At 41.5% G+C, this 144,179-nt stretch overlaps 1 protein-coding gene, 1 long non-coding RNA gene, 14 other non-coding genes and 1 pseudogene across 23 annotated transcripts; all 17 read right to left on the reverse strand.

The window, feature by feature from the left end:
• Positions 1 to 3,093: 3,093 nt before the first annotated feature.
• Positions 3,094 to 91,772, reverse strand: LOC121489987. Of its 8 annotated transcripts, none has more exons than XM_041753491.1 (16): positions 91,361 to 91,772; positions 88,233 to 88,373; positions 85,112 to 85,252; positions 81,984 to 82,124; positions 78,863 to 79,003; positions 75,735 to 75,875; positions 72,598 to 72,738; positions 70,024 to 70,159; positions 67,027 to 67,160; positions 64,845 to 64,979; positions 61,789 to 61,926; positions 58,770 to 58,906; positions 58,193 to 58,407; positions 41,275 to 41,386; positions 8,149 to 8,281; positions 3,094 to 6,405 (listed from the first exon to the last, which is right to left on the reverse strand). In XM_041753491.1, the coding sequence occupies exons 1-9, from the start codon at positions 91,594 to 91,596 to the stop codon at positions 67,131 to 67,133; spliced, it is 1,248 nt and encodes a 415-aa protein (XP_041609425.1). In that variant the 5' UTR covers positions 91,597 to 91,772; the 3' UTR covers positions 3,094 to 6,405; positions 8,149 to 8,281; positions 41,275 to 41,386; positions 58,193 to 58,407; positions 58,770 to 58,906; positions 61,789 to 61,926; positions 64,845 to 64,979; positions 67,027 to 67,130. The 8 variants fall into 8 exon arrangements, with proteins under 8 accessions (XP_041609425.1, XP_041609432.1, XP_041609431.1 ...); XM_041753498.1 differs by lacking the exon at positions 58,193 to 58,407 and adding an exon at positions 86,251 to 86,396; XM_041753497.1 differs by lacking the exon at positions 58,193 to 58,407 and adding an exon at positions 89,378 to 89,523.
• On the reverse strand, positions 55,457 to 55,550 carry LOC121490272. Its single transcript, XR_005987592.1, has one exon. It is a non-coding gene; the product is annotated as a small nucleolar RNA SNORD116 (small nucleolar RNA).
• On the reverse strand, positions 58,427 to 58,521 carry LOC121490269. Its single transcript, XR_005987590.1, has one exon. It is a non-coding gene; the product is annotated as a small nucleolar RNA SNORD116 (small nucleolar RNA).
• On the reverse strand, positions 61,445 to 61,539 carry LOC121490270. The gene has a single exon (XR_005987591.1). It is a non-coding gene; the product is annotated as a small nucleolar RNA SNORD116 (small nucleolar RNA).
• On the reverse strand, positions 64,503 to 64,592 carry LOC121490271 (annotated as a pseudogene).
• On the reverse strand, positions 66,684 to 66,778 carry LOC121490267. Its single transcript, XR_005987588.1, has one exon. It is a non-coding gene; the product is annotated as a small nucleolar RNA SNORD116 (small nucleolar RNA).
• LOC121490266 lies at positions 69,694 to 69,788 on the reverse strand. Its single transcript, XR_005987587.1, has one exon. It is a non-coding gene; the product is annotated as a small nucleolar RNA SNORD116 (small nucleolar RNA).
• LOC121490268 lies at positions 72,256 to 72,350 on the reverse strand. The gene has a single exon (XR_005987589.1). It is a non-coding gene; the product is annotated as a small nucleolar RNA SNORD116 (small nucleolar RNA).
• Positions 75,393 to 75,487, reverse strand: LOC121490261. Its single transcript, XR_005987582.1, has one exon. It is a non-coding gene; the product is annotated as a small nucleolar RNA SNORD116 (small nucleolar RNA).
• LOC121490259 lies at positions 78,521 to 78,615 on the reverse strand. The gene has a single exon (XR_005987580.1). It is a non-coding gene; the product is annotated as a small nucleolar RNA SNORD116 (small nucleolar RNA).
• LOC121490262 lies at positions 81,643 to 81,737 on the reverse strand. Its single transcript, XR_005987583.1, has one exon. It is a non-coding gene; the product is annotated as a small nucleolar RNA SNORD116 (small nucleolar RNA).
• LOC121490260 lies at positions 84,769 to 84,863 on the reverse strand. Its single transcript, XR_005987581.1, has one exon. It is a non-coding gene; the product is annotated as a small nucleolar RNA SNORD116 (small nucleolar RNA).
• LOC121490263 lies at positions 87,891 to 87,985 on the reverse strand. The gene has a single exon (XR_005987584.1). It is a non-coding gene; the product is annotated as a small nucleolar RNA SNORD116 (small nucleolar RNA).
• LOC121490264 lies at positions 91,019 to 91,113 on the reverse strand. Its single transcript, XR_005987585.1, has one exon. It is a non-coding gene; the product is annotated as a small nucleolar RNA SNORD116 (small nucleolar RNA).
• A 2,248-nt stretch (positions 91,773 to 94,020) lies between the features above and the next one.
• LOC121490258 lies at positions 94,021 to 94,115 on the reverse strand. The gene has a single exon (XR_005987579.1). It is a non-coding gene; the product is annotated as a small nucleolar RNA SNORD116 (small nucleolar RNA).
• A 251-nt stretch (positions 94,116 to 94,366) lies between these two features.
• LOC121489714 lies at positions 94,367 to 107,167 on the reverse strand. The gene is made up of 4 exons (XR_005987397.1): positions 106,278 to 107,167; positions 102,419 to 102,557; positions 101,298 to 101,335; positions 94,367 to 94,505 (listed from the first exon to the last, which is right to left on the reverse strand). It is a non-coding gene; the product is annotated as an uncharacterized LOC121489714 (long non-coding RNA).
• On the reverse strand, positions 101,799 to 101,865 carry LOC121490302. Its single transcript, XR_005987619.1, has one exon. It is a non-coding gene; the product is annotated as a small nucleolar RNA SNORD109A (small nucleolar RNA).
• Positions 107,168 to 144,179: the final 37,012 nt, after the last annotated feature.

Raw genomic sequence — 144,179 nt, forward strand, 5'->3', positions numbered from 1 at the left:
ACATCAGCAAAAATAAAACACAATGACATCATGTACTTCTGATATGAAAACACACACCCTGATATTGACACTGTTATTTTTACCAGAAGTGCATAACCACAATCTAATCATGAGAAAATATGAAAAAATCCAAATTGAAGACTATCATACAAGATTACAATCTAGTCTTCCTCAAATGTGTCAAGATTATAAAATGCAAAGGAAGACTGAGGAACTCTCTCAGATTGGGGCAGTGGGTAGGTACTAAGAAAAGGAAATGCAATGAATAAATGTATGTGGGATCTTGGATTCTGGACTAGAAAAAGTTGATAGTAGTAGGAAACTAGTAAAATTAAAATATGGTGTTCAGACTATTTAATAATATTATGTAAATTTTAATTTCCAGATTTCAATAATTGTTATATGTACTAATGTTACAATAATGGTTACATAAGATGTTAACATTAGGAAAGCTGGATAAATAATATATACACTATTCTATTCCTGCAAATTTAAGCCTAAAATTATTTCAAAATAATAAATTACATATCTAGTAGTGCAATTGCCAATCACAGGGTAGTTCTATCTTAACTTTTAAAAAATTATTTATGTATTTACTTATTTAAGAGAGAAGCAGACTCCCTGCTGAGCAGGGAGCAGGACGTGGGGCTCAATTCCAGCAACTTGAGATCATGACCTGAGCCAAAGGCTGATGCTTAACTGATTGAACCACCCAGGTGTCCCTATTTTTAACTTTTTGAGGAACTTGCATACTGTTTTTCAGAGTGGTTCTACCAGCTTGCATTCCCACCAACAGTGCAAGAGAGTCTCCCTTTCTCCACATCCTTGACAATACTTGTTTCCTGTTTGTCAATTTTAGCTATTCTAACTGGTGTGAGGTAATAGTTCATTGTAGTTTTGATTTGTATTGCCCTGATGATGAGTGATGTTGAGTATCGTTTCATGTGTCTGTTGGCCATCTGTATGTCTTCTCTGGAAAAATGTCTATTTATATTTTCTGCTCATTTTGTAACTGGATTATTTGTTTTTAGGTTTTGAGTTTTATAAGCTCGTTACATATTTTCTATACTAACTCATTATCACATATGTCATTTGCAAAGTACCCAAAGGATACAAAAATACTAATTTAAGGGGATACATATACCCCAATGTTTATAGCAGGATTACCAATAATAGCCAAGTAATGGAAAGAGCCTAAATGTCCATTGACTGATATATGGGTAAAGGAGATGTACACACACACACACACACACACACACACACACACGAATATTACTCAGCCATCAAAAAGAAGGAAATCTTGCCATTTCCAACCCCATGAATAGACCTAGAGGGTATTATACTAAGCAAAATAAGTCAAGTCAGTCAGAGAAAGACAAATACCATATGACTTCACTCATATGTGGAATTTAAGAACCAAAACAAACAAATAGAGGGAGGGGAAAAAAGAGGAAAATCAAGAAACTCAACTATACTCTCAATTATAGAGTAGAACTCTCTCAACTATAGAGTAAAAACTGAAGGTTAACAGAGGGGGGTGAGTGGGGGAATAGGCTAAACATATGATGGGGAATTAAGAAATGCACTTGCTGTGATAAACATTGGGTATTGAATGTAAGTGTTGAATCTCTAAATTCTAACCTGAATCTAATATTTCATTGTATATTGCTAACTGTAATTTAAATTAAAACTTTTTTTTTTTGGAAAAAAGAAACAGAAATTTTACCACATAAGATTTATAACTGGCAGCTAATCTCATAAAAATTTTTTTATCTAAGTAACCATATTGAAAATTGAAGTCACAATAAGATACCACTTTATGACCACTGAAATAGATAAAATTTAAAAGAATGACAATGTCCAGTGTTAGTGATGATGGATAGTAACTGAAAATATCTTACAGCACAGGCTGAGAGTGTAATAATTTCTAATATTTAGAGTATATTTTGGCAGTTTCTTATAAAGTTAAGCAAAATCTATCTTATGATCAAGCATATTCCATTTTTTGGGTAATTACATAAGACATCTGCTAACATCTTCAAAACAGCTAAAAATCGGGAAGAACCCAAATGTCCATCAATAGGAGAATGGGCAAATAAATTATAATATGCCCAGTCAGTGGACTGTTACTCTGCAATTAAAAGGAAAAGGTTTGAAAAAAATTTAAAAAGGTTTAACAATCTACCAACATACAGAATAATATGAGTGAATTCCAATATCATTATGATGAGTGGAAGGAAATAGGTATATTGCTGTGTAATTCCATTTACAATAATCTCAAAAAACAGACAAAACTCATCTATTATGATAGACATCAGAACATTGTTTCCTATGAGAATTAGGTGTGGCTGGAATGAGGCAGTAGGGGAGGTTCTCCAGTAATAAAAACATTGTATTTCCTGAATAAGGTAGTAGTTAACATGAGTATACACTTAAGAAAACTCATTGAATTATACAGTTTAGATCTATGCATTTAAGTATGGAAATGTTAGCTGTGTAGGTATATATTTTAAAAAAGCTTCTCGATACTGATATGAATTGATCTGTTAGAAATAGTAAAATATTAATACATTACACAAATATAGAAAATAAAGTCACAGAATATTAGAAAAGTGCGTGTGTGTGTGTGTGTGTGTGTGTGTGTGTGTGTGTAGAAACAAAAATCTGTAACACTAGTTTTCTCCAGAAAGGGGAAATTAGGTAGTTTAAAGGAGAGAATTGAGGTGAATAACCTTTCACTGAATATCCCCTTGTAAATTTTGAGTTTTGTAACATATTATGATTTTTAAAAATGATTCTAGGGAAAAATAAGTTTTGTAATTCCTTTAAGGTGTTTGAAAATATCTTATAATTAACATTAAGTAAATCTTGCAACTGTGGATAATGGTGGAACCTGGTCTCCTGGTGTCTGTGTTTACCGTTCTTTACTTTTTATAGTCTGTATGTTTACACTGTGTTCATAATAAGAAGTTTTATAAAATTTACAACAAAATGAATCTTTCATTACCAAAAACAAATGAAAATAAGTGAATTATACATGTTTAATAATTTATTTTAAAAAACACAAGGACTACAGAAAAATATATAAATAAATTAGAATATTAAAAATAAAAAACATTATTAAGTTACAACAAAAAGCAAATTGAGGGAGAGGAAAAAGAGGAGATAATGCTGTTAAATATCCATGAATCAGACTTACTTCATTAAAAAAAAAGCAGAGCAGAAATAACCAAAGCCAGAATGAAAATGAATATCAACTGAAATAAGAAAACAATAGAACTGTAAAACTTCATGATACTGTGTTGAAAAATCTGCCTGGATTGTGATTTTCTAGAAGAAAAGTTAAATTTAAGATGCAAAACAAAAAGCAAGGAATCACCATAGAAAATAGTGAGAACATTTTCTAGGTAGCCTCAGTTCTACTCCAAACAACCAAAAACAAAGGAGAGTTCAGGTGATTTAATTGATGTGTTCACTTAACCATTCATAATAATACTAAAGTTTTTCAACCCATTCTATAGCATAGAGTAAAAGGAAAATCCTCCAAATTAATTTAACACAACCAGAGCACCTGAGATCAAAATATGACAAAGAACAGAAAACTACAGATCAACTTCACTTAATAGTATACTTGCCAAAAATCCAAATCAAGATACTCATAATTTAGTAGTAAATTCATAGCGATTTTTTTTAACAAATAGGGTTTGTTCACTCAAAGAATAAATAGAATTTCAGTAATATAATTATTTCACAATAATAAAATTTAATTGGAAGAATACTACAACTGGTTATGCAAAAGGATTTATTATATCTACCACCTGAATTTGATTAAAATTTCTTAGAAATATATATAAAGTGGGAGACTTACCTAACATGACACACAAAAATATCTCAAATTTAAAATTCACGTATTGCATTGATGATTGACACGACCTAAATCAAAATAACTTACCTATTGGTTCTAGGACCTGATACCACCCCTAGTAGAGTTCTAAACACAAGATAGAACTGCAAACAAATAAATACATTCAGTTTTCTCATCTAAGCTAAAACCTCTTCTATCATTGAAAACATCTTACTCATATAGGCAAATAACTCATTTATCAGACAAAAATTTGATATTCTAGACTCATATCAAGGACTTCATGTTAGTCTTTTGCCAACCTTAAACTACTGCATGACAAATTTTTCCATTCTTAATCAATTCTATGTTTTTTTGAAAATCCCACCTTAAATCACATCAGCCCAGACCCCAGGCTACTTTTGGAACACACTAAACATTGTCAAAGTGGTGTTTTCCCTTGCTGCGGTAAGTTTAACACACTTAGCTTTCTTGATTATAGTTTTTTTCTTGGAGTCTTTGGGAATAGGTCAGCAACAATGTACTGGTCAAACCCAAGAAACATTCCATCAAAAACTGATTAAATTAAGGATGGTTAATAGTTCCATGTTTAAGTGCTCTAAAAGTACCAGTTAGTGAACTTTATCAACCTAATTAAATCCAGATCATTTGGAAGAAGAGAATCAAAATCATCAGTATTTGCAAATGTTTTGGTATGTACTTTGACAATATCTGAAAAGTCATGAGAAAGAGTAAGGTGAGCACATATCTCCTAAAACAAAACTCAGATATAGAAAAAATTATCGAGTAAGAAAATAAACTGAAATAAAATTCCCCATCACAGTGAAAATATTAACAGTAACTAAAATTGTTCAATAAAAAGAAAGACATACCTTGTTCTTGAATAGGAAGACTTACATTATTAAAAATAAATTCTCCCCTAAATTAATTTATTAAAGTTGGTGAAATTGCAGTCTAAACTGTAATTTCTTCCAACGAGAACACACATGAGACAGGAGGCAGAAGAGACACACAGATCCACAGAACAAAAATGGTGCCAGTCACAGATGAGAATACAGCACATGTGCAAGATGGTATTACAGATAAATGGGCAATTATTGGCAAATAATCGCAAGTAATGGCAAATAACTTGGCAACTTTAAGATTTCAAATCAAAAAAATTTCTCATGATTTAAGAATTTGAATAAAATAAAGACAAAAGAATAAGAAGTTAACATAGGTGAACGGTTTTATGAAATCAGTATAAATATTTTTTCCAAAATGACATGAAACTCAGAAGCCAGAAAAGCAAACATGGTTATACTTGGACAAGTAACAATCATACACATTCTTATAACAAAAATGAAGTTTTAAAAGTGCATAAAAATATCTGTAAAGCTTGACAATCCAAAGCTTATTTCCCCAATAATAAATGGGCTTTTCAAAATCAGAAGACTACACCCCCACGCTCAAAATTGGACATAAAGAGGAAATTAAAGAATACAGATGGCTAATAAACATATGAAAAAATGATCAAACTCAAAAACAAAAAAAATACAATTTAAGACAATAGTTTGGGCTATCACATTTGCAAAAAATTTAAATATTTATAAAATCCATTATCAGTGAAGTCGTGGGAAATCTGGCAATCTTATTCATTGCCATTTGAGGATAAAGTTATTACCACATTTTAAGGAAATCTTGTAATAATTTGAAATGTGCATATCCTTAATCCCAGTATTTCAATTGTTAAGTAATTTATTATGATATAATAGACAAATGCAAAATTATTGATAGGGAGATTCATTGCACAGATTTTGTGCTAACAAATATCTATGGATGAGAAATACTTATAACATTTAACTATATTTCATCTACAAAACAGTCATGCAGTCATTCAACAAATGACACAGATGTGTATTACTTGAAATAGAAAAGGGTATCAAAAACTGTTATATAAAAGGCAATTTGAAGAATGTGTACAATATGGCCCCATTTCCAGAACACTCCAAAATAGTTTTTGTGTATATGTGTCTGTGTGTGCATCTATCCATTTAAAGAATGCACACAACTCTCTTAAGAGAAGAAAACTCGGGGATAGATTGGGAGAGAGGAGGGCATTTAATTTATATATTAGATATTTAAATATGCTTTGAATTTTTGAAAAAAAATGTTCAGTTTCTTTTTAAAATATCCTATTTAAAATTTTTACCATATGGCAAATAGAAAGTATAAATGTGTATTTATAGGAGCACTGAGTAATTCCACCATATTGAGCAATAATATTTTCTTGTGCAATAATATTTCCTCTACTGAGGCTCCTGGGATTGAGTCAAGTGGCAGCAAGGGAAACAGTCACCATGCCCAAATTAAAGTCTCATCGATGATATCCCAACATGAGCATTTCTCAGTTAAGCATTTCTTATCTGCAGGAGGTATCCACTGCAACACAGGAAAGAGAGGAGTCACCAAGCATAAAGGAGACTGTATCACTGTTTTGGTGAAGCTGGTGGTAGAAGTAAGCACCCTCAGAAACAAATCCACCTCACATTCGTGGTCATCACCTGTAATTATACAAAGAGTAAAATTGGCAAAGATGAGTGACACATTTTCTAAGGAGTCCACTGGAGGCTATGAGATTCTTATTTACTCTATTTCTACATGTGCTGTGTACGAATCTACCCAGAGAACATAAAGAAAGCCACGTTTTCAGCTGCTGCATTAACACTGTAGCCAGAAAAATGACCTTAAATCTTCCTAAATCAAACATAAATGCTACTTTCTCTTCTTTGCTAGGCCAAAAAAGTAAAAGACACCTCCAGCTATTTCAGATTATTATCTCTTTCCCCTCTGTATTGGCTCTGTAAGTTCTAAATCACTCATTCATTTGATCAATTATTTCAGACAAAACTAGTTTTCTTCCCTCCAGTCTAGTTATTGAGAAGCACTGAATCTCATGCATACAACATTAACACAATCAATCCAGCAAAGTAGGAGCCTAGTTTATTAGATAAGAAAAGTTAAGGAACTCTTTCATATTCACCATAAATACACTGAAATATAGAAAATCTATGAAAGTATAGAAGAAAAGCTCTATTTCCTTTTTGAAAAATTATTTATTTATTTGAGAGAGAAAGAGAGAGAATGGGTGGAGGGGCAGAGAAAGAGGAATAGAGTTTTAAGCAAACTCTGTACTGAGTGCAGAGCCTGATGCAGGGCTTAGTCTCAGAACCCTGAGATTACAACCTGAGCGAAAAACCAAGAGTTGACTGCACCACCCAGGTGCCCTGAGAGGCTGTATCTCTTATCTCACGATGCATTCTGGCCCTTGAAGTCAATTGGAATGTAGCCAAAAGTCACCAATCTTTAGAAAACTAACATCTGATTTTCTACCCAGATATGGTTGCTCCTAGAAAGCAAGGACTATTCTGACAAAACCTTACTGTCAGAGCATGGCTCTTGGACCACAGTCTCCTTGTCTGAAGAGTCTTATTTCATATATTTTCTGGTATCATTTACTCCCAGGAGTTCCCAAGAAGTAATCTTCTGATGGGGAAAAATGATAAATGCCACTTCGAGTGAAAAAGGTCAATTGACTGGAGGCTAGGATGTTATTCTTTGGTACTCTTTCACACTGATTTCATTTGGATGCTGCTTCTTACTCTCACACGGCTCTGAAACTACAGCTAGCTATACCTTAGCTCTATACATTTCAACATTAGCACATTGTATCAGAGCCTTCCTTTCCTGTGCATTTCCAAAACTGACTGGATTTCCTGAATCCCACTGAAAATTATGTCTCTTTCCCCATCATTTGTCATTTTTTACCTGGCCAGGTTATTTACAAAATCACTTAAATATCTATATACTTATAGATATCTACATATATATCTATTCTCAATGAAAGTTAATTATTGAGAACCTATTCTATTCCTGGCAATCCATAGGTACTTGTACAACAAGAGTAAACTAAAAATGTCAGGCCATAAGAAACTAGAAGCCCATTTGATTAATCAAACAGAGAAATAAAGGCCTGAGAAGCAACTTAGTAAGTGGTCTTATAGAAGTTGATAGAGTTTTAGGAGTGGTTGTTGAGAAAGTCCCCCATTTAGGAAGACCTGTTATGACCCACATATATAACTCCCAATTACTGTGCCCACTATTATCTGGATCTTGGATGAGTTTTTAGTGATATTTAGCTACAATCAAATGTCACCAAACTTAAGAAGAGCAAAATCTGTCAACTCCTATCTATCTTGGGCTTTTTCCCCAGTAAATATGCAGTTCCCCTGAAAATATAGTCATACCTGTAAGGATGTCCAAAAGACTACAGGTAGAAATGGAGAACCATTGATTCAAAATTAAGTGGTCATCTCACTTTCTGGAGATGGCATTCAAGAAAGGCAAAGACATAGACAGTTTTTCTTCCTTTCTCGAAGGCTGGAAGGGGGAAAAAAAGAGGAAAAATAACATTTTGAGAAAAAATATGCAGATATAAATATAAATGTACCTATTACATGTGCATGTAATTGAATTTAACAATAAAACATTCACAAATTGTCGGTATCATGCAATACAGATTAGAAAGGGTACATATTGTTAAGTCCTGGTTATGTCACATGAACAACTTTCAGATGTGCACTGCTCTCCCTTCTCCTGAGACCCAACAGACTCAAAAAGTGGCTGGCTAGTAATTATTTTAGAAAGGTAAAATATTGGGATCCCTGGGTGGCGCAGCGGTTTGGTGCCTGCCTTTGGCCCAGGGCGCGATCCTGGGGACCCGGGATCGAATCCCATGTCAGGCTCCCAGTACATGGAGCCTACTTCTCCCTCTGCCTGTGTCTCTGCCTCTCTCTCTCTCTGTGTGTGACTATCATAAATAAAAATAAAAATTAAAAAAAAGAAAGGTAAAATATTCTTATTCTATTAAGAATAAATGTTATAAAACATTTTTTTGCTATTATATGTGACCAATAAAAACATGGTTTCTATGAGTGAAAATATCAGTGAGGGTGACAAAACATGAGAGACACCTAACTCTGGGAAATGAACAAGGGGTAGTAGAAAGGGATGTGGGCAAAGGTTTGGGGTGACTGGGTGATGGGCACTGAGCGGGGCACTTGATGGGATGAGCACTGGGTGTTATGCTATATGTTGGCAAATTGAACTCCAATAAATTTTTTTTAAAGAGAAAAAAAAAACATGGTTTCTCTATTACTATCTGCTGAAGTTCAAGTGAAGCTCCCAACAATTCCACTTGCAAAATAAAATTGTTTCTAGCTTATATTTATCAATTTTCATAAGATTATCTTCATTTATAATATCTAAATATTTGGAAATATTGGACTAAACTAAATTATTCTTTTATAACAACAGTATAATATTTATCCCAAAGAAATAATATAGTGAAAGGGTACATTCCTGTATAATAATCATGAGTCCTAACCATTCTTCATTTAAAAGAATTCATAAATACAATATTTTTATCTATGATTTTGAAGAAAGCATATACTGTAAATCATCAGTTTTATAGAACTTCAGTATAGCAACAAAGTGTAGAACTGATAAAATGAAAAATACATTTGATTACTCTATTGAGAGTATCCTCAAAACTGTACAGAACAATGGCTTACATATTATTCACTGATCTCAAATGAGCTGATTACTCAGTGAAAAATAAAGAACTGTATATTAAAACAATGTCCTAACAATGTCTTTCTGAAGTCATCTGCAGAACATCATATAAATAAATCAAATATGTTTAGGTTTTCTTTTTTTATCATGTCAACCTTTAAAATATCTTTAATAATACTGGATTTATGCAAAGGCATAAAATGTTAACCTTTACATTAAAGAAAAACCGAGCAAAACCCATAATTGTTAAAACATGAAATTGTCCTCTGAATATAAACATATTGATACAATACCATTGTCTTTTTTTAAATTTCATTTCCTGTTTGCTGACAAATTTAGAAATATTTATTAGCTTATAATTCTATTTTCAAACATATTTCTCCCCAAATAATCTTACCTAAGATTTCAACAATAGATATTTTAAAGACATTATTTTTATAAGATCTATATATTTCATAACACATTGGCAGTATATGCTAGTAGCTCTAGATAATTTTTTCTAGTAGAACTTTGGCTCCTTCTGAACAAAAGTTTATAAATCTCAGGGCCAGGATAATGGTATATCATTGTGCATACATAACTCTTTGGTCTTAAGAGTAAATTTGGTTCTGAAAATTGCTGTTGGCAAATAGACAAATGTGGACCTCATTGTTTTCTGAAAGTCCCAATGAAAGACAAGCAGGCTTTCCCTTCAAAGGAACAACACTGACATAGTTTTTCAGAAAATATTTAAGATCTAGATTAGGATAATGTATCCTGGAAGAGAAAGATATTAAATGAGTCTAAATGGGAAAAGAAACACAATCTTCTAAAATAACTGTCTCTGCAAGACCTGCTACTACTGAGGAAATCCTGACAAACTGTAGCAAATATTTTGGCTTCCATCACATCTGATTTTTACACAGCTAAATAGCAGAACTAGATTGATTTCTTTAGACTTGAATTATAGTGTTTCTCAACCTTTTATTATTATTATCACCTGCATGGATATCCTTTTTTAGACATTTCCCCCTACTTTTCACAACCCCAATTTTTAATACCACAGATATTCTCTATATGTGCTTATGTATAGTGGGCCATGAACCACTGTAATATTTAAGATTTCTTTTGCTCCCAAGAACTAAGTTTTACCTCAGAAGTATGATATCGACTATGTTGAGAATCATGGTGTACCATAACCCAGAAAAATAACTAAATAGTTAGGGAAGACATAGAGTCTTCCAGCTTGTCCTGAAATGTGTTTCCCATTCTCTTCTAATACTCATATTCAACAGGACAGACCATTGAAAGCTCAGATGTATTCTCTCAATCACATATATTACTTTGGTCCAATATCATCTTCATGTCTGAAGATGGAAAACATGGGAGGACTCACCATAATATTAACATATATGTCTGATGTTGAGATTACAAAAGTTCCCCTAAAATAGATAAAATTATTGACTAGTTAAAAGAAACATTGTCTAGAAACATAGATAAGTTTGAATGGGTGATATTGTAATGTCAAGGGACCTCCTGGAAGCTTCATGGAGATAAGCACTGATGCCAGTGGAAATCTAAATATCAGTGACGTGTTGCTGACTTTTAAGTGCAATTACAACCTTGGATTCCTCCATATCCATTTCCTCTCAAGAAAGCACGAGACAGATATTTCTGATAGAATCTACAGAATTAGTAGTGCTGCCCCTCTTTCATTCCTAGCTTTAGTGATTTATGTCTTCTTTGTTTCTTGTTCAGTCTAACTAAAGGCTTGTCAGTTTCATTAATCTTTGTAGACATCTAACTTTTGGTCTCATGGGTTTTCTTCATAGTTATCTTAGGTTTTAAAATTTTTTTTTTAAATTTTTATTTATTTATGATAGTCACAGAGAGAGAGAGAGAGAGGCAGAGACATAGGCAGAGGGAGAAGCAGGCTCCATGCACCGGGAGCCCGACGTGGGACTCGATCCCGGGTCTCCAGGATCGCGCCCTGGGCCAAAGGCAAGCGCCAAACCACTGCGCCACCCAGGGATCCCGTTATCTGAGGTTTTATTTTTATTTCATTGATTTTTGTGTAAATCTTTATTATTTACTCCCTTACATTTGATTTTATAGTTGAGAGTTGAGTCTTTTTCTTGTCTCTTTGGTAGAAGTTTAGGCTATCTATCTGATATATTTACTCTTTTCTCATAGTCATTTAAAACTATAAATCTTGGTGTAGCAGAGTGATTCAAACAGTTAAGTGTTGGGCACTTCATTCTGGTTCAGGTTATGATCTTAGGGTCATGAGAAGAAGCCCTGTGTTGGGCTCTGCACTCAATGCAAACTCTGCTTGCAATTCTCTGTCTCCCTCTCTCAAAGAAATAAATAAAAATCTTTTTAAAGAAACTATAAATATCCCTCTAAGCATATCTTTATAAATATCCCATTCAGCTCTAAATGAATTTCTGTTGTGATTTTTCTTTGACCCACAAGTTCTTCTAAGTATGTTAATTTCCAAATTACTTGATCTCCCAGATTTCTTTGTTTTGATCTCTATTATAATTCCCCTACTCTCATAGACCAAACTATATGATTTTAATCTTTTTAAGTTCATTGGGAACAGTTTTATGACTTAGCACATGATCTACATTGGAGAATTCTCCAGATGTGAAATGTCTACTTATCCTTTTAACCATGCATGTTTTTGCTTTACATTATTTGAGGCACAATATAATACACATGTTATAGTGTGCATATATATGTGTACATATACATACACATATGTATATCATATAAATAACAGATTAAGCTATTATTATATAATATCCTTTTTCATTTCTAATAATATTTTACCTTATAGTTTACTTTCTCTATCAGAATAGTCAGTCCAGTTCTCTTCTGGGTATTCTAAGCATCATATAGCTTTACCCACCATTTTACTTTCAAAATATTTGTATATTCTGCTCTAAATTGTCTCTTTCAAACTATTTGTATCTTTTGCTCTAAATCGTCTCTTTCATAAATAATCTATAGATGTTTAATATTTAATGGAATCTCCCAATATCTGTCTTTTAAAATTAATATAATGGTCATATGGTTGGATTTATGTCTGTTTTTCTGTTTTCTAGATGTCTTACCCCTAGATCTTGGCCCCTCTATTCATTCTTAGCTGTTTTCTTTTGTATTAAATGCGTATTTTGCTACTATATATATTATTTAAGTTCTCTAGTGATTATTTTAAGATATAGATATAGATATATACTTAAATAGACTCCATGCCCAGCATCAAGCCCAATGTGTGGCTTGAACTTACGACCCTGAGCTGAAATCAAGAGTCCAATGACTAACTGACTGAGCCACTTACGTGCCCTTTTTTGATAATTTTGTGTTATTACTTATTACTTATCCTATGGTTTACAAAATAGAACTTAAATGATCATAATTTATTTCAGGTTAACATTAACTCAGGTTAACACTAACAGCCTTTATATCTTCAACTCAGTTTTAAAGAAGTGCTTCTGACAGTTATATTTCCCATATTCTCAAACAGATGAGTTATTGATGTCATCATCGACCCAGGCATGCTTATAAGTGACTGACAGCCTGAGATAGGTGATAGATACTAAACACTAAGGTTGCCACCCTTGGACACTATGATCATATTTTGAAATCAGAGAAACCAGCAAACACAGTCAATGGCTGGTTAGCATAGGCAGACTCTCACTGTCACTTGGAGCATTATAATTCCCTAAAACATCAACATTCTTCAGATAAAATGTTTACCTACTGTTTAATTTTCATATATTTGTTTTCACTTACTAGAGAAAAGAAAAGTAAAAATCCATAATCTGTTTGGATTTTGACCATCTTATAGCCCTCAAGAGACCAATCATCACTGAAAAGATTCCAATAGCTCAGACAAACATATAAATGGCTCATGTGTAGGCACAACCTTTTCTCAAATTTTCAGTACTCATGTGCTAATTCCCCAGGTCGCTTTCCTACAAGTGCATATAGTTAAGCACTCAAATAGATACAGTTTCACCCCCAAATTAGATATGTATAGACCATAGTACAATTTAATTCCTCTAATGCACGCAGTGACCTATTCTTCCTTTTTTTTCATTTACAAATATTTAAATTTTAGTTAGTTAACATATAGTTTATTACTATTTTCAGGAACACAACAAATGCCCTCCTTAATACTAATTAACCATTTAGCCCACTCCATCAACCCTCAGCTTGTTCTGTAAAAATAAAGAGTCTCTTAAGGTAGAGGGAATATGGCAGAGGAGTAGAGGACACTTGTTTCATTTGGTCTCTTGAATTCAGATAGATATCTGTCAGATCATTCTGAATACCTGTGAATTCAACCTGAGATCTAAGAAGTAAATTACTGCAAGTCTACAAATAGAAAAGTGACCACATTTTGCAAGGTAGGAAGTGTGCAGAAGTGAATCTGAGGGGAAATATCAGAAGATAAACTGCACGGCGGGGGGGGGGGAACCTATGCAAGCCAGACACTGGAAAGTAATATATCAGCAGAGTGTAAAATCAGAACTTTTAGAAGTCTGCTCTGGTAAGGGTGCCCTGCTGATAGGTGCACAGGTGGTGAAGTAGAGCAGAATCCTAGCTGGGGTAGTGTGTTCTTAGGATTCCTGGAGTCAAAGAAAGAATGGTAGTACCTGAATGCAAAAGAGTTCTCAGGCATTGGAGCAAAAAAGCCAGCTATGATCAGCGAGCCTAGGAGTGAGCTCTCAGGTCAGTGTTGCCACAGACTGTGAACCACAGCATGATTGGGTGGCTGCTCTGTAAGCAGAGGCCCAACAAGCAGCAGGACACTGGTAAGACCCTCCTCATTACTCCAGAAGGAGCCACACAGGTGCACACATGATCTGGTGATGGCTCCAAGATCCCAGAACAGGTACCCAGCAAGCAAGAGAACTAGGGTGAGACCCCCACTCCTTCCCATGGGAGGATCATTGTGGTTGTGAACTGCAGGAGTCTGCAGAGTTTGGTGCACAGAAAAGTGATTGATTGTTTTGCCTGAGGGTGCACTGAAGAGTGGGGCTAGAGATCAGGGCACCGCCATTTTTAGAGATATCTTTCTTCATCCTCTAAAGTGGCCCAGGAAACCTTCAGGGGACAAAAGCCCCATAGAGTAACATGAAGCAGCTTACACTGAGCCCAGCCCACTGGCAAGAGGCAGTGTGACCCCACCCAGGCAAAGACACCTGAGAATCAGTGCAACAGGCCCTTCCCCTAGAAGACCAGTAGAAACATCAGGCTAATACCAAGTTTACAGATCATATGTAACAAAAACTCCAGCACTAGGGGAAAATAGTATAAAGAATTCAAGTGTTTTTTCTCATGATACTTTAGTCTTTTAATTTTTTTCCTTTTCAACTAGTTTCTTATTTTATCAACACTTTTTAAAGTCTTTTTAAAATTTTCATTTTTACATTTACATTTTATAGATATATACTTCAGTTTTGGTTTCCTTTCAGTGTATTTAATTTTATTTTAGTATATATATTTTTTCTTTCTTTACAATATTTTAATTTAGTGTCTTCTAACACAGAAACCAAAATACACCTAGGACCAAGAGGATCACTCTGTTTTGTCCACCTAGGAGATTATATTCTCTTTATCCCTTTTTTTTTCTTTTTTGTGGGGGGGTTTCTGATCTCTACAGATTTGTCTAGTGTGTATTTTGCTGGGGTCATGGTTGATCTTTTTTATTTTGTTCTCTTGTTCATCTATTCTTCTCTGCACAAAATGACTAGAAGGAGAAATTCACAACAACAAAAAGAGCCAGAGGTAATACTCTCTGCCACAGATTTAATCTATATGAATGTAGGTAAGATGGTAGACCTATAATTCAGAATACTGATAAAGATAATAGCTGTGCTTGAAAAAAAGCATAGAAGATATTAGAGAATCCTTAAGTGCAGAAATAAAAAAACTAAAATCTAATCAGGCCAAAATTAAAATGCTATTACTGAGATGCAGTCTAAAATGGACACTCAAATAGTCAGGGAAATGAGGCAGAAAAGAGTCAGTGACTTGGAAGACAAGATGATGGAAAGTAAGGAAGTAGAGGAAAAGAGAGAAAAGCAACTACTGACCATGAGGGGAGCCTTTAGGAATTCAGCAACACCATAAAGTGAAACAATATTAGAATAATCGGGGTCCTGGAGGAAGAGGAAAGAGAGGGAAAGAAGGTGTATTTGAACAAATCATAGAAGAGGACTTCCCTAATCTGGGGAAGGAAATAGGCATTCAAGTCTAGGAGGCATAGAGAAGCCCCTAAAAATTAATACAAATAAATTAATACCCAGACATATAATAGTGAAGTCTGCAATTTACAGATACAAAGAGAAAATCCTGAAAGTAGCTCAAGACAAGAGATACATAACCTACAAGGGTCGAAACATTACACTGTCAGTAGACCTGTCCACAGGGACCTGACAGGCTAGAAAGTACTGGCATGATACATTCAGGGTGCTAAGTGAGAAAAACATGTAGAAAGGCTGTCATTCAAAATGGAAGGAGAAATAAAGAGCTTCCAGAACTGACAGAAACTAAAAGAATTTGTGATTAGTAAACCAGCCCTACAAGAAATATTAAAGGAGATCCTATAAGTGAAAAGAAAACAAAAGTAACATAGATCAGAAAGGAACAGAGACAATTTACAGAAACAATGATGGTACAGATAATACAGTGGCACTAAATTCATATATTTCAATAATTACTCTGAATGTAAATGGACTAAATGCTCCAATCAAAAGACATAGGGTATCAGATTGGGTAAAAAAAATCAAGACCCCCACCCATATGCTATCTATAAGAGATTCATATTAGACCCAAAGACACCTCCAGAATGAAAATGAGGAAGTAGAGAATCACTTATCATGCTAATAGACTCCAAAAGAAAGATGTCATAGCAATACTTGTATCAGACAAATTTGATTTTAAACTAAATCCTGCAGTAAGGGATGAAGAGGGACACTATATCATACTAAAAGGGTCTCTCCAACAAGAAGATCTAACAATTGTGAATATTTATGCTCCTAAAATGGGAGCAGATAATTATATGAACTGATTAATAACAAAATTAAAGAAACACATCAAAAATAATACAATAACAGTAGGGGACTTTACAAACACACCCACAGCAATGGACAGATCATCCAAGCAGAAGATCAATGAGGAAAAAACGGACCCAAGGACCAGATGGATTTCACAGTTATATACAGAGAATTCCATCCGAAAGCAACAGAATACACATTCTTCTCAAGTGCATATGGAACATGCCCCAAACATACTGAGCCACAAATCAGGTCTCAACCAGTACCAAAAGATTGTGATAATAACCTGCATATTTTCAAACCACAATGTATATAAAATCAATGTGCAGAATTCAGTTGCATTTCTATACGAGAGTGAAGAAATAGAAATTAATAAATTAAACCCATTTAAAATAGAACAAAAAACCATGAGATACCTAGGAATCTATCTAACCAAAGAGGTAAAGGAAATGTACTCTAAAAACTACAGAACACTTATGAAAGAAATTGAGGAAGATAAAGAGATGGAAAGACATTTTATGCTCATGAATTGAAAGAACAAATACTGTGAAATGTCTATGATACCCAGAGCAATCTATGCGTTCAGTGCAATCCCCATCAACATTTTACACTGAGCTGAAACAAAAAAAAATCCTAAAATTTATATGGAACTACAGAAAGACTGAATAGAAAAGCAATCTTGAAAAAGAAAATCAAAGCTGGAGGCATCACAATTCCAGACTTAAGCTATATTACAAAGCTGTAGTCACCAGATATATGGTACAGGAGAGAGAAGATGGCAGAGGAGTAGGGGTCCTCAACTCACCTGGCCCCACCAACTTACCTAGATTACTTTCAAACCATCCTGAAAACCTACAAATTCCACCTGAGATTTAAAGAGAGAAGGGCTTTTCTTCTAACAAGGTAAGAAGGTGGAAAAGAATTTTTAAAAATCAAGTGAGGGAGGAGCCCTGCAAGGAGCTGGGCTCAAGCCTTGAGGTGAAAGCCTCCAGGACAGGAAAGCCCAAATCCAGAGAAGCAGAATTTTAAAAAATCTGACCCAGATTCTTCCCGGACAGAAAGGCACTTAACAGGTAAATCAAGCAGAATCCCAGGAGGGGCAGTGGAGCCTCCAGTCTCCCAGAGTCACTAATAGAGGAAGTGTGCCCCGAGGTAAAGCACACCATGGACTGTGGGCTGATCTCAGTAAAGAGATGGAGCGGGCATCCAGTGGACATCCGGAGAAGCCCGTCAGTCAGGTGAGGGCTTCAGGCAGAGGGAGCTGTGCCTTGCTGCCTTCGGGAGCCACATGCCCCAGGAGTGCAATTCCAGCAGCACAGGCCCCAGATCCCAGGGGAGTGAGTGGACACAGCCGGCATCCTACAGTCCTCCTGGGATAGGCAGAGGAGGGGAGGGCACAGGACAGTGAGGAATCTCCTGGCGCCACGTGCCCTCAAGCTGTGCAGGTCAGCACCCCCCTCCACGGGAGCATCTAGGCAGTGCTACTGGGAGACTATGGTAGTTACTGCTGGGAGCTGACTCCAGGGCTGGAGAACCAGCCACCGCCAGTACTATTCTTCCTCCTCCTGTCACTCTGTGCCTGGGAGGGGCAGGGCCACCAGGGAACAGAGGCCTCACTGGGTGAACAGTTCCCACTGAGCCCGGCATGCGGCAGGGGATGGGGCATCTCCCCCAGGTACACACACCTAAGAATCAGCATAGCAGGCCCCTCCCCCAGAAGACCAGCTGGAAGGACAGGGGAAAAGTAAGTTCTTGAAAAGCAGCACTGGAAAGCAACAGGGGAATTTGAGGGATTTACAGTAAATAGAACCAGAGGGTACCCCTCCTATTTTTTTCTTCCTTTTTCCAATACAACTCGTTTTTATATCAGACTACAAATATCCATTTTTTTTCTCTTTTCCCACCTTAACTACAATATTTTACCACCTTTTTATTTTTAAGATTCTTCTTATTGGCTTTCATTATTTCTACAATTAGAGGTCCTAGATATATTTTCCAATTCTAGATTCCCTTCAACATATTCAACTTAATTTTGGGAGATATACAAGATACGGGTTTTGTTGTTTTGTGTTTTTTGTTTTGTCTGCCTCATTTTGGTCTATTACGGAAGAAGTTAATACCTTCTATTTTTTTTAAATTAATTTTTATTGGTGTTCAATTTAACAAAATACAGAAAAACACCCAGTGCTCATGCCGTCAAGTGTCCACCTCAGTGCCCGTCACCCATTCCCCTCCAACACCCGCCCTCCTCCCCTTCCGCCACCACTAGTTCGTTTCCCAGACTTAGGAGTCTTTATGTTCTGTCTCCCTTCCTGATATTTCCAAACATTTCTTTTCCCTTCCTTTATATTCCCTTTCACTATTATTTATATTCCCCAAATGAATGAGAACATACACTGTTTGTCCTTCTCCGATTGACTTACTTCACTCAGCATAATACCCTCCAGTTCCATCCATGTTGAAGCAAATGGTGGGTATTTGTCATTTCTAATTGCTGAGTAATATTTCATTGTATACATAAACCACATCTGCTTTATCCATTCATCTTTCGATGGACACCGAGGCTCCTTCCACAGTTTGGCTATTGTGGCCATTGCTGCTAGAAACATCGGGGTGCAGGTGTCCCGACGTTTCATTGCATCTGAATCTTTGGGGTAAATCCCCAACAGTGCAATTGCTGGGTGGTAGGGCAGGTCTATTTTTAACTCTCTGAGGAACCTCAACACAGTTTTCCAGAGTGGCTGCACCAGTTCACATTCCCACCAACAGTGTAAGAGGGTTCCCTTTTCTCTGCATCCTCTCCAACATTTGTTGTTTCCTGCCTTGTTAATTTTCCCCATTCTCACTGGTGTGAGGTGGTATCTCATTGTGGTTTTGATTTGTATTTCCTTGATGGCAAGTGATGCAGAGCATTTTCTCATGTGCATGTTGGCCATGTCCATGTCTTCCTCTGTGAGATTTCTCTTCATGTCTTTTGCCCATTTCATGATTGGATTGTTTGTTTCTTTGGTGTTGAGTTTAATAAGTTCTTTATAGATTTTGGAAACTAGCCCTTTATCTGATATGTCATTTGCAAATATCTTCTCCCATTCTGTAGGTTGTCTTTTGGTTTTGTTGACTGTATCCTTTGCTGTGCAAAAGCTTCTTATCTTGATGAAGTCCCAATAGTTCATTTTTGCCTTTGTTTCTTTAGCCTTTGTGGATGTATCTTGCAAGAAGTTACTGTGGCCAAGTTCAAAAAGGGTGTTGCCTGTCTTCTCTTCTATGATTTTGATGGACTTTTGTCTCACATTTAGATCTCTCATCCATTTTGAGTTTATCTTTGTGTATGGTGAAAGAGAGTGGTCCAGTTTCATTCTTCTGCATGTGGATGTCCAATTTTCCCAAAACCATTTATTGAAGAGACTGTCTTTCTTCCAAAGGATAGTCTTTCCTCCTTTATGGAATATTAGATGACCATACATTTCAGGGTCCACTTCTGGGTTCTCTATTCTGTTCCATTGATCTATGTGTCTGTTTTTGTGCCAGTACCACACTGTCTTGATGACCACAGCTTTGTAGTACAACCTGAAATCTGGCATTGTGATGCCCCCAGCTATGGTTTTCTTTTTTAAATTTCCCTGGCTATTCGGGGTCTTTTCTGATTCCACACAAATCTTAAAATAATTTGTTCTAACTCTCTGAAGAAAGTCCATGGTATTTTGATAGGGATTGCATTAAACATGTAAATTGCCCTGGGTAACATTGACATTTTAACAATATTAATTCTGCCAATCCATGAGCATGGAATATTTTTCCATCTCTTTGTGTCTTCCTCAATTTCTTTCAGAAGTGTTCTATAGTTCTTAGGGTATAGATCTTTTACCTCTTTGGTTAGGTTTATTCCTAGGTACTTATGCTTTTGGGTGCAATTGTAAATGGGATTGACTCCTTAATTTCTCTTTCTTCAGTCTCATTGTTAGTGTATAGAAATGCCATTGATTTCTGGGCATTGATTTTATATCCTGCCATGCTACCAACTTGCTGTATGAGTTCTAGCAATCTTGGGGTGGAGGCGTTTGGGTTTTCTATGTAGAGTATCATGTCATCGGCGAAGAGGGAGAGTTTGACTTCTTCTTTGCCAATTTGAATGCCTTTAATGTCTTTTTGTTGTCTGATTGCTGAGGCGAGGACTTCCAGAACTATGTTGAACAGCAGTGGTGAGAGTGGACATCCCTGTCTTGTTCCTGATCTTAGGGGAAAGGCTCCCAGTGCTTCCCCATTGAGAATGATATTTGCTGTGGGCTTTTTGTAGATGGCTTTTAAGATGTCAAGGAAAGTTCCCTCTATCCCAACACTCTGAAGGGTTTTGATCAGGAATGGATGCTGTATTTTGTCAAATGCTTTCTCTGCATCTAATGAGAGTATCATATGGTTCTTGGTTTTTCTCTTGCTGATATGATGAATCACACTGATGGTTTTATGAGTGTGGAACCAGCCTTGTGTCCCAGGGATAAATCTTACTTGGTCATGGTGAATAATTTTCTTAATGTACTGTTGGATCCTATTGGCTAGTATCTTGTTGAGAATTTTTGCATCCAAGTTCATTAGGGATATTGGTCTGTAATTCTCCTTTATTGTGGGGTCTTTGTCTGGTTTCAGAATTAAGGTGATGCTGGCCTCTTAGAACAAATTTGGAAGTACTCCATCTCTTTCTATCTTTCCAAACAGCTTTAGTAGAATAGGTATGGTTTCTTCTTTAAACGTTTGATAGAATTCTCCTGGGAAGCCATTTGGCCCTGGACTCTTGTGTCTTGGGAGGTTTTTGATGACTGCTTCAATTTCCTCCCTGGTTATTGGCCTGTTCAGGTTTTCTATTTCTTCCTGCTCCAGTTTTGGTAGTTTGTGGCTTTCCAGGAATGCGTCCATTTCTTCTAGATTGCCTAATTTATTGGCGTATAGCTGTTCATATTGGCGTACAGCTGTTCAACATATCATATGTTTTTAAAATCGTTTGTATTTCCTTGGAGTTGGTAGTGATCTCTCCTTTCTCATTCATGATTTTATTAATTTGAGTCTTCTCTCTCTTCTTTTTAATAAGGTTGGCTAATGGTTTATCTATCTTATTAATTCTTTCAAAGAACCAACTCCTGGTTCTGTTGATCTGTTCCACAGTTCTTTTGGTCTCGAATTCATTTAGTTCTGCTCGAATTTTAATTAACTGTCTTCTTCTGCTGGGGGTGGGGTCCATTTGTTGCTTTTCTCTAGTTCCTTTATGTGTAAGGTGAGCTTTTGAATTTGAGTTCTTTCCAGGTTTTGAATGGATGCTTGTATTGCGATGTATTTCCCCCTCAGGACTGCTTTTGCTGCATCCCAAAGATTTTGAACGGTTGTATCTTCATTCTCATTAGTTTCCATGAAGCTTTTTAATTCTTCCTTAATTTCCTGGTTGACCTTTTCATCTTTTAGCAGGATGGTCCTTAACCTTTGTGGTCCTTCCAAACTTCTTGTTGTGATTAAGTTCTAATTTCAAGGCATTATGGTCTGAGAATATGCAGGGGACTATCTCGATGTTTTGGTATCGGTTCAGACCCGATTTGTGACCCAGTATGTGGTCTATTCTGGAGAAAGTTCCATGTGCACTTGAGAAAAATGTGTATTCAGTTGAGTTTGGTTGTAAAGTTCTGTAGATATCTGTGAAATCCATCTGGTCCAGTGTATCATTTAAAGCTCTCGTTTCCATTCATCTTTCGATGGACAGATAAAGAAGATGTGGTTTATGTATACAATGGAATATTACTCAGCAATTAGAAACGACAAATACCCACCATTTGCTTCAACGTGGATGGAACTGGAGGGTATTATGCTGAGTGAAATAAGTCAATCGGAGAAGGACAAGCAGTGTATGTTCTCATTCATTTGGGGAATATAAATAATAGTGAAAGGGAATATAAAGGAAGGGAGAAGAAATGTGTGGGAAATATCAGGAAGGGAGACAGAACATAAAGACTCCTAACTCGGGGAAACGAACTAGGGGTGGTGGAAGGGGGGAGGAGGGCAGGTGTGGGAGGGGAATGGGTGACGGGCACTGAGGTGGACACTTGACAGGATGAGCACTGGGTGTTTTTCTGTATGTTGGTAAATTGAACACCAATAAAAATTAATTAAAAAAATAAAATAAAATAAAATAAAATAAAATAAAATAAAATAAAAATAAAGCTCTCGTTTCTTTGGAGATGTTGTGCTTAGAAGACCTATCTAGTATAGAAAGAGCTAGATTGAAGTCACCAAGTATAAGTGTATTATTATCAAAGTATTTCTTCAGTTTGGTTATTAATTGGTTTAAACATTTGGCAGCTCCCACATTCGGGGCATATATATTGAGGATTGTTAAGTCCTCTTGTTGGATAGATCCTTTGAGTATGATATAGTGTCCCTCTTCATATCTCACTATAGTCTTCGGGGTAAATTTTAATTTATCTGATATAAGGATGGCTACCCCTGCTTTCTTTTGAGGACCATTTGAAGGTAAATGGTTCTCCAACCATTTATTTTCAGGTTGTAGGTGTCCTTCTGTCTAAAATGAGTCTCTTGTAGACAGCAAATAGATGGGTCCTTCTTTTTTATCCAGTCTGACACCCTGCAACTTTTGATGGGGTCATTAAGCCCGTTCACGTTCAGAGTTACTATTGACAGATATGAGTTTAGTGTCATCATGATATCTATTCAGTCCTTGTTTTTGTAGATTGTTCCACTGAACTTCTTCTTAATGGGGAATTTTAAGAGTTCCCCTTAAAATTTCTTGCAGAGCTGGTTTGGAGGTTACATATTCTTTCAGTTCCTGCCTGTCTTGGAAGCTCTTTATCTCTCCTTCCATTTTGAATGAGAGTCTTGCTGGATAAAGTATTCTTGGTTGCATGTTCTTCTCATTTAGGACCCTGAATATATCCTGCCAGCCCTTTCTGGCCTGCCAGGTCTCTGTGGAGAGGTCTGCTGTTACCCTAATATTCCTCCCCATAAAAGTCAGGGACTTTTTTTCTCTTGTGGCTTTAAGGATCTTCTCCTTATCTTTGGAATTTGCAAGCTTCACTATTAAATGTCAAGGTGTTGAACGGTTTTTGTTGATTTTAGGGGGGGGGGATCTCTCTATTTCCTGGATCTGAATGCCTGTTTCCCTTCCCAGATTAGGAAAGTTTTCAGCTAGGATTTGTTCAAATACATATTCTGGCCCTCTGTCCCTTTCAGCACCCTCGGGAACCCCAATTAAACGTAGGTTTTTCTTCCTCAGGCTGTCATTTATTTCCCTTAATGTATCCTCATGGTCTTTTAATTGCCTGTCTCTTTTTTCCTCAGTTTCCCTCTTTGCCATCAACTTGTCTTCTAAGTCACTCACTCGTTCTTCCACCTCATTAAGCCTTCTCGTTAGCACTTCTAGCTTGGATGGCATCTCATTTAATTGATTTTTAATTTATGCCTGATTGGATCTAAATTCTGCAGTCATGAAGTCTCTTGAGTCCTTTATGGTTTTTTCTAGAGCCACCAGTAGCTGTATAATAGTGCTTCTGAATTGGCTTTCTGACATTGAATTGAAATCCAGATTTTGTAACTCTGTGGGAGAGAGGGCTGTTTCTGATTCTTTTTTCTTTTTTTGAGGTGAGGTTTTCCTTCTAGTCATTTCGCTCAGTGCAGAGTGGCCAAAAACAAGTTGTATTGGGAAAAGGAGAAAAAGAGAGAGAAGGAAAGAAAAGAGAAAAAGAAAAAAGAGAAAGAAGAAAAAAAAGGGGAAAAAGAGAAAGAAAAAGAAAGAAAGGAGAAAAAAAGGGGGGTGGGGTGAGGGAAGCAATCAGAAATCAAGAAGAAAGAAAGAAAAAAAAGCACAAAACAAAACAAAAGCAAAACAACAACAACAAAAAAAAACACGGGGGAGTATCTTCCGATTCTGTATACTTTAAGTCCCTTGACTTCGCCTGGATCTCGTCCGTTTAGCTGGTCTTCTGGGGGAGGGGCCTGCTGTGCTGATTTTCAGGTGTTAGCCCGTGGGGGAGCTGCTCAGCCCCTGCCTGGTGCAGGGCTCAGTGGGGGTTGTTCACCCCGTGAGTCCCCGGGAGGAAGCCACAGTAGCGGGGCGGCAGCTCTGGAACCCTGGAGTCAGCCCCTGCAGTAGCTCCGGGGCTCTCCATCTGCAGGGCCTGGGAGCTCCCGGGCGGGGCCGCTGATCTGCTCAGCTCAGGGCAGGAGCGTCCTTGCTGTCCTGGGCCCTCCCAGCCTCTGCCTGTCCCGGGGGAGGCCGGATCCTGGGCTGTGTCCCGGCGCCCTGTGCTCCCGGGCCTGCGCTGTTGGATTCGCGCTCCTGCCCTGTAGCCCCCTCCGCGGAGCCTCAGCCTGAGCCCCTCGGAGCTGTTCCCGGAGCCCCGCAGCCCCCTCCGTGGAGCCGCCGCCCTAGCCCCTCCGAGCTGCTCCGGGTCCCACCATGCGCTGCAGCCCTTAGGGAGCTCGGCGCATCTCCCGGGGCGCAGTTCCTCTGTTACTGTCCCAGGGAGCCCGAGGGCATCCCCGGGCCTTTCTGGGGATCCTGCTCCAATTCCCCGGGAGGCCTTTCTGTGGGGAAGGTTGGTGCAGCTCCTGCTCCTCCGGGACGGGGCTCTCCTGTCCTGGGGACGCTCGCCCCGGCCTCAGCTCGGCTCCTCGCGGGGCCCCTCCCCCTTGGAGGCCTTTTGTGTCTTTATTTCTTTTTCCCCGTCTTCCTACCTTGATAGAAGCGCGAACTCTTCTCACTGTAGCATTCCAGATGGTCTCTCTTTAAATCTCAGGCCGAATTCGTAGATTTTCAGGATGATTGGAAGGTTTTCTAGGTAATTTGTTGGGGACAGGTGATTTGGGGAACCTACTCTTCCACCATCTTGCCCCTCCCCCCGTTAATACCTTCTAAAACATGACCAGCATGTACCCAGAACCAAGTGGAATACCATGCTGGTTCATTCTGTAAGATTCGTCATTCCCATTCTGCCCCCCTCTTTTAACTCATTTATATTTTGGTGGTCAATATTGGGGCCTTCTACAAGTATTTCTGGTTTATATAACTTTGGGACTGAGCATCTTCTAACATACAGAACTTAATATACTCAGAAACAAGAGAATTACCATCTAGAACCCCTCAGGAAGACTACATTCTCCTTCCACTACAACTTCATCACCAACACCATCTCTCAACCCCCCCCTTTTTAAAAATTATTTTCGTTTCTTTTTTAAAAACTTCTTTGGGATTTTTGGCCTTCTTTTATTTACTACTTTGTTTGAAAATTTGTTTTTAACTTTAGCAGTCCTTTTGTTTTGTATTGCTCGGATCGTTGTTTTCAATTTGTGGTCTCTGAGCTTGGCAGAATCATCTAGGATGAAATTTACTTAGTTTATGGTTGATATTCCTTTTTTTTTCCAACCAAAACACAGCTTTGTTTGTGTCTCCCACCATCCTTTTTTTTTTTTTTTTTTTTTTTTGGTTTGAAGGCTATTGGTTTTTAAAAATTTATTTTATTTATTTAATATTTATTTTTTGAGTTCGTTTTGCCAACATACATCATATCACCCAGGGCTCATCGCCTCAAGTGTCCCCCTCAGTGCCCATCTCAAGTCATCCCAAGCCTCACCCACATCCCTTTCCACTACCACTTGTTTGTTTCCCAGAGTTAGGAGTCTCTCATGTTCTATCACCCTAAATGATATTTTCACTCATTTTCATTCCTTTCCCCTTTATTCCCTTTCACTATTTTTTATATTCCCCAAATGAATGAGGCCAAATAAAGTTTGTCCTTCTCTGACTTATTTCACTCAGCATAACACTCTCCAGTTCCATCCACATAGAAGCAAATGGTGGGTATTTGTTGTTTCTAATGGCTGAGTAGTATTCCATTCTATACATATATGTGGTTGATATTCTTGACTCAGGTGCTCGTACAGCCACTCTGCACTGAGCAAAATGACTAGAAAGAAAGACTCAAGACAAAATAAAGAATCAGAAACAGTACGCTCTGCCAAGGAGTTACAGATTTTGCATTACAATTCAGTGTCAGAAGGCCAACTCAGGAGCACAATTATAAAGCTACCGGTGGCTATGGAAAAAAAGCATAAAAGAATCAAGAGACTTCATGACTGCAGAATTTCGATTTTATCAGGCTGAAATTAAAAATCAATTAAGTGAGATGCAATCTGAACTGGAAGTCCTAATGACGAGGGTTAATGAGGAAGAAAAAAGAACTGAGTGACATAGAAGACAAGTGGGTGGCAAGGAAGGAAGCTGAGGAAAAGAGGAAAACCATTAAAAGACCATGATGAAAGGTTAAGGGAAATATATGATAGCTTCATAAAAAAAATCAATATAATTGGGGTTCCAGAGAGTGCCCAGGGCCAGAGGGCCAGAAAGCATATTTGAACAAATCATAGCTGAGAACATCTCTAACATGGGTAGGGAAATAGGCATTCAGATCCAGGAGATAGAGACGTCCCACGCCAAATAGATAAAAACCATTCAACACCCCAACATTTAATAGTGAAACCTGGGGGAGGGGCAAGATGGCGGAAGAGTAGGGTCCCCAAATCACCTGTCCCCACCAAATTACCTAGATAACCTTCATATCATCCTGAAAATCTACGAATTCGGCCTGAGATTTAAAGAGGGAACAGCTGGAATGCTACAGTGAGAAGAGTTCGCGCTTCTATCAAGGTAGGAAGACGGGGAAAAAGAAATAAAGAAACAAAAGGCCTCCAAGGGGGAGGGGACCCGTGAGGAGCGGGGCTGAGGCCGGGGCGAGTGTCCCCAGGACAGGAGAGCCCCGTCCCGGAGAAGCAGGAGCTGCACAAATATTCCCGGGCGGAAAGGCCTCACAGGGACTTAGAGCAGGACCCCAGGAGGGCGGTGATGCCCTCAGGCTTCCTGGGACACTAACAGACACCTGCGCCCCAGGGAAAGTGTGCCGAGCTCCCTAAGGGCTGCAGCCGGATCCGGAGCAGCTCGGGCGGGAACGGAGCAGCTTGGAGAGGCTTGGGTGGTGGCTCTGCGGAGGGGGCTGCGGGGCGGGAGCGCGAATCCAACAGCGCAGGCCCGGGAGCACTGGGCGCCAGGACACAGCACAGGAGACGGCTTCCCCACGGGACAGGCAGAGGCTGGGAGGGCCCAGGACAGCAAGGACGCTCCTGCCCCCAGCTGGGCAGATCAGGGGCCCGCCCTGGAGCATCCAGACCCTGCAGACGGAGAACTCTGTAGTTCCTGCAGGAACCTGAAGCCAGGGCTCCAGAGCTGGCCCTGCCACTGGGGTTGTACCTCCTGGGGCCTCACGGGGTAAACAACCCCCACTGAGCCCTGCACCAGGCATGGGGTAGAGCAGCTCCCCCAAGTGCTAACACCTGAGAATCAGCACAACAGGCCCCTCCCCCAGAAGACCAACTAGACGGACAAGTTCCAGGGGAAGTCAAGGGACTTTAGTATACAGAAACGGAAGATACTACCCCGTGTTTTTTTTTTTTTCTTTTTGATTTCTGTTTGCTTCCCCCACCCTTTCTTTTCCTTTCTTTCTTTTTCTTTTTTTTCTTCCTTTTTTCTATTTCTCTTCTCTTCCCTTCTTTCTCTCCTCTCTTTTTCTCCTTTTCCCAATACAACTTGCTTTTGGCCACTCTTCACTGAGCAAAATGACTAGAAGGAAAACCTCACCTCAAAAGAAAGAATCAGAAACAGTCCTCTCTCCCACAGAGTTACAAAATGTGGATTACAATTCAATGTCAGAAAGGCAGTTCAGAAGCACTATTATACAGCTACTGGTGGCTCTAGAAAAAAGCATAAAGGACTCAAGAGACTTCATGACTGCAGAATTTAGATCCAATCAGGCAGAAATTAAACATCAATTGAATGAGATGCAATCCAAACGAGAAATCCTAACGACGAGTGTTAACGAGGTGGAAGAACGAGTGAGTGACATAGAAGACAAGTTGATGGCAAAGAGGGAAACTGAAGAAAAAAGAGAGAAACAATTAAAAGACCATGAGGATAGATTAAGGGAAATAAACGACAGCCTGAGGAAGAAAATCCTAGTTTAATTGGGGTTCCCGAGGGCACAGAAAGGGACAGAGGGCCAGAATATGTATTTGAACAAATCCTAGCTGAAAACTTTTCTAATCTGGGAAGAGAAACAGGCATTCAGATCCAGAAAATAGAGAGATTCCCCCATAAAAAAAAATAAAAACCGTTCAACACCTCGACATCTAATAGTTAAACTTGCAAATTCCAAAGATAAAGAGAAGATCCTTAAAGCAGCATGAGACAAGAAATCCCTGACCTTTATGGGCAGGAGTATTAGGGTAACAGCAGACCTCTCCACAGAGACCTGGCAGGCCAAAAAGGGCTGGCAGGATATATTCAGGGTCCTAAATGAGAAGATCATGCAACCAAGAATACTTTATCCAGCAAGGCTCTCATTCAAAATGGAAGGAGAGATAAAGAGCTTCCAAGACAGGCAGGAACTGAAAGAATATGTGACCTCCAATCCAGCTCTGCAAGAAATTTTAAGGGGGACTCTTAAAATTCCCCATTAATAAGAAGTTCAGTGGAACAATCCAAAAAAACAAGGACTGAATAGATATCATGAGGACACTAAACTCCTATCTTTCAATAGTAATTCTGAACGTGAACGGGCTTAATGACCCCATCAAAAGGCGCAGGATTTCAGACTGGATAAAAAAGCAGGACCCATCTATTTGCTGTCTACAAGAGACTCATTTTAGACAGAAGGACACCTACAGCCTGAAAATAAATGGTTGGAGAACCATTTACCATTCAAATGGTCCTCAAAAGAAAGCAGCAGTAGCCATCCTTATACCAGATAAACTAAAATTTATCCCGAAGACTGTAGTGAGAGATGAAGAGGGACACTATATCATACTTAAAGGATCTATCCAACAAGAGGACTTAACAATCCTCAATATATATGCCCCGAATGTGGGAGCTGCCAAATATTTAAATCAATTAATAACCAAAGTGAAGAAGTACTTAGATAATAATACACTTATAGTTGGTGACTTCAATCTAGCTCTTTCTATACTAGATAGGTCTTCTAAGCACAACATCTCCAAAGAAACGAGAGCTTTAAATGATACACTGGACCAGATGGATTTCACAGATATCTACAGAACTTTAAACCAAACTCAACTGAATACACATTCTTCTCAAGTACACATGGAACTTTCTCCAGAATAGACCACATACTGGGTCACAAATCGGGTCTGAACCGATACCAAAAGATTGGGATCGTTCCCTGCATATTCTCAGACCATGATGCCTTGAAATTAGAACTAAATCACAACAAGAAGTTTGGAAGGACATCAAACACATGGAGGTAAAGGACCATCCTGCTTAAAGATGAAAGGGTCAACCAGAAAAATAAGGAAGAATTAAAAATATTCATGGAAACTAATGAGAATGAAGATACAACGTTCAAAATATTAGGGATGCAGCAAAAGCAGTCCTAAGGTGGAAATACATAACAATACAAGCATCCATTCAAAAACTGGAAAGAACTCAAATACAAAAGCTAACCTTACACATAAAGGAGCTAGAGATAAAACAGCAGATAGACCCTGAAAAAACAGCAGATAGATACACTCAGCAGAAGAAGAGAGTTAATTAAGATTTGAGCAGAACTCAATGAAATCAAGAGCAGAAGAACTGTGGAACAGATCAACAAAACCGGGAGTTGGTTCTTTGAAAGAATTAATAAGATACAAAAACCATTAGGCAGCCTTATTAAAAAGAAGAGAGAGAAGACTCAAATTAATAAAATCATGAATGAGAAAGGAGAGATCACTACCAACACCAAGGAAATACAAACGATTTTAAAAACATATTATGAACAGCTATGCGCCAATAAATTAGGCAATCTAGAAGAAATGGACGCATTTCTGGAAAGCCACAAAGTACCAAAACTGGAACAGGAAGAAATAGAAAACCTGAACAGGCCAATAACCAGGGAGGAATTTGAAGCAGTCATCAAAAACCTCCCAAGACACAACAGTCCAGGGCCAGATGGTTTCCCAGGGGAATTCAATCAAATGTTTAAAGAAGAAACAATACCTATTCTACTAAAGCTGTTCCAAAAGATAGAAAGGGACAGAATACTTCAAAACTACTTTTATAAGTCCATCATCACCTTAATTCCAAAACCAGACATCTTAAGACACCCACCAAAAGGGAGAATTATAGACCAACATCCCTGATGAACATGGATGCAAAAATTCTCAACAAGATACTGGCCAATAGGATCCAACAGTACATTAAGAAGATTATTCACCATGACCAAATGGGATTTATCCCTGGGATGCAAGGCTGGTTCAACACTCATAATGCAATCAATGTGATAGATCACATCAACAAGAGAAAAACCAAGAACCATATGATCCTTTCATTAGATGCAGAGAAAGCCTTTGACAAAATACAGCATCCATTCCTGATCAAAACTCTTCAGAGTATAGGGATAGAGGGAACATTCCTCAACATCTTAAAAGCCATCTACGAAAAGCCCACAGCAAATATCATTCGCAATGGGGAAGCACTGGGAGCCTTTCCCCTAAGATCTGGAACATGACAGGGATGTCCACTCTCACCACTGCTATTCAACATAGTACTGGAAGTCCTAGCCTCAGCAATCAGACAAAAAAAAAAGACATTAAAGGCATTCAAATTGGCAAAGAAGAAGTCAAACTCTCCCTCTTCGCCGATGACATGATACTCTACATAGAAAACCCAAAAGCCTCCACCCCACGATTGCTAGAACTCATACAGCAATTTGGCCGTGTGGCAGGATAGAAAAGCAATGCCCAGAAAGCAGTGGCATTTCTATACAGTAATAATGAGACTGAAGAGAGAGAAATTAGGAGTCAATCCCATTTACAATTGCACTCAAAAGCATAGGATACCTAGGAACAAACCTAACCAAAGAGGTAAAGAATCTATACCCTAAAAACTACAGAACACTTCTGAAACAAATTGAAGAAGACACAAAGAGATGGAAAAATATTCCATGCTCATGGATTGGAAAAATTACATTGTGAAAATCTCTATGCTACCAGGTGTAACTTACAAATTTAATGCAATCCATATCAAATACCGTGGACTTCCTTCAGAGAGTTGGAACAAATAATCTTAAGATTTGTATGGAATCAGAAAAGACCCACATAACCAGAGGAATACTGAAAAGGAAAACCAATGTCGGGGATGTCCCAATGCTATATTTTAAGCTATAATACAGAGCTGTGATCATCAAGACAGTGTGGTACTGGCACAAACACAGACACATAAATCAATGGAACAGAATAGAAAATCTAGAAATGAGCCCTCAACTCTATGGTCAACTAATACTCGATAAAGCAGGAAAGTCTATTCATTGGAAAAGGACAGTCTGTTCAATAAATGGTGCTGGGAAAATTGGTCAGCCACTTGCAGAAGAATGAAAGTAGGCCATTCTCTTATACCATACACAAATATAAACTCAAAATGGAAGGAAGATCTAATTGTGAGAGAAGATCCCATAAAAATCCTAGAGGAGAGGACAAGCAATATCCTTTTTGAACTGGGCCATAGCAACTTCTTGTAAGATACATCTATGAAGGCAAGGGAAACTATAGCAATAATGAACTATTGGGACTTAAGATAAAAAGCTCTGCACAGCAAAAGAAACAATCTACAAAACTAAAGAGAACCTACAGAATGAGAGAAGATATTTACAAATGACATATCAGATAAAGGGCTAGTATCCAAATCTATAAAGAACTTATTAAACTCAACAGCAAAGAAACAAATAATCCAATCACGAAATGGGCAAAAGACATGAAGAGAAATCTCACAGAGGAAGACATACACATGGCCAACAAGCAAATGAAAAAATGCTCTGAATCACTTGACATCAGGGAAGTAAAAATCAAAACCACAATGAGATACCACCTCACACCAGTGAGAATGGTGAAAATTAACAAGGCAGGAAACAACACATTTTGGAGAGGATGTGGAGAAAAGGGAACCCTCTTGTACTGTTGGTGGGAATGTGAACTGGTACAGTCACTCTGGAAAGTTGTGTGGAGGTTCCTCAAAGAGTTAAAAATAGAGCTAGCCTATGACCCAGCTGTTGCACTGATGGGGATTTACCTTAAAGTTTCAGATGCAATGAAAGTCTGAGACACCTGCACCACAATGTTTATGGCAGCATTGTCCACAATAGCCAATCGGTGGACCCACATTATATGGTTTTGTTCATACGGGTAATATAAAACATAGTGAAAGGGATTAAAGAGGAAAAGAGAGAAAATGAGTGTGGAAAAGTTAGAGAGGGTTACAGATCATGGGGGTTTACTAACTCTGGGAAACGAACAAGTGGTAGTAAAAGGGGAAGTGGGCAGGGGGATGGGGTGATTGGGTGATGGGCACTGAGGGGGGTACCTGACAGGATGAGCACTGCATGTTATACTATATGTTGGCAAATTGAACTCCAATAAAAAATTATACAAAAAAAGATAGTATGGTACAGCTGCATAGATCAATGGTACAGAATGGAAACCCCAGAAATGGACCCTGACCTCTTTGGTCAACTAAACTGGACAGCCAGTTGCAGAAGAATGAAAATAGACTACTTTCTTACACCATATTGAAAAATCAGTTAAAATGGATGGAAGATGCCAAAGATCCAAATGTAGTGATCAGAAGGGACAACTGCACCTCAATGTTTATAGCATCAATGTCCATAATAGTCAAACTGTGGAAAGAGCCAAGATGCCCACTGACATGATTTACTCAGCTATCAGAAAGGATGAATACTTACTGTTTTCATTGACATGGATGGAACTGGAAGTTATTATGTTGAGTGAAAGGAGTTAATCAGAGAAAGACGATTATTATATGGTTTCACTCTTATAAGGAACATAAGGAAAAGCACAGAGGATCATAGGGGAAGGGAGGGAAAAATGGAATGGGAAGAAATAAGAGAGAGACTCAAACCATGAGAGATTCTTAACTATGGGCATGTGATATGATGAGTACTGGGTGGTATATGCAACTAACAAATTACTGATTCCTACCTCTGAAACTAATGGTGTTCTGTATGTTGGCTAGATGAATTATAATTTAAAAAATTATTTCATGGTTGGCTTCCCTCTTTTTTTCCATTCCTCTATGTTCATTTGTTTTGTTTCTTAAATTCCATATATGAGTGAAGTCACATGGTATTTGCCATTCTGTGACTGATTTATTTTGCTTAGCATTATGCACACTAGCTTCATTCATTTATTCATTTGTAGCAAATGGCAAGATTTCATTGTTTTTGATGGCTAAGTAATATTCCATTGTGTGTATATATGTATATATATGTATGTATATATATATATATATATGTACTTCTTCTTTATGCATTCATCAGTTGATGGACATCTGGGCTCTTTTTATGTTTGGCTATTGCTTTTTTATGCTGTATAAACTTTGTCCCTTCAAATTGGTATTTATTTTATCCTTTGAGTAAATACCGAGTAGTGCAATTGCTGGGTCATGGTAGCTCTATTTTTAACTTCTTGAAGAACCTCCAAAATTTTCCAGAGAAGCCATACCAGCTTGAATTCCCACCAACAGTAAGAGGATTCCCCTTCCTCTGTACCCTCACCAACATTTCTTATATCCTGTCTTGTTAGTTTTAGCTATTCTGACTGGTGTGAGGTGGTATCTCATTGTTGGCTTTGATTTTATTTCCCTGATGATGAGTGATATTGAGCATTTTTTCATGTGTCTTTGGTCATGTGTATGTCCTCTTTGGAGAAATGTCTATCCATGTCTTCTTCACATTTCTTGACTGTATTATTTGTTATTTGTTTGTTGAGTTTGATAAGTTCTTTATAGATCTCAGATACTTGCCCTTTATTTTATATGTCATTTGCAAATATATTCCCCCAATCCATAGGCTGCCTTTTACATTTCTTGGTTATTTCCTTCACTGTGCAAAACTTTTTTGTCTTGATTTAGTCCCAAAAGTTCATTTTTACTTTTGTTTTCCTTGCCTCCCAAGACTATCTACTATCTACTAAAAAGTTGGTACAGATGAAGTCAAAGATCTTGCTGCCTGTGTTCTTATCAAGGATTATTATGGTTTCCTGTCTCACATTTAGGTCTTTCATCCATTTTGAATATTTTTGAGTATGGTGTAAGAAAGTAGTCCAGTTTCAATCTTCTGCATGTGGCTGTCCAGTTTTCCCAATGCCATTGTTGAAGAGACTTTTTTACCAATGGATTATTCTTTTCTGCTTTGTCAATGATTAGTTGACCATAGAGTTGAGAGTCCATTTCTTGGTTTTCCATTCAGTTACATTGAGCCATGTGTCTGGTTTGTGCCAGTACCATGCTGTCTTGATGATTACAGTTTTGTAATACAGCTTAAGTCTGGAATTGTGATAACTCCTGCTTTGGTTTTCTTTTTCAAGATTGCTTTACTATTCAAGCCTTTCTATGGTTCCATACAAATTGTAGGAATTTTTGTTCCAGCTCAGTGGAAAATGTTGATGGTATTTTGATAGGAATTGCACTGAATGTGTAGATTGCTCTGGGTATTATAGACATTTTCACAATATTTTTCTTTCAATCCATGAGCATTGAATATTTTTCCATGTCTTGTATATCTTCAATTTTTTTAAAAGATTTTATTTATTTATTCATGAGAAACCCACAGAATTAGACACACAGGCAGAGAGAGAAGGCTCCGTGGGTAGAGCACAATGCAGGACTCAGTCCCAGGACCACAGGATCATGACCTGAGCCAAAGGCAGGTGATCAACTACTGAGCCACTCAGGTGCCCCTATTTTCTTCAGTTTCTTTCATAAATGTTCTGTAATTTTGAGAGTCTAGATCCCTTATCTCTTTGGTTAGGTTTACTCCTACAGATATTATGGGTTTTGGTGTAATTATAAATGAGATGGATTCCTTGAGTTCTCTTTCTGCTGCTTCATTATTGGCATATAGAAATTCAATAGATATCTTTTTTTAAAGATTGATTGATTTAATTTATAAGAGGACATGAGTGTGAAAGTCAGTGACCATGAGTGGGTGGGGAGGGGAAGAGGTTGAGGGAGAAGTAGGCTCTCCACTGAGAGGAAGCCCAAGGGACCCTGGGATCATATCTGACCAAAGGCAGATGCCCAAGTGACTGACCCACCCAGTCCTCCCATGCAACAGATTTCTATGCCTTGATTTTATATCTTGTGATACAAATTCATGTATCAGTTCTCCCAATTTATTTCTGGGGTCTTTCAGTTTTTCTACATAGAGTATCATGGCATCTACAAATAGTGTAAGTTTGATTTATTCTTTACTGATTTGGATGCCTTTTATTTCTTTTTGTTGTCTTTTTGCTGAGGCTAGGATTTCCAGTACTATAAAATAGACAGGACATCTCTCTCTTGTACCTGACCTTAGAGGAAAAGATCTCAGTCTCCCATTTGGGATATTAGCTGTGGTTCTTTCATATATGGCCTTTATGGTGTTGAGGTATGTTACCTTAATCCCTTCTTTTTTTATAATAAATTTATTTTTTATTGGTGTTCAATTTACCAATATACAGAATAACACCCAGTGCTCATTCCGTCAAGTGCCCCCCTCAGTGCCTGTCACCCATTCACCCCCACCTCCCGCCTTCCTCCCCTTCCACCATTCCTAGTTTGTTTCCCAGAGTTAGGAGTCTTTATTTTTTGTCTCCCTTTCTGATATTTCCCACACATTTCTTCTCCCTTCCCTTTTATTCCCTTTCACTATTATTTATATTCCCCAAATGAATGAGAACATACAATGTTTGTCCTTCTCTGATTGACTTACTTCACTCAGCATAATACCCTCCAGTTCCATCCACATTGAAGCAAATGGTGGGTATTTATCGTTTCTAATGGCTGAGTAATATTCCATTGTATACATATATCCTTTCTTTTTGATGTTTTTTTTTTTATCAAGAATGCATACTGTATTTTGTCGAATGCTTTTTCCTGCATCTATTAAACGATCATAAGTTTTTGTTTTTATTTTATTAATGTGGTATAATGTTGATTGATTTACAGATATAGAGCCACCTCTGCAACACAGGAGGTAAATATCACTTGATCATGGTGAATAATTCTTTAAGTACAGTTAGACTCAATTTGCTCATATATTAATGAGAAGTTTTGCATCCATATTGATCAAGGATATTGGCCTGTAATTCTCCCTTTTAGTGGGGTCTTTGTAAGGTTTTGGAATCAAGGTAATGCTGGCCCCATACAATGAGTTTAGACGTTTTCCTTCCATTTCAATTTTTTTGGCACAGTTTGAGAAGAAAAGGTATTAACTCATCTTTAAATGTCTGGTAGGATTTCTCTGGCAATCCATCTGCTCCTAGGTCTTTGTTTGTTGGGAGATTTTTTTTTTTTATGATAGTCACAGAGAGAGAGAGAGAGAGGCAGAGACATAGGCAGAGGGAGAAGCAGGCTCCATGCACCGGGAGCCTGATGTGGGATTCGATCCCGGGTCTCCAGGATCGCGCCCTGGGCCAAAGGCAAGCGCCAAACCACTGCGCCACCCAGGGATCCCCTGTTGGGAGATTTTTGATTATTGATCCATTTTTTTGCTGGTTATGGTTCTGTTCAAGTTGTGCTTCTTCCTGTTTCAGTTTTGGTAGTTTGTATATTTCTAGCAATGTATTCATTTCTTCCAGGTTTCCCAGTTAATTGGCATATAATCTTTAATAATATTCCTCTTGTGGTCATCTATATATCTATGGTTAGTTATGATCTCTGCTCTTTCACTCATAGTTTTATTTGAGTCCTTTCTCTTTTCTTTTTGATAAATCTGGCAAGGGGTTTATTAATTTTATTAATTCTTTCAAATAATGAGTTTAAAAAATCTATTTACTGATTTTTGGTTGTTGTTTCTATGTCATTTATTTCTACTCTAATCTTTATTATTTCCCTTCTTCTGCTGCTTTTAGGCTTTATTTGCTCTTCTTTTCCTAATTCCCTTAGTGGTAAGTTTGGGTTGTGTATTTGAGACTTTTCTTGCTTCTTGAGGTGGGCCTGTATTGCCATATTCTTCCCTCTTATAAATGCCTTTGCTGCTTTCCAAAGGTTTTAGACTGTCATGTTTTCATTTACATTTGCTTCCATGTATTTTTTTATTACTTCTTTAATTTCCTGGTTAACCCTTTCATTAGGTCTAAAGTGAGTCTCTTGTAAGGAGCATATAGATAAATCTTATCTTTTTATCCATTCAGGTACTCTATGTCTTTTGATTGGAATCTTTAGTCCATTTAGATTCAAGGTGATTTTTGATATATAGATTTAGTACCATTGTATTAACTATGAAGTTCATGTTTCTGGAGATTTTCTGTGTTCCTTTATAGTCTTTGTTGCTTTCATTTTTTAAAAGATTTTATTTATTTATTTATTTATTCATGAGAGACACAGAAAGAGAGAGGCAGAGACACAGACAGAGGGAGAAGCAGGCTCCATGCAGGGACTGAAAGTGTCGCTAAACCGCTGAGCCACCTGCGCTGCCCTCTTTCTTGCTTTTAGTCTTTCTTTCCCACTCAAAGTGTCCCCTTTAATATTTCTTGCAGGGCTGGTTTAGTGGTCTCAAACTCCTTTAGTTTTTGTTTGTCTGGGAAACTCTTTACCTCTCCTTTTTCCTTTATATTCTTTTTTCTCCCTGCAAGTTTGTATTTAAATTCAAGACAGTTAACATATAATATAGTAGTTTCAGGAGTAGAATCCAGTGATTCATCACTTATATATAATACCCAGTGCTCATTTCCAGGCAGACTTGCCCTAGTAAAGATTAAACTGCAGGAACACCTTGGTAGCTCAGTTGGTCAAGCAACTGACTGTTAATTTTGGTTCAGGTCATGATCTCAGTATCATGAGATCAAGCTCTGCATTGGGTTCTGTGCTGGATGTGGAGTCTGCTTAAGATTCTCTCCCTCTTCCCATTGTCCCTTTAAAAAAAAGATGAACCTACAGGGCACAGTAGCCTGGACATCGGTGTAAGTAACTCCAAATTCCACTGGTGCTATGCTGCTCATTGTAGTCTGTGTGTGATGATGGGTTTTGGGGAAAATGTTGTCACCCTACTCTCTTGTCCCCAGTGAGGGGAGTTTGCACTTTCAGCTGTTCAGAAAGCACTCAGAGAAGAAAAATTTTCTCCTCTTGTGTCCCTGGCTTCCATCAGAAAGTGTCTGTGTCTGAGCCATCTGTCTGCCTGGCAGCACAGTGCTCCTGTGTTTTATCTCAGGCATGGGTTTCAAAACTACAAATTTTAGGGACTTAGCATGGCTAAAACTCACACTGATCCTCTGGGTTAGGGTCTTGCTGCGCTGTGGCTGGTGCCATTTGTTCCAGAAAAGTAGTTGCATGACTACACAGGGGCTGAGTTTATGGTAAAGCACAGACATAAGCTGGCTTCCAGGTTAGTTTCCTTCAACTGATGCCTCTTCTGCTATGCTAAGTAACAGGGCTGCTTAATAAATAGTGCTCACCATCTTTTTTGTCCTGAGAGGCAGTGCTATGTTTCCCAAATGCACTCCAAGAAGGGGAACTGCCTCTCCTAGTGTGACAGAGATCTTTAGATGCTATCTGCTCTAGGGCCTCTAACCCTGCTTACCACAGGAGCACTGCTAGCCTGCCAAGCATGATCCTGGTGATGGCATGGACTTTTAAAACTTCAGACTTTCAGCTAGGTTGCTTGCAAAATCTTCTAATAATAAGCCCCTCTTCTTTTCCCAGTCTGGTTTTGGGGAAAAGTTTTTCTTGTGCAGTTCCCCGCATGCTGCGTTTTCTCTCTCTTCCTCTCTCTCTCTCTCTCTCTCTCTTCCTCTCTCCCCTCTTTCTGTGTTCAGGGCTCCTTCCCCTCTGTAGCACCTGCAATTCTTTTCTCCCCCAAGTCAACTCTCCATAGCTCCAACCTTCCATAGTGTGGCTATTTTTCTCTCTAGATTTGCAGTGTGTTGTCTCAGTCCTCAGATGGACTTATTGGGTGTTCAGAATTATCTGATATCTATCTGTGCTTGAAGGACGAGGCAAGCACAGAATCCCCCTACTTCTCTACCATCTTAAGAATTCAGCAGCTTGTTACAATTGTGTTTCTTAAATTGAGCCTAAGAATGGAGTTGATTGGAAATATATAGTATATATTAATAATGTATATGGTGTTTAAAGAATGGTAAGCATTGTTAATTTCTGTAATGAACATTTTCTTCAATTAAATTTATCTTAAGTTTGTGTTTAAAAAAAAAAAGAATTCAGCAGCTTAGTTTTCTAATACTGCAGTTCTTGCTGGTACTGGACAAAGGGAAACATGGATCTCCTCCTTGTACATATTTTGTTTATGATGGATATCTTTGCTGGGCCTCAGTTGCACAGAAGTGATTGTGTAACTTATTTTGTTCAGATTTTTCAATGAGGTCAATTACAATCATCCTCAATATACATGAGTCACTAAAATAGGATACTGTGTACCTGAGGAAATGAGAGAAACTAAACACTCTGGAATTCATCACTCTGGGACATAGTTATTCACCCTATTCAGTCATGGAGATCAGCCCCTACATAAATGATTCAGATTTCCTAGCTGATTATCATAGAGTGCCTTATGGTAACTGGAGTATTATATAATCCCTAGAAGAAAGATCAATATTTTAAGGACAAATGCTTACTGAGAATTATAAGAGAATTTCTACTGGCTCTTGAGAATGGGCCTTTCCTTCATGTCATATCTCAAGAGTAAGGAATACACATTTTCTTGTGTCTTATCCTTGACCTGTGTAAATAGGTAAAAATGTGAAAGATGAGAAATAAAAATGTTCATTTGCCTGCCAGAGGCACAAGATGGGAGGATTCAATACATATCTCTTATTAAATAAGCCAACATATTGATCTCCTAGAATGTTTCCAATGTTCTCCCAACAATATTGTGTTAATTTCTAGTCTCCATCAGAGTAAATTTTGTCCAACATTTTCCGCCAGACAAATTAAACAAGCAATCAGAGTATCTGAGTATGCTTAAAGTTCCAGGAAAATGTTGGTCTGGTGAAAAATTCAATCACAACAATGTACATATATTTCTGATAATTCAACCTCAGAAATACTTTATCCTCAAAGATGATCCAGTGATTTGGAGAGAAAATCACAAAAAACCATTATGGGGAATAAAAAAAAAAAAAACGGTTGTCTAAAAGTCACTTGCAGCACTTAATCTGCTTGAGCTCAGGCACAGGGCAATTTGCAGACACTTAAGGTTATGCTACATCCAGTTCCATAGTGTGGCCACAATAATGCATGCAGGACTCACATAAGCACAAGTATGACATGATTAGAGGGGTTTAGAGTGTACCTAAATGTCAGACACTGAGCCCTCTTACATAAAATACTTCTCATTCTATTTTTAGGGTGGTATTCACAAGGATACATCGCTAAGTACTAGTGGCATTTGGGTAAGCATACTTCTTAGTATGAACAAACTTTTCTCTGCCACACTCATGAGAAATGACCTTGCCATCATTACTGTGCCTAATATTTGTATGAGGCATCAACTGAGAAAGTACAAAGATTCTGGAAAAAAATCACTAGATTATTAAAGCTTCACACTGTTTAAATTGACAGACTCCATATAACACTAATTAATTCCTGATTACCTAAATAAATAATAAACATAACCCAGGAAAAAGTTTATAAAAAATAGGTATTACCTTGTGAGTACATCATTGTTTCTTCACAGATAAGGGAGCTGGTAAATGTGACAAAATCAGCTATTCTTGGGATGTGGCAAGAATTCCATGCAACTGCAATCTTATTTCCAACCTATAAACCACAGGGACAGTCAGAGGAGCTAAGGAAGAAAAACTTTCTAATTCAATGTTTACTGTAAGGGGTTATAAAGCAATTATGACCACCTATATGACAAGAAAAAAATATACTTTTTTCATGAAATATAATGGTATGGAAAATCATTTGTTTTAAGACTTAGTCAAAATTTCTCCAAAGAATACTTAGCAACATTCATTAAAATTAGGATCTTCCTTTAAGCAGAAATGAAATAGACTGAAGGAATATGAATATTAACCAATACAATTTCAAGATTTAGAAATGTAATAATTTCACAGTTAAAAATATTTAGTGCAGTATATATTTGAATCCATTGCACAAATGCCTAGAAAATTTCTCTTGGGTGACAAGAAAAAACACAGTATGAATTACTGTGACTGGATTAACAAGTGAATTAAAACACTCTCTGAGATAGTCCATAAATATAAACCATTATTCAGTCTCCACTATATTTCCTTTATCCAAAAGCTAATTAGTATCTGATGACTTTTAATATGTTTTGAATTCTCTAATCAACCTCATTGGACTAAGCCTAACTCACAAGATTGCAGCATCTAAGGAAATCCCATTAACAACCTAAGGGTAGACAAACATATAACTCATCAGTCTCAAATACCCATGTGCTGTTTCCCCAGTGTTTGATTAAGTGTATGCATGCTGCCAGCCAAACACTCAAAGAATTACCACATCATTCCTAATTCAGATATTTATATATGTCTACAATTCATTTCTCTTAATGTATATAATTAAGTTAAGGTTTCAAATACCACATATCTGGTTGGTACGACTACCTGAATAACTGAACTTTACCCATATTTTTTGCCTCATAAGGTCTTTTGGCAGATTTTAGCTCACAGAACTGATTCTGTCACTTTTTTCAGATTCCAGTGATAATCATTTTTATTTTTTATTCTTTTTATAAATTTATTTTTTATTGGTGTTCAATTTGCCAACATATAGAATAAACTCAGTGCTCATCCCATCAAGTAGCCCCCTCAGTTCCCGTCACCCAGTCACCCCAAACCCCCGCTCACCTCATTTCTACCACCCATAGTTCATTTCCCAGAGTTAGGAGTCTCTCATGTTCTGTCTCCCTATCTGATATTTCCAACCCATTTTTTCTCCTTTCCCCTTTACTCCCTTTCACTATTTTTTATCTTCCCCAAATGAATGAGACCCTATAATGTTTGTCTTTCACCAATTGACTTATTTCACTCAGCATAATACTCTCCAGTTCCATCCACATCGAAGCAAATAGTGGGTATTTGTCATTTCTAATGGCTGAATAATATTCCATTGTGTGTTTGTGTGTATATATATATATATATATATATATATATATATATATATATCACCTCTTCTTTATCCATTCATCTTTCTATGGACACTGAGGCTCCTTCCACAGCTTGGCTATTGTGGACATTGCTGCTAGAAACATCGGGATGCAGGTGTCCCGGCAGTTCATTGCATCTGTATCTTTGAGGTAAATCCCCAGCAGTGCAATTGATGGGTCGTAGGGCACATCTATTTTTAACTTTGAGGAACCTCCACACAATTTTCCAGAGTGGCTGTACCAATTCACATTCCCACCAACAGTGCAAGAGGGTTCCCCTTTCTCCAAATACCCTCCAACATTTGTTGTTTCCTGCCTTGTTAATTTTCCCCATTCTCACTGGTGTGAGGTGGTATCTCATTGTGGTTTTGATTTGTATTTCCCTGATGGCAAGTGATGCGGAGCATTTCCTCATGTGCTTGTTGGTCATGTCTATGTCTTCCTATGTGAGATTTCCGTTCATGTCTTTTGCCCATTTCCTGTTTGGATTGTTTGTTTCTTTGCTGTTGAGTTTAATAAGTTCTTTATAGATCTTGGATACTAGTCCTTTATCTGATATGTCATTTGCAAATATCTTCTCCCATTCTGTAGGTTGTCTTTTAGTTTTGTCGACTGTTTATTTTACTGTGCAAAAGCTTCTTATCTTGATGAAGTCCCAATAGTTCATTTTTGCTTTTGTTTCTCTTGCCTTCATGGATGTATCTTGCAATAAGTTAATCATTGATTCAGTCACATTTATAAAAGGGATTTAGATCCTAAGATATATGGCAGACACTAAGTAAGCATTCCAGGTTCTGTGTCCCTGGGACACACTGATCCATACTATTTAATCATGGAGACATGGTGACATGGAGTCATCAGTCAATGACTCAGCTCCACAATTGATTAGTACAGTTTCACTGTCGTATGAATGTTAGAATGTCCTAACAGGAATTCTAGTATTTTCAGGACAAAATGCTTATTGATGTCGCAATTCCTACTGGAATTCCTTCAAGAAAAAGGAATAAATTCACATGAGGCCCAACTAGTGGTTCATATTAACCTATGGAAATAGAGTAAAATATGGAAAATGTGATGTATATATGTCTATTTGACAAACATGCACAACACAGAAGGGATTATGATATAACTTTACATCAAATGAATTCATATTACTTTATTAGGATGTTTCTGTTGTTATTCCAAGACAGAAGCCATAACAATCCTGGAAATAAAAAAGACAAAATATTGGATAGCTCACTAGATAATTAATAGCTCACACTGTTTGGATTAACAGATATTTCACCAAACCAATTATCTACTTGACTACAGAAAAATATAAAAAAGTAAGCCATAAAAGTATATTTATTTAAAATTGGTTATTAAACTTGGAGTGCATTATTTTGTTCCATTCCAGAGAAAAGGAACAGAAAAAAAATCCAACAAAATCAGCACTTCTTTGCTATGGTGATGAATATTCCACACAATTCAAAAAATCGCTTCCATCCCACAAAAACATAGAGGAAAATTTAAAAGTTGTGAAACAAAACCTTTCCAGTTGAGTGCTTACTAATAATAGATATTTAAAGAATTAACCATAGATACTCCCGTGACTATGTATCTAATTTTAAAAATTATGCTTTATCCTCAGAAAAAAAAGTAGTATAAAAATCAAATTTTCTATGACCTTGGTCTCAAAGTTGATGCAAAGCCCACCTCCCCCCAGCATTACTCGCTAAAATTGTAACTTAGGTTTATACACATAAACCCATTGATGGAATATGAGTGTTAAACAATCACATCAACATAAAATTACAAGAATTGGAACTTTGATCATTTTATGTTAAAATGTTTAATTAAATATCTAATTTAAATCAACATCAAATATCTAGAAAATTTCTCCCTAAGTGACAAGAAAGAAAAAGTTCTAATCTTGAAACTGAGCTAGCAAACAAATTAAAACACATAATAAGATCACCCAATAAATATGATCTACTTACTCTTCAATTTCCCCACACTTCTTATATGTAAGAGATAAATGACAAGCAAAAACTGATTTATTTCTGACTGTTGAATACCATAAGTATATAATAATACTATTTTCGAGTAGGATCTCACAAATTTCTGTGATTAAGGAAATGATGTGAATGGCTCAAGAATAAGCGCAACCATTTCCCACAGTGTTCACCACTCATGTGCCAGTTCTCCAGTCTGTTTGCTGTGGGTGTATGAAGGCCCTCTTCCCTCTGTGAAGAGGAAGAGTTTGACTTCTTCTTTGCCAATGTGAATGCCTTTTATTTCTTTTTGTTTCCTGATTGCTGAGGCTAGGACTTCTAATACTATGTTGAATAGCAGTGGTGAGAGTGGACATCCCTGTCTGGTTCCTGATCTTAGGGGAAAGGCTCCCAGTGCTTCCCCATTAAGAATGATATTTGCTGTGGGCTTTTCATAGATGGCTTTTAACCACAATGATATACCACTTCCCACTGGTGAGAATGGGGAAAATTAACAAGGCAGGATGCAACAAATGTAGGAGGTGATGTGGATAAAGGGGAACCCTCTTGCACTGTTGGTGGGTATGTGAAATGGTGCGGCCACTCTGGAAAACTGTGTGGAGGTTCCTCAAAGAGTTAAAAATAGATCTGCCCTACGACCCAGCAATTGCACTGCTGGGGATTTACCCCAAAAATACAGATGCAGTGAAACGCCAGGGACACCTGCACACCGATGGTTCTAGCAGCAATGTCCACAATAGCCAAACTGTGGAAGGAGCCTCGGTGTCCATCAAAAAATGACTGGATAAAGAAGATGTGGTATATGTATAAATGGACTATTACTCAGCCATTAGAAACGACACATACCCACCATTTGCTTTGACGTGGATGGAACTGGAGGGTATTATGCTGAGTGAAATAAGTCAATCAGAGAAGGACAAACATTATATGGTCTCATTAATTTGGGGAATATAAAAAATAATGAAAGGGAATAAAGGGGAAAGGAGAGAAAATGAGTTGGAAATATCAGAGAGGGAGACAGAACATGAGAAGTCTCCTAACTCTGGGAAACGAACAAGGGGTGATGGAAAGGGAGGTGGGCAGGGGGTTGGGGTGACTGGGTGATGGGCACTGAGGGGGGCACTTGATGGGATGAGCACTGGATGATATTCTGTATGTTGGCAAATTGAACTCCAATAATAAAAAAAAAAGGCACCCAGACTTCCTACAATAAAGAACTTCCTATTAAAAAAAAAATGAAGGCCACCAGTCAAGTTGCCATGTCATTCCACAATGGTTATTTATAGCCTCAGTATAATACACTTCTAGTATTTGCCAACATGCTAGTTTTCCAATGCCACAGTCCTTTTTGTTTGGTACCACTTGCTGACCAAATTGAATTCTCATTCACATTTTTTTGCCTAGCATTCACATCCTTGTGCTGGACCTTAGCTTACAGAAATGACTTTGTCATTCATTTTGTTCAGATTTCGATAAGACCCATTTTTGAAACCACATTGATCGAACTACATTTGCAAAAGGAGTTTTAATCCTGAATATATGGCAGACATTGAGCACTCAGGATTCTGTCTCACTAGGATACACTGAACCATACTATTCAATTATGGAGACTAGTCACTACAGTCAAGAACTCAGCCTATGGCTGACTAGCTTAGCCAAAATCTTGTCATTAGAGTGTTATAATTCCTTGAGAGGAATGTTACAATCTTCAGGAAAAAATGCTTACCAGTGTAAAATTTCCCATTGGCCCATGAGGAGGGGATACAGAATTCTTCCCAAAACTCTCCGTCATTTTATGTCTTAAAGGGAAGAAATTAAAGCTTTTATATGAAACCAAGATCTTAGTCCATGTTGATGTTAGCATAGAATAAAATTGTGGAAATATGAGAATTATACATGTCCATCTGTATCATGCACAATACAAGATATTGATTATGTATAAGTATATCATAATAATATTTTCAAGTAGGCTCTTCTGATGTTATTTAAAAGAGGAAGCATACAAATTCTGTGGGAAAAGTACATAGAAACCTCAGATGACCTAGAATATAAAGGCCTCACATTGTTTGGATTAAGAGACTATTCAAAATAATGTGTAATCTTGTTTGCCAAAGATATATAATAGAAATAATCTAAATAATAATTTTTTAAAGTTGCAATGTTAACTCTGGAGTGCACTGTTGATTATTCCCATAGAAAAGAACTGATAACAATGACAAAATCAGTAGTTCATTGGAGCAGTGGTAGAAATTCCAACCAATTCCAATATCACTTCTAATCTACAAAATATACCAAGAAATTAGGAAACTTGACAAACCAAACCACTATAATGGAAAGTTTACTAATAAAAAGCTATAAGAAATAAACCAAAGGTATTCATTTGACTCTCTAAATAACAAGAAAAATTATGTTCACTACTTGAAACAAGATCTTGGTCTCAAAGATTCTTCAAACGGCCTCCATCAGCATTGGATGTTGAACTAGGATCTCCCCTTCAACACTAACTATGAACCCCACTAACAAAATATGAATATTAGTCTATCAAATCTACCTAAAACACCAAGAATTGGAAATATAATAATATTACAATTGAAAATGTTTAGTTCAGCATCCACTTGGGTCCATAGCTCAAATGCCTAGAGCATTTCTGTTTAGGTGACAGGGGAAAAATAGTGTTCTAAATCTTATGAGTTCACCAGCAAGGAAATTAAAATATACTTTAAGACATTTTGATTAGAAACTACTCTTTAATTTCTATGTTTCTTTTACTTAAGAGATAAATAAGTAAAGATTCATATCCTTTACATTAATTACCTAGTTGGTCTCAATCAACTGTTTCTTACTCTAAAGATTTTTGCATGTAAGAAAAATGTATGAATGCCTTAAAGGTAGGCATAACCATTTACCATTGGTCTCTCTCCTTATGTTCTGGTTCTCCAGGGTGTGGTTACTATGAATGTATGCATCCTGCCAGCCAAGCACTCAAAGATTTGCCATGTCATCCCTAAATCAGAAATTGGTATTTTGTAGGATTCATTACCTTAATATATGCAATCAAGATAAAATTCAATTACTGTATCCCCTATTAGTCATATCAGCTGACCAAACTAAACCCTCCTCCACATTTTTCCTAGCATGATCTCTTTGCTGGACCTCAGTTCACAGAAGTCACTTTGTCACTCATTTTGCTCAGATTACAATGAGAATCATTGATCCAGGCACATTTCTTAAAAAAAAATATTGATCCTGGGCAGCCTGGGTGGCTCAGCGGTAACACCACCTTCAGCCAGGGCGTGATCCTGGAGACCTAGGATTGGGTCTCATATGTCAGGCTCCCTGCATGGAGCCTGCTTCTCCCTCTGCCTGTGTCTCTGCCTCTCTCTCTCTCTCTCGCTCTGTCTTAAATAAATAAATAAACAAATAAATAAATAAATAAATAAAATGTTTTAAAAAATATTGATCCTGACAGATGTGGCAGCACTGAGTACTTCAGATTATTTCGCCCTGGGACACACTAACTCATAGTATTTACTCATGGAAACCAGTCATCATAGATAATGATCTGGCCTCATGGCTGACTAGCCCAGCCAGAGTCTTATTGTAATTGGACTGCTATAGCATGTTAAGAGAAATGTCAGTATCTTCAGGACAAAAGGCTTACAGATGGTAGAATTCCTACTGGCTCTTGAGGATTAGATGATACAATTATTTGCAATACTTTCTTCCTTATCACCTCAAGAAAAAGGGATAATTTTTTTATTCATATGAAATCAAGGTTTTAGTTCATATTGACCTCTGAAAATAAAGTAAAAGTAGGGACATATGAGATGTATATATGTCCATTTGTCAATCATGGAAAAGACTGGATGGTTCATCATGTACCTGCACATAAAATATACTAACTCTACTAGGGTTTTTTTTCTGATATTATTCCTGGAAATAAATGAGACAGAAGCCTAAGATGTGATTCCAAAAATTATTATTTTTTAAATATTTTATTTATTTTTTCATGAGAAACATACAGAGAGAGGCAGAGTCATAGGTAGAGGGAGAAGCAGGCTCCATGCAGGAAGCCCGATGTAGGACTCAATCCTGAGACTCCAGGATCACTCCGTGGGCCAAAGGCAGGCAATTAACCACTGAGCCACCCGGCCTCCCGACTCCACATTAAACCTCACACTGGTTGGTTTCACAGACTTTTGTACAACCAGTTGTATTATTAACTAGTTTTAAAAAAAAGAGTGCACTTGCTGTGGTGAGCAATGGGTATTGTATGGAACTGGTGAATTACTATATTGTACACCTGAAACTCATATTATACTATATGTTAACTAACTGGAATTTAAATAAAAACTTAAAAAAATAAATAAGAGTGGTCCATGAAAAATAAATTTATTAAAACTGTAATGTTACCTTTGGAAATCAGTGTTCTGATCATTTCCAGATGAGGAAATTTGTACTAATAAGTAACATTAGAACTTCCCATGAAGTGGCAGGAACAATTTCAAGCAATTCCAAGGGGGAAGTTAGGGAAGTTAAAAAAGAAAAAACTTCTTGATCAAATATTTACAATTAACAGGCTACAAGGAATTAACTATAGATATGCAGATGATAACCTACATGAAAAGAAAATTATAATTACTCCTTAAAGTAGAGAAGCATATGAAGTCATTTTTTATGTAGAAGACACTGGTGTCAAAGTTTCCCCAAATATTTCCCTCAGTGTCACTCATTATGACTATGTAATCCACCTTTAAATACATATAAAATTGGCTGAATATATATTGGCTAGTGAAATCTATTTTGAATACCAAGAATGGGATATTTATTTTTTTATTTAAAAAGTGTTTCATGGGGGATCCCTGGGTGGCACAGCGGTTTGGCGCCTGCCTTTGGCCCAGGGCGTGATCCTGGAGACCCGGGATCGAGTCCCACATCGGGCTCCCGGGGCATGGAGCCTGCTTCTCCCTCTGCCTGTGTCTCTGCCTCTCTCTCTCTCTCTCTGTGTGACTATCATAAATAAATAAAAATTTAAAAAAATAAAAACTGTTTCATATACCATCTACCTAAATCCTTTACTCTATGTCTAGAACATTGTCCCCAGTAAGAAAAAAAAAGAGTTATTCTACTTCCCGTGACTGTGTCATCAATCTAATTAAAATACACCCTAAAACATTCACAGGAATGAAAACTCTAAAATTACCATTTGTTTGTCTTACTCAAAGACATAAGAGAAACTAAATTTGCTATAAAATGTGTGTTTTATCAGGAGTTTTGTTTCATTCCAAATAAGGGAGCACTTAATTGGTGATGATAATCCATGGAATTCTAATTCTACAACTAGTCTACAAAGTATATAGAAAATTAGAGAAGTTGTGAAACAAAATTTTCCTAGTGGAATATTTAGTTATAAAGACTTATAAGAATTCATAATGGATATTCATTTGACCATGTGATGAAAAGAATGATTAAGCTCACAATTTTGATGAAGTAGTACAGAAATAATTGTTCCTGATATTTGTGTCAAAATTTCCCCAGCACACTCACTGTAAAATCATGTATTATATCAAGGGTGTCTCTCTAAACACATTAGAAATTCACTGATGATACATGAAAGTGGTCAATGAAATTCATGTAAGAATCGAAGAATAATGTTATTTATTTTTTTCTGCATTTGTTTTTATTTATTTTTAATACATTAATTTTTATGGTGTTCAATTTGCAAATATATAGAATAACACCCAGGGCTCATCCCATCAAGTGCCCACCTCAGTGCCCGCCACCCAGTCACCCCCACCGCCCGCCCACCTCCCCTTCCACCATCCCTAATTTGTTTCCCAGAGTTAGGAGTCTTTCATGTTCTGTCTCCCTTTCTGATATTTCCAACTCATTTTTTCTCCTTTCTCCTTTATCCCTTTCACTATTTTTTTTCCAGTGGATAGTCTTTCCTCTTTTATCGAATATTAGTTGACCATAAAGTTCAGGGTCCACTTCTGGGTTCTCTATTCTGTTCCATTGATCTATGTGTCTGTTTTTGTGCAAGTACCACACTGTCTTGATGACCACAGCTTTGTAGTACAACCTGAAATCTAGCATTGTGCTGCCCCCAGATATGGTTTTCTTTTGTAAAATTCCCCTGGCTATTCGGGGTCTTTTCTGATTCCACACAAATCTTAAAATAATTTGTTCTAACTCTGAAGAAAGTCCATGGTATTTTGATAGGGATTACATTAAACGTGTAAATTGCCCTGGGTAACATTGACATTTTCACTATATTAATTCTTCTGATCCATGAGCATGGAGTATTTTTCCATCTCTTTGTGTCTTCCTCAATTTCTTTCAGAAGTGTTCCGCAGTTTTTAGGGTATAGATCCTTTACCCCTTTGCTTAGGTTTATTCCTAGATATCATGCTTTTCAGTGCAATTGTAAATGAGATTGACTCCTTAATTTCTCTTTCTTCAGTCTCATTGCTAGTGTAGAGAAATGCCACTGATTTCTGGGCATTGCTTTTGCATCCTGCCACACTGCCAAATTGCTGTATGAGTTCTAGCAATCTTGGGGTGGAGGCTTTTGGGTTTTCTATGTAGAGTATCATGTCATCAGCCAAAGGGAGAGTTTGACTTCTTCTTTGCCAATTTGAATGCCTTTTATTTCTTTTTGTTGTCTGATTGCTGAGGCTAGGACTTCTAGTACTATGTTGAATAGCAGTGGTGAGAGTGGACATCCCTGTCTTGTTCCTGATCTTAGGGGAAAGGCTCCCAGTGCTTCCCCATTGAGAATGATATTTGCTGTGTGCTTTTCGTAGATGGCTTTTAAGATGTGGAGGAATGTTCCCTCTATCCCTACACTCTGAAGAGTTTTGATCAGAAATGGATGCTGTATTTTGTCAAATGCTTTCTCTCCATCTCTTGAGAGGATCATATGGTTCTTGGTTTTTCTCTTGCTGATATGATAAATCACACTGATTGTTTTACGAGTGTTGAACCAGCCTTGCATCCTGGGGATAAATCCTACTTGGTCATGGTGAATAATCTTCTTAATGTACTGTTGTATCCTATTGGCTAATATCTTCTTGAGAATTTTTGCATCCATGTTCATCAGGGATATTGGTCTATAATTCTCCTTTTTGATGGGGTCTTTGGTTTTGGAATTAAGGTGATGCTGGCCTCATAGAATGAGTTTGGAAGTATTCCATCTCTATGTATCTTTCCCAACAGCTTTAGTCGAATAGGTATGGTTTCTTCTTTAAACGTTTGATAGAATCCCCTGGGAAGCCATCTGGCCCTGGACTTTTGTGTCTTGGGAGGTTTTTGATGACTGCTTCAATTTCCTCCCTGGTTATTGGCCTGTTCAGGTTTTCTATTTCTTCCAGTTCCAGTTTTGGTAGTTTGTGGCTTTCCAGAAATGTGTCCATTTCTTCTAGATTGCCTAATTTATTGACGTATAGCTGTTCATAATGTGTTTTTAAAAACGTTTGCATTTTCTTGGTGTTGGTAGTGATCTCTCCTTTCTCATTCATGATTTTATTGAGTCTTCTTTCTCTCTTCTTTTTAATAAGGCTGGCTAATGGTTTATGTATCTTATTATTTCTTTCAAAGAACCAACTCCTGGTTTTGTTGATCTATTCCACAGTTCTTCTGGTCTCGATTTCGTTGAGTTCTGCTCAAATCTTAATTAACTCTCTTCTTCTGCTGGGTGTAGGATCTATTTGCTGTTTTTTCTCCTTTAGGTGTAAGGTTAGCTTTTGTATTTGAGTTCTTTCCAGTTTTTGGAGGGATGCTTGTATTGTGATGTATTTGCCCCTCAGGACTGCTTTTGCTCTATCCCAAAGATTTTGGATGGTTGTATCTCCGTTCTCATTAGTTTCCATGAGTCTTTTTAATTCTTCCTTAATTTTCTGGTTGACCCTTTCATCTTTTAGCAGGATGGTCCTTAACCTCCCCCTGTTTGAAATCCTTCCAAACTACTTCTTGTGATTTAGTTCTAATTTCAAGGCATTATGGTCTGAGAATATGCAGGGGACGATCCCAATCTTTTGGTTCACTTCAGACTCGATTTGTGACCCAATATGTGGTCTATTCTGGAGAAAGTTCCATGTGCACTTGAGAAGAATGTGTATTCAGTTGCGTTTGGATATAAAGTTCCCTAAATATCTGTGAAATACATCTGGTCAAGTGTATAATTTAAACCTCTTGTTTCTTTGGAGATGTTGTGCTTAGAAGACCTATCAAGTGAAGTCACCAAGTATAAGTGTATTATTATCTAAGTATGTCTTAACTTTTGTTATTAATTGATTGATATATTTGGCAGCATTCAGGGTATATATATTGATGATTGTTAAGTCCTCTTCTTTGATAGATCCTTTAAGTATGATATAGTGTCCCTCTTCATCTCTTACTACAATAAGAATCAAAGAATTTTAAATACAATCATCTCACATCTAAAAATATTTAACATGTAATAGAAGTCATTGTTGAAGAGTATATGAAATTTCTTGCTCATATTATGGATAAAAAACAATGTGTAAACAACTGTTCTAGTCATAGTAACTGCATTGGAGAGCAAATTGACTGTGAAGATTTCACATAGAGCATCTACTTTTCAATTTTTAAAAATTATGTTCAATTTGCTAATATATAGCATAAGATCCAGTGCTCATCCCATCAAGGGCCCACCTCAGCCTACGTGACACAGTCACCCCACGCTTCCACCTACCTTCTCCTCCACCACCTTTTGTTCATTTCCCAGAGTTAGGAGTCTCTCATGTTTTGTCACCCTCTCTAATTTTTCCACCTATTACTTTTCAATTTCTATACAATTGTTCCACTTAATAGAAAATGATAAGTAAAATTCCATATCTTTGTATTTTGACAATCTAATCACACTAAAGACATTGATCATCACTCAGAAAATTCTAGTAGCTCAAATACGTAAATAGCTCAAGTGTAGTCACAGACATTTTGCATAGGACTCATTACTTAAGGAGTGGTTTCCCAAGGTCTATTTATGACATATATGTACATATTGGCAGCCAAGAATTGTAATATCATCCCATAATTGGTTATATAGACCTTTCTACAATTTGTTTCCTCTAGCATATGCCAGCATGTTATTTTTCCACTACCATAGTACTTTTTTGGGAGCATTTGCTGACCATGCTGAATTCCCCTCCATAGTTTTGCTTAGTATGATCTATGGGCTGGATCTCAGCTCACAGAAGTGATTTTCATTATTCACTCTGTCCATGTTCCAACAAGATCTCTTTGTGGAATCATCATTTATCCCACAACAATTATAAAATGGACCATCAGAATGTGATACCTGGTAGGCAGTGAGCATTCAGGATTCTGTTACCATAGGAGGCACTGATCCACATGATGTTGATCATATATCTGAAGATTAGTGACTAACAGTGCAGGGAATGAATTGTGAAACATTGTATGAGTTAAATATAAGAGATACACCTTCAATAAAATCCTCTACCTTCTATGGAAACAAACAAAAAAGCCCATAATGTATATATTGTTCCAACTACAAACTTGATGTTTTAGACAGACAATCTCAGGTATGTTTCAAAAGAATTTTGCTTGAAAAAAGAATATGACCACAAACCCATGAGATTGCAATGACCAAAAATGGTAGCACAAGAGCATTAGCAAGTGAAAGAGGATGCTCATCGTAACAGGGCAAGAGCCATTTGAAAGCACAATTAATATGACAAGCAGGGCACAATATCTTCCTTTCCAAAAAAGAAATATAGAAAAGTACTGGAAAATTCTAATGCCAAGAGATTGATGAAAACCAATCTATAAAAAAATATAATTCCATTGAATCGTTCACAATACATAATTGGGGTAGATCAATGATAAGATAAAATGAAATTGAAACGCACTCATATAAAAATATTATATGAAGCAGAAATACAAAATGAAAATGCAAAAAAAAGTCTGAAACACTGAAATATGCACTATTTCTAATAGACAATATCAGGTCTGAGTCATGAAAAAAAGAAACATACATCACAAGTAATATAGAGGATACACAGAAAAAGAAGGGGAAGGAAAATAGCAAATATTATAACATAAGTAGCATAAAAAACAAAAATAAAGCATCCTTTATCATATACTTCTAACAAAGAGGGCATAGAAGAAAATAGAGTGAAAAGATGAAATTTTTTGGGGGGGGGTGAAAAAATAAGAGGAAAGGAAAGGACCTATGACTAAAGGCTCTCAGGAAGGCTAACAGGCTCAGGAAAATACCAGAAACCTGAAGACCACAGAACATAGCAAAAAAACACAAAATACGGAGCCAAACCACTGACAAGATATGGAGGAAACAATGTATGCCCTCTGCAAAGACCACTTCCCTAAGCCATACCCCACTTGATAACCTACAGCAGAAAAGGAAAGAAACCTTGGGAGGAAGACTTCAAAGGCTGACAGGCAGCAAGAACGGTGGAAGACAGTCAGGTGACCTGTGTCCCACTCACCCTGGATGTCCCACTCACCACAGGCTACAGGGTGTGCTGGAGCCCCTGCACCACCCATGCTACCCCACACAGGGCATCCCCTGGGGGCAGGAACAGGGTATCCCTGTGCCTGAATCACAGCTCTGTTTCAGGACCAATTTCCAGCCCTGTGCATCCTCCTCTAGGCTGTGGGTGACCCTGACCTCGGCACCTGTCCCTCACTGTATCTCCCTGGCTGGGATCTCGAGCTAGACCTCAGCTTCCATGAGGACAATAGTAAAGGATTCCTCATTCACTATGTTCAGCTTTCCAAGGAATGCACATGTGGGAGTCATCATGGATATGAGCACCTGTGGGGTCTGGCTGGGACAGCCCATTAGTGCAGACATGCTCACCCTTGGGAGGACCTATTGTCCTGCCACATCAAGGAGAACCTGGGAAGGACCCATGACCACAGGGACCTCCAGACTTGGGAGACAATCCAAGGACATGACTACGAGCAAGAGGAACAGGATATCATCTTGGGGAGCTAAACCCTACATGTCAGGATAACACACCAGTCAGAAGGCCCTCAGGCAAGCACAAGATTTCCTTGCCCAAAGGCTCACTCTAAGACAAAAGAAGTTTACCTTCTTACCGATCCATGTGGAATCTGCCCAACCAGGGCAGCTAACCTGGTGAGGCCAACCTCACTCCACTCCTCCAAGGAGAAGAAGGCTTTCTATTATGAGCCGAAGTGAGGCTGGCAATGACACAACACCTGAAAATTTGGGAAAATTGCACTCACAAATGATAAACATACCCAGAGGATCAGGTGGTGAGATCAGAAAGAACAGATCCATGTGGAAGCCTAGCACCTGCCTGTGCTGTTCCTCTGTCCCACAGGACTGGCTGCACATGGGTGAAATGCCACAGGCCCAGGTCAGCCCACACGCAGGGATGTGCCTGTTTCATGTGTGTCGAGGAATTTCCATGAGCAATGTGCCTGGTAAGTGCCACGTGCTGTGAGTGGGGGTGTGCATGAGTCTGTGAGTGAGGGGCCCTCTATGGGTGTGTTTGGGTGTGTGTGCGTGAGTGTTATCTATGTGTTTACTAGCAGGTGTGTGAGTGCGGGCGTGTGCAGGACAGGCTGGCAGACTAGCTGGCCGAAGCAGAGGTGCTCACATGTGGAAGTCATCACTTAAAAGCACATGGCCCGTATGTGGAACCCTGGCCTCACGCCCTGCCGTGCAAAGGCATGAGATGATGCGTTTGACCCTGAGGGAGGCTGCAAAGGCCTGAGACACCACGTATCCAAAGCCCTCTGGCAATGCACAGTGCACGGACTCTTTTCTACAAACCCACTTAGGACCACTGAAGTAACGTCGATGTGGACTAGGTGTCTCGCTAGATGACCAGGGGCCGGAGAGCTTCCCAAAACCTCAGCGACCACAGGGCAAGGCAAGGAGTCCCCATGCAGGCCCGGCAGCTCTTGGGCACTGGCTGGAGGCCCCAGGCCTCCACAAAGCCCTATTGAGGCAAGGCGACCACATGAAGACAGGCCTGAGGTGACGCCATGAGGACAGGCAACCTGTCGTGCCCACTCTACCATACGGCCCTTGGACTGTGGGTAGAACAGCCCTAAACAAGCGGTGCCCATGCCCTGCCGAGAGCCAGTAAAACAGCCGATGGAATGCAGGACATGCTACTGCCAAGGAAACTGGTGTGTCCATGGCCAGCGTGCTTCATGGGCATAGCCTCCAGGACACATGCCATCACTTGGGCTACCTCGCCCATGTCCATGTCCTTGAATCCTCATCACTGTAGGGAAAGTCTCGCACTGCTGCCCTCTAAAGGGACTCCCACATCGGGGGCTGGGATCCTCAGCGAGGACAGCCACACGTGGTGTGCTCGTCACAGGCATCCACATTGTGGGACCCAAGACAGGGCCTGTTGTCAGAGTTACAGGCACAACACAGTGGCTCTGACATAGGGGAATGGCCACAGTCCCATAGGAGAGTGGCACACACAAAGGAGGACCAGTGCCTTTCCCAAGGAGAGCAAGACATGAGCCAAGCTCCATGGCCACGACACAGGGCTGTGTCTGACTGCTATTGGGGCCCAGAGCCTTACCCACACAGCCTGCAGGCTAGCCCAGAGAAGTCTTGTGCCCACAAAACAGGAAGGTGCCACCGCAGGCATTGAATCAAGGGTCGCCCATGCTGGAAGCCTTCACACAGGAGCCCTGTGCTCCAGGAGTCAAAATACTCACAGCCAGGGTCCACAAGGCCACCTGACAAAGTGAGAGCCGGCCAGGGTGGATGGCCAGCATACATCTCACAGATTCAGGGGAGAAACCTGGGAGAGCCCTTCCTCGGGAAAGTAGTGGCTAGGGGCACATCAGACAGAGCCCTTGGCACCATCTCCAGGTGTCCCCTTAGGGCCGATAAGTCGCACCCTGGTGGGTAGGTAGTAGGGCCTCACAACACTCACCAAGCACTGACCTGTTAGTGTCGCAACACCACCCAAGTATATGGAGGCTGCCGGCTGCCTGCACCCACCGGTCCTGAAGTCCTCCCCAGGCCCTGCCATTCCTATGCAGGCCATTGGCCAGCAGAGCATCGACACAGGCCTGGCCTGAGCATGTAGTACAAGCTCTGCCAGATCACCATGCATGTGTGGTGTGTGTGTGTCTGTGTGTGTATGTATGTGTGCCTCTCTGGCCTAAGAGACATTCAGGTGCTGTCAAGGGCAGTGGTCCTTTCTGGTGCTTTTGGCATCTTCCTGCATCCCTATGCAGTGCTCAGTTGTCAAACCTGGGACAGAGGACGCAGGCAAATATCACTGCTTGCCCATCGGAGGCCCATCTCCAAATACACAGAGCCCAGCCCTGAAAGTGTGGCTCCACATATACCACCAGGAGATCTACCTCAATCATTGGCCTTGCCGACTTCCTCTGGACAGATGCTCTCAAGGCTGTGCCAACAATGCTCAATGTGACTCCTACCTCTTTGCTACTGGCTGTCCAACACACCGCCAAAGCCCAGCAATGCCATGGACTCCATGCTGTAGACTCCCACCCAAGGAGGGCACACACCTCCTGGGCCCTCAGGATTCCCCGAGACTCTCCGATCCCAAGGCCCTTAAGTGGTGGTGCTGGTGCTGGTGGTGGTTGAGTGAGAGGCACGGCCAAGGTGAAGCTGTCCCCCACTCCTACCTTCCCTGGGGAAGACAATGTACTGGACTTCAGTTTTGATGAGAATGATAGTAGGGAGTTCTCACTCATTTTGTTCAGCTTTTCCAAGAAATGCAGATTGAGGGAGTCATCATCGATCTGAGCACTTTCTGGAATGCCTGGCAAATGGAACATGCAGGCTGGATGGCTCATGGAGACTCCCCGTGGCCTCAGCAACCCCCAGTACCCTGGAGACCATCCAGAGCTATGCCCCTGAGCAAGAGTCACAGGCAATCATCTTAGGGAGCCATTGCCCCTCACTACGAGGCACAATCTAAGTGGCAGGCCTGCAGACTGGCCCAGGACCTTCTAGGCCCTTTTGCTCAATTTGAGACAACGAAAGGCTTACCTGCATAGCCATCCATGCATAGGCTCCCCACCCTAGACCAATCATCTTCCATAGGTCCTGCCATAACCCATTGCACCTGCAAGGAAAGGAAGGATTTCTTCTCTGGGGGGGCGGCGAGCCTGGCTTGGCCTCCGCACCTGTGGAAGGGTGGAGAAAACACATGAAGGTATCACAAACGCACCCAGGTGTTCAGCTGGCCAGAGCGTTCCAAATAGTTCCATGGGGATGCCTTGCATCTGCCTGTGCTGTCCCTCTATCCCAAAGGGCTGTCTGCACATGGGTGAGATGCCATTGTCCATGGTAAGTCCATGCATGGGGATATGCCTCTGTCTCATGTGTGTCTAGGAATTTCTGTGTGAGTGCATGGCAATGTGTCTGGTAAGGCCATGTTCCATGAGTGGGGTGTGTGTGTGCCTGTGTATGAGGGACCCTCTGTGGTTGGGTTAGAGTGTGTGTGCTTCAGTGTGATTCTTGGGTTTATTAGCAGGTGTGAGCGTGTGTGCGTGTGCAGGGTAGGCTGGCAGGCTGGGTGGCCGTGGCACAGGTGATCACGTATGGAGTTCACCTCCACAAAGCACATGGCCCATACAGGGATCCATGGCCTCAGACCCTGCCACGCAATGGCATGAAATGACACAATTGACCCTGGGGGGAGGTTACAATGGCCTGAGACACCGCGTGTCCAAAGCCCTCTGGCAACGCACAGGAAAACAACTCTCCTCCAAAAATCCACTTTCGACTGCCGAAGCGATGTTGTGGACTAGGTCAATCCGTTGGGGTCAGATGCAGCATGAAATCTCAGTAATCATGGGGCAAACCAATGACCATGGTGCAGGCTATTAGGCCTCCAGGGCTGGCTGCATGCCTCAGGCCTCCACAAAGTCTACTGATATGAGGTAGCTATGCAAAGGTCGGCCAGGTGACCCATCCCACTCACTCAACAACATGGCTCTTGGTGCAAGCAAAACAGACCTAGGCAAGTGGTTCCCATGCCCCACCTAGAGCCAGTGCAACAGTCGACGGAATTCAGGGTGCATTACTGCCAAAGGACCTGGAATGTCCCTGGCTATTGTGCTTAGTGGGCATGGCCTCCAAGAACAGGTGCCATCAATCAGACACCCTCTACATGTCCACCTTGTTGAGTCCTCATCACTGCAGGGAAAATATCTCACCACTGCCCTCAAAAGGGACTCCTGCATCAGGGACAGGGATCCTCAGTGAGGACAGCAACATGCAGCATGTTCTTCACAGGCATCCACATTGTGGGGTCAAGGCAGGGCTCGTCCATTGGCAGACACAGGCACAACATAGTGGCCCTGGCACAGGAGCATGGCCTCAGTCATGAAGGAGAGAGGCACACACAAAGGAGGACCAGTGCCCTTCCACAGGAGAGGGGGACATGGGCCAAACTCCATGGACACGACATGGGGCTGCACCTGACTGCTATCAGGGTCCCTGTGGCCTGTCCTGCATGGTCTGCAGGCTAGCGCAGAGAAGACTTTTGCCCACAAAACAGGAAGGAGCCACCCCAGACACTGAATCAAGGGCTGTCCTGGGTATATGCCTTCACACAGGAGCCCCATGCCCTAGGAGGCAAGGTCGAACAGCCAGGTTCCACGAGGCCAGTGGGCAATGCTAGGGGCAACCAGGGTGGTGATGGTGGGCACACCTCTAAAAGACACAGGGTGGATGCCCAGGAGAGTACTTCTTTGGGAGAGTAGTAGACAGGGGCACATTGGAGAGAGCCCTCGGCAGATTGAAGGCAGCCCCTAAGGGCCATAAGTCATAGTCCATGTGGGCAGGCGGTGGGGCCACACACAGCTCACCAAGCACTGACTGGTTGGTGTTGGAACACCACCCAAGTATAGGGAGACTACTGGCTGTTCTATCGACCTGTACTGTGGACTCCCCAGGCCTTACCATTCCCATCCATCCCAGGGGCCAGCAGAGCGTCTATATTCCTGCTGTGAGTGTATACCATGAGCTCTGCCGGAACTCCTTGTACGTGTGGTGTGTTTGTGTGTGTGTGTGCATGCCTGTGTCTGCATTTGTGACTGTGTGTGTGTGTGTGGGTGTATGTGACTGCATATGCGTTTGTGTGTGTCTCCATGTGTGTGCAAGTCTGTGCATAGGTGTGCGTGTGTGTGCTTCTCTGCCCTGAAACATATTCAGGCACTGTCAAGTGCATTAGCCCTACCTGGTGCCTCTCCTGTCTTCCCCCAGGCCTGTGAAGCTCTCAGCTACAACCTGGGATAGAGGCTTCGGGCAAAGATTGCCACTTGCCCAGAGGGGAGTCCACCTGGAAACCCACGGTGCCTGGCCCTGAAAGGGAGGTACCGCACACACTGCCAGGAGCTCTGGCTCAATTTTCAGTCTGGCCGACTTGCTCCAGCATGGAACCTCTCCAGGCCATGCCAACATTGCCCAACGCGACTCCTACTGCTTGGCTGCCAGTTGTCTGAGACGCCTTCAAAGCCAGGACATGCCTCAGAAGACTACCAAGCTGAGGACTCCCATCCAAGGAGAGCCTTCTGGGCCCTCAGCCCTCCATGAGGCTCTCCGATTCCAAGGCCCTTGGGTGGAGATGGTGGTGGTGGTGGTGGTGGTGGTGGTAGTGGTGGTGGTGGTGGTGGTGGTATTTGCGAGCATGTGGCATGACCAAGGACAAGCTAGCTGTCCCTCAGTTTTGATGAGAATGACAGTAGGGAGTTCTCACTCATTTTGTTCAGCTTTTCCAAGGAATGCAGATTGAGGGAGTTATCATCAATCTGAGCACTTGCTGGGCTGCCTGGCAAATTGAACCACGCAGGCTGGACAGGTCATAGGGTAGTACCCGAGGCCTCAGCACCCTCCAGCAAGCTGGAGACCATTCAGAACTACGGCCCTGAGCAAGAGGCATGGGCATTCCACTCGAGGAGCTATCACCCCTCTCCATGAGGCACAAGCCAACTGGCAGGCCACAGGCATATCTAGGACCTTCTAGTCCCATCATCTCACTTTGAGATGACAAAAGGCTTACCCGCATAGCGATCTGTGTGCAGGGTCCTCTGCCCCAGGCCACTCTTCTTCCAGAAATCCCACATCATCCCTCCACACCTCCAAGGAAAGGAAGGTCTTCTTCTCTGAGTCAATGGAGCGCCTGGCTTGCCCTCCTCACCTGAGGAATGGTGGAGAAAACATAAGAATGCATCACAAATGCACTCAGGTGCTCAGCTGGCCAGAGTGGTCCAAACGGTTGCATGGGGAAGCTTTGCATCTGCCTGTGCTATCCCTCTGTCCCACAGGGCTAGCTTCTCATCGGTGAGATGTCACGGGCTCGCGTCAGCCCACACATGGGGATGTGCCTCTGTTTCATGTGTGTCTAAGAATTTTCTTGTGAATGCATGACAATGTGTCTGGCAAGGCCACATGTCATGAGTTGGGACAGATGTGCATCTGTGTATGAGGGGCCCTCTGTGCTGTTTCATTGTGCATCAGTGTGACTCTATGAGTTTATTAGCAGGTGTGCACGTGTGTGCATGTGCAGGACAGGCTGGCAGGCTGAGCAGCCGTGGCAGAGGTGCTCACGTGTGGTGTTCATCTCCCCAAACCACATGGGCCATCCATGGATATGTTGCCTCAGACCCTGCCACACCACAGCATGAATTGATGTGATATACCCGATGGGAGAATGCAGTGGCCAGACACTACAGGTCCAATGCTCTGGCAACACAGAGCACAATGACTCTCCTCAAAAAAGCCCACTTCCAACTGTCAAAGTGACGTTGTTGTGGACTACGTCACCTCGTTAGCTGTCTTGGTGTCGGAGCTCAGCATGAAATCTCAGTGAAAACAGATCAAGGCAATGAGTCCTGATGCAGGCTGGGAGCCCAGGGGGATGGCTGCATGCCTCAGGCCTCCAGAAGCCCTGGTGAGCCAAGGGAGCAATACAAAGGTTGGACAGGTGACTCGTCCCACTCACTCGACAATACGACTCGACAATATGACTCTTCGTATATGGGCAGAACAGCCTTAGGCAAGCAGTGCTCATGCCCCAACAAAAGCAAGTAGAAACAGCTGACAGAAACCGCGGTGTGCTACAGCCAAGGACATTGGCATGCCTAAGGCAGTTGTGCTTCATGAGCATGGCCTCCAGGAACACGTGCCATCACTCGTGCTGCCATGTCCACGTCCATGTCCTTGAGTCCTCATCGCTGCAGGGGAAGTCTCTTACCACTGCCCTGGAACGGGACTCCCGTGTCGGGGGCTGGAATCCTCAGTGAGGACAGCAACATGCAGTGTGCTCTTCACAGGAAGCCACATTTTGGGAGTCAAGCCAGGGCCCATTCATTGGAAGAGATAGGCGCAACATAGTGGTTCTGGAGCAAGGGCATGGCTGAAGTACTGCAGGTGATAGGCACACAGAAAGGAGGACCGGTGCCCTTCCCACGAAGAGGAAGACATGGGCCAAGCTCCATGGCCACGATGTCGGGCTGTGCCTGACTGCTATCAGCATCCCTAGGGCCTGTCCAGCATGGTTGAGAATCAAGCCCAGAGAAGTCTTGTGGCCACAGAACAGGAAGAAGCCACCCCAGATGCTGAATCAAGGGCTGCCATGTATGGATGCCTTCACATAGAACCCAGAACCCCAGAAGGAAATGTCTGCATAGCCAAGGACTGCAAGTTCACCCAGCAAAGCGAGGGTTGGCCAGGATGGCAATGGCCAGCATACCTCTCACAGGCACATGGAAATTGCCCAGGAGAGCCCTTCTTTGGGAAGGTAGTGGCCAGGGGCATGTCGGGCAGAGTCCTGGGCTACATCCAAAGTAGGCCCCATAGGGTAATAAGTAGAAGCTCATGTGGGAAGGTGGTGAGACCTCCCACAGCCCACAAAGCACTGACCCGTTGGTGTTGCAACACCACCGAGTGTAGGGAGCCTGCCAGCTACATGCACACACCCATCCTGCAGACTCCAGAGGCCCTGCCATTCCCATCCATTCCAGTGGACAGCAGAGCATCTACACTTTGCCCTGAGCAAACACCACGAGCTCTGCAGGTCCTACTTGCATGTGTGGTGTGTGCGTGTGTGTGTGTGTGTGTGTGTGTGTGTGTGCGCACACGCACGTGCCTGTGTCTGCATCTTTATGTGTGTCTGTGCATGTATTTGTGTATGCGTGTGTGTGTTCATGTGTGTGGGAGACTGTGTGTGTGGGTATGTGTGCTTCTCTGGCCTGAGACACATTCAGGCACTGTCAAGTGCATTGGCCCTACCTGGTGTCTTTCCTGTATTCCCTCAACCCTGTGCAGCTTTTACCTGATGACCTGGAACAGAGGCCTAGGGCAAAGATTCCCACTTGCCCGTATGAGAGTCCTCCTCCAAACCCATGGTGCCTGGCCCTGAAGGAGTTGCACAGCTCACACTGCCAGGAACTCTGGATCAATCATCAGTCTGGCTGATTTGCTGCAACACAGAGCCTCTTGAGGCTGCACCAACATCGCCCAATGCGACTCCTACTGCTTGGCTCCCGGTTGTCTGAGATGCCTTCAAAGCCTGGATAATGCCTCGGGGGACTACTAAGCTGAGGACTTCCATCCAAGGAGGGCACATGCCTTTTGGGCCCTCAGCCTTCCATGAGGCTCTCTGATCCCAAGGCCCTTGGGTGGAGATGGTAGTGGAGGTTGCAAGAATGTGGCACGACCAAGGCAAAGCTAGCTTTCCCTCACTCCTACCTTCCCTGGGGAAAACAACGTGCTGGACCTCAGTTTCGATGAGCACAATGGCAGGGAGTTCTCACTCATTTTGTTCAATTTTCCAAGGAAAGCAGATTGAGGGAGTCATGATCCATTGGAGCACTTCCTGGGCCGACTGGCAAACCAAACCAAGCAGACTGGATGGCTCATAGGGGACTCCCCGTGGCCTCAGCACCCTCTAGCACCCTGGAAACCCTCCAAAATTCGCCCCTGAGCAAGAGGCCCAGGCAATCCTCTCAGAGAACCACTGCCCCTTGCCATGAGGCACAAGCCCACTGGCAGGACGGTGGCCAACCCAGAATCTTCTAGTCCAATTCACTCACTTTGAGACAATGAAAGGCTTACCCCCATACCGATCCATGCGCAGGCTCCCCACCCTGGCCACTCTTCTTCCAAAGGTGCACCATCATTCTTCCGCAACTCCAAAGAAAGGAAGGTCTGTTTTTTTAGTCAACAGCGAGCATGGCTTGTACTCCTCACCTGAGGAATGGAGGAGAAATCACACAATTATGTCACAAATGCACCCAGGTGCTCAGCTGGTGAGAGTGGTCCAAACAGTTACGTGGGAAACCTTTATATCTATCTGTGCTGTCTCTCTGACCGACAGGGTTATTGCACATTGGTGAGATGCCATGGGCCCATGTCAGTCCACACAGGGGCATATGCCTCTGTCTGTGTGTGTCTAGGAATTTCCTTATGGGTGCATGACAGTGTGTCTGGCAAGGGTACATGCCATGAGTGGTGGCATGCATGTCTGTGTATGAGGGTCCCCTGTGTGGGAGTTGCATTGTGTGTGCGTCAGTATAACTCTATGGGTTTATTAGCAGGAGTGTGTGTGTGTATGTGCGTACATTTGCAGGGCAGGCAGGCTGGCTGGGAGGCTGGGGAACATGGCCACAGTACTGCAGGTGAGCGGCACAAATAAAGGACGACCAGTGCCCTTCCTATGAAGAGGAAGATGTAGGCCAATCTCCAAGGCAAAAACACGGGGCTGGGCCTGACTGCTCTCAGGGTCCCTGTGGCCTATCCTGCATGGTGTGCAGGCTACCCCAGAGAAGACTTGTGCCCTCAGAGCAAGGAGTCACTGCGGATGCTGAATCAAGGGCCTCCCTGGGTGGACGCATTTACACAGGAGCCCCGCAGCCCAGGAGGCAAGCTCTGCACAGCCAGGGTCTGCAAGGCTAAGTGGCGAAGTGAGGTCTGACCAGGGTCACAATGGCTGGCATACCTCTCACAGGAAAAGGGTGGACACCCAGGAGAGCGCTTCTTCAGAAAAGTAGTAGTCAGGGGTGGGTCACATAGAGCTCTCTGCACGATTGCCAGGAAGCACATTAAGGCCATTAAGTCTCAGCCTATGGGGGAAGGTGGTGGGGCTGCACACAGCCTACAAAGCACTGACCTGTTGGTTTTTGCAACACCATCCAAATTTAGAGAGGCCACTAGCTGCCTGCACCAACCTGTCCAGTGGACAGCCTGGGCCCTACAATTCCCATTGATTCCAGTGGACAGCAGAGTGTCGACACTCCTGCCTTGAACATACACCACGAGCTCTGCTGCATCTCCTTGCATGTGTGGTGGGTGCGTCTGTGTGTACACGTGTCTGTGTTTGTGTATGCGTGTGTATGTGAGTGTTCCTGTGTGTGTCTGTCCTGGTCTGGGCTCAGATGAGTTCAGGCGCAGTCAAACGCATCGGTCCCTCATGGTGCCTCTCCTGTCTCCCCCCAACCATATTCAGCTCTCATTGAAAACTCGGGACAGAGGCCTCAGGCAAAGATACCTGCTTGCCTGGATGATAGTCCATCTGTAACCCCATGACGCATGGCCCTGAAAGGGGGGAACTGCACACAACGCCAGAATCTCTGGCTCAATCATCAGACTGGCTTATGTGCTCTGGCACAGATGCTTTCGGGGCCCTGCCAATGCCATCTAATGCAACTCCTACTGCTTGGCAGCTGGTTATCTGAGATGCTGCCAAAGCCCAGCCATGCCACAGAGAACCATGAAGCCGATGACTCCCACCAAGGAGAATATATGTTTTCTGAGCCCTCAGCCCTCCCCCAGGCTCTCTGATGCCAAGGCCCTTGGGTGGAGATGGAGGTGTTGGTGTTGGTGCTTTTGAGCATGTGGCAGGAACAAGGAGAAGCCGTCCCTTACTCCTACCTTCCCTGGGGGAGACTACGTGCTGGACCTCAGTTTCGATGAGAACAACGGTAGGGAGTTCTCACTCATTTTGTTCAGCTTTTCCAAGGAATGCAGATTGAGGGAATCATCATCAATCCAAGCACTTTCTCGGCCTCCTGGTAAATTTTACTATGCAGGCTGAACAGCTCACAGGGTCTCCCTGTGGCCTCAGCACCCTCCAGTACCCTGGAGACCATCCACAGCTATGCCCCTGAGCAAGAGGCATGGCCAATCCTCTTGGGGAGCCATCACCTCTTTCCATGAGCACAAGCAAACTGGCAGGTCCACTCACTGGCCCAGGACCTTCTAGTCCCAATGGCTCACTTTGAGATAACGAAAGGCTTACCTCCTTGTGATCCGTGCAGGTTCCCCGTCCTGGACCATTCTTCTTCCACAGGTCCAGCTATCATCTACCACACCTCCACAGAAAGGATGGTCTTCTTCTCCGTGTCAACAGCAAGCCTGGCTAGGCCTCAGAACCTGAGGAAGTGTGGAGAAATCCGGCGAATGTGTGACAAACGCATCCAGATGCTCAGGTGGCCTGAGCATTCTGAATGGTTCCATGGGGAAGCTGTGCATCTGCCTGTGCTGTTCCCTCTGTCACACAGGACTAGCTGCTTGTCGATGAGATGGCATGGGCCCACACCATCCCACACGTGGTGATGTGCCTTTGTCTCATATGTGCCTAGGAATTTCCTTCTGAGTGTATGACAATGTGTCTGGTAAGGCCACGTGCCATGAATGGGGATGTGCATGCGTCTGTTTGTGTGGGGCCCTCTCTGGGTGTGTTTGAGTGTGTGTACATCAATGTGACTCTATGGGTTTATTAGCAGGTTTGGACGTGTGTGCGTGTGCAGGCAGGCTGGCAGGCTGGCCAGTCGTGGCTCAGGTGCTCATGTGTGGAGTTCATCACCACAAAGCACATGGCCCATCTGGGGATCCATGGACTCAGACCCTGGCACGCATGGCACCAGATGATGTGATTGATCTCAGGGGAGCCTGCAAAGCCCTGAGACACCACGTGTCCAAAGCTGTCTGGAAACGCACAGCACAAGGACTGTCCTCCAGAAACCCACATTTGACTGTTGAAGCAACGTCAATGTGAATTAGGTCACCCTGTTAGCTGATCCAGGTCTGGGGTACAACCCAGAATGCCAGTGACGATTGGGCAAGGCAACGAGCCCTTGTGCAGGCCAGCAGGCCTCGGGTACTGGTTGCATGCCTCAGGCCTCAACAAAGCCCTACTGAGGTGAGGTGGCCACGTGAAGTTAACCGGTCCTGCACATACGACAATTTGGTTGCTGCTGTGTGGGCAGAACAGCCCTAGGCAAGCGGTGCCCATGATACACTAAAAGCCCTGCAACAGCTGATGGCACCAGGGGGCGTGCTACTACCAAGGGAAGAGGCATTTCCGTAGCCATTGTGCTTCATGGGCATGGCTTCCGGGAACACGTGCCATCAGACGGGCTGCTGCGTCCAGGTTCATATCCTGGAGTCCTCATCACTGCAGGAAAAGTCACCACTGCCCTCAAATGGGACTCCAGCATTGGGGACTGAGATCTTCAGCGAGAACAGCAAAACACAGCATGCTCTTCACAGGCATCCACATTGTAGGACTCAAGGCAGGACCCATTTGTCAGCAGACACAGGCTCAACAGAATGACTCTGATGCAGGACTATGGCCACAGTACTGCTGGTGAGAAGCACACACAAATGCGGACCGGTGCCCTCTCCACCAAGAAGAGGACATAGGCCAAGTTCCAGGGCCACAATATGAGGCTGCGCCTGACTGCTATCAGGGTCCCTGTAGCCTGTCCTTCATGGTCTGCAGGTTAGCCCAGAGAAGTCTTGTAGCCACAGAGCAGGAAGGAGCCACCCCGGACGCTGAATCAAGGGCCCCCATGGGTGGACATCTTTACACAGGAGCCCTGCAGCCCAGGAGGCAAGGTCCACATGGCCAGGGTCTGCAAGGCCAGCCGACGAAGCAAGGGCTGGCCAGGGTAGCAACTACTGGCATACTTCTCACAGGCACGGGTTAGACGCCCAGGAGAGCCCTTCTTTAGGAAAGTAGTGGCTAGGGAGCATTGGACAGACACCTCAGCACCATCGCCCGAGGGCCCCTGAAGGCTGTAAGCATAGCCCATGGGGGAAGGCAGTGGGGCCGCACACAGCCCACCAAGCACTGACCCGTTGGTTTTCGCAACGCCATCTGAGTTTAGGGAGGCCACTGGCAGTCTTCACCAACCCATCCGGCGGACAGCCTGGGCCCTGCCATTCCCATCCATTCCAGGGGCCAGCATAGCGTCAACACGCCTGCCCTAAATGTACACCATGAGTGCTGCTGGACCTCCTTGCATGTTTGCTGTGTGCATCTGTGTTTGTGTGGGTGTATGTGTTTGTGTATGCATGTGTGTGTGTGCGTGTGTGTGTGTGTGTGTGTGTGTGTGTGTTCATGTGTGCATGGGAGTCACTGTGTCTGTCCTGGTCTGGGCTCAGATGAATTCAGGCACTGTCAAATGCATTGGCCCCTCCTGGTGCCTCTCCTGTCCTCCACCAACCCTGTTCAGCTCTCATTGAGAACTTGGGACAGAGGCGTCGGGCATTGATTGCTGCTTGCCCGGATGGAAGTCCACCTGTAAAACCATGACACCTGGCCCTGAAAGGGGTGTACGGCACACACTGCCAGGATCTCTGGCTCAATCATCAGCCTGGCCTACTTGCTCCAGCAGAGAAGCTTTTGAGGCCCTGCCAACACCACCTAATGCAACTCTTACTGTTTGGCTGCTGGCCACCTGAGATGCCACCAATCCCAACCATGCCACAGAGGACCACAAAGCCCGGGAATCCCACCCAAAGAGGGCATAAGATTTCTGGACTCTCAGTCCTCCATCAAGCTCTAAGATCCCAAGACCCTTGGGTGGAGATGGTGGTGGTGGTGGTGGTTGCGAGCGTGTGGCCTGACCAAGGTGAAGGTGTCCCTCACTTCTACCTTCCCTGGGAAAGACAACGTGCTAGACCTCAGTTTCGATGAGAACGACGGCAGGGAGTTCTCACTCATTTTGTTCAGCTTTTCCAAGGAATGCAGATTGAGGGAGTCATCATCGATCCAAGCACTTTCTCGGCCTCCTGGTAAATTGAACTACGCAGGCTGAACAGCTCATGGGGTCTCCCCATGGCCTCAACACCCTCCAGCACCCTGGAGACCATCCACAGATATGCCCCTGAGCTAATCCCTTGGGGAGCCATCTCCCCTCGCCATGAGCACAACCCAACTGGCAGGTCCGCTGGCTGGCCCAGGACCTTCTAGTCGCATCAGTACACTTTGAGACAACAAAAGGCTTACTTCATCGTGATCCCTGTGCAGGTACCCGTCCTGGGCAACTCTTCTTCCAGAGGGCCTGTCATCATCTCTCCATATCTCCACAGAAAGGAAGGTCTTCTTCTCCATGTCAACAGGAAGCCTAGCTAGGCCTTGGCACCTGAGGAAGTGTGGCGAAATCGGGTGAATGCATGACAAACGCACCCAGGAACTCAGATGGCCTGAGCAATCGGAACAGTTCCATGGGGAAGCGGTGCATCTGCCTGTGCTGTCCCTCTGTCCCACAGGGCTACCTGATCCTCAGTAAGATAATGCAGGCCCATGTCATCCCACACATGTCGATGTGCCTCTGTTTCACGTGAGTCTAGGAATTTCCTTGTGAGTGTATAACAATGTGTCTGGTAAAGCCACGAGCCATGTTAGGGCTGTGGGTATGTCTGTGTGGGACCCTCTGTGGGTGTGTTTGAGTGTGTGTGCATCAGTGTGACTCTATGGGTTTATTAGCAGGTGTGCAGATGAGTGAGTGTGCAGGGAAGGCTGGCCAGACATGGCTCAGGTGTTCATGTTTGGAGTTGATCACTGCAAAGCACATGGGCAATCTGGGGATTCATGGCCTCAGACTGTGGCATGCATTGGCATGAGAAGACGGGATTCACCTCAGGGGAGGATGCAAAGGCCTGAGACACCACGTGTCCACAGCCCTCTCGGGAAGGCACAGCACAATGACTCTCCTCCAAAAATCCACTCTCCACCATTGAGGCGACGTTGATGTGGACTAAGTCACCTGTTAGCTGAGTCAGGTCTAGGGAGCAGCACGAAACCTCAGTGACCACAGGGCAAGGCAATGAGCCCCCGAAAGACCGGCAGGCCTTGGGTACTGGCTGCACACTTCAGGCCTCATAAAGCCCTAGTAAGGTGAGGTAGCCACGCAGAAATCGGACAGGCAACCCGTGACATGCACATCATGATTTGGCTCTTGGTGTGAAGGCAGAACAGCTCTAGGCAAGTGGTGTCCATGTGATACTGAGAGCCAAAGAACAGCCAACTAAACCAGGGGTGCGCTAGAATCAAGGGAAGTGGCATGTCCACATCCATTGTACTTCATGGGCATGGCCCCCAGGAACACGTGCCATCAGTCGGGCTGCCTCATCAGGTCCAAGTCCTGTGTCCTCATCTCGGCAGGAAGAGTCACCAGTGCTGTTGAACAACGCTCCAGCATCGGGGTCTGGGATCCTTAGTGAGAACGGCAACATACAGCATGCTCTTCACAGGCATTTACATTGTGAGACTCAAGGCAGGGCCTGTCCATTGACAGAAACAGTCTCAATACAGTGGCTCTAGTGCAGGTGCATGCCCAAAATACCACAACCGAGGCACACAGAAAGCAGGAACAGTGCATTCCCATGAAGAGGAGACCATCAAAAAGCTCCCCAGACTTGAGAAGGGGCTACACCTGAATACTATGGGGTCCCTATGACATGTCCAACATGGCCTAAAGGCAAGCTGAGAAAAGTCTTGTGCCCACAGGGCAGGAAGGAGCCACAAGGGACACTGATCAATGAATGCCCTGGGTGTATGCCTTTATGCAGGGGCCCCTCAGACCTGGAGGCAAGGTCTGCACAGACAGAGTCTGAAAGGCCAGCTGGCGAAGGGAGGGACAACAAGGGTGAAAATGGCCGGCAAGGCTATCACAGGCACAGGGTAGACACTGAACAATGCACCGAAACCATCTGGTGCCTTTCCTGTCTTCCCGCAACCCTGTTCAGCTCTCAGCTGAGAACGCAGGACAGAGGCCTCGGACAGAGATTGCTCCTTGCCCGGTCGGGAGTACACCTGGACACCAGCGGCCCCTGGCCCTGAAAGGGGGGCACCAGACACCACCAGAAGTACTGGCTCAATCTTTGTCCTGGCCGACGGACTCTGATAGATGCTATCAAGGCCCTGCCAAAGCCACCTAACGCAACTCCTACCACTTGGCTGCTGGCTGTCTGAGACACCCCCAAAGCCCAGCCACGTCATGGAGGACCAACATGTCGAGGACTCCCACCCAAGGAGAGCACACGTTTTCTAGGCCCTCAGCCCTCCGCCAGGCTCTCTGATCCCAAGGCCCTTCGGTGGAGATGGTGGTGTTGGTGGTGGTGGTGGTGGTGGTGGTGGTGGTCATGGTAGTGGTGGTGGTGGTTGCAAGCAAGCGTGTGGCACGACGAAGATGAAGCTGTCCCTCACTCCTTCCTTCTCTGGGGGAGAGAAGGTGCTGAACCTCAGTTACAATGAGAACGACGGCAGGGAGTTCTCACTCATTTTGTTCAGCTTTTCCAAGGAATGCAGATGGAGGGAGTCATCATCGATCCAAGCACTTTCTCGGCCTCCTGGTAAATTGAACTACGCAGGCTGCACAGCTCCTGGGGTCTCCCCGTGGCCTCAGCACCCTCCTGTACCCTGGAGACCACCCACAGCTATGCCCCTGAGCAACAGGCATAGGCAATCTTCTTGGAGAGCCAACATCCATGGCCAGGAGCACAAGCCAGCTGGCAGGTCCACAGGACATCTCAGGACCTTCGAGTGCCATCAGTACACGTTGACACAACAAAAGCTTACCTCTGGTGATCCGTGTGCAGGTTCCCCGTCCTGGACCACTCTGCTTCCACAAGGCCCGCCATCATCTCTCCACACCACCGTGGAAAGGAAAGGAAGGTCTTTTTCTCCATGTCAACAGGAAGCCTAGGTAGGCCTTGGCACCTGAGGAGGTGTGGAGAAATCAGGCGAATGTGGGACGTACCCACCCAGGCGCTCAGATGGCCCGAGCGTTCCAAACGGTTCCCTGGGGGAAGCATTGCATCTCCCTGTGCTGTCCCTCTGTCCCACAGGGCTAGCTGCTCATCAGTGATATGGAACGGGCCCACGTCATCCCACACAAGGGGATGTGCCTCTGTCTCATGATGTGTGTCTAGGAATTTCCTGGTTAGAATATGACAATGTTTCTGGTCAGACCACACGCCATGAGTGGGGATGTGCAGGCGTCTGTTTGTGTGGGGCCTCTGTGGGTGTGTTTCAGTGTGTGTGCATCAGTGTGACTCTATGGGTTTATTAGCAAGAAGCTGTGCACATGTGTGCGTGTGCAGGCCAGGCTGGAAGGCTGGCAGGCTGGAAGGCAGGCCATCCGTGGCTCAGGAGCTAACGTTTAGAGTTTATCAGCGCAAAGTACATGGGCAATCCGGGGATCCATGGCCTCAGACCCTGGCACGTAATAGCGTGACATGACGTGACTGACCTCACGGGACGTCGCAAAGCCCTGAGAAACCACGTGCCCGAAGCCCTCTGGCAAAGCACAGCACAAGGACTCTCCTCCAAAAACACACTATCGACCATCGAAGCCATGTCGATGTGGATTACGTCGCCCCATTAGCTGAGCCGGGTCCGGGCGCAGCATGAAACCTCAGCCACCCCGGGGAAAGGCAATGAGCCCTGTGAGGGCAGCAGGCTTCAGGGAATGGATGCACGCCTCAGGCCTTCACGAAGCACTATGAGAAAAGGTGGCCACACGAAGGTCGGACAGGCGACTGGTCCCACACACATGACTCTTTGCTCTTGGCATGTGGGTAGAACAGCCCGAGGCAAGTGTTGCCCATGCTACACTGAGAGCCCAAGAACAGCCGACTGAAGCGGGGGTGCGCTACTGACAAGGGAACCAGCATCGCAACAACGATTGTGCTTCACGGGCTCGGCCTCTGGGAACACCTGCCATGAGTCAGGCTGCCGCATCCGGGTCCATGTCCTGAGTCCTCATCACTGCACGGAAAGTCACCACTGCCCTCGAACGGGACTCCCACGTCGGGGGCCGGGATCCTCAGCAAGAACAGCAACACGTGGCATGGTCTTCACAGGTATTTATATTGTGGGACTCAAGGTAGGGCCTGTCCATTGGCAGAGACAGGCTAAACACAGGTGGTGTTTAGACTCTGGTGCAGGGGCATGGCCACATTACTATAGGTGACAGGCACACACAAAGGAGAAACAGTGCCTTCCCACGACGAGGAGGACAAGGCCAAGCCCCACAGCCTTGACAAGAGGCTCCGCCTGACTACTGTCCGGTGCCTGTGGCCTGTCCTGCACGGTCTGCAGCCTAGCCCACAGAAGTCTTGTGCCCACAGAGCAGGGAGGAGCCAGTCCGGATGCTGATCAAGGGCTGCCCTGGGTGGATGTCTTTACGCAGGAGCCCGGCAGCCCAGGAGGTAAGGTCTGCATGGCCAGAGTCTGCAAGCCCAGCTGGCAAAGGGAGGGACAACCAGGGTGGCAATGGCCGGCAAGGCGATCACAGGCACAGGGTAGACACCCAGGAGAGCCCTTCTTTGGGGAAGTAGTGGCCTGGGGTGGGTCGGACAGAGCCCTCGGCACCATCGCCAGGCGGCCCCTTAAGGCCGTAAATCAAGGCACACCGGGGAAGGTGGTGGGGCCGCAAACAGCCCCCGAACCTCTGACCCGTTGGCTTTCCTAACAGCATGCAGGTGTAGGGAGGCCGCCATCAGACCTGCCTGCACCCACGTGTCCTCCAGACGCCCTTGGCACTGCCATTCCCATTCTTCCAAGTGGCCAGCGAAACTTCTACACACCTGCCCTGAGCGTACACCATGAGCTCCGCTGACTTCCTGGCGTGTGTGTGCGTGTGTGTGTGTGCGTGCGTGTGTGTGTGTGTGTGTGTGTGAGTGTGTGTTTGCATGCCTGTGCATGCGACTACGATTGGGGAGCATGTGTTTGACTGTATATGTGCTTCTGTATGTTTTATGTGTATTCGTGTGTGCGTGCGAGTACTGTGTCTCCGTCCTTGTCTGGCCTCAGATGAATTAGGGCTCTGTCAAAAGCAACGAACCCATCTGGTGTCTTTCCTGTCCTCCCGCAACCCTGTTCAACACTCAGCTGAGAACGCGGAACAGAGGCCTGGGACAGAGATTGCTCCTTGCCCGGTCGGGGGTCCACCTGTACACCGGCGGCCCCTGACCCAGCAAGGGGGGCACCACACACCACCAGGTGTACTGGCTCAATCTTTGGCCTGGCCGACGGACTCCGACATAGATGCTCTCAAGGCACTGCCAAAGCCGCCGAACGCAACTCCTACCACTTGGCTGCTGGCTGTCTGAGACACCCCCAAAGGCCAGCCATGTCATGGAGGACCACCATGTCGAGGACTCCCACCCAAGGAGAGCACATGTTTTCTAGGCCCTCAGCCCTCCGCCAGGCTCTCTGATCCCAAGGCCCTTCGGTGGAGACGGTGGTGTTGGTGGTGGTGGTGGTGGCGGTGGTCGTGGTGGTGGTGGTGGTGGTTTCAAGCAAGCGTGTGGCACGACGAAGGTGAAGCTGTCCCTCACTCCTTCCTTCCCTGGGGGAGACAAGGTGCTGGACCTCAGTTGCGATGAGAACGACGGCAGGGAGTTCTCACTCATTTTGTTCAGCTTTTCCAAGGAATGCAGATGGAGGGAGTCATCATCGATCCAAGCACTTTCTCGGCCTCCTGGTAAATTGAACTACGCAGGCTGAACAGCTCATGGGGTCTCCCCGTGGCCTCAGGACCCTCCTGTACCCTGGAGACCACCCACAGCTATGCCCCTGAGCAAGAGGCATAGGCAATCCTCTTGGAGAGCCAACGTCCATGGCCAGGAGCACAAGCCAGCTGGCAGGTCCGCAGGCCATCTCAGAACCTTCGAGTGCCATCAGTACACATTGACACAACAATAGCTTACCTCTGGTGATCCGTGTGCAGGTTCCCCGTCCTGGACCACTCTGCTTCCACAAGGCCCGCCATCATCTCTCCACACCACCGTGGAAAGGAAAGGAAGGTTTTCTTCTCCATGTCAACAGGAAGCCTAGCTAGGCCTCGGCATCTGAGGAGGTGTGGAGAAATCAGGCGAATGTGTGACGTACCCACCCAGGCGCTCAGATGGCCCGAGCGTTCCAAGCGGTTCCCTGGGGGAAGCATTGCATCTCCCTGTGCTGTCCCTCTGTCCCACAGGGCTAGCTGCTCATCAGTGATATGGAACGGGCCCACGTCATCCCACACAAGGGGATGTGCCTCTGTCTCATGATGTGTGTCTAGGAATTTCCTGGTTAGAATATGACAATGTTTCTGGTCAGACCACACGCCATGAGTGGGGATGTGCAGGCGTCTGTTTGTGTGGGGCCCTCTGTGGGTGTGTTTCAGTGTGTGTGCATCAGTGTGACTCTATGGGTTTATTAGCAAGAAGCTGTGCACATGTGTGCGTGTGCAGGCCAGGCTGGCAGGCTGGCAGGCTGGCCATCCGTGGCTCAGGAGCTAACGTTTAGAGTTCATCAGCGCAAAGTACATGGGCAATCCGGGGATCCATGGCCTCAGACCCTGGCACGTAATAGCGTGACATGACGTGACTGACCTCACGGGACGTCGCAAAGCCCTGAGACACCACGTGCCCGAAGCCCTCTGGCAAAGCACAGCACAAGGACTCTCCTCCAAAGACACACTATCGACCATCGAAGCCATGTCGATGTGGATTACGTCGCCCCATTAGCTGAGCCGGGTCCGGGCGCAGCATGAAACCTCAGCCACCCCGGGGAAAGGCAACGAGCCCTGTGAGGGCAGCAGGCCTCAGGAAATGGATGCACGCCTCAGGCCTTCACGAAGCACTATGAGAAGAGGTGGCCACACGAAGGTCGAACAGGCGACTGGTCCCACACACATGACTATTTGCTCTTGGCGTGTGGGCAGAACAGCCCTAGGCAAGTGGTGCCCATGCTACACTGACAGCCCAAGAACAGCCGACTGAAGCGGGGGTGCGCTACTGACAAGGGAACCGGCATCGCAACAACCATTGTGCTTCACGGGCTCGGCCTCTGGGAACACCTGCATTGAGTCAGGCTGCCGCGTCCGTGTCCATGTCCTGAGTCCTCATCACTGTACAGAAAGTCACCACTGCCCTCGAACGGGACTCCCACGTCGGGGGACGGGATCCTCAGCAAGAACAGCAACACGTGGCATGGTCTTCACAGGCATCTATATTGTGGGACTCAAGGTAGGGCCTGTCCATTGGCAGAGACAGGCTAAACACAGGTGGTGTTTAGACTCTGGTGCAGGGGCATGGCCACATTACTATAGGTGACAGGCACACACAAAGGAGAAACAGTGCCTTCCCACGACGAGGAGGACAAGGCCAAGCCCCACAGCCTTGACAAGAGGCTCCGCCTGACTACTGTCCGGTGCCTGTGGCCTGTCCTGCACGGTCTGCAGCCTAGCCCACAGAAGTCTTGTGCCCACAGAGCAGGGAGGAGCCAGTCCGGATGCTGATCAAGGGCTGCCCTGGGTGGATGTCTTTACGCAGGAGCCCGGCAGCCCAGGAGGCAAGGTCTGCATGGCCAGAGTCTGCAAGCCCAGCTGGCAAAGGGAGGGACAACCAGGGTGGCAATGGCCGGCAAGGCCAGCACAGGCACAGGGTAGACACCCAGGAGAGCCCTTCTTTGGGGAAGTAGTTGCCTGGGGCGGGTCGGACAGAGCCCTCGGCACCATCGCCAGGCGGCCCCTTAAGGCCGTAAATCAAGGCCCACGGGGGAAGGTGGTGGGGCCGCAAACAGCCCACGAACCTCTGATCCGTTGGCTTTCCTAACAGCATCCAGGTGTAGGGAGGCCGCCAGCAGACCTGCCCGCACCCACGTGTCCTCCAGACGCCCTTGGCCCTGCCATTCCCATTCTTCCCAGTGGCCAGCGAAGCTTCTACACTCCTGCCCTGAACGTACACCATGAGCTCGGCTGGACTTCCTGGCGTGTGTGTGTGTGTGCGCGCGTGTGTGTGTGTGTGTGTGTGTTTGCATGCCTGTGCATGGGACTTCGAGTGGTGAGCGTGTGTGTGACTGTATATGTGCTTCTGTATGTTTTATGTGTATTCGTGCGTGCGTGCGAGTACTGTGTCTCCGTCCTTGTCTGGCCTCAGATGAATTAGGGCTCTGTCAAAAGCAACGAACCCATCTGGTGTCTTTCCTGTCCTCCCGCAACCCTGTTCAGCACTCAGCTGAGAACGCGGAACAGAGGCCTGGGACAGAGATTGCTCCTTGCCCGGTCGGGGGTCCACCTGTACACCGGCGGCCCCTGACCCTGCAAGGGGGGCACCACACACCACCAGGAGTACTGGCTCAATCTTTGGCCTGGCCGACGGACTCCGACATAGATGCTCTCAAGGCCCTGCCAAAGCCGCCTAACGCAACTCCTACCACTTGGCTGCTGGCTGTCTGAGACACCCCCAAAGCCCAGCCATGTCATGGAGGACCACCATGTCGAGGACTCCCACCCAAGGAGAGCACACGTTTTCTAGGCCCTCAGCCCTCCGCCAGGCTCTCTGATCCCAAGGCCCTTCGGTGGAGATGGTGGTGTTGGTGGTGGTGGTGGTGGTGGTGGTGGTGGTGGTGGTGGTCGTGGTGGTGGTGGTGGTGGTTGCAAGCAAGCGTGTGGCACGACGAAGGTGAAGCTGTCCCTCACTCCTTCCTTCTCTGGGGGAGAGAAGGTGCTGGACCTCAGTTGCGATGAGAACGACGGCAGGGAGTTCTCACTCATTTTGTTCAGCTTTTCCAAGGAATGCAGATTGAGGGAGTCATCATCGATCCAAGCACTTTCTCGGCCTCCTGGTAAATTGAACTACGCAGGCTGAACAGCTCATGGGGTCTCCCCGTGGCCTCAGCACCCTCCTGTACCCTGGAGACCACCCACAGCTATGCCCCTGAGCAAGAGGCATAGGCAATCCTCTTGGAGAGCCAACGTCCATGGCCAGGAGCACAAGCCAGCTGGCAGGTCCGCAGGCCATCTCAGGACCTTCGAGTGCCATCAGTACACGTTGACACAACAAAAGCTTACCTCTGGTGATCCGTGTGCAGGTTCCCCGTCCTGGACCACTCTGCTTCCACAAGGCCCGCCATCATCTCTCCACACCACCGTGGAAAGGAAAGGAAGGTCTTCTTCTCCATGTCAACAGGAAGCCTAGCTAGGCCTCGGCACCTGAGGAGGTGTGGAGAAATCAGGCGAATGTGTGACGTACCCACCCAGGCGCTCAGATGGCCCGAGCGTTCCACACGGTTCCCTGGGGGAAGCATTGCATCTCCCTGTGCTGTCCCTCTGTCCCACAGGGCTAGCTGCTCATCAGTGATATGGAACGGGCCCACGTCATCCCACACAAGGGGATGTGCCTCTGTCTCATGATGTGTGTCTAGGAATTTCCTGGTTAGAATATGACAATGTTTCTGGTCAGACCACACGCCATGAGTGGGGATGTGCAGGCGTCTGTTTGTGTGGGGCCCTCTGTGGGTGTGTTTCAGTGTGTGTGCATCAGTGTGACTCTATGGGTTTATTAGGAAGAAGCTGTGCACATGTGTGCGTGTGCAGGCCAGGCTGGCAGGCTGGCAGGCTGGCCATCCGTGGCTCAGGAGCTAACGTTTAGAGTTCATCAGCGCAAAGTACATGGGCAATCCGGGGATCCATGGCCTCAGACCCTGGCACGTAATAGCGTGACATGACGTGACTGACCTCACGGGACGTCGCAAAGCCCTGAGACACCACGTGCCCGAAGCCCTCTGGCAAAGCACAGCACAAGGACTCTCCTCCAAAGACACACTATCGACCATCGAAGCCATGTCGATGTGGATTACGTCGCCCCATTAGCTGAGCCGGGTCCGGGCGCAGCATGAAACCTCAGCCACCCCGGGGAAAGGCAACGAGCCCTGTGAGGGCAGCAGGCCTCAGGAAATGGATGCACGCCTCAGGCCTTCACGAAGCCCTATGAGAAGAGGTGGCCACACGAAGGTCGGACAGGCGACTGGTCCCACACACATGACTATTTGCTCTTGGCGTGTGGGCAGAACAGCCCTAGGCAAGTGGTGCCCATGCTACACTGAGAGCCCAAGAACAGCCGACTGAAGCGGGGGTGCGCTACTGACAAGGGAACCGGCATCGCAACAACCATTGTGCTTCACGGGCTCGGCCTCTGGGAACACCTGCCATGAGTCAGGCTGCCGCATCCGGGTCCATGTCCTGAGTCCTCATCACTGCACGGAAAGTCACCACTGCCCTCGAACGGGACTCCCACGTCGGGGGACGGGATCCTCAGCAAGAACAGCAACACGTGGCATGGTCTTCACAGGCATCTATATTGTGGGACTCAAGGTAGGGCCTGTCCATTGGCAGAGACAGGCTAAACACAGGTGGTGTTTAGACTCTGGTGCAGGGGCATGGCCACATTACTATAGGTGACAGGCACACACAAAGGAGAAACAGTGCCTTCCCACGACGAGGAAGACAAGGCCAAGCTCCACAGCCTTGACAAGAGGCTCCGCCTGACTACTGTCCGGTGCCTGTGGCCTGTCCTGCACGGTCCGCAGCCTAGCCCACAGAAGTCTTGTGCCCACAGAGCAGGGAAGAGCCAGTCCGGATGCTGATCAAGAGCTGCCTGGGGTAGATGTCTTTACGCAGGAGCCCGGCAGCCCAGGAGGCAAGTTCTGCATGGCCAGAGTCTGCAAGCCCAGCTGGCAAAGGGAGGGACAACCAGGGTGGCAATGGCCGGCAAGGCCAGCACAGGCACAGGGTAGACACCCAGGAGAGCCCTTCTTTGGGGAAGTAGTGGCCTGGGGCGGGTCGGACAGAGCCCTCGGCACCATCGCCAGGCGGCCCCTTAAGGCCGTAAATCAAGGCCCACGGGGGAAGGTGGTGGGGCCGCAAACAGCCCACGAACCTCTGACCCGTTGGCTTTCCTAACAGCATCCAGGTGTAGGGAGGCCGCCAGCAGACCTGCCCGCACCCACGTGTCCTCCAGACGCCCTTGGCCCTGCCATTCCCATTCTTCCCAGTGGCCAGCAAAGCTTCTACACTCCTGCCCTGAACGTACACTATGAGCTCCGCTGGACTTCCTGGCGTGTGTGTGCGCGCGCGTGTGTGTGTGTGTGTGTGTTTCAATGCCTGTGCATGGGACTTCGAGTGGTGAGCGTGTGTGTGACTGGATATGTGCTTCTGTATGTTTTATGTGTATTCGTGTGTGCGTGCGAGTACTGTGTCTCCGTCCTTGTCTGGCCTCAGATGAATTAGGGCTCTGTCAAAAGCAACGAACCCATCTGGTGTCTTTCCTGTCCTCCCGCAACCCTGTTCAGCACTCAGCTGAGAACGCGGAACAGAGGCCTGGGACAGAGATTGCTCCTTGCCCGGTCGGGGGTCCACCTGTACACCGGCGGCCCCTGACCCTGCAAGGGGGGCACCACACACCACCAGGAGTACTGGCTCAATCTTTGGCCTGGCCGACGGACTCCGACATAGATGCTCTCAAGGCCCTGCCAAAGCCGCCTAACGCAACTCCTACCACTTGGCTGCTGGCTGTCTGAGACACCCCCAAAGCCCAGCCATGTCATGGAGGACCACCATGTCGAGGACTCCCACCCAAGGAGAGCACACGTTTTCTAGGCCCTCAGCCCTCCGCCAGGCTCTCTGATCCCAAGGCCCTTCGGTGGAGATGGTGGTGTTGGTGTTGGTGGTGGTGGTGGTGGTGGTGGTGGTGGTGGTCGTGGTGGTGGTGGTGGTGGTTGCAAGCAAGCGTGTGGCACGACGAAGGTGAAGCTGTCCCTCACTCCTTCCTTCTCTGGGGGAGAGAAGGTGCTGGACCTCAGTTGCGATGAGAACGACGGCAGGGAGTTCTCACTCATTTTGTTCAGCTTTTCCAAGGAATGCAGATGGAGGGAGTCATCATCGATCCAAGCACTTTCTCGGCCTCCTGGTAAATTGAACTACGCAGGCTGAACAGCTCATGGGGTCTCCCCGTGGCCTCAGCACCCTCCTGTACCCTGGAGACCACCCACAGCTATGCCCCTGAGCAAGAGGCATAGGCAATCCTCTTGGAGAGCCAACGTCCATGGCCAGGAGCACAAGCCAGCTGGCAGGTCCGCAGGCCATCTCAGACCTTCGAGTGCCATCAGTACACGTTGACACAACAAAAGCTTACCTCTGGTGATCCGTGTGCAGGTTCCCCGTCCTGGACCACTCTGCTTCCACAAGGCCCGCCATCATCTCTCCACACCACCGTGGAAAGGAAAGGAAGGTCTTCTTCTCCATGTCAACAGGAAGCCTAGCTAGGCCTCGGCACCTGAGGAGGTGTGGAGAAATCAGGCGAATGTGTGACGTACCCACCCAGGCGCTCAGATGGCCCGAGCGTTCCAAGCGGTTCCCTGGGGGAAGCATTGCATCTCCCTGTGCTGTCCCTCTGTCCCACAGGGCTAGCTGCTCATCAGTGATATGGAACGGGCCCACGTCATCCCACACAAGGGGATGTGCCTCTGTCTCATGATGTGTGTCTAGGAATTTCCTGGTTAGAATATGACAATGTTTCTGGTCAGACCACACGCCATGAGTGGGGATGTGCAGGCGTCTGTTTGTGTGGGGCCCTCTGTGGGTGTGTTTCAGTGTGTGTGCATCAGTGTGACTCTATGGGTTTATTAGCAAGAAGCTGTGCACATGTGTGCGTGTGAAGGCCCGGCTGACAGGCTGTCAGGCTGGCCATTCGTGGCTCAGGAGCTAACGTTTAGAGTTCATCAGCGCAAAGTACATGGGCAATCCGGGGATCCATGGCCTCAGACCCTGGCAAGTAATAGCGTGACATGACGTGACTGACGTCACGGGACGTCGCAAAGCCCTGAGACACCACGTGCCCGAAGCCCTCTGGCAAAGCACAGCACAAGGACTCTCCTCCAAAAACACACTATTGACCATCGAAGCCATGTCCATGTGGATTACGTCGCCCCATTAGCTGAGCCGGGTCCGGGCGCAGCATGAAACCTCAGCCACCCCGGGGAATTGCAACGAACCCAGTGAGGGCAGCAGGCCTCAGGAAATGGATGCACGCCTCAGGTCTTCACGAAGCCCTATGAGAAGAGGTGACCACACGAAGGTCGGACAGGCGACTGGTCCCACACACGACTATTTGCTCTTGGCGTGTGGGCAGAACAGCCCTAGGCAAGTGGTGCCCATGCTACACTGAGAGCCCAAGAACAGCCGACTGAAGCGGGGTGCGCTACTGACAAGGGAACCGGCATCGCAACAACCATTGTGCTTCACGGGCTCGGCCTCTGGGAACACCTGCCATGAGTCAGGCTGCCGCATCCGGGTCCATGTCCTGAGTCCTCATCACTGCACGGAAAGTCACCACTGCCCTCGAACGGGACTCCCACGTCGGGGGCCGGGATCCTCAGCAAGAACAGCAACACGTGGCATGGTCTTCACAGGCATCTATATTGTGGGACTCAAGGTAGGGCCTGTCCATTGGCAGAGACAGGCTAAACACAGGTGGTGTTTAGACTCTGGTGCAGGGGCATGGCCACATTACTATAGGTGACAGGCACACACAAAGGAGAAACAGTGCCTTCCCACGACGAGGAGGACAAGGCCAAGCCCCACAGCCTTGAGAAGAGGCTCCGCCGGATTACTGTCTGGTGCCTGTGGCCTGTCCTGCACGGTCTGCAGCCTAGCCCACAGAAGTCTTGTGCCCACAGAGCAGGGAGGAGCCAGTCCGGATGCTGATCAAGGGCTGCCCTGGGTGGTTGTCTTTTCGCAGGAGCCCGGCAGCCCAGGAGGCAAGGTCTGCATGGCCAGAGTCTGCAAGCCCAGCTGGCAAAGGGAGGGACAACCAGGGTGGCAATGGCCGGCAAGGCCAGCACAGGCACAGGGTAGACACCCAGGAGAGCCCTTCTTTGGGGAAGTAGTGGCCTGGGGCGGGTCGGACAGAGCCCTCGGCACCATCGCCAGGCGGCCCCTTAAGGCCGTAAATCAAGGCCCACGGGGGAAAGTGGTGGGGCCGCAAACAGCCCACGAACCTCTGATCCGTTGGCTTTCCTAACAGCTTCCAGGTGTAGGGAGGCCGCCAGCAGACCTGCCCGCACCCAGGTGTCCTCCAGATGCCCTTGGCCCTGCCATTCCCATTCTTCCCAGTGGCCAGCGAAGCTTCTACACTCCTGCCCTGAACGTACACCATGAGCTCGGCTGGACTTCCTGGCGTGTGTGTGTGTGTGTGCGCGCGAGTGTGTGTGTGTGTGTGTTTGCATGCCTGTGCATGGGACTTCGAGTGGTGAGCGTGTGTGTGACTGTATATGTGCTTCTGTATGTTTTATGTTTATTCGTGTGTGCGTGCGAGTACTGTATCTCCGTCCTTGTCTGGCCTCAGATGAATTAGGGCTCTGTCAAAAGCAACGAACCCATCTGGTGTCTTTCCTGTCCTCCCGCAACCCTGTTCAGCACTCAGCTGAGAACGCGGAACAGAGGCCTGGGACAGAGATTGCTCCTTGCCCGGTCGGGGGTCCACCTGTACACCGGCGGCCCCTGACCCTGCAAGGGGGGCACCACACACACCACCAGGAGTACTGGCTCAATCTTTGGCCTGGCCGACGGACTCCGACATAGATGCTCTCAAGGCCCTGCCAAAGCCGCCTAACGCAACTCCTACCACTTGGCTGCTGGCTGTCTGAGACACCCCCAAAGCCCAGCCATGTCATGGAGGACCACCATGTCGAGGACTCCCACCCAAGGAGAGCACACGTTTTCTAGGCCCTCAGCCCTCTGCCAGGCTCTCTGATCCCAAGGCCCTTCGGTGGAGATGGTGGTGTTGGTGGTGGTGGTGGTGGTGGTGGTGGTGGTGGTGGTGGTCGTGGTGGTGGTGGTGGTGGTTGCAAGCAAGCGTGTGGCACGACGAAGGTGAAGCTGTCCCTCACTCCTTCCTTCTCTGGGGGAGAGAAGGTGCTGGACCTCAGTTGCGATGAGAACGACGGCAGGGAGTTCTCACTCATTTTGTTCAGCTTTTCCAAGGAATGCAGATTGAGGGAGTCATCATCGATCCAAGCACTTTCTTGGCCTCCTAGGTAAATTGAACTACGCAGGCTGAACAGCTCATGGGGTCTCCCCGTGGCCTCAGCACCCTCCTGTACCCTGGAGACCACCCACAGCTATGCCCCTGAGCAAGAGGCATAGGCAATCCTCTTGGAGAGCCAACGTCCATGGCCAGGAGCACAAGCCAGCTGGCAGGTCCGCAGGCCATCTCAGGACCTTCGAGTGCCATCAGTACACGTTGACACAACAAAAGCTTACCTCTGGTGATCCGTGTGCAGGTTCCCCGTCCTGGACCACTCTGCTTCCACAAGGCCCGCCATCATCTCTCCACACCACCGTGGAAAGGAAAGGAAGGTCTTCTTCTCCATGTCAACAGGAAGCCTAGCTAGGCCTCGGCACCTGAGGAGGTGTGGAGAAATCAGGCGAATGTGTGACGTACCCACCCAGGCGCTCAGATGGCCCGAGCGTTCCACACGGTTCCCTGGGGGAAGCATTGCATCTCCCTGTGCTGTCCCTCTGTCCCACAGGGCTAGCTGCTCATCAGTGATATGGAACGGGCCCACGTCATCCCACACAAGGGGATGTGCCTCTGTCTCATGATGTGTGTCTAGGAATTTCCTGGTTAGAATATGACAATGTTTCTGGTCAGACCACACGCCATGAGTGGGGATGTGCAGGCGTCTGTTTGTGTGGGGCCCTCTGTGGGTGTGTTTCAGTGTGTGTGCATCAGTGTGACTCTATGGGTTTATTAGCAAGAAGCTGTGCACATGTGTGCGTGTGAAGGCCAGGCTGAGGCAGGCTGGCAGGCAGGCCATCCGTGGCTCAGGAGCTAACGTTTAGAGTTCATCAGCGCAAAATTCATGGGCATTCCGGGGATCCATGGCCTCAGACCCTGGCAAGTAATAGCGTGACATGACGTGACTGACCTCACGGGACATCGAAAAGCCCTGAGACACCACGTGCCCGAAGCCCTCTGGCAAAGCACAGCACAAGGACTCTCCTCCAAAGACACACTATGGACCATCGAAGCCATGTCGATGTGGATTACGTCGCCCCATTAGCTGAGCCGGGTCCGGGCGCAGCATGAAACCTCAGCCACCCCGGGGAAAGGCAACGAGCCCTGTGAGGGCAGCAGGCCTCAGGAAATGGATGCACGCCTCAGGCCTTCACGAAGCCCTATGAGAAGAGGTGGCCACACGAAGGTCGGACAGGCGACTGGTCCCACACACATGACTATTTGCTCTTGGCGTGTGGGCAGAACAGCCCTAGGCAAGTGGTGCCCATGCTACACTGACAGCCCAAGAACAGCCGACTGAAGCGGGGGTGCGCTACTGACAAGGGAACCGGCATCGCAACAACCATTGTGCTTCACGGGCTCGGCCTCTGGGAACACCTGCCATGAGTCAGGCTGCCGCATCCGGGTCCGTGTCCTGAGTCCTCATCACTGCACGGAAAGTCACCACTGCCCTCGAACGGGACTCCCACGTCGGGGGACGGGATCCTCAGCAAGAACAGCAACACGTGGCATGGTCTTCACAGGCATCTATATTGTGGGACTCAAGGTAGGGCCTGTCCATTGGCAGAGACAGGCTAAACACAGGTGGTGTTTAGACTCTGGTGCAGGGGCATGGCCACATTACTATAGGTGACAGGCACACACAAAGGAGAAACAGTGCCTTCCCACGACGAGGAGGACAAGGCCAAGCCCCACAGCCTTGACAAGAGGCTCCGCCTGACTACTGTCTGGTGCCTGTGGCCTGTCCTGCACGGTCTGCAGCCTAGCCCACAGAAGTCTTGTGTCCACAGAGCAGGAAGGAGCCAATCCGGATGCTGATCAAGGGCTGCCCTGGGTGGATGTCTTTACGCAGGAGCCCGGCAGGCCCAGGAGGCAAGGTCTGCATGGCCAGAGTCTGCAAGCCCAGCTGGCAAAGGGAGGGACAACCAGGGTGGCAATGGCCGGCAAGGCCAGCACAGGCACAGGGTAGACACCCAGGAGAGCCCTTCTTTGGGGAAGTAGTGGCCTGGGGCGGGTCGGACAGAGCCCTCGGCACCATCGCCAGGCGGCCCCTTAAGGCCGTAAATCAAGGCCCACGGGGGAAGGTGGTGGGGCCGCAAACAGCCCACGAACCTCTGACCCGTTGGCTTTCCTAACAGCATCCAGGTGTAGGGAGGCCGCCAGCAGACCTGCCCGCACCCACGTGTCCTCCAGACGCCCTTGGCCCTGCCATTCCCATTCTTCCCAGTGGCCAGCGAAGCTTCTACACTCCTGCCTTGAACGTACACCATGAGCTCGCTGGACTTCCTGGCGTGTGTGTGTGCGCGCCTGTGTGCGTGTGTGTTTGCATGCCTGTGCATGGGACTTCGAGTGGTGAGCGTGTGTGTGACTGGATATGTGCTTCTGTATGTTTTATGTGTATTCGTGTGTGCGTGCGAGTACTGTATCTCCGTCCTTGTCTGGCCTCAGATGAATTAGGGCTCTGTCAAAAGCACCGAACCCATCTGGTGTCTTTCCTGTCCTCCCGCAACCCTGTTCAGCACTCAGCTGAGAACGCGGAACAGAGGCCTGGGACAGAGATTGCTCCTTGCCCGGTTGGGGGTCCACCTGTACACCGGCGGCCCCTGACCCTGAAAGGGGGGCACCACACACACCACCAGAGTACTGGCTCAATCTTTGGCCTGGCCGACGGACTCCGACATAGATGCTCTCAAGGCCCTGCCAAAGCCGCCGAACGCAACTCCTACCACTTGGCTGCTGGCTGTCTGAGACACCCCCAAAGCCCAGCCATGTCATGGAGGACCACCATGTCGAGGACTCCCACCCAAGGAGAGCACACGTTTTCTAGGCCCTCAGCCCTCTGCCAGGCTCTCTGATCCCAAGGCCCTTCGGTGGAGATGGTGGTGTTGGTGTTGGTGGTGGTGGTGGTGGTGGTGGTGGTGGTGGTCGTGGTGGTGGTGGTGGTGGTTGCAAGCAAGCGTGTGGCATGACGAAGGTGAAGCTGTCCCTCACTCCTTCCTTCCCTGGGGGAGACAAGGTGCTGGACCTCAGTTGCGATGAGAACGACGGCAGGGAGTTCTCACTCATTTTGTTCAGCTTTTCCAAGGAATGCAGATGGAGGGAGTCATCATCGATCCAAGCACTTTCTCGGCCTCCTGGTAAATTGAACTACGCAGGCTGCACAGCTCATGGGGTCTCCCCGTGGCCTCAGCACCCTCCTGTACCCTGGAGACCACCCACAGCTATGCCCCTGAGCAAGAGGCATAGGCAATCCTCTTGGAGAGCCAACGTCCATGGCCAGGAGCACAAGCCAGCTGGCAGGTCCGCAGGCCATCTCAGGACCTTCGAGTGCCATCAGTACACGTTGACACAACAAAAGCTTACCTCTGGTGATCCGTGTGCAGGTTCCCCGTCCTGGACCACTCTGCTTCCACAAGGCCCGCCATCATCTCTCCACACCACCGTGGAAAGGAAAGGAAGGTCTTCTTCTCCATGTCAACAGGAAGCCTAGCTAGGCCTCGGCACCTGAGGAGGTGTGGAGAAATCAGGCGAATGTGTGACGTACCCACCCAGGCGCTCAGATGGCCCGAGCGTTCCACACGGTTCCCTGGGGGAAGCATTGCATCTCCCTGTGCTGTCCCTCTGTCCCACAGGGCTAGCTGCTCATCAGTGATATGGAACGGGCCCACGTCATCCCACACAAGGGGATGTGCCTCTGTCTCATGATGTGTGTCTAGGAATTTCCTGGTTAGAATATGACAATGTTTCTGGTCAGACCACACGCCATGAGTGGGGATGTGCAGGCGTCTGTTTGTGTGGGGCCCTCTGTGGGTGTGTTTCAGTGTGTGTGCATCAGTGTGACTCTATGGGTTTATTAGCAAGAAGCTGTGCACATGTGTGCGTGTGCAGGCCAGGCTGGCAGGCTGGCAGGCTGGCAGGCAGGCCATCCGTGGCTCAGGAGCTAACGTTTAGAGTTCATCAGCGCAAAGTACATGGGCAATCCGGGGATCCATGGCCTCAGACCCTGGCACGTAATAGCGTGACATGACGTGACTGACCTCACGGGACGTCGCAAAGCCCTGAGACACCACGTGCCCGAAGCCCTCTGGCAAAGCACAGCACAAGGACTCTCCTCCAAAGACACACTATGGACCATCGAAGCCATGTCGATGTGGATTACGTCGCCCCATTAGCTGAGCCGGGTCCGGGCGCAGCATGAAACCTCAGCCACCCCGGGGAAAGGCAACGAGCCCTGTGAGGGCAGCAGGCCTCAGGAAATGGATGCACGCCTCAGGCCTTCACGAAGCCCTATGAGAAGAGGTGGCCACACGAAGGTCGGACAGGCGACTGGTCCCACACACATGACTATTTGCTCTTGGCGTGTGGGCAGAACAGCCCTAGGCAAGTGGTGCCCATGCTACACTGACAGCCCAAGAACAGCCGACTGAAGCGGGGGTGCGCTACTGACAAGGGAACCGGCATCGCAACAACCATTGTGCTTCACGGGCTCGGCTTCTGGGAACACCTGCCATGAGTCAGGCTGCCGCATCCGGGTCCGTGTCCTGAGTCCTCATCACTGCACGGAAAGTCACCACTGCCCTCGAACGGGACTCCCACGTCGGGGGCCGGGATCCTCAGCAAGAACAGCAACACGTGGCATGGTCTTCACAGGCATCTATATTGTGGGACTCAAGGTAGGGCCTGTCCATTGGCAGAGACAGGCTAAACACAGGTGGTGTTTAGACTCTGGTGCAGGGGCATGGCCACATTACTATAGGTGACAGGCACACACAAAGGAGAAACAGTGCCTTCCCACGACGAGGAGGACAAGGCCAAGCCCCACAGCCTTGACAAGAGGCTCCGCCTGACTACTGTCCGGTGCCTGTGGCCTGTCCTGCACGGTCTGCAGCCTAGCCCACAGAAGTCTTGTGCCCACAGAGCAGGGAGGAGCCAGTCCGGATGCTGATCAAGAGCTGGCCTGGGTGGATGTCTTTACGCAGGAGCCCGGCGGCTCAGGAGGCAAGGTCTGCATGGCCAGAGTCTGCAAGCCCAGCTGGCAAAGGGAGGGACAACCAGGGTGGCAATGGCCGGCAAGGCCAGCACAGGCACAGGGTAGACACCCAGGAGAGCCCTTCTTTGGGGAAGTAGTGGCCTGGGGCGGGTCGGACAGAGCCCTCGGCACCATCGCCAGGCGGCCCCTTAAGACCGTAAATCAAGGCCCACGGGGGAAGGTGGTGGGGCCGCAAACAGCCCACGAACCTCTGACCCGTTGGCTTTCCTAACAGCATCCAGGTGTAGGGAGGCCGCCAGCAGACCTGCCCGCACCCACGTGTCCTCCAGACGCCCTTGGCCCTGCCATTCCCATTCTTCCCAGTGGCCAGCAAAGCTTCTACACTCCTGCCTTGAACGTACACCATGAGCTCCGCTGGACTTCCTGGCGTGTGTGTGCGCGCCTGTGTGCGTGTGTGTTTGCATGCCTGTGCATGGGACTTCGAGTGGTGAGCGTGTGTGTGACTGGATATGTGCTTCTGTATGTTTTATGTGTATTCGTGTGTGCGTGCGAGTACTGTGTCTCCGTCCTTGTCTGGCCTCAGATGAATTAGGGCTCTGTCAAAAGCACCGAACCCATCTGGTGTCTTTCCTGTCCTCCCGCAACCCTGTTCAGCACTCAGCTGAGAACGCGGAACAGAGGCCTGGGACAGAGATTGCTCCTTGCCCGGTTGGGGGTCCACCTGTACACCGGCGGCCCCTGACCCTGAAAGGGGGGCACCACACACACCACCAGAGTACTGGCTCAATCTTTGGCCTGGCCGACGGACTCCGACATAGATGCTCTCAAGGCCCTGCCAAAGCCGCCGAACGCAACTCCTACCACTTGGCTGCTGGCTGTCTGAGACACCCCCAAAGCCCAGCCATGTCATGGAGGACCACCATGTCGAGGACTCCCACCCAAGGAGAGCACACGTTTTCTAGGCCCTCAGCCCTCTGCCAGGCTCTCTGATCCCAAGGCCCTTCGGTGGAGATGGTGGTGTTGGTGTTGGTGGTGGTGGTGGTGGTGGTGGTGGTGGTGGTGGTCGTGGTGGTGGTGGTGGTGGTTGCAAGCAAGCGTGTGGCATGACGAAGGTGAAGCTGTCCCTCACTCCTTCCTTCCCTGGGGGAGACAAGGTGCTGGACCTCAGTTGCGATGAGAACGACGGCAGGGAGTTCTCACTCATTTTGTTCAGCTTTTCCAAGGAATGCAGATGGAGGGAGTCATCATCGATCCAAGCACTTTCTCGGCCTCCTGGTAAATTGAACTACGCAGGCTGCACAGCTCATGGGGTCTCCCCGTGGCCTCAGCACCCTCCTGTACCCTGGAGACCACCCACAGCTATGCCCCTGAGCAAGAGGCATAGGCAATCCTCTTGGAGAGCCAACGTCCATGGCCAGGAGCACAAGCCAGCTGGCAGGTCCGCAGGCCATCTCAGGACCTTCGAGTGCCATCAGTACACGTTGACACAACAAAAGCTTACCTCTGGTGATCCGTGTGCAGGTTCCCCGTCCTGGACCACTCTGCTTCCACAAGGCCCGCCATCATCTCTCCACACCACCGTGGAAAGGAAAGGAAGGTCTTCTTCTCCATGTCAACAGGAAGCCTAGCTAGGCCTCGGCACCTGAGGAGGTGTGGAGAAATCAGGCGAATGTGTGACGTACCCACCCAGGCGCTCAGATGGCCCGAGCGTTCCACACGGTTCCCTGGGGGAAGCATTGCATCTCCCTGTGCTGTCCCTCTGTCCCACAGGGCTAGCTGCTCATCAGTGATATGGAACGGGCCCACGTCATCCCACACAAGGGGATGTGCCTCTGTCTCATGATGTGTGTCTAGGAATTTCCTGGTTAGAATATGACAATGTTTCTGGTCAGACCACACGCCATGAGTGGGGATGTGCAGGCGTCTGTTTATGAGGGGCCCTCTGTGAGTGTGTTTGAGTGTGTGTGCATCAGTGTGACTCTATGGGTTTATTAGCAGGTGTGCACATGTGTGCGTGTGCAGGGAAGGCTGGCAGGCTGGCTGGCTGTGGCTCAGGTGCTCATGTTTGGAGTTCATCTCTGCTAAGCACATGGCCCATCCCGGGATTCGTGGCCTCAGACTCTGGCACACAATGGCACGAGATGACACGATTGATCTCGGGGGAGGCCGCAAAGGCCTGAGACACCGCATGTCCAAAGTCCTTTGGCAACGCACAGCAGAACAACTCTCCTCCAAAAACTCACTTTTGACTATCGAAGCGACATCAATGAGGACTAGGTCATCTCATTAGCTGTTTTAGTTCTGGCCCGAAGCATGAAACCTCAGTGATCATGGGGTGAGGCAATGAGCATTTGTGCAGGTCGGCAGGCCTCAGGTACTGGCTTCATGCCTCAGGAATCCATAAAGCCCTACTGAGGTGAGTGGGCCACCCAAAGGTTGGCCACATGACCCGTCCCGCTCACAGAACAATTTGGCTCTTGGTGTGTGGGCACAACAGCCCTAGGACACTGAGAGCCAATGAACAGTCGAGGGAACCAGGGGAAGGCTACCACCAAGAGAACTGGCATGTCCATGACCATTGTGCATCATGTTCTCGGCCTCCAGGAACTCGTGCCATCAGTCAGGCTGCCGTGTTCAGGTCCATGTCCTGGAGTCCTCATTGCTGCAGGGAAAGTTACCACTGCCCTCGAAAGGGACTCCCGTGTTGGGGGCTGGGAACCTCAGAGAGATGAGCAATACATGGCGTGCTCTCCATAGGCATCCATATTGTGGAACTCAAGGCAGGTCCCATCAATTGGCAGACACAGGTCCAACACAGTGGTTCTGGTGCAGGGTCATGGCCACAGTATCGCAGGTGAGAATCACACACAAAGGTGGACTGGTGCCCTTACCACAAAGTGGAAGACGTGGGCCAAGCTCCATTGCCATGAAACAGGGCTGCACCTGACTGCTATCAGGTCCCTGTGGACTGTCCTGCATGGACTACAGGCTAGCCCAGAGAAGTCTTGTGCCCACAGAGCATGAAGGAGCCACCCCAGACACTGAATCAAGGGCTTCCCTGGGTGGACGCCTTTACACAGGAGCCCCTCAGTCCAGGAAGCAAGGTCCGCATGGTCAGGGACTGCAAGGTCAGCCGGCAAAGCGAGGGCTGGCCAGGGTGGCAAAATGTGGCATACCTCTCACAGGCACAGGTAGACGCCCAGGAGAGCCCTTCTTCGGAAAATCAGTGGCCAGGGGCCCATCTGACAGAGCCCTCATCACCATCGCCAGGCAGCCCCTTAATGCCGTAAGTCACAGCCCATGTGGAAAGGTGGTGGGGCCGCACACAGCCCATCTAGCACTGACCCATTGGTTTTCGCAACACCATCCGAATTTAGGGAGGCTGCCGCTTCCCGCACCTACCCATCCTGTGGAATCCCTGGGCTCTGCCATTCCCATTCATCCCAGTGCCAGCAGAGCATTGACACTCCTGCCCTGAATGTACACCATGAGCTCTTGGACCTCCTTGCAGGTGTCATGTGCGTGTGTGTGTTTAAATGCCCGTGTAATCACATAGTGTATGTGTACATGCCTGTGTAAACACATAGTGTATGTGTGTGTGGGTGTATGTTCGTGTGTGCGTGGGAGTTTGTATGTGTCTGTCCTTGTCTGGCCTGAGATGAATTCAGGTGCTGTCAAATGAACCGTCCCTAACTGATGCCTTTCCTGTCCTCCCCCACCCCCATTCAGCTCTCAGCTGAGAACTTGGGACAGAGGCCTCGGGCAAAGATTGCTGCTTCCCTGGATGGGAGTCCACCTGTAAATCCATGGCGCTTGACCCTGAAAGGGGTCACTGCACACACCACCAGGAGTTCTGGCTAAATCATCAGCCTGGCTGACTTGCTCCAGCAAAGATGCTCTTGAGGACCTCCTAACCCTGCCTAACACAACTCCTACCGCTTGGCTGCTGGCTGTCTGAAACCCGACAAAGCCCAGCCATGCCATGGAGCACCACCTAGTCGAGGACTTCCACCCTAGGAGAGCACATGTCTTCCGGGCCCTCAGTCCTCCACCAGGCTCTCTGATCTCAAGGCCCATGGTTGGAGATGGTGTTGGTGGTTGCAACTGGACCAAGGTGAAGCTGTCCCTCACTCCTACCTTCCCTGGGGAAGACAATGTGCTGGACCTCAGTTTTGATGAGAACGACGGTAGGGAGTTCTCACTCATTTTGTTCAGCTTTTCCAAGGAATGCAGATTGAGGGAGTCATCATCGATCCAATCATTTTCTCGGCCCCCTGGTAAATTGAACTACGCAGGCTGAACAGCCATAGGGTCTCCATGTAGCCTCAGCACCCTCCAGCACACTGGAGACCATCCAGAGCTGTGTCCCTGAGCAAGAGGCTTGGGCAATCCTTTTGGGGAGCAATCGCCCCTCGCCACAAGTCACAAGCCACTTGGTAGGCCTGCAGACCAACCCAGAGTTTCTAGGTCCATTGGCTTGCTTTGAGGGAATGAAAGGCTTACCCGCATAGCAATCCACGTGCAGGCTTCCTGACCTGGGTCACTCTTCTTCCACAGTTCCTTCCTTTCCATCATTCCTCCACACCTCCACGGAAAGGAAGGTTGTCTTCACCATGTCGATAGCAAACCTGGCTAGGCCTCGGCACCTGAGGAAGTGTGGAGACATCAGGTAAATGTGTCACAATGTACCCAGTGGCTCAGATGGCCTGAGCATTCCTAACGGTTCTGTGGGGAAGCTTTGCATCTACCTATGCTGTCCCTCTGTCCCACAGGACTAACTGTTCATTGGTGAGATGGCACGGACCCCCATCATCCCATACAAGGGGATGTGCCTCTGTCTCACGTGTGTCTCGGAATTTCTATGTGAGTGTATGAAATTGCATCTGGTTGGGATTCCTGGGTGGCTGAGAGGTTTAGTACGTGCCTTTGGCCAAGGGAGTGATCCTGGAGTCCCTGGATCGAGTCCCACATCAGGCTCCCTGCATGGAGCCTACTTCTCCTTCTGCCTGTGTGTCTCTGCTTGCTCTCTGTCTCTACCTCTCTCATGAATAAATAAATAAAATCTTAAAAAAAGAAATGGTGTCTGGTAAGGCCACGTACCATGAATGGGGGCTTGCGTGTGTCTGTGTAAGAGGGGCCCTCTGTGGGTGTGTTTGAGTGTGTGTCGTCAGTGTGACTCTGTGTTTATTAGCAGATGTGAGTGTGTGTGCGTGTGCAGGGTAGGCTTTCAGACTGCTTGGCCATGGCAGAGGTGCTTACATGTGGAGGTCATCTCCACAAAGTGCTAGACCCTTACGTGGATCCCTGGCCTCATGTCCTGCCACGCAGCATCACGAGATGACGTTTTTAACATAGCGGGTGGCTGCAAATACCCAGAAAATCCATTATGTCCAAATCCCTCTCCTAACACACAGCACACTGGTTCTCCTAAATACATCTGCCTGTTACTGTGCGATGCTGATGTGCACTGGGATTTTTCCGGGCACACTTATATCACTTGAAATCTGAGTGACCATGGGGCAAAGCAATGTGCCCCTTGCAGTTCAGTTGCCCTACGTTTCTTGCTGCAGGCCTGAAGCCTCCTGTAGGCCCTCTTGTGGCAAGTTGGCCATGGTAAGGCAAATCAGGAGCCCAGTCTCCCTGTCTTGGCTATGGCCCTAGGGAGGCAGGCAAAACAGACCCTGCAGGTGGTGGCCTTTACCACTGATAGCACTTAGAACAGCTGAGTGAACTGAAACACCTATAATTAATTATATGATAATAAAAATAAAGATTGTTACACCACAATAATATAATATCTTAAATATGAAATTTCTCAATATCTTTGCATAATGCAATAGAAAATTGATATGTAATATTACTAATGGAAAATAATTAAAGTGGAAAAATTATCAATCTCTAGTTATTCCTGATGTAACTTTAAAATGCCTGTGTTACAGAAACAACCATCTTTTTTTTTTTTAATGTTACGCTATACTATCTTGATTCATGACATCACCACCCTCTTTCAAATTGCAAGTGCTATGGACTTAGCTAGTTAGGTCCATGAATTAGAGAATGCTCTTTACATATCCTAAGAACATCAGTCTTCTCTCCCCAGGTTACACACAGTCTAGTGAACAATATTCCTAGGAAATATATTATCAAAATTTGACAAGTTTTATCCTATATTTTAAACTCTCTGTTGAAATATAATATAGATACATGAAAATGTATGTTAATATTATAGACGTCATGAATTTGCATCTTAAAAACCACAATTTTTCAATAAACAGATCTGGAAACAAACACTACTAACATTATAAAAACCACCCAGCTATCTTTCCACATGACTATCTTGAAGAGTTATGATTATCTTCTTTCAGCTATTTGTTAATTCCTTCACCAACACACTATAGTGTTTCCAACAGTTTTCTAGTAATCTTTAAAATACCAGTGTGAGTTCTCTGACTTTACAACTTTTTCATTATCTCTTTTGCTATTCTAGTTCCTTTACCTTTTATTAAGATTTAAATTGTTCAAGAGAGAGACAGAGAGAGAGAGAGGAAGAGACACAGGCAGAGGGAGAAGCAGGCTCCATGCAGGGAGCCCAACATGAGACTAAATACCAGGTCCCCAGAATCACACTCTAGGCCAAAGGTGGCACTAAAACGCTGAGCTACCCGGGCTGCCCACGTTCCCTTACCTTGAATATGAATTTTAGAATTACCTTGTTGATATCTACAAAAAGCTTACAATGGTTTGAATTTAGATTGCATTTAATCTACATTAGAGATTGGGATAATTGACCTCACAATATTGAGACTTATGATCCATGAACAGAATATATCTCTACATTTACTTATGTTGTATTTCATAGTTTTAATCAGTGTTTTTGCAGTTTTTGTCAGAGATATTGCACATATTTTATTGTATTTTATTACAGAAGTAGCTCATTTTAAGTGATATTATAAGTGGGATTTATTTCACATTCTAATTGTTCACTGCCATTATATAGTAACAGAATTTATTGTTTTTATATTGACTTTGTATCCTGCAAACATGCTAAACTCATTTTTTAATTCTGGGAGTGATATTCTTGATTCTTTGGTATTTTATAACAGAGACAATTCAGTTATCTACAAGTAAACTTTGTTTCTTACTTTCTGGTTTTTATGCCTTTAATTTACTCTTCTTGCCCTCTTGCATGGGTTATGATTGTACAGAAAAATATAAGCAGAAGTGATGGGAGAGGACACTGTTGTCTTGTTCCCAATCTTAGGGAGAAAGCATTTCTATTTAAAACACACTCGGTGTACATTTTTATTTATTTCTTATTTATTTATTTTAGCATGCCAGTGGAGGGAGGAGAGATGAGGAAGAAGAGAGATCATACATCAAGTTGACTCTCTTCTGAGCATGGAGCCTGATGTTGGGTTCAATCCCATGAACCAGAGATCAGGACCTGAGCTGAAACCAAGAGCAAGACACTTAATCAACTGAGCCACCATGGTGCCCCTGGGTTGTACAGTTTTAATACCGGCCCTTACAGCATAAATATTTATGTGATATACTTCTATACCTTGATTCAGAAATGATGCATGGCAAATATATATTTAAGTATTATATAAATATACAAATGGAAAAATATACATGTGATTATTTGTAGGATCATATTTATTAGATAAAAATATATTCTAGTGTTCCTATCATTTACATTCATCCTCAAATTTTTTTCTTAATATATATATATTATTAATAATAGAAGTTCTGGAATCTACATCAGATTCTAGTAGGGCTTTTTTACTTTCTGATATTACAATTATTAGTATTCAATGCTATTTTACTCATTATTATTTTTAAGCTCATTTGAATGAACTTGCTAGATCCTGGAGAAAAAAATACTCTAATTAAAATACATACATAAATACATAAATATGAAGAGAACACAAAAATAATTACTGATTGAAACAATGTGTGATAGAAACATTGTCAAGAAAAAAATTTAACTCTTCCTAAAATATTAAACACCAGGCCCCAGGCAACATAAAACATTCGATGTGATCATCCTAAGGAAGATAGACTATTTTTCTTATTGAAGGATATTTCAAATTATACAAAATGATTAATAATTTAATATATTAAAATTTCATTATTCGTTCACTTGATTATTCCAACCTAATATCTTTCAAGACCCAAACACTATATGCAAAGTTCGACTGTTTTAAAAAATAATTTTGGGTTTGATTCTTTATGTTTTAAAATGATGGGCTTAGATCCTTCACCTCTTTGGTTAGGTTTATTCCTAGGTATCTTATGCTTTTGGGTGCAATTGTAAATGGGATTGACTCCTTAATTTCTCTTTCTTCAGTCTCATTGTTAGTGTATAGAAATGCCATTGATTTCTGGGCATTGATTTTGTATCCTGCCGCACTACCAAATTGCTGTATGAGTTCTAGCAATCTTGGGGTGGAGGCTTTTGGGTTTTCTATGTAGAGTATCATGTCATCGGCGAAGAGGGAGAGTTTGACTTCTTCTTTGCCGATTTGAATGCCTTTAATGTCTTTTTGTTGTCTGATTGCTGTGGCGAGGACTTCCAGAACTATGTTGAACAGCAGTGGTGAGAGTGGACATCCCTGTCTTGTTCCTGATCTTAGGGGAAAGGCTCCCAGTGCTTCCCCATTGAGAATGATATTTGCTGTGGGCTTGTCGTAAATGGCTTTTAAGATGTCGAGGAAAGTTCCCTCTATCCCAACACTCTGAAGGGTTTTGATCAGGAATGGATGCTGTATTTTGTCAAATGCTTTCTCTGCATCTAATGAGAGTATCATATGGTTCTTGGTTTTTCTCTTGCTGATATGATGAATCACATTGATGGTTTTCCGAGTGTTGAACCACCCTTGCGTCCCGGGGATAATCCTACTTGGTCATGGTGAATAATTTTCTTAATGTGTTGTTGGATCCTATTGGCTAGTCTATACCCTAAAAACTATAGAACACTTCTGAAAGAAATTGAGGAAGACACAAAGAGATGGAAAAATATTCCATGCTCATGGATTGGCAGAATTAATATTGTGAAAATGTCAATGTTACCCAGGGCAATTTACACGTTTAATGCAATCCCTATCAAAATACCATGGACTTTCTTCAGAGAGTTAGAACAAATTATTTTAAGAGTTGTGTGGAATCAGAAAAGACCCCGAATAGCCAGGGGAATTCTAAAAAAGAAAACCATAGCTGGGGGCATCACAATGCCAGATTTCAGGTTGTACTACAAAGCTGTGGTCATCAAGACAGTGTGGTACTGGCACAAAAACAGACACAGATCAATGGAACAGAATAGAGAACCCAGAAGTGGACCCTGAAATGTATGGTCATCTAATATTCGATAAAGGAGGAAAGACTATCCATTGGAAGAAAGACAGTCTCTTCAATAAATGGTGCTGGGAAAATTGGACATCCACATGCAGAAGAATGAAACTGGACCACTCTCTTTCACCATACACAAAGATAAACTCAAAATGGATGAGAGATCTAAATGTGGAGACAAAAATTCCATCAAAATCCTAGAGGAGAACACAGGCAACACCCTTTTTGAACTCGGCCACAGTAACTTCTTGCAAGATACATCCACAAAGGCAAAAGAAACAAAAGCAAAAATGAACTATTGGGACTTCATCAAGATAAGAAGCTTTTGCACAGCAAAGGATACAGTCAACAAAACTAAAAGACAACCTACAGAATGGGAGAAGATATTTGCAAACGACATTATCAGATAAAGGGTAGTTTCCAAAATCTATATAGAACTTATTAAACTCAACACCAAAGAAACAAACAATCCAATCATGAAATGGGCAAAAGACATGAAGAGAAATCTCACAGAGGAAGACATGGACATGGCCAACATGCACATGAGAAAATGCTCTGCATCACTTGCCATCAGGGAAATACAAATCAAAACCACAATGAGATACCACCTCACACCAGTGAGAATGGGGAAAATTCACAAGGCAGGAAACAACAAATGTTGGAGAGGATGCGGAGAAAAGGGAACCCTCTTACACTGTTGGTGGGAATGTGAACTGGTGCAGCCACTCTGGAAAACCGTGTGGAGGTTCCTCAAAGAGTTAAAAATAGACCTGCCCTACGACCCAGCAATTGCACTGTTGGGGATTTACCCCAAAGATTCAGATGCAATGAAACGTCGGGACACCTGCACCCCGATGTTTCTATCAGCAATGGCCACAATAGCCAAACTGTGGAAGGAGCCTCGGTGTCCATTGAAAGACGAATGGATAAAGAAGATGTGGTTTATGTATACAATGGAATATTACTCAGCAATTAGAAACGACAAATACCCACCATTTGCTTCAACGTGGATGGAACTGGAGGGTAATATGCTGAGTGAAATAAGTCAATTGGAGAAGGACAAGCAGTGTATGTTCTCATTCATTTGGGGAATATAAATAATAGTGAAAGGGAAGATAAAGGAAGGGAGAAGAAATGTTGGGAAATATCAGGAAGGGAGACAGAACATAAAGACTCCTAACTCGGGGAAACGAACTAGGGGTGGTGGAACGGGGGAGGAGGGCGGGTGTTGGAGGGGAATGGGTGACGGGCACTGAGGTGGACACTTGACGGGATGAGCACTGGGTGTTTTTCTGTATGTTGGTAAATTGAACACCAATAAAAATTAATTAAAAAAATAAAAAAAAAACAAAAAAAAATAAAAAAAATAAAATGATGGGCTTAGGGGGTATCTCGTGGTTTATTCGGCGAAGTTTCCAACTCTTGGTTTTGGCTCAGGTCATGATCTCAGTGTCATGAGATCAAATCATGTGGGGCTCTGTGCTCAGCCTAGAATCTGCTTGAGATTCTCTCCCCCATGGATCCTCCCCCTTCACATGCTCATAAATAAATAAATAAACAAACAAACAAATAAATAAATCTTTAAAAATGAAATAAAATAAAATGAAGGCCTTAGAAACATCTCGTAAAATTAACATATAATTTTTTATACCAAAGAATGAAAAAAAATAAATCAAATTGACATAAAATCATAATGATGCAAACAGTAACATTAATGATCCATAATGATCTTGTATATCTGACCAAAATCATCTGACTATGATAATCTTAATCACGGAGTTAACATTGTCAGCCATAATAATCTTTAAGGAAACTCCCAAGCATAGTTTAATTTCATAAAAGAATATTTCACTGGAATACAAAATTAAAACAAATCAAATATTTTCCAAAGTTCTATATTTGTCAGTTCACACAGAATTCAAATAAAATAAATTTAAAATTTGGATATGAGCGTGGAGACACTCACCAAAGATAATGACACAAAATGAAGATATTATCCATTAAGTCATTGAAAAGATGAACTCAGAGAGCTCAGCATGTGGTAAAGAGGACATGATGTGAATTTTAAGGATGCTGGCATAGATACTCACTGCTCTTCTCTGAAGTGGAGAATTTCATTCCATCCTGTCTACCTCAGGAAAACATGACAGAAAGAAAAGAGAAGATATTATCTCTGAAAATTCTCTACCATGAAAAATAGTAACACTAAAATTGTCTCCATTGTCAATTTTTAATATAGATAAGCAATGTTTCCTTCTTTCAGCCAACACTAATGAAATTTTCAGTACCTATATTAGTTCTTTGACCTCTTAATTCAAACTTTCCTTTGTTTCATCATTTATTACTCAAGAACATGTTTCACATATACAAATATCTATCGACAACTCTATGTTCAAAGTGAGCAAAATGAACCACGGGCGTGGTCATACAGCATATCTAAAGTTGCACACTGTCTCATGAGATAGGAAGTTAATGCTTTGCTGCAAAATTAATAAAAGGCATGCCCAAGATATAGTGTTTTGTCATTAAGGTCATGAAATACAGCCAGGCTTTGAGAGTCTTATTTGTCCTAGAAGAGGGGCCATTCGTCTGGACCTCAGATTGACATCTGGAATGAGTCCCTCAGCATCCTCAGACAATTGTGATCATCATTGATCCAGACAAACATCCTCCCAAACAAATAAGCATTTCCATAGCCAGGCTTATTTTCTTCAGGTTTATCTGCTGCATTATAAAGAATAGTAAATGCACAATGGATATTTTATTAATATCTGAACAACCGAACTCTAATGTACATAGAACAAAATGGATGTGACCTTGTATTTTTCTAATAAAATTACAAAAATCCTTTTGGGAAAATTTAAAAAATAGTCAACTAAAATTTCAAGGAGAAATGGAAAGGTATTCATAAATGTCCTAGTAAATAAGGTGTGATTACAGTACAAATATGAGTAAAAACAGCTATTTTGGATATGCCAATAATTTAAAAATAAATGAATAAATATTTTGTTACATTTAATTTTCTTTGAAAGATTATTTTCATATACTATAAAATGGTATAGAAAGGAAATACATCAGTGATTCCCAGGATTATTCAAGTTACTTTCAAAAGAGATTTTTTATTCAATAAAGTAAACAAATAATAATGACTATTGCTTTAACAAAGTAGGCACACTCATGGGACAAGAAACCTATTATCAAAATAGTCTACCTTGGGCTTCTGAAATAATGAGCCCAGAGAACCTGAAGTTCTGACATCACTGGCCACAACAGAAACAGATTTTTGAAAGCATCAGAATAAGTGTTCATCTCTCCTCCCTAAAGTATGTTAAGTTGTTCCAGTCTTTGTCCTGCAGCAAAACATCACAAATAATATGTTAGATCAGAATATACATGAAATTCACTTAATAATAAAGCACAATCATTTGTTCTGTAGTCATTGTCATACTGGAATCCCCATACTTCTAGTCCCTACCATACATAGCATCCAAGTCCAAGCCACAGTTGCTTAGCCATCTTTGCCAGTTCATGTCTTCACTTATTTCCCCTCTGAACTATTAACTCTGCAAATAGTCAGTAATACTCTCTATTATGCAATGTAAATTAGTAGCATGATGATAGGAGCACTGGTTGCTATATGCTGGCAAATTGAATTTAAATAAAATATTAAAAAATTAGCGGCACATTAATTTTCTCTTTGAGAAATTCTAAAATTGTATTCTCTGTCTCTGAGACAGAACATGAAGACTCCTAACTCTGGGAAACGAACTAGGGGTGGGGGAAGAGGAGGAGGGCAGGGGGTGGGGGTGAGTGGGGGATGGGCACTGAAGGGGGCACTTGCGGGATGAGCACTGGGTATTTTATTCTGCATGCTGGCAAATTGAACACTAATAAAAAATAAATTTATTATTAAAAAAAATAAAATAAAATTGTATTCTACCAAATAAAGACTATAAAAATGCTCTTTGTTCGGTAAAATGAAGGGCACATGACAAGTGTGTTTTAAGACTTATATTCTCAAAGTAAGAGATAAGAACTTCAAAAATCTATTACAAGCAGGGGTATTGGGGTGGCTCAGCAGTCGAGCATCTGCTTCAGGTCGTGATTCCAGGGTCCTGGGATTGAGTCCTGCATCAGGCTCCCTGCAAGGAGCCTGCTTCTCCATCTGCCTATGTCTCTCCCTCTCTCTGTGTTTCTCATGAATAAATGAATAAAGCTTTAAAAAAATATTTATTACAAACAACATATAAAAATTGATGGAACAATGGTATAACTTTTCTAAAAAACATTAACAATTTCATAAAATAATGGAAATTATAAAACAGAACCAAATTGAAAAGAACATCAGAAGGGCAAGATATAAGAGTACTGAAAACAAGCATGGCCAATCTTTACTCAAAACAGAACGTAATTAATAATCCTAGGAGTTCATAGTTAGGCTAAGCAGAGGTCTTTTAAGCATAAATGCTTGCAAGTAAACTGGGAAATTCAAAGTGTTAGGTACAAGGAGCTGGACTTCAGACATTTCACAATAGGCAAAACTATAAAAACAATGGTTGCAATAGATTATGGAGTAGAATGAGAGGTTGATTACAAAGGAGTAAAACAAAGAAAACTTTTAAGAGTAATAGAACTCCTCCATATCATAATTGTGGTGTTAGATATACTAGTCTAGACACTTGTCAAAATCCATATAACTGCACATGACAGAGTGAATTTTACTGTAGATAAAATAAAAATAAATTAAATAAAAGGTTCAAATATAAAAATGAAAACAGGCTGGAAGAGACACATACTCACTGCACACTCTCCTGTATTAAGCCTGTGTATTTGTTAGCAGGCACACACCATTTAACCAAGGAACAAGATATTCATAGATTAAATACTTAATACATGCAAGACTGGTAGAATTCAAAACCACAAAAATCGTGGGCCAACACTAAAATGAGTTAAGTAGAAGTCCACCCTCATTTGCTCAGAATAGAAATAGTGGAATGTTTATCAACAGTGGTTTATTTTGTTTCTCATTTTCTTCAGATATTTTACAATGTACAAATATATAATCCAAGCACACTCACTCAGTAAGACACTTTTCATCCATGAAGTCAGACAAACATTCATAACCCTAAAACATACTGAACCATTTCATTTACACATAGAAAATGGAGATGACAATAACTGAGGGAGCCTACGTCAGCTATGAAGCCCACAAAAGAAAGTTTTTAATTATAGTTCTACATGAATATTATAAGAAAACCAGTATAATTTCTGTGGTAAAATTCTACTGATCTGAACAATCTCTAGTATCCTTGAGTATTATGCAGCTCATCTATTCTAGATACCCTTTCTACATCTTAATATAACAAGACAAGGAGATATATCCAAGGTTTATATCCAAACCAACAATGATTCTATAAAATTTAAAACTGAGAATACAAAAACAAAAATGTCCAATGATAAAAAAAATATATATATATACCTCACACTCAACAGATATAAAGAAATAGACTTCAATGTTATATATACTTATTCCATTTACTTAATTATGTCTACAGGAAGAGTTTCCACCACCATTTAATAGAATATTCACTATGCATAGACTTTTCTTTTAATTGCAAGAAATGGGGTCTTAAAAATCCATGTCAACCAGTTATTCAAAATAGTAACATATATTTACCATATTCTCACCCATAAAAAAATTAAAAAACACATGTATACACAAAACCCTCTACATAAATATTCATAGCAAAGTTTCTCATAATAGACAAAAAGTGAAAACTCAAATATCTATTAAGTGATAAATGGATTAGCAAAACGTGATATATCCATACAGTGGAAAATCACTCATCCATAAAAAGGAAATGGGGTTCCAATAAATGCTACCACAGGCTGGACTGTGAAAACATTTTGATAAGTGATTAAGAGTTAAAAGATTTGTCTGAACCTTCTTTTGAACCATTTACAATAAAACAAGCTATGATTTTCCTTTAACCCCTAAATTAATTTCTTCAAAACAAGGATTTTCTAGTACATAGCCACAGTATCATTATCAAATCCAAGCAATTATCACCTGCCATATAAAATACTGTAATCTATTTGACTTTCTTAGAATTTTGCCAGTTTTCCCTCTGCTATCTTATATAGAGAACTTGAATATCGTATTGTTTTCATATCTATTTAGTCTAACATAATCTAGAACATTTCCACAGTGATATTAATGTTTAGAAACTAAATGACAGTTTGTGGTGATTTTGTTTTGTTTACTTTGTACAACGTCACTCAATTAGGGTCTGATACTTTCTCATGGGTTGATTCAGGTTTATTCACTTTTGTCTGAGGTACTAAAGAAATAAGGCTAGGTTCTCCTCAGTGCTTCCTATCAGTGATGCCAGAAGTTCCCATCACTGGTAGTATTATCTTTCATCTCTTACTTAATTCAGGTGGTGTCTGCCTAGTTCTCCACCATCATTTTCTCATTGCAACTGATAAGTATATCATGGAGGAGATAATCACAATCTATAAAAGTATCCTGTTTCTTTTTTTTAAGATTTTACTTATTTATTTACAAATGACAGAGAGAGAGAGGGAGAGAGAGAGGCAAAGACATAGGCAGAGGGAGGAGAAGCCGGCTCCATGCAGGGAGCCCAATGCAACATTTGATCCTGAGAGTCTGGGATCACACCATCAGCTGAAGGCAGATGCTCAACCACTGAGCCACCCAGGCATCCCATGTATCCTGCTTCTTCCTCAAATTTTCTCCAAAAAGTTTTAGCATCTTTTAATGTTTTCAGGTTGAAACAATTTATTACAATCATTCCCAAATGTTTGTACTTTTATAATTTCTACCTCATTTATTACAGCATTCTATCATGTGGAACTTTAATTTCTACCCTATTATCCATTAATTCACATATTAGTTTAATAACATTACAAACATCTTATCATTAGTAATCAGCTTTTATCATTCCTAAAGAAATTTACCATAGCAAGATATGCCTGAATTTTATCAGTCAAACCTAGAATTGGCTCACTGCTTACAAGCAGTCCTCCTTTGACAGATGCAGCCTTACCCATCTATGAAAGCTTTCTCCTTCTATACTTCTTCAGTATTATTCATGATGTTCCAAAGCCCCAACTTGGAGTATCTTATACAGTCCATTTACCCTCAAAATACAGAATATAAAAAGGCAAAGTTAGAACAGCTTAGCACATTCCTTACATTATAAGCCAGTCAAATTTCTAAACATAATCTTGCCCCTATTGTGGCATATTCAGGCAGAATATGTTATAATTCTCTATCATTTTGGCCAACATTTTAGCTAGTAGTTCTGAGTCTATTAATTATACTTGCAAGACACAAAGTGTTATCTATAGAAAAGGGTTAGCATGAATACAGATAATTGGGGGAAAGTAAACTGATTATGAAACATGTTAATAGAATGCAGACAGTTTAGAATCCAGACTACATGGTCATAAAACAGAGAAAGAAAAAAATATTCCAATGGGAGATCATGACATTTAAATTTCTGTCAGTTCAGAATAGCTTCTTCTAAGACCCTCAGTGGCCTTTTCCCTATTATCCACAGTATTTATGCCTGGGTATTGCCTATCATTGTATCTCTTCCAAAGCTGTTTCTTCCATTGAATGACACTCTTTCTCTTGGCCAGTAGTTTGGAAATGTGATATGCGTTCTTATGAAATGGTGTCTAAGTAAGACAATATCTCTTAAGCACTGGTACCCCACATTTCCAGAGACTATAAAGCTTCTTTGTAGTTTTCTACAATGGAATTTTTCACAAACCATACCTTGACATTGTTTTCTCATGTTCCTGCCATATCTAAACACTTATTTTAGCCTAAGTTGCACTTGAAAATTCTTATGACTCTGACCTTATTAAAAACACAGGGTAAATTAATATGATCTCATAAATTTGCATTCTTCCCCAAAACATGATTTTGCTTGATGGACTTAGCAGAATGCAAACATTTTAATTCTTTTTAGTAGGTTCCATGTCCAACAGAGGGCTTGAACTCACAAACCTGAGATCAAGAGTCTCATGCTCCACTGTCTGAGCCAGCCAGAGGCCCCAAAGTATAACTATTTTTAATTATTATCTTCCAATGGCTGTTCCACCATAGGGCTGTGTTTTTAAGTTGCAAATAAATTTTACGTTCAAACTTAGCCTAAGACTCAGATTCTCATTTCTAATTTTTTAAAAAGGAATAAATATCCTACTTTGTATGATTATTATTAGCAATGATATAATTCTTGAAATAGAGTTTATCTTGGCATTTCATGCTTATACCAACAATTAAATTACTGCTATGTGTAACTGAAATATGTGTATCTGAAACCACACACACACATATAAGCAACACACAAATGAACAGCAAATTAATGACCAGAACTCATTATCAATATTTAATATTGTTCCTGTAAAATCAGTTTATTGACCATTCTGCACAGCACATATTTATATCATTTTACATGAATGAAATACAGTATTATTGCCTCAAACATACTTGGTACTCTGTAAGTGGTAGATAAACTTCTGACAAACCTGGATTGGCATATCAATTAATTTGAATATACATTACCATTTATAACAATATAATCCAATTGGATAAATGTAACATTAATTTACTTAGAATTATGACTTTAGATAAATAAGTTACTTACAATTTTATAAGTACAACTAAGGCTGTAATGATTACCCTTAAGTTTACATACATCTTTGAATACTTCCCATTACATACTTTAGGTACATTTCTAGAAAATAGTTGAAATGTGCTAATTTCCATCTAAGATACTTTCCACTGTCTTCTAGAAAGACTAGAATTTGGAATGCCAAATTCTCCTGCTTGGTTAACAAATGTACATGTTAATCTGATAGGTGAAAAAAAGACAATTGTTGATTTACTACATTATGAGTGTGTCTGTGTATGCACACATATAATTTCCTTATATGTTTGTAACAATTTGTAATTATTTCATATATATTTAATTATTTAATTATAAAGACTGGGACAGATGAGCATGTTATTCTATGCTCTTGACCATTCACAATGCTTTTCCCTTATGAATTGCTCATTTATGTGCTTCCCAAATTTGTACTGAGATGCTTGTCTTTATCTGACTGATTTCAGGGAGGTTTTTATAGAATAGTAACACTAAATTGGTCATATAAATTTTAAGCAAATATGCCTATATATCATATATGATATAGATTTTTAATTTGACTCCAAAGAAATGACTCAGTCTTACGTTACCAGATTTTAGAGATTTTGAGTTTCTTTCCTCTTCATCTTCCATACATATAACATGAGAAAACAATAGTAAATTTGGAAGAAAAGTTAAACTGGATTAAGGATTGTATCCATTGCCAAGGAGTATTGTTGACTCAAGTTTTTATAAATTAGTTTAAATAACAGCCTTGGAATACAGAAATTCTATTTAGATACGTTGAAACAATTAAACCTGCTTAGATGAAATCAAAATAAATTGAAGGCACTGCGTAAGGAGACTGGATACCACGAAGGAAGCTTCCAGACAACATTTCAATGTAAACTATGCTAAAGAAGAAAAGAAAGCAGGCACTTGGATTTTAGTCACTAATTCCTTAATGCCATTAAGGATCTATGTGGGAGAAATATTTTCAATTTTGAAATTTAATTTATTGGTTATAAATGGAAAAGAGATCATATAACTCTAATTCCTCAATCAGTGCTAGTTTTACATTGTTTAGTTGATGATGGAATGTAGCCCTCATGACTCTCTTGTGAGGGGCATATAGCCAATGAGCTAAAATAATTTTAATGAAAATAAAGTGGAGATATAATTTTCAGACATTTTTACCATGTGTCTGAATTAATTAATCATTGTTCAGGGTCTTGTTTACAAATGCTCTAGATCAGGGATTGGTAAACTCAAGCCCACAGTCTACTGTTAGAAACAAAGTTTTGCTGGAATACAGCAACACTTATTCAAACACACATTGTGTTTGGCTGCTTTCATACTACAACAGCAGAGTGGAATAATTGCAACAGCATGAAAAATTAAAACTGTTATTTGGTTCTTTACAGAAAAGATTTGCCAATCCACGGTCTAGTATAATATAGACTAAGGTGATAATTCCAAGTAATTAAACTGTATTAAAATATGGAAGTATAGAAAGACTGGAAAAAATAGAATCCTCATATTCAGTTCAAATTTTATCATGTCAGGCTGCCATACAATGAAAGAAGCTCTATTTTGATTCTATGAGTTCAAGCATAGTAATAGGGCCAAAGGTCCACGAGGCAGGTCCCAGAATGAATGGTCCTCAGTCATATTCTCTTTTTGCTTTCTCCATCTATACATTATCACCACAGAAACCACTGTTACTACTGTCTTCACTCATGGGAAGTAACTTCCTTGGTCCTCTATTTCTATGCTCTTTTGCCTCATATCTAATGGCAGGATGGATACACAGAAAGATAGGCAGATAGGCAGATAGATAGATGATAGACAAAGAGGTAAAATAGATGATAGATCATTGAAAGGTAGAGATACACAGATAGATTATGGAAAATAAATTCGCAGGTAGATAGATAGAGGATAATAGAATTGGGAAGGATTTGAGAATCATTAAAATAAGACCTTACAATATCAATCAGTGTTTTTCAAAACTGAATATTTGTTTCCACAAAACTGTACTTATCTTACATGTCCACTGGAATGCTATTTGTAAATTTCTTATAAGATCATAGAAGAACAATAGTATGTTTTGTGATAGTCCTCATGTCAAAAGCTGCAACAGATTTCCTTTCCTGCGTGTTTGTCATGAGGGTTGACACGTGGGAGTCACGCCAAAGTGAAAAAAAATGCCATTTGTATCAAATTTTATCTTTCCCAAATTCAGAAGTTGTAAAATGCCTATGTTCCACTTTTTTCAATAAAAAGATGGTATTTCAAGAGCTAGATCAATTCTGTGTTCAGAGAATGCACATCAAATGTTTGCAACACAGCACAAATCACAAAAAATTCCATATTTCTATGCTTTGACAATAATGGCAGTTTATCAATTAATTAATGAAATTATATTTCTATCATCAAATCACTCCAATATTGTTTTGTATATTTTTATTGGAGCTCGATTTGCCAACATAGTATAGCACCCAGTGCTCATCCTGTTGCCCCCCTCAGTACCCGTCACCCAGTCACCCCAACCCCACCCCCACCCAACTCCCTTTCCACTACCCAGTTAGGTGTCTCTCATGTTCTTTACCCTCTCTGATTTTTCCACTCATTTCACTCCAATCTTTTTACCTTGTTTCTTCTCTTTAACACTCCTACAATAATATAATTCTTTCAAATACTCTGATTTTTCTCAATAAATACCATGAAAGCAAAACCAGACATTTAAAAAAATATGAATGATTATTTTATATTACTTTGCATGTATGGTAAGAATATTAAAAAGCCCAGTTCTCTGTCAAAGGAGCTTATTCTATCAAAATCTTGAAAGAGAAAAAGGAAGGAACACATAAGACAAACTGTTTAATTAAGAGCTCTTCAGAACTGCACTTTGTTAAAATATCAAATCATGCTTTGCTAGCCAAAATTTTTGTTTCTATTATTTTCTACAACTATCAAAAGAAGGAAATGGACACATGTATATCGAGAAAAGGAAATAGTTTTTTTTCATGGAAAAAAATATGGAATGTTATCTTTAATATTGTTATTATCTTTAATGTACTAAGGATAAAAAAACAAACCAGAATTATATTCAGTAACAATATACCTCAATAAAGAATGATAAATATAAAAATGCTAAATAAATATATTATCAGATAAAAGAAAACTGAGCAAAGTTACCACTAGTAGTTCTGGTGCTAAAGAAAGTTCTTTAAGAAGATATATAATGTGCAAAAGCTATATTCACTATAAAAAATAGTGAAAGGGAATAAAGGGGAAAGGAGAAAAAATGAGTGGGAAATATCAGAAAGGGAGACAGAATATGAGAGACTCCTAACTCTGGGATAAGAACTAGGGGTGGTAGAAAGGGAGGTGGGCAGGGGGTGGTGACTGGGTGACGAACACTGAGGGGGGCACTTGATGAGATGAGCACTGGGTGTTATTCTATATGTTGGCAAATTGAACATCAATAAAAAGTAAATTTTAAAAAAGGAAGAAGATAATGATAACAGAAGGAAATATGGATCTTCAGGATAGAAGAGCATTGAAACTAGTTAATATTTAAGTAAATAGGATTTTTTTCTCTTATGTCTTGAAAAATATACCTATTTAGAGGAATTATACTATTGGCTGTAAGGCATATGGCAAATGTATACATATGACAACGCTAGCATAAAAAGGGTCAGGAACTAGAGAACTGGACGTATATGGTTGTAAGATGTTTATATGAAGTGATATATTTAGTCTTAAAATACTGAAAATACGTATAGCTTAATCACTAGAATATCCAATAAAATACACAAAGAGGTGGAGTTATAAAGGTCAAAGAAAATGGAATTCTGAAAAAAATGCAATCAAAGATGGTGGGTAAGAAGGAATAGAATAACAAAAAACAGAAGAGAGACAATAGAGAGCAGAGTTCATACTTAAATGATAAAAATGGTAGACTTAAAACTACCATTTCAAAATCGTATTAAATGTAAACTGGAATAAATAATCCATCTGCTAAATCTTAAAACATATACCTAACATTCTGCGGTCTAAAATAGTGAAACCTAAAAAATAAATTAATTAAATGACAAAACTTATTACATATAACAATATAGGTTAGAAAAAAAGATGAAACGATACACCTTGCAAACTAAAAATATGAAGAATAGAGTAGCTATATTAATTTCAGATAAAGTAAACCTCAAGACTACGTTACCAGAGAGATACATTTTTGAGAGTCAAATTATAAAGAATACATTAATAATTACAAATGCTTGTGACTAGTAACAGCTTCTAATTATGTGAAATGACAATAGCCAAACTGTGGAAGGAGCCTCGGTGTCCATCGAAAGATGAATGGATAAAGAAGATGTGGTTTATGTATACAATGGAATATTACTCAGCCATTAGAAATGACAAATACCCACCATTTGCTTCAACGTGGATGGAACTGGAGGGTATTATGCTGAGTGAAGTAAGTCAATCAGAGAAGGACAAACATTATATGTTCTCATTCATTTGGGGAATATAAATAATAGTGAAAGGGAATAGAAGGTAAGGGAGAAGAAATGTGTGGGAAATATCAGGAAGGGAGACAGAACATAAAGACTCCTAACTCTGGGAAACGAACTAGGGGGGTGGAAGGGGAGTAGGGCGGGGGGTAGGGGTGACTGGGTGACGGGCACTGAGGGGGGCACTTGACGGGATGAGCACTGGGTGTTATTCTGTATGTTGGCAAACTGAACACCAATAAAAAATAAATTTATTATAAAAAATAAAAATAAACCTATCTGTATACTATAAAAAAGACAAATTATGTGAAATGAAGCCAAGAGAAATAAAAGCTGTTGTAGATAAATACACAATCATAGTTGATGATTTTAAACTCAACTCCTTCAGTAATTTATAAAACAAGACAAAACATCAGCGTAGAAGAATGAGAAAATACTGTCAACCTGCTCCTAAAGGACATTTATAAAACACTATAGCCAATGATTTTAGAACAATTGCATCTGTGTTCAAATTTTCCATGAACTTTTCACAAAGAAATCTCAAAAATTTTTAAATCAATTGATAGAGAATATGTTGACCATAATAAAAATTAGAAATACATAAAACATTTTTTTAAAAAACAGTGAAGGACGTATATATTTCTTTAGCTAATGTAATTTCTATAGAAAATGAAACTCTGATTTTCCAGTTTTAAAGTTAAGCAATCCTTACATGAAACAGTAAGTCTGCAAAGAACTAAAAGGCAACTCTTGAATAGTGATCCCATCCCATCACAAAAAGATTTGGCAGAATTAAATATTTTTTAGTATCATTTAAGTAAGGCATCTTACCAAAGCTAAGAAAACTCAGGTTATTGCAATATTATTGAAGAAAATACCTTAAATTTGGAGGAAAAAATGTTAGAGCAAAGGCAAAAATTTTAACTGAGTACCATAATTAAAATCAACTAAGATGGTGACTCAGGAGTCTCCTCAGTTTAACTCCTTCCTCAGACAAATTGAATATATAGTAACACATTGAGAAATTTCCTCTGAAAGGGATAAACTAGCTGATGTTCTAATTTGATAGGTACCTAGGAGTTGGCTGCTATCTTATACAGCAACCAAGAAAGTAGGTGGACATTTCTTACATCTTCTCCTTTAGCTTACTCCAATAATAAAACCAAGTTACCATTATTTCCCTGGAAGAAATTTCTATATACATCCGGTGCCCCACTTTTTGCAGCATTCACCTAGGGTCAGGCCCTACTATCACCTGGCTTTACAAGCCAAGAGGGCTTGCATTTACAAGTTCCACAGGATTGTAGCAAACTAAGTAGTTCTTAATGGGTTCAGCAGCGCACTCCCATGGCTATACACCCAGGCCCACAGGAGAAGGAGCAGGCAAAAAAAGCCAAATTGGGAAAAGAGTTGGCAGAAACAAATACTTTTATTTATGAACACACACACACACACACACACACACACACAGGTTCCCTCTGGAAGGGGTTTAACTATAAAGTTTCCCACCTGCTGCCTAAGGGGCAAGCTTCTAATCAGTTTGCATCTAGGGCTAACTGGTCTACCCCTTTGGGACACAGATGGGTGTTGCTATACCCACAAGTGAGAGCTACAAAGTACAAAGGCTTGGACAATCCTGAAGGTTTGAAAGACAACTAGGAACCCAAGCTGAGTTGATCAGTGAGGTTCATTTTCTGTAAGAGACCATTCTTTCTAATTAATAAATCTAATTAGTCCTAACAAATTTTAATAAAATGGAAATAAGTGATATACCTCATATCAAAATAATGGACACAGATATGTTCACTGAGGTAGAGGAGCAATGTATGAATAAAGTAAGAATTTCAATAGAGATAGTAAATTCTATCAAAGATTTTAAGTAATCTCTCACCCAAAATGAGGTTCAAACCTACAACCTTGAGATCAAGAGTGACATATTCTCCAGACTGAGCCAGCCAGGCAGGCACCCCTGAAGTTTTGTTGTTGTTGCTGAAGTACCAAGAAAATGAATGGATAAAGAAGATGGTATGTGTGTATATACACACACACAACACACACACACACACACCAGAATATTACTCAGTTATAAAAAAAATTTGTCATTTGCAACAACACTGATGTACCTACATAGTATTATGGTAAGTAAAATAAATCACAGGAAAAGAAATACCATATGATTTCCCTTATATGTGTGATCTAAAACCCAAGAGAAATGAACTCACATGAACAGAAATAGTCTTATAAATATATAAAAATAAACTGATGATTGTCAGAGGGGAGTGTGGGGGAGAGCAAAGTAGGTAACAGAGATTAAGAGATACAAACTTCCATTTATAAAATAAATCACTAATGAAAGTATAGCATAGGGAATATATAGTTAATAATATTTCAATAATTTTGTGTGGTGACAGATAACTACACTTACTGTGGTGAGCACTAGTCATTCTATTATACACATAAAATGAATATAATACCGTATGTTAACTAAAGTCAAATAAAAATGTGTAAAAACAGTAGCAAACATAAATCACAGAACTAAAGAATACAACAACTGAACGAAAAATTATGATAGGCGGGTCCAACAAGTGAGAGAAAGGATTAGTAAAATTGAGTAAAGCATAATTTATGAAGGTAGATTAGCTAAAAGAAAAATAAATGAAAAAAAGTGAAGGTAGCTTAAGGGACTTAGAAAACATCAATTTGAGTGATATACACATTACAGAGGTCACAGAATAAGGAGAAAAAAAGGATTCAAAGACTTATTCAAAGAAATAATGGTTGAAAACTTCCCTAAAATGGGGAAAGAAACAGATATTCATATCTATAAATCCCAGATAATACCGTATAAAAGAAACTCAAAAAGATTCACATGAAGACAGTGTAATTCCCTTGTCAAAGACTAGGAAAATAATATTAAAAGCAGTAAGAGAAAGCAACTTGTTAGGTACAAGGAAACTCCCAATAAGACTATCAATACATCTTTCACCAGAAATCTTGCTGGCCAGAAGGGAGTATGAGGATATATTCAATCTTCGAAAAAAAAAAAATGCCAACCTAGAAAACCTAAAAAAACCTAATAAAACCTAAAAAAGATGCAAATGGTGACATCAAAAATATAACATGTTGTGTTACAGCATATTGGTATACATTTGGAGTTATTATCAGCTTAAAATAGAGTGTTACATATAAAAGATATTTTATGTAAGCCTCATGGTAACCACAAATATAAGCCTATACCAGGCAAATGATAAAAACAAAGGCATCAAAACACACTACTATAAAAAATTATCAAATCACAAAGGAATAGGTTAAGAAAGAAGAAACAAAGATGTTACAAAAACAATTTAGAAAACAATTAAAATAGCAACAATAGCAGCAGTAGTTCCAAATCTATCAATAATTACTTTAAATGTAAATGGATAAAGGTCTCCAATCAAAAGACAATATGGGGATCCCTGGGTGGCCCAGCATTTTGGTGTCTGCCTTTGGCCCAGGGCGCGATCCTGAAGACCCGGGATCGAATCCCACGTCGGGCTCCTGGTGCATGGAGCCTGCTTCTTCCTCTGCCTGTGTCTCTGCCTCTCTCTCTTTCTCTCTGTGTGACTATCATAAATAAATTTTTAAAAATTATTAAAAAAAGACAATATGGACAGATTCTCTTTAATTGAAAATAAAATAAATAAATAAATAAATAAATAAATAAATAAATAAATAAATAAGACCCAACAATATACTGCCTACAAGAGTTTCAAATAAACTTTAAGGACAGACATAGAAAGAAAGTGAATGGATGAGAAAGAGATATTCCTTGCAAGTAGAAACCAAAATAATGCAGGGGTAGCTATCCTTATATCAAAAGAAAAAAACCCCTTAAGCCAAAGACTGTAAGAAAAGACTTAAAATTCATTATATAATGATAAAGGAATCAATTAAGAGGATATGACAGCTGTTAATACTTATATATTCAACATTAACACCTAAATGTATAAAGCAAATACTGGCAGGTCCAAAAGCAGAAATATATGAAAATACGATAATAGTAAGAATTTCAATAATCCACTTTCAACAATGGATAGATCATCTAGATGGAAAACTAATAAGGAAACAGAAAACTTAAGCTACCTATTAGACCAGATATACTTAACAGATATATACAGAACATTCTATCTAAAAGCAGCAGAATGCAGATTGTTATCAAGTGAACATGGAGCATTCCATAGGACTGAGTCAGACTACAAAAAAGGTCTTAATAAATTTCAGAGGATTGGTTATAGCAGCAATGTCCACAATAGACAAAATATGGTAAGAGCCCAAATGTCCATCAACAGATGAATGGATAAAGATATGACATGATAGATAGATATAATTAAATATTATTCAGGCATTAAAGAGAATGAAACATTGCCATTTTCAACAACGTGGATGGAACTAGTAAGTATATGCTAAGTGAAATAAGCCAGAAAAGGACAAATAAGCATCATAAGATTTTACTTGTATGTGAAAATTAAGAAACAAAAGAGAAGGGATTCCTGGGTGGCGCAGCGGTTTGGCGCCTGCCTTTGGCCCAGGGCGCGATCCTGGAGACCCAGGATCGAATCCCACATCGGGCTCCCGGTGCATGGAGACTGCTTCTCCCTCTGCCTGTGTCTCTGCCATTCTCTCTCAATCTGTGACTATCATAAATAAATAAAGATTTAAAAAAAAAGAAACAAAAGAGAAGAACATAGGTGAAGGGAAGGAAAAATAAAATGAAAATAGAGAGGGAGGCAAACCAAGAGACTTTTAACTCTAGGAAACAAACAGGATTGCAGGAAGGGAGGTAAGTGAAGGGATGGGGTAATTGGATGATGGGCATTAAGGGGGACACTTGAAGTAATTAGTACTTGGTGTCATATGAAACTGATGAATCCCAAAATTTTACCTCAAAAACTAGTAATACAGTATATGTTAACTAAATTGAACTTAAATAAAATATTTGAAGTCAAAAAAAGATTGAAATCATATCATATGGCTTTCCTTACCATAATGGTATGAGACTAAACATCCGTTACAAGAAAACTGAAAAATCCACAAATACATAGAAATTATACAATATTCTCCAGAAAAATCAATATGTTAAAAAAAAATCAAGAGATTGGAAGAAAAAAATATTGAGACAAACTAAAATGTAAGAATATTCAAAAATTAAATATGCAGCAAAATCAGTTTTAAAAAAGCAGTTTATGATAAGCACCTACATTAAGATCTCAAATAAACAAATTTTATACCTCAAACAACAAGAACAAGAACAAACTAAACCAAAAGTTAATAAAAGAAATAACAAAGATTAGAGCAGAAAATTGATAGAAACTAAAAAGACAATAGGAAATAGCAATGAAACTAAGATCTAGTTTTTGTGAAAAGATAATCAAAATAGAAAAAAAAACTAAACTTTGGATAGACTTACCAAGAAAAAAGAGAAAAGACTTAAATAAAAGCATAAATGAAAGAAGAGACATAATGGCTGATACAGAAATACAAAGAAATACAAAGAATCATAAGAGACTACTTTAACAATGTATGCCAACAAACTGGATAATGCAGTGGAAATGAACAAGTTTCTAAAAACATAAAACCTATGAAAACTGAATCTATGAAGAAATAAAATATATGAACAAATGCATTACTAGTACAAAGACTGAATAAATAATCACAGACACCCCAACAGAGAGATGTCCACCCAGAGGCTTCACTAGTAAATTCAACCAAATATTTAAATAAGAACTAATACCAATGCTTCTTAAAATAATCCGAAGGAGGTGGAGATGCAGAAAACCATTTAAAAAATCAATGATCGGTCATGATAAAAAACTTTCAATAAGGTGGGTTTAGAGAAAATATATCTCAACCTAAGAACAGCCATGTATGACACATCCGCAGCTAACATCATACTCAAAAGTAAAAAAGTAGAAAGCTTTTCCTCTAAGATCAGGAACAAGGCAAGATACCCACTCTTGCCACTTTTATTCAATGTTACTGGAAGTACCAAACAATGAAATTAGGCAAGAAGAAGAAATAAAAGGAATCCCAATCAGAAAGAAAAAAGTTAAACTATCACTCTTTGCAGATGGAATGATATTGTACATAGAAAACTCCAAAGACTCCAACAAAAATCTATTGAACAAATAATCAAGTTCAGTAAAGTTGTAGTACACAAAAAAAATCAATATGCAAAAATCACTTTTGTGTCTAACACTAATAATACACTTTTGAAAAGAGAAATTAAGAAAATAATCTAATTTACAATATCATCAAAATAATAAAGTACTTAGGAGTAAATTTAACCAAGGAGGTGAAGGATCTGTTCACTGAAATCTGTAAGACTATAATGAAAGAAATTAAGAAATTAATGAAAGAAATATTCAGTCTTTATGAATTGGAAGAATTATAGTTGAAATGTTCATGCTAACCAAAGTAATCCACAGATAATCTCTATAAAAATCCCAATGGAATTTTTCACAAGAGTAGGAAAAATTTCTGAAATTTTTATGAGACCAGAAAAGACCATGAACAGCCAAAGCCATCTTAAGAAAGAAGAACAAATCCAGAGGTAACACACTTCATGATTTCAAACTATATTACAAAGACATATAACCAAAACAGTATAGTATTGACATAAAAACAGGTCTATACATCAACACAACAGAGAGAGACCGGACATAAATCCATTCATCTTTGGTCAATTAATTTTCAATAAAGGAGCCAAGAATACATAAGAAGGAAAAAATAGTCTTTTCAATAAATGGTATTGAAACCCGGACAGGCACATATAAAAAAAACCAAAATGAAACAAAGGTAGTACCCTATCTTCTAACATGCAGAAAAAAAACAACTCAAGATGGATTAAGCATTCAAATATAAGACCTGAAATCCTAAAACTCTATAGGGCTACAAGGTCTTTGACATTACTCTTGTCAATAATTTTTTGGATTTCACAGGAGGCTACATCAAACTAAATAGGATAAATAGGATAAAGAAGATGTAGTTTATATATACAATGGGATATTACTCAGCAATTAGAAACGACAAATACCCACCATTTGCTTCTACGTGGATGGAACTGGAGGGTATTATGCTGAGTGAAATAATCGGAGAAGGACAAACAGTGTATGTTCTCATTCATTTGGGGAATATAAAAAATAGTGAAAGGGAATATAAAGGAAGGGAAAAGTAATGTTGGGAAATATCAGGAAGGGAGACAGAACATAAAGACTCCTAACTCGGGGAAACGAACTAGGGGTGGTGGAAGGGGAGGAGGGCGGGGGGTGGAGGGGAATGGGTGACGGGCACTGAGGTGGACACTTGACGGGATGAGCACTGGGTGTTTTTCTGTATGTTGGTAAATTGAACACCAATAAAAATTAATTAAAAAAAATAGCCTCCTCTCAGGAAAGTAAGTCATCAACAAAATGAAAAGACAAACTATATAGTGAGAGAAAATATTTGCAAACCACATATCTGATAAGGATTAATAGCTAAAATACACAAGGAAGTCATAGAACTCAATAACAAAACAACCCCATTTAAAAATATGCAAGGACTTACATCTTCCAAAGATATACAAATGTCCAATAGGCAAATAAAAAGGTGTTCAACATCACTAATCATGAGGGAAATGCAAACCAAAACTACAATATATTACCTGGTACCAGTTAGGATGTCTCTTGTTAATTAAGACCTAAGTAGCACTTGGGTAGCTCAGTTGTTTAAGCATCTGACTCTTGGTATCAGCTCAAGTCATGATTTTGTGGGTTAAGAGTTGGAGGCCCAAGTGAGGCTCTATGTTCAGCAGGGAGTCGACTTGAAGATTCTCTCCTCTGCCCCTCTCCCCACTCTCTCACATGTGTGTGCTCTCTTTCTCTCTCTAAAATAAGTAAATTTTTAAATAAAAAAACAAAACATTGAATGAATGCTGGTGAGATGTAAAGAAAAGGGACCCTTGTACACTACCAATGGGAATGCAAATTGGCAAACCCACTTGGAAAACAGTGTATAGGTTTTTCAAGAAATCAAAAATGGAACTACCACATCATCAATACTACTTCTGGGTATAGGTTCAAAATAAATCAAAATATCTCAAAGAAAAAAAAAAATAAAAAAATAAAAAAAAATTAAAAAAAAAAAATATCTCAAAGAAGTAGCTGCACTCCCATTTTCACAGCAGCATTATTCATAGTAGCCTATGCATGGAAATAATCTATGTCTTCATTAACAAATAACTCAGTAAGGAAAAATGCTGCATATATATATAAGATAGATATAGATAGATAAAATGGATTAAATTAAAATAGATATAATTTAATATGCAATTATTATTATATAATATTTTACTGTAATCTAATGGAATATCATTAACCCTTATAAACAAAGAAATCTTATCTCTTGTGACAATATGGATGAACGTAGAGGTCATCATGCTAAGTAAAATAAGCAATATAGAAAGACAAATCACATACTGCATGTTATACTTATATGAGAAATCTTAAAAAAAAAAAAGATGAAGTAGTCAACCCCATAAGCAAAGTAGAAAGGCAATTGCCAGGGGCTTGGGAATGTGATAAATAGGAAGAGGTTGATAAGGCCTACAAACTTTTAAATTATAAGGTCAAGAAAATCTGAAGAACTATATATAAAATATGGTGACTATGCTTTCTAACACCGTACTATATAAATTTGTGAAAAGAATAGAATTTAAATGATCTTACTGAAAAACACAAGTTCAGAGTTAATTTGATGAGGGAAATCCTTTTGTTGTGTGTATTACACGTTGAATCATCTTTGAATATCACTTTATAGATATTACAATTTTATATCATACTTTAAAGATCTTACAATTAGGAGGCACCTGGGTGGCTCAGTGGTTGAGCATCTGTCTTCAGCTCAGGGTGTGACCCCATGTTCTGGGATCAAGTCTCGTAATGGGCTCCCAACAGGGAGGCTGCTTTTCCCTCTGCCTATGTCTCTGCCTCTCCCTCTGTGTCTATCATATATAAATAAAATATTTTTTAAAAGGTCTTACAATTATACATGTCAGTTATATCTCAATAAAACTGGCAAAAAATTAGGAATAAAGTTTTTTAAAAGCAGTATCCAAGATTTTTTTTAAGCAGTAACAACTGACACAACTAAGCCCTTATACTTCCATAGGCAGCAGAGAGCATTTACCTTCCATCACAATAAATCTGAAGACAGACCCAAGTGGTATAACTGGTGACCCTCTTCCTTCACTGCAAAAATTCAAGAGGTAGACAAGTCCCATGGCTAAAGAAAATTATACAACATTCATATGGAAAATACTTAGAAGGGAGTCACAAAGAATAATTCTGTTCTAATTTTCCAAATTCAAACATGTATAATGGGTTTTACCCATTATTTTTAAAATACAGACATCCCTGACTTACAAGTTTGACTTAGGAGTTTTTTACTTTATGTTGCTTAGAAGTGGGACATCCTCAGTGTAACTGAACTCCAAATTTTTAATTGAATTTTTTTCAGGGCTACTGACACACAGTATGATACTCTCGTGTGACGTTAGGCAGATGCAGCAAGTAGCAGCTCCTAGCAACCATATGATCACCAGGGTAAATAATTGATAAACTTATAGCCACTCTATACCTATACAACTATTCTGCTTTGCACTCTCAATAACCAGTGAATTACATGATGGTCAACATTTTAACATAAAATAGGCTTTGTGTTAAGATGATTTTGTCCAATTGTAAGCTAATGTAGATGTTCTGAGCGTGTTTAAGATAGGGTAGGGTAGGCTACGATGTTTGGAGTGTTGGTGTATTAAATGCAGTCAGCTTACGATAGGTTTATCAGTACATAACCCCACTGTACGTTGAGGAAGACCTGTAAACCATTTTATTCTCAGAGTTAATATATCCATGTCTATGTCTCAGAAAAAGAATAATCACTGAATTTTAGGTTCTTCTTTTTCAACATTGTCAAACATGAGGTTCAAGTTACTCTTCAAATAACATCACTTGTCTATCTGAATCACACTATCATTCTTTTATTGTTATATTATCTCATTATTTATGATGTCTCTCACTCATTCTTCCACAAATTTATTTCACAAACTTTAATGAAATTCTTGCTTTCAGACATTGCAGCATAAGAGAACGGAAAAAAATCCCTGTCAAGTAGGAGCTCATTTTAAATATATATATGGAGGAGACAGAACAAAAAAGGAATAAAATGAATCAAAATTGGTGTGTGCATTGATAAGGACATAAACACAACACTGAAGTATTTGAAGTAGGGAGTCAAAGCAAGTAGGATTCAACGAATGCAGCTATTTACATTAAGGCATATTGACCAATCCTGAGACACCTCAATCTGGGTGCCATTCAACAATGGCTCATCCCAAATTTACCATTTTATTAATGGATCCATTCAGATTCTCTCTCCAAATCAGCACTTTCTCCACCAATGGATAGGAGGTATGGGTGTGCATGTCCAGTTTGGACATAAGATTTCTAAACTTAGGGCACCTGCTGACTCAGTCAGTACAGCATACAACTCTTGATCTAGGGGTCATGAGATCAAGTCCATTGTTGAGCATAGAGATTAGTTATAGAAAATATTTCTAAACCATTAGTTAAGAAATGACAATGCAAAATAGTATTCATGAATGAAGATAACCATGAATCAATGGCAAAATTATCTTCATGAATGAAGATAACCATGAATCAATGACACAACCCCAAAATGAACCAAGAGCAGTAGTGTTTTCCTAAAGGTATTAAAGGTAATGTAGTCTAGGGGATCCCTGGGTGGCTCAGCAGTTTAGCGCCTGCCTTTGGCCCAGGGCGTGATCCTGGAGACCCGGGATCGAATCCCACGTCGGGCTCCCGGTGCATGGAGCCTGCTTCTCCCTCTGCCTGTGTCTCTGCCTCTCTCTCTCTCTGTGTGACTATCATAAATAAAAATTTAAAAAAAATTTAAAAAAAAGGTAATGTAGTCTGAAGATATCTTAAACTTACTCAGAACAGCTGATTACCAGAAGGAAACAAAGGATTGCAGTTTCTATTTACCTATTGTTTCACTGTCTTTCTAGAAATCAACACTGACAACTTGGTCAACTCCTAGTGAAAAGGCATTTCTCACTCGTCATAGTCTCTACCAGGTGATTGTTCTTACTCTTCTGGACTTCCCAACCTAAGAGTAAGGAGAAAAGCTCATGTACATACAATTACTTCTTTATTGTCTCTTATGGATTGCTCTTTGAAATACATATATATGAAAAGTCAGTAGACTTTTCTTCAGTACTCCTTGAATCTAAATACTAAATGAATCAACTGGTTACATAGATGGTTAGAACTATTATACTCTTCTGAGAAATACTCATCATACTTAGCATGGTAGAGTGTTATACATAAACACAAAAGAATAATTTTTAAAAGTTAGAAAATTAAACAGCAATATTACTACAGTATTATAGGGACACTGGTATCACTTAAGCCAGTCATATAAGCTGATTATATGTGGTATAATGACTGAATGCCATTATTTACTATATTCTACAATTCGATGTGTTTCATTAAATGGACCTGTCCATAGTCTCTCCTCAAGAACAACTCTCGTCTTTCAGGGTAATTTTATTTTATTATTTCCAAGGTAATTTTGAAAATAGATAAGTGTAGGGGATCCCTGGGTGGTTCAGCAGTTTGGCACCTGCCTTTGGCCCGGGGCATGATCCTGGAGTCCTGAATCAAGTCCCACATCAGACTACCTACTTGGAGCCTGCTTCTCCCTCTGCCTGTGTCTCTGCCTCTCTCTCTCTCTCTCTCTCTCTGTCTCATGAATAAATAAAATCTTTTAAAAAAAAGAAAATAGAGAAGTGTATAATACATAGAAAGTAAGTGTATTCTAGGAACAGATTACATGTAAAAAGAGAAAGAGTACAAAATAGGTTCATTGTATTCTAGAGGGAAAAGTGTGCCATCCATAAAGTTTCATATTTGGATTATTTCTATATGAGAGAACACTGTAAAAAAAAGAACACCAATGGTACATGTAATATAAGCAGGGAAAAAAAAACAAGGGTCCCATTCTACTCTCCACAATTATCAATGGGAATTTATAACTCAACCCATAATTTTCATCATAAAATATCTAATCCATAGATACTCAATTTTCTTATAGTATAATCTACATTTGCAATTTCCAACACAGCAGAGTCTAAAGAATCTATGATTTTCCTCAGTAATGGCCAAAAAACTCCCCAAAAAATATTCCTAAGGAGCTGCCTTACACTGAGTCTGTATAAATTTTACTTTCCTAGCCCTTTTTAAGTGATAAACTAACATATCAAAATATCACTCATCCACACACTAAACAAGTAGTCAACACAATTATAAAATTATGTGTCTGCTACATACTAGGCTCTGTAAGGTAATGGAAAGTTAAATATGAGTAGGAAAATATCCCTGTCAAAAGGAGCTCATTGTTTCTGGTCTATTAAGACACATAAATAAAACAAAATTTGGCAACTGAAATGTAATAAGCATAAAGCATGTTAGAAGTTAAATGGTGGTAACTTAGACTGGTCAGATAAAAAATTTCCATTCTCATTCCTGAAACATTAGAAAATGACAATGTATAATAAATTTCTGGAGCCATTCCAGGTTCAATTAAGAAACATCATCTTCCGGGACACCTGGATGACTCAGGGGTTGAGCATCTGCCTTTGGCTCAGGTTGTGATGCCAGGGCGCTGGGGTCAAGTCCTGCATTGGGCTCCCTGCAGGAGCCTGTTTCTCCCTCTGCCTAGGTCTCTGCCTCTCTGTGTCTCTCATGAATAAATAAATAAATTTAAAAAAAAGAAATAACACCTTCCACATTCTTATCTTCTCCTTGACCTAAGTGATGTTATTGATATTTTACTAGTGTATATAACTAGTATCTAAAATGTACCTTCAGCACACTTTGACCTTGTCCTTATAGCTCATTCCTTCAGAATTCTACCTTCTGTACATTTTGTCTTGCTTCACTCAATTCCAAGAACCTCCTTTTAATGATTTCTCCTTATTTATTGAATGTCTAAATCCTAGATCATCCAAGAACAGTATTAAGGTAAATACTCCCACATATACACCATCTCTAGATGTTAGCCTTTCACATGGCCATAAGTAACAACACTCCATACTGCTGCATACAAATCTCTCAGGCTCCAATCTAAACCCTTTGCCCCTAAGCCCTGTTTTTACATTAAAAATCAACATCTAAAACCACAGGTTTAATATGAATATAAAACTTTCTTCCTTACCATGCATTTCAAGAAAATCAACTTTGCATAGTATAGTAAATGGCATTACCATTTATTCAGTTTCTGAGACCCTGATCACAACCATCCTATTGGAATCCTCTTCTTGTCTCATCCAGTACCATTCAATATTTTAAGCAGGACTGACAATACTTTCAAAATACATCCTAAATCCCATTACATCCATGTCATCAACCTAGTACAACACCTTTCATTCGATTTTTGAAAAAAATATGTACCTTGCCTTCTTATGTCAAGTCTTGCACAGTGAACTTAATCTTATCTAATTTATTTATATAAAATATAGAAAACATAAGAATGGTAGAAGTCAAAATTTGGAAATTAAAAAAAAAGTAGTTGGCATGTTAATTATGAATAAAACACAGCTATTGAACAGGACAATAATTCTAGCCCTAAACACTAAATGAAAATACTCTACCTTGAAAAGTGTTGAATGAGAAATTACGGGAGGAAAGAATTCTTAGGGTCTATAATTCTTGAAGATAAATGACATATCAATTTTAGAATTTATTTCATGGTGAAATGAAAATAAAGATAACATGATTGTTTCATAATCTCATACGATGACCTATGTAGAACAACATACCAGAGAATTATTTCAAACTGTCAAATAAATACAAAGGTAGTATTTTTCATAAATGTCATAGTTTTACCTTGGAACAAACTTAATGTCCTGCACTATTAAACCAATTACAAGAAGAGCCACAGGTCTGGATTTTTGTGCAAATGATTTATCACAGTAGTAATAAACTCAAGAGACATAGTGAGAGAGAAGAGGCTACAAATCTTCTCCCTAAATTTTTTCTCAGACACCTCACATTGCTCACTCTGGGAGGAAAGGGCTCCATCCTGAATGAAGAGGTCTTATTGGGTCTCTCTTTAAGGGGACTTCAGTGTTCTGAGGTCAGCCATGCATTCACTCTTATTTGCAGTCTCATTTCAACTTCATGGGCTGATAACTTCCCAATGCCTTTCTTCATGAAAAAACCCAGCTATGTTGCCCCCTTGCCTTCTTTTCCAGGGTAAGGGCATATAATTTCATTTAGATGTGATTTGAGACGTTGTTTTATTTGGTACTACTCTAAATTTCTTTAGGTATCAAAAAGTTTTTCATAGCACAATCTCTATTATCATATCAGAGAATAATTAAATAGTAATTTAATGCTCTCCTGCTGTGATCTTCCATTTGTTTATTTATTTGAATTCAATTAGCTAGCATATAGTACTACATCCTTAGTTTCAAATGTAGTGTTCAATAATTTACCAGTTGTATATAACAACATCAGTGCTCATCATCTTATTTACTTTTTTGAAAACTCCCTTCATATCATGGAAATTATAAGGGTTTGCTAGGTTGAGGTTCAGTTTATTAATCTGGTAATAAAAGTGGTTTTAATCACATCAACATGAAAACAATAATCTGATACATTTTGCCTCATAAAAGAGAGGAAGATGTGTTTTAGCCAGGCAGATTTCAAATTTTCCCAGATACATTTATTATGTTATATATGAAAGTAACAATATTTATATTAATATAGTTAACAGACTTCCATTGGTCACTGGCTATTTTTTAAAACTGTTTCCCCACCTTTAAAATGACAAGTTTCTTCACTGGTTATCTGTTCACCTACTTGAATATTCATTTAGTTGATACTTCGTTTGTTTACAATCAGTAATTTGGGCCTTACTTCTGTTTTCTCCTTTATGCATTTAATAAGAACACTTGTTGAGCCTCTACCAACAAGCTTGTCATTAAAGACTGTGTACAAACATAAATATGGGAAGCAGGGAGTATTCAGATCACTATTTTGACCCAAAGCCTTATAACATATCCATGCTTCTCTAAATATGCTGCCTTAATTTACAATTTACAATTTACAAATTGGTATGACATTTCTATTCATATGAGGTGATCTGCACTTCAGAAAAACTGAGCCAGGCTTTGAAAATAATTTTCCGATGAATAAAAACATCAGGTTATTTTTGAAAACTTAAAACATCTTTATTCTGGAAACTTTCCTTAATTAGCATAAAATTTCTGTTTTTCAATAGATTTCTTAAAATTCTCTTGTTACACAGAACACAGAATTTAGGGATATATAGGTTTTAGTCAACCCAACCACTGCTGCACTCTCTATCATCTATACAGACAGCACCACAGAGGGATGGAGGAACAGTGAAAGTTAAACCATGAATAAAAAGCTCAGAAAGTTGAGTGTTCATCTTTAGATAGCACCTCAAATGAAATTCCTTCACCATCAGTCTCAGACTCTGTAAAGTGTTATGGAAACTTAAAGCAATAATGAACAAAAAGAGGAACACTGTTGATTTAACATCTACACAGAATGAGTGCATTTGAACCTGAACTTCACTCAGTCATTTCAAAAAAACAAACAAACAAACAAACAAAAACAAAACAAAACCTTCAAAAATCAAAAAACCAACAAAACAAACAAACAAAAAAACCCAAAAAGCTGTTGGACACTTTGCCAATAATGACAGCATAATTACATTCCCTAGCTGAAACTTACTGCTAAAAATATGCTATTCTCCTCCTGACATGTGAATGTCTTTCATCAATCACCTCTGAAATAGTTCCTTCTACCTGCCAGCCACATATCACTCCATGATTTAGACATAAACTTCATTAAACCCTTTAATTAACCCTTTCCCTGCTTTGTCCTGTGGGTCACCATCTCATTTTTCAGCTAAGTATTTTCGTAAAACATTTTGTTGAACATTTTCACAAGTCATTCTGCACAAATTCCCCCTATGAGAATACCAAGTAATATGGGTAACCAATTATAGAGATTTTGAAAAATCACCAGTGATTCTGCCTAAGAATCATCTGTAACTGCTAAAACTACTAGTGTAAAAGTTTGATGATAACTAGGAAAGTTACATAGTTTCAAGCGAACTCCCTACAGAATACTTACTACTTACAAAGGAATGTTAACTTTAAAGTGGAGAAACCTAGTAGACATCAACTGAACAAGGTGGTCAAGATTAATTTCACCAATAATAGTAATAAAATGGTATGATTTATAACCTGATGTGAATCACTTAGGTAGAAAGACATAAGTCATCATATATTCTTGCCAAACATGCATAACCTAATCCTATTCAGGGGGAAAAATAAAAAAACTCGTATTTGAGGGATCTTTTAAAACACTATTAGCCAATACTTTTTCAAAAACATTGTCATCAAAAGACAAAAAAAATGATGACAAACTGCTCCAGATTAAATGAAACTAGAAAAACATGACACTTGAACACAATACAGAATTTTTTTCCACGTCCTGAGGATGAAAGAAACTGCCATAAAAACAATATTGGAACTGGTTAAAGCTAATAATAGATGATATATTAATGTAATATGTTGTTACTATTTTAAATTTGCTAATTTAGAAAACTGTACCAAAGTTAATATAAGAGGATTTCCAGGTTCTCAGAAAGTGAATGCTGATGCACTTTGGGTTATAGTGATATAATATCTGTACCTTACTCACAAATATTTAATAAAATAATAAGATAAAGTAGAGGAGGGAGAAGAAAGAAAAAAAGGAGGGATGAAGGAGGAAGAGCAGTAAAGTAAGACAAAGAGAATAAATCAATGTAGAAAAAACATCTGGTAAAAGCATATGAAGGGTCTCTATAGGATTCTTCCAACTCTAAATCTAAAATTATTTCAAAAATAAAAAGTAAAAAGAAACATACTGCTATAAGTTATGTTTAAGAAGTTTATATACCTCCAAAAAGCACTTCACTTAGAAAAAGTCAATGGTTTCTACCATTAACCAAACAGGATGACCCTTGTGATTGGAAGAAATGTATACTACTGCTTTTTTCTTTTTTAATTAAGTATCACTTTTGTTGTTGTTGTTGGTGGTGGTGGTGTTTTGTTTTTTTACCTGTGGCCATTTACTGCTTAAATTATACGTAAGTAAAATATATGGTTTTCACCTATTAGATTGCTTAAAGATTTAAAGGCTTGATAATATGTACCCTGCACAAGCTTTTATGAAAATTAGCACTGCCATTACCGGTATGCTGGCAATTTCACAATATCTACTGAAATCAAAAGTATGCAGAACTGATGCTCCAACAATGCCACAACTAGAAATCTATCTTACAGAAAGAGAAGCCAAAGTGCTTTAATATAATATGTATAGTATAAAGTATATATGTAATATGAAATATAATTATATTACAAATTAATGCAGCAGCAAAAATAAACATTTAATCTGCATTTCTCAAGATAAATAAATGGATAAACTCATTATGATTGTATTTTACATCCAATGAAAAGTTTGTATGTAAGCCATATTTACTGGTTTAGAAATATGTCCACAATTTATTAAAGAAAAAATATAGTTGCAAAACCAACATGATGTCACATTTATAAAATAAATTCCAGATAAACTTAAATAAGCTTAGAATGTTATAACCACTAGCACAACTGATTCACTCTTGACACACCTAGGAAATAGGAATGAAAGCTGGAAGATGAATGACCACATTTTGCTGAAAATTGTTTAATAATCCATTCATTCCTTATGGCCCTAATTCAATGTACTAGTGGTCAAACTTGTGTATTGATGAGAGAGGTTGAGCATGCTGTTACCAGTTCTCTGATGACAGTGTGGTTTATGTTCCAGAAGTAGTCAATTAAAACTTTTGATAAATTTAGCCATCTAAATTTAGCCATCTATATTAAGCCCCTTTAGGCTAAACAGAAAACAAATGAAAATCAGAATAATGTGAATGAAAATGAAATCTTTGTTGTTTGGGTTTTTTGGTCCAATTCCAGTGATAGCAGTAAAATGACAGAACCACGTGTTCTACAGGATAGCATCACCATGGCCAAAAATGTCAGTGCAAGAGTCTGGCTTTTCTTTACACAACTGAATTGTGATAGTATCTGAGTCTTAAATTGGGGCACTAAGGAAGACATCATATATGGTCAGGCTGAGATCCTGTTCTAGAGGGAGATCTATTAGGTTCAACAAAAAGGAAAACTATAGGTGGTCTATTTTCATGTAACACAAATGTTCTAAGAGGATTTTGTTTGAGACTGCTCTAAAAACTGTAGGAAATATCAGAAAGGGAGACAGAACATGGAAGACTCCTAATTCTGGGAAACGAACAAGGCAGGGGGAAAGGGGAGGAGGGCGGGGGGGGGTGACTGGGTGGCGGGCACTGAGGGGGCCACTTGACAGGATGAGCACTGGGTGTTATTCTGTATGTTGGCAAATTGAACACCAATAAAAAATAAATTTATTTTACAAATACTATCCAAACTGGCATGTGGAAAAGCCCAGTTATAATCTGTGGTGTGACCAAAGTGTCCATGGGATTGCATTAATCACATTTACCATACAAATATAATTCTGGCTTATAAAGTAAAACACAGAGGAAAAAAATCAAATGAAGCAAATAACAATAGAGGAAAAGTATAAGATATATTCAGAGAACAAATAAGTACTTAACATTCTAGGCAATTACTTGCCAGAAAGCAGACCTGCTGGTACATTTTATAAAATTTGTGCCTTTGAGATATAAAGATGCAATGAGCTTCGAAAAGGGAAAATAATGACAGGAACTGTGTGATGCTGCGGGTGGTACCACCGCAGAAGATATCTATGATCTTCTTGTACAAATGTTCACCACCTGGGATAATACAGAGGGAGAGATTTCAAATGAAAATAAACAGCATGTTATCACAAATCCAAGTACTGGACAGATGGATATCATCTTTAAGTATTCTACTGGTATCCATGAAAAACAACATGAAAAACAATTAACAAGATCCAAATACTAAGTATTTGCAATCTACAAAAACTAGGTATATTTACTGTAGGAAAATGAGAAAACCGTAATTTTATTTCCTCAGCCCATTTACTATGATTTGAATAGCAATCCTATATTCCAAATTATTTTCACATCATTTAATCACCCATACATACATTCTTTGAACAAACACTTCTTGTATAACTTCTTAGTGCTAATTTATATTCCAATCCAGGATTTAAAAAAATGAGACATAGTAGAGGAAATACTAATAATATACTCAGTAGCAGTCCTAGGGTTTCATAGAAATCTTTCTAAAAACCAAAAGCCGTTACTATAGTACCCATGTAACTTTAGTACCCACATATCTATTCTCCCTGCTTTCCCAGAAGCTTATTGTGCAGCTTCTGATGACCCTGTCTAGGAGAAAACTTCTATTTTAGTTTTGTTAAGGGTTGCTTACAAACACGTGACAATAATAAAACTCTAGGTTACACTGTAACGTCAAAATAATCATCTAAGCCATATAGAAGTTTGATGAAAAAGAAATGTTGTGTCAAATAACTCAAACAGAAAATAAACCATCAATATAGCCAAAAAATATCTCTTAAAAATCAGAATATAGACCTTAATGCTCTTACCTGTAGACAGTCTCTTTGGTCCTTACTTATGAAACATGGTGGAGGAAGGAAGGAAGGAAGGAAGGAGAGAGAGAGAGAGAGAGAGAAAGAGAGGGAGAGAGGTGGGAGAGGGAGGAAAGAAAAAAGAAAGAAAAAGGAAGGAAGAAAGAAAGAAAGAGAGAGAGAGAGAGAGAGAGAGAGAGAGAGAGGTGGGAGAGGGAGGGAAGGAGGAAGAAAGAAGCTTGAAAACATCCGAAAATAACTTCATTCATTCATCAAATGCAAGGGTGTTAAGAATCCACTTCTTTACATTAATACTGGAATATTCCTCAACTCCTGTCTATCCTCCTTACCTACTTACTGAAAATATTAGCAATACCATAAATCATGAATCTGGAAAAATTTCAACTTCCATCATTAAAACGCATATTATTTGCAGCAAATTATACTTCCTAATGGCTTTTCTAATGGCTTTTTACCCTCCTTTCACTATTTTTTCCACCTGACTTTCTTGTCTCCATTTATCCATCCATCACTAATGCATGTACTTCAAAACATTTAATATATATTTTTAAAACATTTAATATTTAAATGAATTTAACATTTACTGAGTATACTGACAGAGATTACAGTCTCTGGACAACATCACATTTTACAATAAGAGTATATAAAAACGTGCAAATAAAAATCTACACAATATGTATCAACACTGCACTAAAATTTAATTGCCTTTTTAAATCTCTTCTATTCCATCTAATTGGCAATTACTCTACAATAAAATAATCATAAGTGGAGTTTTTTTGGAATTCATATACGGTTTGGAATATTAAAATATTACAAATTGAGTCCACATCAAACTGGTCAAAAAATAAGCAAATAGTATACCAGTGTTACTGATTCTTACCAGTACTTTTGAAGAACGAAGTCCACAGAAATGATAAATAAGTGCAACAATTTGGATTGATACAGAAATGTCGGGTAATGAAGCAGCTAAAATGTCTCACTTCTTAAGCTGGTAACACATCATTTAAAACTGTGGAGAATATGGGAAAAATGGCATATATACCATGACAAACATAAAATACTGAAGGTAAAGCTGACTCTTTGATCAACCTCCTAGGAGTCCCCAAATTATTAAGATACACAACAGTATCATAGAAAACTACTTTCATAATCTCCCATCACCTGTGTTTTGGTTTCCTTCATTTTTTTGCACTTTTAAATTTACTATCACAACACTTTGAGACAGTAATCAGTAAATTTTTCTAATTTTATAAATAACAAATTAGCCTATATTGCAAGTCCCTCACTTCTTTCATTCAACTTTACATATGTCATTTGATTATATTAGTCTATTATTCCAATGATAAAATTCCTGTACAATCCCTTTTTGAATCAAACCATCTATGTGTCAATATATCTATTAAGCCACTCTGAAAGCAACAATGAATCACACTTTTGGAAACCATTTATACATGCATTGATCCCTACCTTTATCCATTACTCTAACTGCCAGTCGTATTTGTACCTATTAATCTAAACATCTAATTTATCAGTATATTATGCATGCATCCAACATCTTATTCTGGAATCCACTCAAATTCTAACATCTAGGTATCTAATCAATTATGCCTTCACTGAACATCAAATCGACCAATCTATAAATACCGCCAAAATTTTTTCAAAACATTAGTTCTTGATTCTTGAATCTAGCAATCCACTTAATATTCTAGTTTCCATCCATTTTTTCCAGTCACCCAATTTTACATTAATTCATCCATGGTTTTACCCTCAATTAAATAAAGCAATAGTTCATTATATTTATTTTTCCAGCTGTCTTTTAAAATACTCCATCTTCCATTCTTTCATCCAGTAATTTTAAAATACACATAAGCTTACATTATACAAAAAATTTCATCCACCATCCTTACATTATTCCTTATATCTATTCACCCCTGTAACGAAGTTTTAAACAATTCAACTCTCCATTATGTGCACTGATCCACCAATCCTTGAGTTCTTATATATAACTTATCCATTTACATTAGTCAATGTGACATCACAGCAACTTCAAATCTCACTGATGACATAAAAAAAAAAAACCAACATTTACTTCTCACTCCTATAAAGATCTCTGTGGATCTGATCCAACAAATATCCAAAGTAGCTTTGCTCCATATGACAGTTTGCTATTCCAGGCTATACTCCTTCTGGCACCTAACTCAAAACATTGTTTTATGATCACCACAGATAAGACATTAAGAAGAATCACATACAGGATAATCAGGTCTTATGCCCATGACATAATTTTAAAGAGTTTTACTGCCCAAAAGACTAAAAAATGTGTGATTAAGACTTAAAATAAACTTAAAATAATCTTTAGGTTCCAAATTTCTGAGTAGAAAACTGTGCCTCATTTGGAGGATATAACCTACACTGCCTATCTTAAAATTAATTAAACAGGATAGTAGGAATTGAACTATATGTCAGAAGGCTGAATTAGGGTCAAGAAGAACACAGAACAAGAAAGCATCTACCAAAACCTTTTAAAACATTCTCCACCTTCAAGGTATCACAACAGCTAACAATCTATTCCTAGGGCATATATATCTCACATTGTCCACCTTGTTTTGAGCTTTCATTATAGTTGCCTCGTCCTTGCTCTGTAACTGAACACTGGAAGTGAGGTACAAATAACTTCTCTTTTAAAGTTCTTATGTCTCTATACCAAGAGCAGGTAATGTTAAGACCTGGCACATAGATTAGTGAAAATCACCTCCTGATCACAGTGCCCGGATCACAAAGAAATACTGGACTTTTACCCAGGTCTTTTGTTGGTTCCCATTAAAAATGAGACACAGTTTGATGTGTAAGTAGAAAGTAAACCCAATATTTGAAGACAGAGAGGTGTCCTATGATACATATTACTATTCATCATATGTTCTTTCTAGCATCCCATTGAAAACATTGAAGAAATACACTTTGTAAATCCTCAAAGTTGGAATGCCAGGGAGGCTCAGTCAGTTAAGCTTCTGCCTTCTGCTCAAGTCATAAACCCCTACTCTTGGAATTGAGCCCTGAATCAGGTTCCTAACTTAGCAAAGAGTCTGGTTCTCCCTCCACCCCTTCCCCTGCTCATGTTCTCTCCCTCTCAAATAAATTAATAAAATATTTTTTAAAACATCATTTGCTATTATCACTTCCTATATCCCAACACTATCTTATTTATACTTATATTCCAAAAATTATTCCATAGTACCTTACATGTATTCACCAATCCATGTTCTATGGATTTGCCACAAATTAAGTAATAAATACTTAATGCCTATCCATAGAAGTTTTATATTTTAGACTATCACCAACATTATGATTTTGCCAGATTCCCCTCCTCTCACCTTGCTCAAAGTGAAATATTGTCACATCTGGAATTTCTGCAATTCTGACAGTTGATAAGTTTATTAAATACTCTTTGGATCGTTAATTGTTAATCATCCTTAATGCACATAAATCCAAGAATATTTCCATATGATTAATATCAATTTCCATTTCTTCTGTGAACTATCTGTTCAAATAAAATTTCCTTAAGTTTTATTGGTAGTTTCCTTCCCTGTATTAGGATCTGTCTATATTAGGGGATTTTAGCATTCTTATATTACAAATATCTTTCCTTTATCATTTGCTGTTTGCCTTGCCCATTATTTTAACATTATCAGACTTACCACGTTTTTTTAGCAATTGAGAATTCAAATAATCTGGAATTAAATTTTCCTCGCTCCTAGGTTAAAGAAAAATTCTGTAATTTTTTCAGTTTTATTAAATTTACTTATAAAGATTTTATTTATTCAGGAGAGACACATAGAGAGAGGCAGAGACCCAGGCAGAGGAAGAAGCAGGCTCCCTGTGGAGAGCTCAATGCTGGACTCAATCCTAGGATCCCAGGATCACGACCTGAGCAGAAGGCACTCAACCACTGAGCCACCCAGGTGCCCCTTTCTTCAGTTTTAAATTAAACTTCTGACTCACTTAAAATTCTTCCTGCTCTATACCAGAGGAAATAGCCCAATTTTATTTTCTACATATAGCTAAGAATTTCTTCCAATGATTGCAGAAAATCCCATTGCATTTTCTATTTCTTAATGCACCTGTTGGGCTCCCAATTTTCTACTCCATTGCATTACTTTCCATTCATGTGCCACTAATAGATTTCTAATTGCATCTCATCTTCCATTCCTATTCTATACAAAGTTTTCCTGATGTGCTTAAAGCTCAAATTTATAATCAAAATATCTGTTTCATAAAATTACTTTTAAAAAATTGAAATTGTATTTTAAATTGACTCATAGGGCACCTGGTTTGCACAGTCAGTAAAATGTCTGACTCTTGATTTTAGCTCAGGTCACAATCTCAGGATCATGAGTTTGAGCCCTAGGTAGGCATGGAGCCTAAGATTCACTCTTTCCCTCTACCTCTGCCCTTCCTGCTCATTCTCTAAGTAAATGAATACCTACCTACATAAATTGACTCAAAAGTATTTCTGTTTTTATATTAAATCTTAAGATAAACTTATTTCCAATTTTAAAAACAACTCTGGGGTGACAGAGTAGCTCAGCTGGCTAAGCCTCTGGCTTCAGCTCAGGTCATGATCCCAGGGTCCTGGGATCAAGTCAGCATTGGGATCCCTGCTAAGTGGGGAGTCAGCTTCTCCCTTCCCTCTGCTACTCCCAACATGTATGTGCTAGTTCTCTGTCAAATAAAAACCTGAAAATAAACCACAACTCTAAAAAATATTAGGTACAATCTAACTTTTGCAGTGATAGAGATGAGGAACAAATCTTAATTAGGAACAAAATTTTTCTGTGACTGCATATATAAATATTTGGATCACCGAAGAGGAACCAAATAGCTTGTGTTATACGCGTTCTCATAAATATAATGCCATCTTTAGGCTAGAAGAGAGCCTTTTATTTGAAGTACTGGGCTATACTAAATTTCATTAATACCTTTGTCTTCTGTATCACTTTAATATAAAAAAATGTTGCTTTGATGTTTAGCGAACAAATGATATAACCAGAAAAAAAGATGGAGAAGCAAACAATAATCAAATAAATGATACTGTTACTTTTGAAAAAAGGCAACCAATTGCATTATTCATATGTGGAATTTAGGAAACATAATAAACAAGAAGGACAAACATAAAAAAAAAGAGTCTTAAATATAGAGAACTGAGGGTTACCAGAGGGGAGGCTGGTGGGGGAGGGTGAAACTAGCTGAAGGGAATGAAGAGCACACTTACTGTGATGAGCAACTGAGTAATGTACAGAATTGTTGAATCACTGTATTTTACGCCTGAAACTGATATAACATTGTATGTTAACTATACTTGAATAAAAAATTACATTTAAAAGCTAACCAAAGGAGACTTATGAATATACCTCTAGATTCTTTGCTGTCCACTGTTCATCACTTATCCACATTAAAAATATTCATTAATTCATGGAAAATGATGAGAAACAAAGTCTTCCTATATGTTTCCCTAAACAAAATCTCAGGTGATTTCAACCCATGAAGACAAAGAAAGGAGCCTAATTGGTGAGAAGAAATGCAAACAGACTAATGATAGCAGGGGAAGAAACTACACATTCAATATAATTATGTGGCTTCTACTCTGAAACAAACCTAGTAAGATGCTACTGCTCGTAACTAAAAGAAACACCCCTTTCTTGGTGACACTTGATAAAACTTATGGTCTTTCCAATGGACCACGAAAAACAGTAACAAAATAAGATCCTCCACTACTCTTCAGAACTCTTTTTCAGAAAGTAATTCAACTAATTGGCACCGCCAAATGGCATCAGATTCACTAACAACCAACTCATCTACTCAATTCTCATATTTTACCTTAATTTTATTTTATAATGCAACCATTCTTAAACATATAATATTAAACATAATATAAACCATTCTTTTTTTTAAATATAAACCATTCTTAAATGTAAACTAATATTCATGGAATCTTTAAGAACATACAAATAACTGATAATGATTTTTTTCTACTTTTTATAAACTAATGAGTAAATATATTAGGAGAGAATTACAGCTTAATTTTAGGGGATGCATTTTTTACTTTTAGAATATAAGCACATAGAGGTGCCTGGGTGGCTCAGTCGGTTATGTATCCAACTCTTGATTTCAGCTCTGTCATGATCTCAGGGTTGTGGGATCAAGAGGCCCATGTTGGGCTCTGTCGTCAATAGAGAGTCTGCTTGAGATTCTCTTCTCTCTCTTCCTCTGTCCCTCCTCCCACCTGCATTTGTTTCTTCTCTTAAAAAATGTATATATATAAAACCAAGTAGAGTTATGGACCTAGTAATGGACCTTAATAATAATTAATCTTTAGTTGATTATAATTGATCTGTAGTCATGAGATAAGAAGCTAACACGATACTTCCTACATATGAAACTACTACTTAACTGGGCTTCTGTTACCAAATACATGAATGTATATTAAATTAATTTATAAAGTAACTAAATTAAAGTGTATATACTAAATATATATTCAGTGGTAGCAACCAAGTCTTATTTGTGAGTGTATGGTACTACAGCATTAAAGTTATGGACCAAGGAGTTAAAATGAGACAAATCATATCCTACTTGAATAACCTATACACAAGAGTTTAAATAGTCATGAAAAAGAGCACTGAGATAGCCAAGACCTCTTCTTAGTTATTTCTGTATAATAATCAACTAAATACTTGAGACATAAACACATTATTTTTTCTTGCTTTATAGGCAAGTAAACTGAGACACATCTATGGATGGAATAAAAGTAAAGTACCTATCTCACCAGAGACTTACAAAGCTATAGAACAAAGTACGTAAAAATGATATTCTATCACTTAAATTTGGTTCCTGGGAGGGAGGCCATGAAGGTATGGTAACTGCTTCATGGGCATTAAGGAAGTTATGTGACATAATGAGCAATGGGTGTTATATGGAAATGATAGATCACTGAACTCTACCTCTGAATACAATATATGTAAATGAAATAGAATTAAAAAAACAAAAACTCAATGTTCATGGTTACAATTCTATGCTTATGCTTACAATATTTACAATGGAATATGGGACATATTGTTTTCAACGTTCAAACAATAATGTAAAAAGGAACACATTTCCAAATATTTCAAAAGCTCACTCATGTGTGCTATCTCTCCATTTATATATGGAACGAAAATGAATTGTGTAAAGGTTGAGAAAAAAATATATCCTAACTACAAGCTATAAAAATAAATTGCATAAACTGAATACATTTGAATAACTACAAGGTGTAAAAGTAAATTGCATAAATTGAATACATATTTGAATAAGTTAAAAAATTAAACTGTGTATTACCTATTATTCCTGTATCTATGTATGTGTGTATTGGTTTCAATAACTGTTCATTCTAATGGTCATTACCTTTGCAATATAACTTAGCTTTTCAAGTTGTTTTGCAGTTTACGTTTTGCTATAGTACATGTACAAATCATCTTGGATGACGGACAGGGCATCAAATTCATTACTATATAATTTATAAGTAAAGGAAAAGGATCCAGTACACATTTTCCATTTTCTTTTGAATTAAGAATTTAAAATAGTTAATTTAGAAAAGTCTTAACTTAAATACTTCATTAAGAGTAATTTTAATTAACTAAAGCAAAAGTGCACCTACTGATTAAACAACTAGAGGCTATGATTCTTAGGTGGAAAACAGATGGAAAAATTAAACACTATATGATTCTTGAAACCACAGAAAGACAAAATATACAAATAAGGAGTGTTTTATAGAAGTGATATAGTGGAGTAGGAAGAACATAACCTTACCACATCCAACATTTACACTCAGGTATTACATCACCAACATCTATGTCAATAACTAAACTATACAACTAAATGTTAAGAAGTTGCACCAGAAAGGTTGAGAACACAGAGAGAAAGAACAACCCAACCCACAACAGGCAGAGAATTTATGCAGACATCCGGATTAAAAGAAAGAGCTACTCAGATACAATAGCACAATGCACACAACATACATAGGAAGACTCCCTTGAAATGCAAAGTTCTGGTGAACCAGGGACAAACTACAGAATTCTTCTCCATTAAGCCAATACATCTAAGAGCAGAGGATGTAGCTGACATTCTGAATACACAGAAAAAGAGAGAGAGGGATAGACAAAATGAGGACGAGACAGAAGAATCAGTCATAAATGAAAGAACATGATAAAATGACAGGAGATCAAAGAGAAAGAGAAAGAAGTATATGCATGATAGGGAATTTAATGTAATAATAAATATACACACTGGACTTGAGAAAATAATAGAGAACAGTTAGACCCTTAACAAAGAGAGAAAAAACATAACAGAGATGAAGAACTCAATAAATTTAAAATATAGTACATGAAATAAACAGTAGGCTACAGGAAACCGAGGAAGTTATCAGTGACCAGAGGACAAAGTAATGGAAAGCAATAAAGCTGAACAGAGGAGGGTAAAAACAAAACAAAACCCTGCATTATGAGAATAGACTTCTGAGAACTCACTCAATCCATCAAGCATACCAACATTCATATTCTTGGATCCAAGGAGAGAAAGGGGGATAGAAAATGTATTTGAAGAAAAGCTAAAAACACCCTGAATCCACAGAAAGAGAGATCCAAACTCGGGAAGCACAGAGATTCCCCATGAAATTCAATTCAAGAAGGTCTACATCGAGACACATAATACTTAAAATGGCAAAAAAAAAAAATGTGACAAAAGATCTTAAAGTTGCATGAAAACTAACGACATTTACATACACAGAAAACATCATAAATCTATCAGCTCATTTTTCAGTAGAAACCTGGCAGACTAGAAGTGGCATTATACATTCAAAATGCTGAAAATTAAAAATCTGCAGTCAGAAAGGGAGACAGAACATGAGAGACTCCTAACTCTGGGAAATGGACTAAGGGTGGTAGAAAGGGAGGTGGGCGGGAGTTGGTGTGACTGGTGTGACTGGGTGACAGGCACTGAGGGGGGCACTTGATGGGATGAGCACTGGGTGTTATTCTATATGTTGGCAAATTGAACACCAATAAAAAATAAATTTATAAAAAAATAAATAAAACTTCTAAGATTATGTAGCTAAGGGATGAGCCTGAACGCTCTGAGGGCCAGAGATCCATCAAAAATGATTAATTGAATGGATTTACATGAATTTCAGATTATCTTCAGTCAACAGTATGAGGTGTTACTAACAAAAGCTATATTTTAATTGTGCACTTTGGCTTTATTTTACATGTTGTGATGGCCATCAAGGACTTTGTAGAACACTGAAATATATACTAGAAAGGATATTTTAAAAATCTGCAGTCAAAAATATTCTATCAAACAAGACTATCATTCAGCGTAGGAGGATAGACAGAGTTTCTTGGACAAACAAAAGCTAAATTTCATAATCACTAAACCAGCTCTACCAGAAATACTAAAGGGGACTGTGAGTGAAAAGGAAAGACTGGGGGCCTGGATGTCTCAGTGATTTGAGTGACCAATGCTGGGTTTCACCTCAGGTCATGATCTCAGGGGTCATGGGATCCAGCCCCATGGCAAGCTCTGCACTCAGTTGGGGGTGTGCTTGGGAGATTCCATATGGACCGCTGCCCACATGCACATGCTCTGTGTATAAAATAAATAAATCTTTTTTTTAAAAAAAGGAAAGGCCATATGTGAGAGCATAAAAAACACAAAAACAGTAAAAACAACTGTTTCTGTAAAAATCAATTATGGTATGGATGTAAAATAGGATACAGGGGCAGCCCAGGCGGCTCAGTGGTTTAGTGCTGCCTTCAGCCCAGGGTGTGATTTTGGGGACCTGGGATCGAGTTCCACGTTGGGCTCCCTGGATGGAACCTGCTTCTCCCTCTGCCTGTGTCTCTGCCTCTCTCTCTCTCTCTCTGTGTCTCTCATGAATAAATAAAATCTTTTAAAAAATGATACAAAATATATGAAACCTAGAAACAAGAGGAGCTAACAAGGAGTTCAACATTAAGTGACTATCAGCTTAACGTAGACTGCTATATGCATAAGATGGAATATATAAATGAAATGGTAACCACAAACAAAACATACATTAGTAGATATTATTATTTTTAAAGCAAGCTCCATGCAAGGAGCCTGATGTGGGACTCAATCCCGGGAATCCAGGATCATGCTCTGGGCCGAAGGCAGGTGCTAAACTACTGAGCCACCCAGGGATCCCCACATTAGTAGATATTAAAAATAAAGAACCCACGATTATCATATCTAGGTATTAAAAACATAAAGAACCTGGGGGATCCCTGAGTGGCTCAGCAGTTTAGCACCACCTTTGGCTCAGGGCTTGATCCTGGAGCCCCGGGATCGAGTACCATGTAGGGCTCCCTGCATGGAGCCTGCTTCTCCCTCTGTCTGTGTCTCTGCCTCTCTCTGTCTTGTGAATAAATAAAATCTTAAAAAAACCCATAAAGAACCCAAATTTATCCTAAAGAAAACAAAAAAACCATTAGAGAAAGATCAGAAAAAACCTACAGAAACTATTAAAATGCTAGAAAATACAGGCAATAACGTCTCTGACATTGACCATAGTAATGCCTTTGGCTCAGGTCATGAACCCAGGGTCTTGGGATTAAGCCCTGTGTCTGGCTCCCCACCCAGAGGGGAGCCTGCTTCTCACTTGTCCTCTCCCCACTCCACTGGGGCTTTCTTGCTCTCCTTCTCTCTTCTTCTCTATCAAATAAATAAATAAAATATATTTTTTAACAGAAGCTTCTTCATAGTGAAGCAAAAAAAAAATCAAGATAACTGAAAAGCAACTCATGTAATGGAAGAATATATTTGCAAATAACATATCTAAATAATAGGCTAGAATCTGAAATAAGTAAAGAACTTATAAAACTCAACACCCCCAAACTGAATAATACAACTTAAAACCGTGCAGAAGACATTAATAGATATTTTTCTAAGGAATATATACAGATGGCCAACAGACACATGACAAGATGCTCACCATCACTCAAAACCAGATAAATACAAATTAAAACTACACTGAGGATCACCTCTCACCAGTAAGAATATCTAAAATTAGGACACCTGGGTGGCTCAGTGGTTGAGAGTCTGCCTTCAACTTAGGCATGATCCCAGTCCCACATCGGGTTCCCACTTGGAGCCTGCTTCTCCTGTCACTGCCTCTCTTTCTGCCTCTCTCTGTGTCTCTCGTGAATAAATAAATAAAATCTGAAAAAAATAATAGCTAATATTACAACAAAAGAAACAACAGATGTTGGTGAGGATGTGGAGAAAAGGAAACACCCTTACACTGTTGGTGGGAATCAAACTGGTGCAGAGACCCTGGAAAACAGTATGAAGTTTCCTCAAAAAGTCAAAAAAAAAAAAAAAAGTAGAACTACACTGTAATCCAGTGATTGTACTTAGTATTTCACCAAGAATACAAAAATACTAATTGAAAGGGATACATATACCCCAATGTTTATACCATCATAATCAATTAATAGCCAAAATATGGAAACAGCCCAAATATCCATCAGCTGATGGACAAAGGAAATGTGGCATACATACACGATGAAATATTACTCAACCATGAAGAACAAAATCTTGCCACTTGCAACAATATTGATAGATGTAGGGAGTGTACTTGTGATGAGCACTAGGTATTGTATGGAAGTGTTAAACCACAATATTGTACACGTGAATCTAACATTTACCAAATGTTAACTAACTGGAATTTATTTGTGAAATCTAATTATATATATATATATATATATATACACACACACACACACACACACACACACACACACGTATCTCTATATATATCAAAAAACAAAAAAGTAAAACAAAACAAAAAATCTGAGAACTGCAAAAAAAGTAGCAAAATGGCAATAAGTACATGTATATCATTAATTACTTTGAATGAAGAGGGACTTAATGCTCCAATCAAAAGACAGAGAGTGTAAGATTAGATGAAAAATCATGTC

The sequence above is a fragment of the Vulpes lagopus genome, chromosome 4 (genome assembly GCF_018345385.1).
Source record: "Vulpes lagopus strain Blue_001 chromosome 4, ASM1834538v1, whole genome shotgun sequence".
Classification (NCBI taxonomy): domain Eukaryota; kingdom Metazoa; phylum Chordata; class Mammalia; order Carnivora; family Canidae; genus Vulpes; species Vulpes lagopus.

Bases quoted from the DNA above. Each gene is read 5' to 3' on its own strand.
- LOC121489987 (XM_041753491.1), bottom strand. From the start codon at position 91,596: ATGCTTCCCCCAGGGAACCGTGTGGAACGCTCGGGCCATCTGAGCGCC. The intron at 75,876-78,862 runs GTAAGCTTTTGT...ACACCTCCTCAG, and splicing joins CTGCACACGGATCACCAGAG to ATGCCGAGGCCTAGCTAGGC. The intron at 72,739-75,734 runs GTAAGCTATTGT...ACACCTCCTCAG, and splicing joins CTGCACACGGATCACCAGAG to GTGCCAAGGCCTACCTAGGC.